Raw genomic sequence first — 117,986 nt, forward strand, 5'->3', positions numbered from 1 at the left:
TTATTTTGGCTACACAACTTGTTCACCTTACTATTCCTACCCAAGGTTCCCTCCCTATTTAAAGCATTGTCACCTTATTTTTCTGCTTGAAAATGACTCAGGTTAACTATTTTCCTCTCTTTGGGGCAGAACTATTGTTAAAACGTTCACCAATTACAGACAGCATGAAACCCTAGCAAGGGAAAAAAGACCCAGAAGTCCTGGGAAGTAATATGATGTGTGATGGCAAGAGCTGTGCAGCCATGGGAAGACCTCTGGACCTCCTGGGATGCCCCCACACCCACGGCATAACAATCAACATGCTGCATAATGTTGGCTTTAAGAGAACAACCTAACAGGATGTAAGACAGTTTTTCTTGGGTTACAAGACAGTAAGTCCTTATTTGGTATGCAGTTGCTCTAAATGCTTTATGCTTCATACACTTACACATTTATCGGAGCTACTATGCTACCAAAGAGGGAGTGTTAGCAGGAACACAGCAGTGCTGAAAAACTGGAGCAGAGAAGTTTGGTTTTCCAATGACCTCTGGAATTTATTTTGGTAATAAATTTTGCCTGATTCTAATGGAGGATTACCCACATGCTGGTATTGCTGATTACTCTGCATTGGGAACATAGCCCCAACTCTTCTTTTAAAATGTGAGGAAAGAACAGAAGCCAGTCTTTTTCCTGGGCAGAGAAATCCTTGGAAGGAGTCTATATCTTATTCTTTGCCAAAGGGCAAAAATAACTGCAGTGTTTTATTTTCTTTCTTTTCCAGACCTCCCAATGCTCCTCCCTTTCTTTTTTTCACATGGGGAGGACACAAGGAGAGAAATCAGTGCAAGATCAAACCTGTAATGTGTGGCTAGACTCCATCTTTGCCCACTTCCTGCTGATTAATGCAACCAAATATCAGAATGCCTCCATCAGCAGCAGGGGCAACATTTCTTGTTCATGTTTCCAAATTAAGGCTCTTTCTGGAAAATTATGCTTTACCAGCTACTTGTTCCACCTCATTTGCTCGCTCACAAAACGTAATAGCAAAACTGTAAATGAAAAGTCATACACAAGCACACAGAGTCTGCAACTTCTCCCACAAACCTTTTCCTTCGTTTACTGTCTTGGGTAGGAGTCTCACAGGAACACAGAAATCACCCTCACACTGAATTAGAGGACTCCCTTCCCAATGACCCCCCCTTTTTTTCGAAAGTTGTCCTCTGGAACCAACTGCACATACCCAATCGGAAGTCCTAATTGGTCTGGATAGTGCAGCATGGCAATTATTACCCATGCTGGTGAGCTACCTTTCTCTGTGGCCTTGACTCTCTGACATACCACTAGTTACTTAACTCCATTTTTTTTTAATCCGTTCAATCGTGTCCAATTCTTAGAGACAGCTTGGACAAGTCCCTGCAGTTTTCTTGGCAAGGTTTTTTGGAAGTGGTTTACCATTGCCTGCTTCCTAGGGCTGAGAGAAAGTGACTGTCCCAAAGTCACTCGGCTAGCTTCATGCCCGAGGCAGGACTAGAACACACAGTCTCCAGGTTTCTAGCTTGATGCCTTAACCACTACACCAAACTGGCTCCCTTTAACACCATTAATTACTAGTTTTCCTTCTTCATTCATTTTCTTGTAAACAAGTGCCAATCTCAAAATCTCTGAATTATTCAGTGAGGCCTCTCAATGCACTTTAGCCATTCCTGCAGATTGCTTAGCTTTTGGGAAGTCCTTGTACCAAATTTACTCTGAATAATTGCTGAACTGAGATCATCTCCACACTTGGTTCAAAATTATGTTTCCATGATATCTAAGTGTCTGTTAGCTCAAAGACCACAGGCTTACAAAGTCCCCACCACCCCAATAAAATTGATTCAGTCATGGTGAATTTCTTTTCTCTTATCTACTCTTTAATCCACATGCTCATTTTTTTTTCTCCCTGAGGAAGGAGTAGGGTATTGAAATATGGAGCAATTGATTGGATGGCATCCGCAATTCACAAAAGTCCCTGAGTGGTGGCCCTATTTTGTGCCAGCAGAAGAAAATAAAGCATGCATACAGTTTGTGCTGTCCTGAGAGTTCTGACATTATTATTATTATTATTATTATTATTATTATTATTATTATTATTATTATTATTATTATTATTTCTTTCTCCTCCTCCTCCCCCCTGAAAAGGAATTGTGATAGAGATACTTCATCCTGGGTTTCTGACTAGTCCAGGATGATCAGCAGACTCATCAAGCATTTTCATCAAGATCTTTCCTGCTCCTATTCTCTTGTGTGTTGCTTCTCTAGTATCAGAGAAGCAGATTAAATCCCAACTGTTTGTATGCATCAAAGATTGAACAAAAATGTTTTGAAAAGCTGATCAAGAGTGACCTAGAAGAGAAGCATAACAAGAATCAAGATAGAAAATCAGATGCCAGTTCAGGCTCTTGCCCATGAGGCAAAGTGATGCTCAGGAAGCTCCTAGCTACCACATAGCTGTCAGGAGGGTGGCTGTATAAGTTCTTGGATGACATGCCAGTGAACAGAAATTGAGCCATTTTGAAATAGGTGGTAGTCAAGTGAGGTCTAACTGCAGTTGTTAAAAGGATGTCGGTTATGGGGTTGGATGTAGAGACAGTAAGAAATGGACAGACACTACTTGCTTGTGTAGCTGAAGCCTTTGTCCAAGGAGTGACAAGTTACAGTCACACAGCTATTCTCCCTTTTTCATGGTCACTGGCCAGAATTTTTCTTTGGAAGTACAAACTTTCCTAGATTGTAGTGTCAAGAGCTGGACTTGAAGCAATTTTAACTGTACAGGTGAAGGAAAATGTGTGCATTTGCAGGAATGAGGAAATAAGATAGATGTCTCCGTTAATCTGTTAATAATCTATTGATGCACACCCTCCAAAGTGTCATCACTACTGATAATTGCTCTTCACAGAGACCTCCAGGCAGAATTATTTTGTTTTCCATTTGGATGGATTTCAAAAGGAGTTGCAGCTTCTAGTACAGATCAGCTCCAATCTTCAGATAGGTTGAGTTCTACAGGATATGTGGCAGAAAACTGGAGAAAATGGAAGCAAAGGCTTGGGCTGCATGGGTGGATAGTGGACTTAACAGCAAGAATGAGAAATTACAGACAGCATGTTTTTGCATGTTACTGAGATGAGGCAACCAAAGTTTTTACTACACTCCAGTCTGACCAGGAGTCTGACAAACAAAAGCTGCAAGTGTTGTTTGAGAGATTTGAAAATTAATGGCAAAATGTTTTTTATGTGCTCTGAGTGAAGAAGAGGAGCTTTTTACTGGAGTTATTAAAATAGAGGGAACAAAAGATGAATGGTTGTTGATTTATTAATCATTATAAAATTGTAAAGTTTAAGTTTTACAGGGGCATAAGCAACTACTGTGTCTTATAGAATGGTTGCAGTTTATAGAAAAATGTAAAATAAATTGTAGGTATAAGCATATTAGTTTGACATTAAAGTTTCATTGGTAGATTTTAAAGCAAAGACTGCTTTAGGATTAAAAGCAGTAATTGATTTAAATCTTGTACTGTGAATTTTTGCAAGAAATAGGGTTCCCGTGGTACAATAGATGAATTTGAAAAATGGATTTTTAGGATTAGGATGTCTAACAGGGCATAATTTTTAAATTAAATTAAATTAAATTAAATTAAATTAAATTAAATTAAATTAAATTAAATTAAATTAAATTAAATTAAATTAAATTAAATTAAATTAAATTAAATGAGCAGATACTTACTGTGCACCAAGAAATATTCCTGTAATATTAAAAATTGAACAAGAACTGAATAGACTGGAACACAGGAGTTGTGATAAAAGTAGATTATTCTACTGAATGGGTAAACGGAGCACTAATTGTGGAGAAACCAGGAAGGAAACAAACAAGGATATGTTTGGGTCCCAGGAATTTAAATAAAGCTATTTTGAGAAAACACTATTAGTTACCAACTGTAGAATAAGCCAATTTAGTGGGTTCACTATAGTTTACAGTTTTGAATGCAAGAAATGAGTTTTACAAATTCAGATAGATTACAGGAGTTCAGAGCTGTGTGTTTTTAGTACATATTTTGGTAAGTACCAATTCATTTCACATGCCAGTAAGGTAATGCTCAAAATCCTGCAAGGTAGACTTCAGCAGTTCATGGAGCGAGAATTGCCAGATGTACAAGCTGGGTTTAGAAAAGGCAGAGGAACTAGAGACCAAATTGCCAATATCCGCTGGATAATGGGAAAAGCCAGGGAGTTTCAGAAAAACATCTATTTCTGTTTTATTGACTATTCTAAAGCCTTTGACTGTGTGGACCATAACAAATTGTGGCAAGTTCTTAGTGGTATGGGGATACCAAGTCATCTTGTATGCCTCCTGAAGAATCTGTATAACGACCAAGTAGCAATGGTAAGAACAGACCATGGAACAACAGACTGGTTTAAGATTGGGAAAGGAGTACGGCAGGGCTGTATACTCTCACCCTACCTATTCAACTTGTATGCAGAACACATCATGCGACAAGCTGGCCTTGAGGAATCCAAGGCTGGAGTTAAAATCTCTGGAAGAAACATTAACAATCTCAGATATGCAGATGATACCACTTTGATGGCTGAAAGTGAAGAGGAACTGAGGAGCCTTATGATGAAGGTGAAAGAAGAAAGTGCAAAAGCTGGTTTGCAGCTAAACCTCAAAAAAACCAAGATTATGGCAACCAGCTTGATTGATAACTGGCAAATAGAGGGAGAAAATGTAGAAGCAGTGAAAGACTTCGTATTCCTAGGTGCAAAGATTACTGCAGATGCTGACTGCAGTCAGGAAATCAGAAGACGCTTAATCCTTGGGAGAAGAGCAATGACCAATCTCGATAAAATAGTTAAGAGCAGAGACATCACACTGACAACAAAGGCCCGCATAGTTAAAGCAATGGTGTTCCCTGTAGTAACATATGGCTGCGAGAGCTGGACCATAAGGAAGGCTGAGTGAAGGAAGATCGATGCTTTTGAACTGTGGTGTTGGAGGAAAATTCTGAGAGTGCCTTGGACTGCAAGAAGATCAAACCAGTCCATCCTCCAGGAAATCAAGCCAGACTGCTCACTTGAGGGAATGATATTCAAGGCAAAACTGAAATACTTTGGCCACATAATGAGAAGACAGGACAGCCTGGAGAAGATGCTGATGCTAGGGAGAGTGGAAGGCAAAAGGAAGAGGGGCCGACCAAGGGCAAGATGGATGGATGATATTCTAGAGGTGACGGACTCGTCCCTGGGGGAGCTGGGGGTGTTGACGACCGACAGGAAGCTCTGGCGTGGGCTGGTCCATGAAGTCACGAAGAGTCGGAAGCGACTAAACGAATAAACAACAACAACCAATTTAAAAGGTTATTTGGTATTTCCTTCCAGAAGTATATATCAAAAAGGTAATGCAGCAGATTCTAGAAAGTTTAGGAGTCCTTTGCTTCATGACATATAATGATGATATTCTGACGTGGGATAAGTATAAACAGGAACATGTGTTAACAAGCTTTAAAAAAGATGGGGGGAATTTCAAATTAAAAAATGAAGTGTAAATTTGGACTAAATGAGGTAAAGTATTTAGGATGTATGTTAATTTCTAATGGTGTGAAACCCAATGAAATGAAGATTGACACTATTGTTAATGTATCAAGCAATATTTAAGTATGGCCAATTATTTCGCAAAATATACTCCAGAAATGGCCACTGGGACAACTGCATTAAGCAAATTGTTGTTGCAGGATATGGAATTACAGTAGATGCCAATTGATGAAAACCAATTTAATAAATTAAAAGAGTTGTTAACAAAGGCATCCATATTAAAATATAATGTGAAAAACACATTATCAGTAAATGCTACTGCATCTGGTTTAGGTGCAGTACTGCTACAAGGAAGATTTCCTGTGGCATATTTCTAAAGCCATGTCTAAAGCACAACAAAATTATTCTCAGATAAAAAAAAGAACTTTTAGCTATTGTTTTTGGATGTACAAGACTTCTTCTCTTTATTTCTGGAAAACAACTTTTAGTAGAGACTGGTCATAAATCTTTACAAGCTATTTTTAAGAAACTCTCCCTGCCTTTTAGTTTCCCACTTTTATCTTCTTCTGTTTTTGTACTTTTCCTGTTTTTATAATAGTTTTATAACTTTTATTTGTAAGCCATCCAGAGTCCCTTTTATAGTAAGATGGGCTGTGTATAGATTTTATAATAAATTAAAAAAAACAAACAAACCATTACACTGTTCACTTATAGGAATCCAAAGATGGTTATTGGTGTGCAGAAGTAGCAGTCACAAGCAATGTTTAAGTCTGGAAATAAGCTGGTAATTGCATATGCCCTGCCTGTCTAGAGCTCTTTTAGAGAATAGAGATGACTTGGATTATTCTGTTACAATATGCATGATGACTTATTTATGTCTGATAGAAAAATGGAAGAAGTTAAAGATGCTACATTAGATAGAATTTTACAATAATTCAAGGAAAGTATTATGACAGCATATCCCAGAAAGGAAAGAAGTTCCAGAGAATGTAAAAAAATATTGGAATTATAGAGAAGTTGAATACCTATGAACATTTACTTTTCAAAAATGATAAAGTGATAGTACTTGAACGGTTAGAGGTGAGAACTTGAAAACAATACATCCAAGACTTGTGTATAAGAGAAAGGCTAAAGAAGTTTTCTTCTGGCCAGGTGTGAATATTCCAAAGACAATGTACAAGGTATATCAGACTTTCAGAAATATTAAAAAAAACCCAGTGGAAATGCATGAATTGTCTATGAAATCTTAGCAGAAGTTGGGAGTGGCTATATTTGAATTTCAGAGTAAAATATCTTGTACTGGTTGTTATTCTAAATTTCTGGAAGTTTGTTTAGAATTTTTGTTTAGTCAAATAATAATTTGGCATTGTCTCCCTTTACAAATTATTATTTGACTAAACAAAATTCTTGGATTTTTTGTTTAGTCAAGTGGAAACTCTGAAGATATTGTTTTGCTTTACTTTGCTTTATTCTGGCTTGATATTTTTGCATTTTGCTCTTCTGTTGTATTTTCTTTTAATGTCGATTTTTCATTGTAAGCCACCAAAATAGTTTGCGAGTTGGGCAGCCTATAAGTTAAATAAAATAGAAAACATAATAAATAGTAAATAAACAACAGATAATGGGCCACAATTTTGCTCACTGAAATGTGCAAATGATCAGGACTTCATAGACTCTACTTCCAGTTCATATCATACCCAGTCAAATGGTATGATAGAAAGAACAGTACAGACTGGAAAGGATCCATGTAAGTTTTACCACTGCTTGAGATGCTTTCAGGCCCACTTCTCTGGCACCAAGAAATAAGGGCGGTGGCAGGGAAAGATGTTGCAGACTGAAAGGGACACACCCAACCCCAGCAAAGTCAAACACAAGAAGTGATACGCAGCAGCAGCAGCAGCATTTCTTTATGACGCCTACTGACTAGTGTGTTTGGGGTGAATCTTCTACCTTTTTCACACCTACCACTATCAGTTATATTCCACCAATCTCATTCTGTGACAGACAATACAAATCCCTCCTTTCACCCCAGAACTTATACATTCACCCCAGGAAAACAAACACTCCCAAATGTCTGAAAGTTGTTAATGAAGCTTGCAAACATACCCTTGTCCTCAACACACACACACACCCCAGATGCCCCCCCCCATTAGTTATTCCCATTTCTGCCCAAACAGTTGCAAAATAAGGATTCCATTGTTTTTACACAAACTCTTATACACCTATAAGATAGAAGGGGAGACAAAACAAAGGAAGCTCATGCTGGGGGAGAATGTAGCTCTGTCTTCCAAAAGAATCCACGAGGAAAGGTGGAACAAAGAGAAAGCACTTCTGAAGTGACATCACAGGTAAGGAACTGAAAGATCTGTGAGCAAATGGAGCTGAGGACTAGGCATTTGCCAACACATTCTAGAGTTTTGCAATACTACCCTAAGCTAGTTTAGTCATTAGGGTAGTATTTTGCAATACTATCCTAATGACTAAACTAGCTGAAATAATGATTTTTTTGAGAGAGAGAGATTATATCCCCACCACCCACCCCAGTGGTGAAGTACTTCAAGCATAAGAGAGATGGAGGGAGGGAGGGAGGGAAGAAAGGAAGGAAGGAAAGAAGGAAAATCCCTGAAAACCATTCCCTCCCCCTTCAACAAACCCACATAGCCCACCATACATACTCTGTGTGTGCATAATGTGCCGAAAAGAGGAATAACACTTTGCAGAAATGTAAACCAAAGGTGGGGATGAAGTGAAAAATTGAGCATTGGTTATAATTAAGAGAATAACCCAAACCCCCAAGATTGCCACGCTCCTGTGTCGTTGTCATAGTTTGAGTGTCTTCTCCTATTCTTCCTCTGTCCTGCAGGCATCAATTTACATAGTACAACCAGTAAACCAGGTTGAAGAATCCAAAAGTGATAGGGAAAATGATCCTTGACCATTTGTCAATGGTGCTGACATCTGCCAGGTCAGGAATTTTGAGCTTCAGCTTGGATGATCGCCGGCGGAGTCGGCAGTTGGCACGATTACGGGCTGCAGCATGGTGGGCCAGTGGGATGTGGCGTTCTACAGGTGGGTGGTGTCCAAAGCCATCTCGGGGGGCCAGCTGCTTGCGGAACTGGATTCCTGATCCTTCAAAGGACATGACGGAGTTTCGTGATTCTCCTACTGTGGTCATCATGTCAGAAGCTAGTAATTCATTGTTCATTTCCAGAGTGCTGAGAAGAATGTTGCCATAAGGGTCCACCTGCAAAAAATGGCCAAAGACATTTCACAGTATTCATATTTTATCTGTCCAATGGATGAAACCTGAGCACAGGTATTGGTTTTATACGTGATACATTTATTTGGGCAGCTTCTTCTCATCATTTTTAGAACAAGTTTTGCATGGAAAGAATCAAGAGTGAAAGTACTGTAAAGTGATTGCAGGAAGAGAAAGTAAACATTATGCATGAAAAAGTATTAGAAAACAGATCACTGTTCCAACAGAATATTTTATTTATTGATTGACTGATTGTCATATTTCTCCCCGCCCAACTCGTACTACGATGACTCTGGAATAAATGAAAAGTAGAGGTACTGTAAGGAAAGATGATGTGGGAGCTGCTCAGAAAAGAGTAATAAGAATTATGTGATTGAGCACCACAGAAGCATGAGGTGTTACAATATGAGGAAAGATGACAAAGGTTGCTTGGTGGAATGACAAAGGGAAAGAGACTGTGGGTCAGAAAAACTGCATCTAAGAGAATAGTTGCTGCAAAAAGTGAGGATGTGTAATGATTGTCCTCTAGTTGGGTCGCAACAGCATTAATCTTAGCCCGCTCAGAACGAAACACGCTCCCAAACTCTTCCATATAGCTGTGTGCATTAGTCAAAAAAAAGGACAGCTTTGTAGGATCCCCATTAAACTTCACATTAAAGTCTCGATATCGGACCCGGGTTGGGCTATCGTGTCTCTTTTTGTGCTTAGCCTTTCGTGGCTGTGGTGGCTCTTCCTCCTGCACCTCTGGCGCTATTTCTTGAGCCTCTGCCAGTCGAACTTTCACACGTCTCCTCCCCTCCCGGCTCCGTCCTCTCTCCTTCTGCTCCCTACTTGGGGAAGGTAAGGAGGCTTTCTTTGGAGGCCTGCTCGGTGGGGGCCCTCCCCCCCAATATTTCCATGGCTTTCCCTGTTTGTCTACTGGGGGAGGGGGGGTTGGGGACGCGGAGGTGTCAGGAGAGTCACTACCTTCTTCACCTCCCGTCTTTTCCTTTTTCTGAGTGTCCCTGGTAAAGGTTAACTTTGCCAACAAATCCTCTATGGATTTCATCCTCGCCTCCAGCTGCTGGGATTTCTCCGTCTCCATCTCCGTTGGTGTCACTGCTCTCGTCCTTTTGGTGATCTGCACGGTCGGAAACAGTGAGGAATACACCGGCTTGGCTGGGGCTGGTGGCGACCCATACAAGGGTCCCTCCGTCTTCTTGACTACCACTGACTTCACTGCCTTCTCCGTATCGCAACTGGAATCTGTTGCCTCGGAGAGGTCATCCGACCCTGGCGTGAGAGTCCCCTCTCTCCGCGGTCCCATGGGCTCTTTTTCCCCACCTCTGGAGAGCTGACTTTCCCCCGAGCCGGTGGTTGAGGTTGGGGCAGTTTCAGTCATCGCTAATTAAACTCCTCACATGAAACTGGATGGATGCTAGCGGACTGATATTAAAGATTCTCAGCTTTATGTAATGATTGCCTATTCCAATAAACGAGTCTCATCAGTAATTACTAGAGAAAACTAATTTATTGAATGAATAGTATGCAAAGTACAAAGAAAGCTGAGAATGAGCAAAAGCGCACCAAATACAAACTTAAAAAGCGCTTGCTCCCATTGCGAACCCTCCCCTCAGGCTAGCATAGCAACCACCCACCCCAGATGCTAGCAACCATTAGAATCGGCCTGAGAAAGTAACCTTGAACAGCAGAGATAACCCAAACATACATTCCAGAAGATCAGAAGTCAGCACAAAGGAAATTTACCAGCGTGGCCAGGCAGGCACGCAACTGCAGATATGACATGCGAAACGTTACGAGGAACCATAAACATCGGAACGGGAACATGACAGGATGTGAGAAAGGTACTGTATAATGTTTATACAGAGAAAAACAGAGTTGCACAGAAGATAGTAAAAAAAAAAGCAAGGAGTACTTTAAGAATAGAATGAAGAATAAAAGTGATGAATGATTTGGGATGAAACTAAACTGAGGGAATACTGGAAGGGGTATTTCAGAGATTTGTATATATATATGTATTATCTCTCTAAAGATAATGGTTAGTTGAAGATTGGAATTAATAAATGCAATAAATGTTTGTCAGATGAACAGAAAGTAATAAATGCTGTGAAAATGTTGAAAATGGTAATGTTGCTGGTGCAGATATTAAAATGTCAACAATTGGATGTAGTTCTTTTATGAGTAGATACGCAACTTGTTTAACGTGTGTCAACATGGGTATGAAGACTGCCTATGACTCAATAATTGGAAGGGTGCCATTGTTGTTCCCCAGCAGAAGGGCAGCAAGAGCGAATACAAAAACAGCAGGGGAATTGGCTTGTTAAGTGTGCCAGGATAGGTCTTTGGCAGAATTCAGACTGAAAAGGTACCTGAGTGACAATGGGCAAAAACTGAGAATCTTAGTGTGGTTTTATGCCAAGCAGAGATTGGGGGTCTTCAGCAAGTCAGTAAGATATGTATGAATGTAGGAATTTTACTGTACATTTGTCAGTTTAGAGATAGCAAATGGTAAAATGATCAGGCTTGAATTATGGAATGTTTTGCATGAAAATGGAGTTGAAGGTTCATGGCTGAATAAAATCATAGTACAGGTAGTCGTCCTTCAGCAAAGGATCGTTACCTTGTTGTGGTGCTGGAGCTTGAGCACCTCAATGATGCCATGAGCTAAACCGTAAAGGGCCACCCAAGACGGGAAGGTCATGACAGAGAGGTCAGACCAAATGCGATCCCTGGGGAAGGTAATGGCAACCCACCCCAGTATTCTTGCCGTGAAAACTAAATGGATCAGTACAACCAGAGATATGTCGGTATACCATCGGAAGATGAGACCCCCAGGTCGGAAGATGGTCAAAATGCTACTGGGGAGGAACAGAGGATGAGCTCAACTAGCCCCAGACGTGATGACGCAGCTAGCTCAAAGCCGAAAGGACGGCTAGCGGCCGACGGTGCTGGTGGTGAATGGCGAATCCGATGTTCTAAGGATCAACACACCATTGGAACCTGGAATGTAAGATCTATGAGCCAGGGCAAATTGGATGTGGTTATTGGTGAGATGTCAAGATTAAAGATAGACATCCTGGGCGTCAGTGAACTGAAATGGACTGGAATGGGCCACTTCACATCAAATGACCACCAGATCTACTACTGTGGACAAGAGGACCACAGAAGAAATGGAGTAGCCTTCATAATTAATAGTAAAGTGGCTAAAGCAGTGCTTGGATACAACCCAAAAAATGACAGAATGATCTCAATTCGAATTCAGGGCAAGCCATCTAACATCACAGTGATCCAAATATACGCCCCAACCACAAATGCTGAAGAAGCTGAAGTAGAGCAGTTCTATGAGGATCTGCAGCACCTACTGGACAACACGCCTAAAAGAGATGTTATTTTCATCACAGGAGACTGGAATGCTAAGGTGGGCAGTCAAATGACACCTCGAATTACAGGTAAGTATGGCCTGGGAGAACAAAATGAAGCAGGACATAGGCTGATAGAATTTTGCCAAGACAATTCACTCTGCATAACAAACACTCTCTTCCAACAACCTAAGAGACGGCTTTATACATGGACTTCACCAGATGGACAACACCGAAATCAGATTGATTACATCCTTTGCAGCCAAAGGTGGCGGACATCTGTACAGTCGGTAAAAACAAGGCCTGGAGCTGACTGTAGTTCAGATCACGAACTTCTTCTTGCACAATTTAGGATCAGACTAAAGAGATTATGGAAGACCCACAGATCAGCTAGATATGAGCTCACTAATACTCCTGAGGAATATGCAGTGGAGGTGAGGAATCGATTTAAGGGACTGGACTTAGTAGATAGGGTCCCAGAAGAATTATGGACAGAAGTTGGCAGCATTGTTCAGGAGGCGGCAACAAAATACATCCCAAAGAAAGAGAAAACCAAGAAGGCAAAATGGCTGTCTGCTGAGACACTAGAAGTAGCCCAAGAAAGAAGGAAAGCAAAAGGCAACAGTGATAGGGGGAGATATGCCCAATTAAATGCAAAATTCCAGAGGTCAGCCAGAAGAGATAAGGAATTATTTTTAAACAAGCAATGCGCGGAAGTGGAAGAAGACAATAGAATAGGAAGGACAAGAGACCTCTTCCAGAAAATTAGAAACATTGGAGGCAAATTCCAGGCCAAAATGGGTATGATCAAAAACAAAGATGGCAAGGACCTAACAGAAGAAGAAGAGATCAAGAAAAGGTGGCAAGAATATACAGAAAACCTGTATAGGAAGGATAACAATATCGGGGCTAGCTTTGACGGTGTGGTCAGTGAGCTAGAGCCAGACATCCTAAAGAGTGAGGTTGAGTGGGCCTTAAGAAGCATTGCTAATAACAAGGCAGCAGGAGACGACGGCATCCCAGCTGAACTGTTCAAAATCTTGCAAGATGATGCTGTCAAGGTAATGCATGCTATATGCCAGCAAATTTGGAAAACACAAGAATGGCCATCAGATTGGAAAAAATCAACTTATATCCCCATACCAAAAAAGGGAAACACTAAAGAATGTTCAAACTATCGAACAGTGGCACTCATTTCACATGCCAGTAAGGTAATGCTCAAGATCCTGCAAGGTAGACTTCAGCAATTCATGGAGCGAGAATTGCCAGATGTACAAGCTGGGTTTAGAAAAGGCAGAGGAACTAGGGACCAAATTGCCAATATCCGCTGGATAATGGAAAAAGCCAGGGAGTTTCAGAAAAACATCTATTTCTGTTTTATTGACTATTCTAAAGCCTTTGACTGTGTGGACCATAACAAATTGTGGCAAGTTCTTAGCGGTATGGGGATACCAAGTCATCTTGTATGCCTCCTGAAGAATCTGTATAACGACCAAGTAGCAACAGTAAGAACAGACCACGGAACAACAGACTGGTTTAAGATTGGGAAAGGAGTACGGCAGGGCTGTATACTCTCACCCTACCTATTCAACTTGTATGCAGAACACATGATGCGACAAGCTGGCCTTGAGGAATCCAAGGCTGGAGTTAAAATCTCTGGAAGAAACATTAACAATCTCAGATATGCAGATGATACCACTTTGATGGCTGAAAGTGAAGAGGAACTGAGGAGCCTTATGATGAAGGTGAAAGAAGAAAGTGCAAAAGCTGGTTTGCAGCTAAACCTCAAAAAAACCAAGATTATGGCAACCAGCTTGATTGATAACTGGCAAATAGAGGGAGAAAATGTAGAAGCAGTGAAAGACTTTGTATTCCTAGGTGCAAAGATTACTGCAGATGCTGACTGCAGTCAGGAAATCAGAAGACGCTTAATCCTTGGGAGAAGAGCAATGACCAATCTCGATAAAATAGTTAAGAGCAGAGACATCACACTGACAACAAAGGCCCGCATAGTTAAAGCAATGGTGTTCCCTGTAGTAACATATGGCTGCGAGAGCTGGACCATAAGGAAGGCTGAGTGAAGGAAGATCGATGCTTTTGAACTGTGGTGTTGGAGGAAAATTCTGAGAGTGCCTTGGACTGCAAGAAGATCAAACCAGTCCATCCTCCAGGAAATCAAGCCAGACTGCTCACTTGAGGGAATGATATTCAAGGCAAAACTGAAATACTTTGGCCACATAATGAGAAGACAGGACAGCCTGGAGAAGATGCTGATGCTAGGGAGAGTGGAAGGCAAAAGGAAGAGGGGCCGACCAAGGGCAAGATGGATGGATGATATTCTAGAGGTGACGGACTCGTCCCTGGGGGAGCTGGGGGTGTTGACGACCGACAGGAAGCTCTGGCGTGGGCTGGTCCATGAAGTCACGAAGAGTCGGAAGCGACTAAACGAATAAACAACAAAACAGGTAGTCGTCAACTTATGACCACAACTGGGACCAGAATTTCCATCATAAGTCATTGCAGTCATAAGTCAAGTCACCATGTCACTGGACCCATTTTATGGCAGTCATTAAGCGAATCACAGGTCATTAAGCAAATCACCATGTTCATTAAGCAAATTCAGTTCCCCAATGGATATTTTTGCCATTTTTTGCCAGAACTGATCGTGTGACCGCAGGACAGTGTAACTGGTCATAAATGTGAGCCAGTTGCCAAGCACCAGAATTGCAGTCATATGACTGCAGGGGTGGTATGGTGGTCATGAGTACAGGTTGTAAAGTTCCAAGGCCATTGTAACTTTCAACTATTGTTAAATGAACAGTCATAAGTCAAGGTATCATATACATACCTGTATATGATGGAAATGTGAGACTGGTACAATGGAATTTAAGACTGGTGCACAATTTGGGAGTCCTCCTGGACTTGCAACTACTGCTTGTAGCTGGGAGGCCCTTTACACAGGTTCATGTTGTGTACCAGTTGTTCCCTTTCCTTGACTAGGAGGCCTTTAACACAATCATTCATGCCCTGGTCATCTCAAAACTGGACTACTGCAATGTGCTTTACATGGGGTTGCCCTCGAAGATCATCCAGAAGCTACAGCTGGTTCAGAATGCAGCAGTGTGAGCAATAACAGGCTCTTTTCGTTATGCCCATGTGCCAGTGCTGCTATGAGAGCTGCATTGGTTGCCAGTGGGCTTCCAGATATAATTCAAGCTGGTTGTTACCTATCAAGCCCAATTGGACTGCCTATCTCCAATTGTTCCTGCCAGCCTGGTACATCTGGATGGCACCCAGTCCCCTGGGGTTCTGGAAAGCCTTTAAGTACTAGCTAGTTCCCAGGCCTGGGGTTAATGTGTTTGTGAGGCCCCTGTCTTGTTTTTACAGGCTGTTTTGTTTATGTGAATTGTTTTAACTGTGTATTTGGATTTCATAAGATACCCAGAATCTATTAGAGTGGGCAACTATAACAAATTTAAAATCATCATCATCATCATACATGAGAATAAATGGTTAGAGTTAAATGGAATGCTTAGCAAGTGGTTCAACTTTGAGCAGGGAGTAGAACAAGCATTGGTGAGGTCCTTTTAATTGTTTAATGTATTTTTGGACAACTATATAAGGAATGTTTGTGCTGACAGTAAAGGGGTGTTGGTTTGCATGTCTGTGTATTTTTATATACGGACAATACCTTATTGTTGGCTAAAAACCTAAATGATTTATAGTAAAGGGTAGATAGATTGCATGATGCAACAAGGAGAATGGATCTGAAAATTAATGTATCAAAGTTCAAGTTATCTATTTATTTTACATAATGTAAATGCAAAAGAAAAAAGAAAAGTCATGGTGGGATAGCATTGATAAGGTCATCAAAGAGAGAGTGAGAAGTTTAAAAGGGCACAATCAGACTTGCAAGACTGATGTTAGCCCTACCTGGCAGACCAGACCAGGAAAAGCTAAAACTGCTTTTATTGAGAGTGGCTTTAATGACAGAATCTTGCAAGTCTGATTCTGCTGGGCATCATCCCCCTTCTTATACTCCTGTGAATTAGGAAGGTGTCTGTCTGAGCCTCTTCTGCCTATTTTCTGTCTGTTGTGGACTTAAGATACGCTTTTCCCCTCGTCGCTTTGGTAATGTAGCTCACATAACTCCATCAAGGTCATCTTTCTTACCTTCTACACTTTCAGTCACAAGATGTAAACTATGTTTTGCCCATGATTCTGCAATGAGGAAAGGAACAAACCTGCTCTCTCACCCGCTTCTCCTCATATCGGTGCTTTTCATTGTTTGCCTTGCTGAGCCGCTCGCTCTGTTTCTTCTGCTGCCGAGGGCCTCGTCCAAAGAAAATGTAGTTGACAAATGCATACTCCAGGAGTGCCAGGAATACAAAGACAAAGCAGCCCATGAGATAGACATCAATGGCTTTGACATAGGGAATTTTGGGCAGGGTTTCCCGTAGGTGTGTGTTGATGGTGGTCATGGTGAGGACTGTGGTGACTCCTGTGGAGGGAGAGTTCATAGACACGGTTAGTGCTACAAAACTGGCTGTGGTTGGCAAAATGTTTTCAGTGGAGCAAAGGTGGCTGAAGAGCACCTTTTCAAAATACTTTTGGAGACAATAAAAAATACTGGACACCAGGGAGGGATGGTTGTGTGAAAAGCCTGTGCTAATTCTGCAAAAGAAAGCCAATTCCTGGATGGAACACCTGCCTGTTTTAAGTGGAGGATTCTGGGTTAAGTGTTAACTGTAACAAAATCCCAGATTGCTCTATTGTTCACTTTACTATACTGTGCAAGATCCACAATACAAGTCTTGTGGGTTTGGGCATATGTTGGTACAGATTTACTGGGATTATTATTATTATTATCATCATCATCATCATCATCTACAATTAGATTCACAGGCAAAGACTGGTGAAAACTTAGTAATTCAAGTCTTAACCAAGGACCTAAGAATTATTAAGATCTGAGGATATAGGCAGTTCCAAGCAGGGTATTTTTTTTATATAAAGTTAGGGGGTTCGGGTCCAATATATTCAAAATTTCCAAATATCGAGGGAGTCCTTTAGGAGTTATTACTATCATCATCATCATCATCATCATCATCATCTTGAAGACCTGGCTCTTTGCCTAGACCTTTGGTGAGGATGAATGAAGCCTCCTTTTAACCTAGGTTATTTTCCTTTGTCCCCACCCAGTTTGTCATCCTGCTATTTTTACCTTTCCTTTTGTTGTTTTTCATGTTTTTCATGTTTTAAACCATTTGTAAACTGTCTAGAATCCCTGGGAATTGGGGAGGAGGAGGAGGAGGAGGAGGAGGAGGAGGATAGAGTAATAAGAATAAGAATCTGAATTGTCAAAATTCAGACATTTTAAAAGTTCAAGTTTAATTTCTGTGATTCATTTTTTAAAAAGGCAATCAAAACTATTAATGTAAGTGATATTTAACTTCCATTTTTTAAAAAAAATGTTTACCTCATCCAGATTATTTTAATTTTCCTGGTCAATCCCAGAAACATTTTTACCAAATCAGACTTGCCCCAGATTTTATTTTATACAAAATTCAGTGGCTGTGCAGATAGCAAAATAAGAACCACTAACTGGTATTTGTACTTACAATGGAATTCAGCAAGCATACTGGATAAAATTAAATATCCAAACAAAATTGATAAGGTCATATTTGCTTTTCATAATTAGTTGGGGAGAATATTCTTTATTATTATTTATTTACTTAGATATATTGGCCACCCAGCTCCAGTAGAGGCACACACAGATGGTTGACTAATTGTACCCAAGGCCCTGACTTCAAAGGTTGAACAACATTTTCCTATTTGGGTTAGCCTCTCACTTCGCACAGGCAAGACATATTCCAAGATTTTGCAGGGCGTCTGAGAACATTATTAATAAATTTACATCCACAAGAAACAATTTTGCATCTTGAAAAAGAAAACAGAAGCTTCCTTCCCACCTTCATGATCCTTCCATCACCTATTGCTTACTACTACAAACTTTTAGAAAACTTTCCTAGTTTCTTAAAGCATTAATGATAAATGTATTTCTGCTGTTGTAGCCAACTCAGTCTCAAGTCTATGTCAATCTCTGGACATACCTAGCGCAACCCGGGCTGCAGAGGCATCGTAATTGATCCAGAAAGAGACCCAGGAAAGAATAGTGATGAGAATAGAAGGCATATATGTCTGCAGGATGAAGTAACCAATGTTCCGTTTGATTCGGAAGCTGAGAGACAAGCGAAGGTAGGAACCTACCAATTAGATGAGGGGAAAAAAGCAGTATAATAAGAAAAAGATTTTGGAGTCATCTCAGTAGAAATTTCTAGTTTTTCACAGCACAAAACTCAGCATCAAAGTAATCACTATACACTTTCAAATAGATGGTGAATAAATCTAGATGACAAATAAAGAAACAATGACCATTCCAAGTTGTACTGACAGCCACAGTATACAGTTATAAAGTAACACTTGTAATCCATCTCTCTGCCTGTTTTTCATCCTGCTTGAAGGAGCAAAAATTAGTCCTCTTATGTCCTTCCAGCCCTTTCTAGCACTGATTGCACCATTCATGTAAATGGCTGTAACCATCTACTTCATAGCCACATAAATTGTAAAATCCTCTGATGCTCAGCCAAATGTGGGTGCAACCTGATCCAAAGAGATCCCAGAGTTCCCTGCAGGGAACAATCATCCCAGGAATCCTTCATTGGAAAATGTGGCCACTAAGCACCAGAAGCCTGTCAGAGCAACTGAAAATTAAAGCTCTCTTTACCTGATCATTTCTAATGATCTCTCATCATTCTTCATTACTCCCTACAACCACCATCTGTTCTGAGCTAAAAGGAGTTGCATTCGTATTTACTGTGAGTTAACCCCTTTCAGGTATAGTCCTTGCTATGAAACAATAAACTTTTATTGTTGTTGTTTACTTTTTATTTTTATGTGCTTTGATGGTTAATTTACAGTATGGATTTTAATTGGTGGTGTTGGCTGTGAATGACGTTTATTACAATATTGGAGTACAGTAATTGGGTAGTACATCAACAGTGGTAATGAATAATAAATAATAAAGCTAATATATAGCAGAGAGGGATGCACTTTTTTGGGAGGGGGAGGCTCTGTGAAGTATGAAGGTTCTGAAAAATTGGTTCAGCTCAGTAGATCTCTCAGTCTTAAATGCAAATAGAGTATATTCTAACATAAGAAACCCAAATGTTTATCTAAAGATATGTGAGGAAATAAAGGTGGGGTTGCTGTCTGCGTTTGGGAAAAGCAGCTGCAGCCAGGCAGAAATGCTTCCCACCCCGACTACCTCAAGGATAGGCTCAGCTCATCCCTTCTCCCAAAGAGCAGTAAAAATTTACAGTCCAGAAACCAGAGAGGAGATGGGCTCATCATTCATTCATTCATTCATTCATTCATTCATTCATTCATTCATTCCCCCCAGCTCACAGTTTACTCACAAGCATCCACATGGTGTTCCAGGTGTCGGGCTAATTGAGCCACACCCTGGTGTTTTTAGGAACTTGCTGACATCCATAGGCAGCCTCACCCCAACCAGGCCCTTAGCCTACAAAAGTGTGGTTGTGTAGGGGAGAAAAAGAAGACGACAAAAAGCAGACAAAGGAATCGGGAAGCGATGTCTGGAAGGTACAATTATCACAGGCAAGCAAGAGAGCTATCAGTCAACTGCCAGGACCACAAGCTATGGTAAGCAGTCATTGTGGTATGATTCCTGCCTGGAGCTTGGCTTAGAACTTGGCCTGGAGCTCAGTAGCAACCCAAGAGGAGCAACCATGCTGAGGCAGCACCTAATCACAACACGTGCAAGAACTTTGGGAGGTTTTCCCCCAACCCATTTCACCTACTTGCACCAAGTTCATCTTACCTCCTCCTCCTCTGCTGTCTTCAGGGATTTCTTGGGCCATCCTTCATCAACCTCCAGGCCTACAGCTAACCTGCCACTGTGCCCAGCACTGCTTTCCCTCAAAGCTGTATGTTTCGTTCTTCATCCTCAACCAACTCTCTTGCTAACTCTGCCTTCTTGTTCAGCCCCCACCCAGCTCACCAGTTCCTTTCCAGTTTCTTCTTTTCAGTGACTTTTTCCCCCTCCCCCAACATGCTTTCCTCAGCTTTCTCCCCATTTTTCATCCCCCCCCCCGCCTTCCTTCTCTTCATGCTTTCCTCCAGTCACAGATCCCAAGATCATTGTACTGTGCTCCCCGCTTTAAAGCAATGGGGAGAAGCTGGACAGGGTTCCAAGGACACCTCCACTGTTGGGGAAGAGCTTCACCACAGCTTTGGGGGAGGAGGAGGTGAATAAGTAGCTGCAGCTCACTGGTAACTACCTGCTTTCAGGGAAAACAGCAGACAGAGGACAAAATCGCAAAAGGAGGACTTGGGCTATGAACTAGTAGCAACAGAAAGAGAGCACATGCTATCAGAAATGTGGGGGAAGAGTTAGGCCTGCTCTTCTGCTCAAGTGGAAAGCATTTGGCCAAGACTGATCGGTTGTGTGCCATCAAGTCATGTTCCACTCCTAGCGACCACATCAACTGTTTCCATGCCGATCTGTCCCTAACATGGTCTTTCAGGACTTCCAACAGTGCCCTCATCACCACTGTAACTGAGTCCATCCCCCTTGCTGCTAGTCCCCCTCTCCTTCTCTTTCCTTCCTCCCTTCACAGCATCCCGGCCTTCTCTAGGGAGCTTGGTCTTTGCATAATGTGTCAAGGTAAACCTATTAGTGCTTCCATCAAGTCCTTGGTGCTCCAGGAAGTAGTAATATGTGTATGAAACGAGAACTCACCTGTGGTAAAGACCACTTCTCTGGTGACAAGCCTTTGCTCAATGATGGTGAACTGGGGCAGCTCCAGCACCTCCATCCCGGTCACAGCTGAATTATTTCCTTGCCAGAAGAATACTATGTCATCGACTGTGTAGCCATCTGGATGAAGGAGGAGCACAGACAAAATTAACCCAAAGCCTGCAGCCAGGGAATTGCTGGATTTTTAAAAGATTTAGGTTCGTAGGCCACAAGTTAGTATCATACTTGCATATGTTGATTTATATTAGTGTTACTAGGATTTATTGGCTTCCACAAATGCAGACATGAATCCCAGTTCCTCTGCAAAAAAAGTATTTTTTTCTCTCTGTCGTCTGCCTCGGGCCTTTGCTGCCTGCTTCAGTGGTGGCATCTGGGAAATCTTAGCCTTAATGGTCTTGGGGCATTAGGGTTAGGGCATCAAGGGGCTGCCTCCTGTGCTTTCCCGGCATGCTCACTCATATTCCAACAGGGTGGGGGTGGGGGGCTCACTCCTCCCAGCTGGAGCTGCTTTTTGTTTAAGTGCCAGACTCCCAGGAGGGATCCAGTCACCCCTTTGGCCTTACCACTCACCCTGAAGCGCGCGAGTCGCCAGGACAGAGGGTCAGGGTCACCCCCGCTCCCAGGCATCACCCAGCCATCAGGGCCAACGTTTGTTGGGCTGGCACCCCCGCAACCCCACCGCCCCCAGCCCGGCCATGCCCTTCTGCCTGCTAATGGACCCTGGGCAGGGGTGGCCGACAAGAGCGTTCTGCAGAGGCACCATCGGGTCCCCCGCTGACTCCTGCTCTGTGCCAGCCTTGCTCACCGGGGCACGACGCAAGAATGTGGCTTTCCTGGGCGTGTGTGTGTGTGTGCGTGTCTGAAAGGGGGAAGCCCTCCGAGGAGGAGGAGGAAGAGGAGGGTCTGCCCTCGCCCTCAGCATCGCCCTCCTCCTGCGCCCCGTGGGGGAAGGGGTTCCTTTTCCAGCGGGAGGCCTCTCGTGGCTGCGACCGCAGGACAGGAGTGTGGCGAAGGGCGAGCTCCCTCGGCGGCACCGAACCCAAGCCCCCAGGGTTTGGGGCCCCCAGTCGCCATCTCACTCCGCCAGTCGCCATCTCGCTCCGCCAAACCCCCCAGTGGGTCCCGGGCGGCTGAGGCTGTCTTCCGGCAGGTGGTGGGCCGCAGTCGCGCGGAAGGCGCAGGGGTGTCTCCAGACAGTCCCGCATAGCCGGAACCGGACCCCTTTGGTTGCCCCTGCAGCACCCCCCCCCGCGCCTTTTGTTCTCAGGCAAGCAGCGGAAGCCCCCTTCCCAATTAAGGGGTGGGGGTCTGGCCTGGTGGTCATCAAGCTACGTGGGGGGAGGGTGCTCTATGTCAAGTGTTTTATTGTAAACCACCCAGAGTCCCTTTTGGGAGATGGGCGGTGATAAATGTGATTAATAAATAAATAAATAAATAAGTGTGCAAGTCCTGCAGACTGAAGACCACCAACAGCCTGAGTTTTGCAGGGCCTCTGAAATAGCATTCCCCCTAGTCTCAAAGATGTTCAGTTTTGAAACAGTCAGGGAAGCCTCCCCCCTCCATTAAAATGGTGTGATGGTAGAAAGTCATTGACAGATGGACACATCAGAGCCCCACTTAGTCCCGCTCAATAGGAAAGAAGAAAAATAGATGGGGGCTCTGGCATTCTGCCTGAGGCTCTGCTGGAGAAGAAATAGATTCCAGCAGTGGCAGAATGAGTGTGAAAGGAAGGTAGACAAAGGGGGAGATGCTCTCCCACCCACCCTCGCCACATGTTCCCCTTCTTCAAGCTCAAGGAGGAGCCCAGGCCAGGCAGGCTGGTACTCACAGCTCTCAATTTCCAAAGTGCAATTTTGTTGGTCAAGGGGGTATCTCCGGAGATCCATCATGCAAGCGGCTGTGGTGGTGATTCTGGAAGGGAGGGAGGGAGAGAAATAAGTTAGCATGGTGGGTTGCTGTTCCTATGACAACCAGAAAGTGAGAGTGTAGGGTAGGTGTGTGCATGGGGTGTGGGGTGAGAGGAAGAGACTGGCTGTGCTGCTCTTCTCAACATCAACTGCACAGTTTAAGTAATTTGTGACTCACTGCAGCCAGCCTGGCAGCTCTACCAAAACAAGCTGTGTTCTTTAGGGAGGGTCAGAAAGAAGATGCAAGAAGAAAATCAGGAACTGAACAAGAGACACTTGTATCTGTTACAGTGCAGGGAAAGCTCTGAAATAAATCTAGTCTATAATTTAAAAAAAAAAATGCAAATGCCTACATCTGAACTCTTCTTGAAGCAAAACTAAGTTTCTGTGCAATATGGAAACCAAACCTAATCAAACATTTTGACTGTCCAAACATGGTTTCTGTAAATGCACTGCAATCCAAGCACAGTCTCAAATCCCTCAAATCATCAACCCTAAATTACATAAACAAGTTGTACAATTGCATTTAACCAACACAGAAGAGGCAGTTGCAGATCCATAGATACCAAATAACTAATTCATGAATGCCAGTTTCAGGCCACAAAAGTGTTCCTGTCCAAAGTTTTGGAGGGCAACCTGGAGTCAGAATGAGGCACCCTTGTGATGCCTATTATGTCCTGAAAAGCTGCCAAGAGGATGGGATGCAGCTGTGTCATGGATTCAGTCTGAAGAAGGAGCACAACACTGAGGAGGACCCTGAATAATGGAAAAGCAAAAATTTTGGTACACATTGAGGGCTACAAGGTGGGGAATCCCAGGGATCCAATTGGCTGGCTGGTTTGGGGAAGCTGGGCGGGTCCTTGCCCCTGTACCTGGGGTGAGTTCTGTTGTTAGGCAAAGTGGGCCTTCCAGGAGGGCAGCAGAGTTGAGGAAGTCCATTGTTAAGGAGGTTGAGGTCATCAGCTGATGGAGGATTCTCAGCTTGTTACTATGTTGCTAGCCCCTTCTTAGGAGTGCCCTCAGGCTGTGCTGTGAGCTGGTGGGGAGGCTTCTGTTCTTTGGTTTAGATGGGATTGAAGGGGGGCTTTGTCTGGGGCAGGGAGGGTCAATTTGGGTCTGATAGGATTAGGCAAAGAGATGCACAGGGTTGGGTGGGAAGGGTGCAGTTTCCATTTTGTTTATTAGATTTATTTTCACTACCACTATACAGCTGGACCAATAATTTCTCTTCTGGACAGCACCACTTTCTTAGTTATTCTTCCCATCTGTGAGAGCTGTGCTGTGGTGCTTTCTCACATGCCTCTGGAAAGTCTGAGTGATTTACCAGGGTAACCAAGAAGCATTGGCCCCCCTTGCTTCATTTTGGCAATGGAGGTGGAACTGGCACCTTGGTATACTGCCAAAGAAACCATTACTGGCACGTTACAGTTTTATTTTCTTTTAGGAAAAAAATGTCATCCCTCCCTTTTATTTCTTGCCTTCATACTTTCCAACCTGATCCTAGTAGTGACTATGAGATGGAGGTGGCTTGTTTACCTGGGTGGATGATGTTTCTTTGGAAATTGATCAGAATGTGAGTGGGGGGGGCAAGGTAAAGAAAAAACCCCTGTATGTGCCTCAAACTCATGAAGAGGGGAAGTATGCCATCGGACCCTGAACTGGAGGAAGGGAAGGTGGGTGAAGGACATGGGTGTTAGATAAAGTTATTTAGGTTAGAAATTTGTAGTTAATTGTGTATAAACTGCTGGCTGGCGCCAGCAAAGATATGCTTGAGTAGGATGAGACCCTGAAACAAGTAGGTGATAAGTATGATAAGTGCTGCAGGAACATCCTGCTGACATGTAAAATCCAGCAATCAAGGATACTTGTGAAGTAAGATTGTGAGCTGAGCCCTCAGAGAGGGGGAGGACAGATAGGGTATAAAAGTTTTGTGTTAACTTCGTTCGGGGTTCCTTCTTGCACGAAGGGACCCGCCTTTGCAAACGCGTTACAAATAAACTCTTTTCTCTACATCATCGAACCTATTGATTGGAATTCTTTTGGGAGGTTTTCCCGCTGACAAGAAGAATTCCTTCTTGCTGATATGATTGCGCCTGTTAGAAAACTTAGATACCTTGGACCATATTGTTTTTATTTATTTCAAATTTCATCACCACCCATCCCACTCAAAGAGCGACACTGGGCGGTTTACAATAAAACTAAAACTAAATACAGATTAAAATACAATAAAAACAGTACTTCTTAAATAAAAATGTAACTATAGATGTAAAATCTAAAATCCAAGATGGAGATATTAAAAGTTCTTAATTTAAATTCATGAATTCATGGGGGCCTCATTTTTGCACCATTCAGAGTCTAAAAACAGCTGGCAGATGCTTCACAGAGAAACTTCCAATGAATTAGTGAATGAGTGCATGAGAGTGCATGTGTTCAATGAACAGATCAATGGTGAAGTTATGTCATCTTCTTGGGAACTATGCATTGGGTTCTCCAGTATTATTATCATCACCAGGGCAGTTTTAAATTTATATAAACTGCTGCCAGCTGAGGTCATGCATAGCTTTGTGTGCCCTTAATAGGCACTTTAGCTCATGTTATCTAATAAAGCATCTGGGAGCAACTGCCCCCAACCTAAACTGGTATCAGCTAGGTGAAATCAGAGCAGTCAAACTAAATTCAGACAAAACAAAGCTGATGCTGACAGGATGAATGATGGTTTGGAGCAGTTAGGGTTTCAGATCTGATAACTAGCACAAGAGGACTTCTGGGACTGGGATCCTGGTTCGGCTGCATGAGACTACACACATAGGTGTCTTCTTTGGAAGGTTTTTACTTTTCTGGCAGGACAGCGCTTTCTGCACTGATCCTGAATCTCTCCATTTTTATTACTGCAATTTCAGAAGACTTGGAAATTCCAGCCTTATAACTGTAGCCATGTTGGGAAGTGCAATTCTCTCTCCTACCTGCGCCACAACAGCCACGCTGCCTGCCTGTCAACAACTGAGCAGAAGTCAGGTGGGGCTGGGGTAGCAGACGGTGGTCAGAGGCATTTCATGCTGAGCCCTGCTCCTCAACTCATTGCAAGAGGGACGCTGACCTGCCTGGCTCAGCGGATCACAACCCTCCCAGCAGGTTCCATCCCCTCCTCTGAACATCCGGCCCTTCTTTCTTCACTTCCTCTGTTTCCAGCCAAGACAGATATGGAGCAGGTGGGTCATCTGACTCTTGTGTCTGCACCTAGGTCTATTCTTGTAAGTTTTCTTGTTATGTTCCTATTTCTTATAAATTGTACATTAACAACATAACCCTGCAACATTCTTTGAAATAATCCGAGCCAAAGATATTCCGCAGTGTTCTTTGCCTCTTTCTCACCACCTAAAGCTGCACCAAGGCAGCAGGTCATACCTACTCCTTCCTGGATGTGTTGTATGCCTGAGTGGATGTTTGGGTGGGTGGATTCACAGCTCATAGATGATCCAATGAGGCACCAGCTATAAGCTCTGGAGCCGAGGCATGCAAGTTTATGTGGACTTCCGGGGAAGAAATGGCAGACTGAAGGAGCCAACAACCATGGTAGAATGAAGAGCTGGCAAGGAGACCGGCTCTTCGATAATTTGAAGACAAGGAGAGGACCTGAGATCAACCACAAGTGCTCCAGACAGCTGCTCCTCATGAGGAGACCACAAGATAGCAGACTGGTGGGCTTAGAGTTCTCAGAGACGAGGGAATAGCCATCTTGCTCAAACTGTGGTTGGCGCGTTTGAAAGGGCAATAGCTTTGCATACTTCGTCTAATCACTTTTGGCAATTACTTGTTAACTGCGTTTCAGCTTTTAGGAACCTTTGGATCAACAAGTTTTATAGCACTGGGTGAGTTTCCTTCAGTCCTTAGCAAAATAAGTTTTAACTACCTGTTTAAGAACTAAAAAAAAAATTGGGGGGAATAAACAGGAAAAAGGTGATTAAAACTAAGGGTAGATAAATTTGAAATAAGGCTTTGGAATTACATATAAAGAATCCTTCCCGTGGAAAATACTTTTGTTTTGAATTTAAAAAAACATAATAAGGTAAGACTAAAAATTGTACACCAGAGGGAACTAGAGGCAACTAAAGATTACAATTAAAACAGAAGAACACTCAAACTTGACTTACAAATACAGAATGAAGCAAAATATTTTAACACTGGACATACTGAAGGGTATTTTTGAACAATGGACCCAGAAATTAATCTTAAGTGTCTGCCTCTATAGATAAACTGTGTCTAAAAGATGTTATGGAAGTGGAACAAGTTCTACCTGACAAGATTGAGACTGACTTGAAAGTGGATTTATAAATGGCAGGCTACAAGAATGACATGATAAAAGATGTTACACTGGACATACAAAAGAAACTGGTTGATGTCTTAATAATTAAAAGCCATATACAAACAACAAACCAAAAAAGTGACCTGGATAATTTTACTATATTGGATTTACAAAAGAGGCTTGTTAATGTTTTGAAGAATTTTTTGAGAAGGGGCAAAGAAAAAATGAAAAGAAATCAAATTCTACAAAATTATTTGAAGGGACTAATGATCAAGATTGATAGAAGTAAAAGGAAGGAGTATAAAGTTGGTTTATTTGATGAAGGTTAAAATAGATACATTGTTATCGCTGGTAACCCTTAATGGACTTTTGCTGACATCATGTCAGCCTTATCAGGTAGACCAGACAGGAAACACAGCCAGATAAACTAATTTGACTTTATTGTAAAGCTACATTGCCAGAAGTCTGAAAGTACAATTCTCCCACCATCACCTTCTCAGCCCGAGAATCATGGGAACTAATCCCACTCTAGTCTGCCCTGGCCAAATCCCATCTGCAGAACTGGGTCCAGTGCTGGGCACCACTGTTCAAAAAGAGCAATGACCAATTGGAGCAAGTTCAGAGGTGGGGGCTCCCAAGATGGAGGAGGATCCAGAAACCAGGCCCTATGAGGAACAATTAAAGGATGTGGATAGGTTTAGGCTACAGAAATCTCAAGGTTTGTCCCACAAAAGGAGTGCACTAATTCCCTATCTCCCCAGAAGGTAGGACCAGAACCAGTGAATTAAAACTACAAGGAAGGAGTTTCAGGGTAGATGTTGGGAAGAAGTTCCTGGCTGTAACAGAGCTGTCAGCAATTTACTCCACAACTGTCATTAAGCTGTTGCTCTAATTAATTATGCTCTTCTATCAGCCACAGCCCTGAAGACCACCAGGCGTTTCACACACACTATTGGTTTATATGGCTTTCTTGGAATAGAGGTAGCCCAGGTTTGCAGTACATACTTACTAGTCGTGTTCTCCAAGCTTCTCCAGGGAGCCCAGTTGGTATAACTTAGGTTGCCCTGAAGCCAAAGGAGCTTTGACCAGACTTTTAAACAAAAACAAGGAAGATCCTTCTATGGATTCTACCTGCAATCTTTTACTACAGAAGAGGCAGTATAAGCAGCTATTTCATAACCAGAGAAGGGAAGCAAGTAGAACTGCTTGGCAACCACTGATATCAGCAGCCCAGGCCTAGAGCTGGAATTCAGCTACCTTTGGGAGCTTTATAAGCTTTGCAACCCATTATTCACCTTTCTCATCCTACCTTTCTTATTCTCACAGGTGACTGGAAGGCACCTTTTCTCTTTTTATGTGCGCAAGAGGAGCCAAAGGACTGGGGTATGGCAATAATAACTCCTATTTATAAAAAGGGGAGAAAGAATCTACCAGCTAACTGCCATCTTCCTAGTTATTATGCAAAACTACTGGATTGACTGGAATCTGAACAAATCCTTGCAGAGGAATAGAGCTGGCCATTTTTCCTTTGATCATGCTCCACTTTCTTTTCTTAGGATGTAGTTCCTGGTTCCCTGATAATCCCATCTATTTCAGTTTCTCTTCTTCCTTCTTAAATTATGGTGCCCAGACCTGGACACAGTACCTGAGATAGGAGCTGACAAATGCAGAATGTAGTGGAACTATTATCTTGCATGATTTGGAAGCTATAGTTGTGTTGATCCAGCCAAAAACTGCATTTAGTAGCGACATCACTTGTTGCTGATTCATATTTAGTTTGTGATCCACTACAGTTCTTAGATACTTTTCATGTATACCCAGGTAGCCCTTAAGTCTTCCTAACAGCCTGCTAGAGTGCATATCCCCTCCTCAAAAAATGTTAAGCCCAAGTGGGAGTTGCTGAGTAGTTCTGCCTTTTCTTGGTTACCCTTGTATTTTTGTCATCTTCAGTGCTACCCTATACTGTTTCTTTTCTTGATGGCCGGGTCACATAACTATCTTTTTTTTTTATTTTCAGTTTTGCATGATCACATTGCCTCAGATGTTTAGTCCAGTCTAGGTTCATTGGTAGCTATCCACCACCATTATCCATAGTGGTTTGGCTACCCCTAACAAATATATTCCTCTAGTTTTGTGCCAGGCAGACTCTGTGCCCCTCTCCTATGCCTCTGGTGATCATGGCATGGATTCTAAAGAGTTCTGTGCTACAAAGGAACACAACCAGGATTGGATAGTTCTTATGGATGGTTAAAAGCCACACACCAATACAATTTCACTCACTTATTCCCCCTTATGTGGACACCTCACATTCTTCTAAGCCAGGAACAGGAAATGGAAAGGAATCCCTTAGCTTGGTTTAAGTCAAAACTTTATCCAGGCCAGCTGAACTGCAATTGTCCTGTACAAATTGAAATAACCATTGTGAGCTCAATGTGTCTCATCCACTTTGGCCACAAGCTATTACAGTTGTGCCACAAAACCATAGATTATGAGAAAACCACAACTTTTTATTTCTAGCTTTTATCTGAAGATCAGAAGCCATTCTGAAATGCCACTAAGGGTGAATTTGGAAACAATACAAATAATTCAAACCCAGATTGTTTATTTTACTAAATTACTGAGAAAATATATTGATATTGTTAAGCACAATAAACACTACATTCACACCACACAAAAGCCAGCTTTCTCCTCACTTTACTAGAACATAGAAGGCGGAGTTCAGTCTGAATGCTCTGTCCTGGACTCACCTCAAGCCGTAAAGAACAGTCCCATCTGGGTGAAGCCGAATCATCCGGTTCTTGACTGTCACCCCATGCAGGAAGGACTTCTTGTCATTCAGGAAGTACGTGTCAGGGAGCCAGAGCTGGTCAGCCACCCGATTATCCAGAGTGAGATTCAGAGCTAGATCACTATACGCTAGACGTTTATCTCGCCAACTTTGCTGGAAATACATGGTGATGGTGTAGTCCTAGGAACACAAGTGGAGAAGTCATGGGTTAAATGTCAGAAGAATGGACCAACTGCCTTTTCTATGCAGGAGCACTGAGACTATCAGGGCATTTGATGGGAACTGAATTCTCTGAGAAAGAAATCTTTGAAGCAGACTTCAGAGAGACCCTGGACCAGTTAAACCTAGAACAGCTGTTGAGTCAGATGGTCAGGCCTCATGATCATCACCTGCCAGATGAATGTGGTGCAGGAGATTTCAGTGTAATTAATTGTGGGGAAAGGGGGCTAGGGAGGGTGTTGCATTTCACACAGGGCACTTAATTGGATCCATGAATTAACCTGCCATCTGTAATGAGGTTCCCTGGAGATCCAGGTGGCTCCAGAGAGTCTTAAGATGGTGTCTCAGAAAGCCTTAAAGGCCTGGGTGTTCTCCCAGGCCTTGGGCTAGGGTACCTGGAGACCCTTGCTAGTAATGTTTGTAAATGCCTTGTGTAGTTGGCTGGATTCACCTTCGGTTTATCTTGTTCTTTGTTTTTTTTATTTATCTTGCATTTTATCCTGTTTTTTACATTGCGAGCAGTGCAATTGGTTTGGAATTGGGCAGTGCCTAAATCAAATAAATAAAAAAATAAAAATAAAATGATAACCTTTATTCTGAGGTCATGTAATATGCTGAATCATAAACATATTAATTAGGCAGTTGGCTTTGATAACATATAAGCCAGAACACACACCCTGCAAGTCCTGCTATGTTGCCTCATCATGACAGGGAGATGTTCCTAGGAGGGATGAGTGAAGAACACTGGGAGCCGATGCCAGTAATATATACCCCAAGCAGGGTCAACCAAAGTGTGAAGGTCATCCCAGATGCCCAACTAAACCAAGCAGGCATCTATATCAGGCAGCAGCAATATGAAGACCAAACAAATTGCAAACATCCAGCAACCAGCCTTGGAACTGACAATGAAGACACTGAAGTTGTGGATAGCTTCTGCCTTTTAAGATTGACTATCAACAGTAAAGGAACCAGCAGTCAAGACTAGCACTTGGTAGGACAGCAATGAAGGCCTTGGGAAAGATATCCAGAGGTCATGATGCATATATACCTACTCAGATCTGAATCATGCAGATAATTGTATTCCCTGTGACAGTCTATAGAAATAAAATTTTGGCTTTAAAGAATTAGGATAAAAAGATATTGATGCTTTTGAACTTTGGTGTTGGAGAAGACTCCTGAGGATGCCATGGATAGCCAAAAAACAAATGGATCATAAAACAGATCAGTCCAGAATTCTCAAGGCACATATAACCTTAAATTATATTTTGGACATATGCAAAGACCTAGCTCCCTTGAGAACTCCATAATTCCAGAAAAAAAAGAAAGAAAGAGAAGACAATCAGCAGCAGGTAGATGGATTACAGAAGCAATGGGTGCCCGTTGGAAGGCCTAAAGGACCAGGTTGGGGACTCATCATACTGGAGAAAGTCTATGTGGTCACTAAGAGATGACACCAACATGATGGAAGATAAGCAAGCAAACCAGCCATTTTTTTTTTAAAAAAAAAAGGAAGTTGTCTGTGCAAAAGCAGCTGTGGGGTCATTTATTGCTTTGGTTAAATAAGCTGTGTGAATACATCCGTTCTTTCTTGCTGTCCATCCACCTCAATTTCTGCATTCACTTTGCATTGCTTGCATCTCAAACTCTTGTGGCTGCGGGCAAGTGCAGCTGGTTTCACACAGATTCTGATCTGCACAAAGGCTTTTGTTCACTTCCTGGATAGAAATCTGCCCCATTTCTTGTGGTGATATTTATTACAAGGAGGAGACTGATGGCCTCCATTTTCAACCATCTCACCTCCATTTTAGGGTTTGCCAAGCTTTTGCTTTGACAGCTGTTAGAACAGAGTAAAGAGAATCATGTTCCAAAATAAAGCAGTATTAAAAATTACTTATTTGTGGGATTATGCTAATCAGATATGAAAAAAAGATTCTGGGTGGAATGATGGTATGAAAGAAGCTATGGATGGGAAATATGCCTATAATAGAATGGTTGGTGCAAAAAACAAGGAAAGAAAGATACTGTATGATGTGTTTGCAGAGCAGAAGCCACGAGTCCAGAAAGGCCCCCAAGTCATGGACCTGCTCCTCCAGGGACAGTGCTTCCCCTCCAGAGTAATTCCTGGAACCAAAAGAGAGTCCCAATGTATAAACAGCATCTCCATCTTGCTAGGCTTCAATTTCAACTTGTTCTCTCCCATCCAGACCCTCACAATCTCCAGGCACCAAGGCAGGATTTCAGTGGATTCCCAGGGTATCCTGAAGTCATGAGGTAGTATCATCAGAATACTGATGATACCAGACTCCAAACTGCCAGAAGCCCCAACAGCTTAATATAGATATTAAATGGTGGGAGAGATAACTATCCTTGTAGGATACCACAAGGGAGCAACCATCATGTGGACACCTCCCCACCCCCACCCCCACAACTGGAACCATCTGCTAAGGAAGGAATGGAACCACTGCAGAATAGTGACACCCCCCATCCCAACCCCCACAGATGACCGTGGATAGGAGGATACTATGTTTGATGGTATTGAAAGCCAATAAGAGGCCCATCAAGACCAGGACAGGCACACTACCTCCATCCAAGTCACAGCAAAGATTATCCACCAGAGCAACCAATGCTGCCTCAGTCCCATGCCTGGGCCTGAACCCTGATTGATATGGGTTCAAACAATCCATTTCCTCCAGAGTGCTCAGTGGTTGGTCTCAAACTACTGTCTCAACAACCTTCACTAAAAAAGGAAGGTTGGAGGCCAAGTGGTAGATGTCTAACACTCTGCATCCAGATAAAGTCTCTTCAGGAAGGGATGCATCGCAGCCTCTTTCAAAGCTACCAACATCATCCCCTCCCACAAGGAAATGTTAACAATCTCTTGAATCCAGAGAACTATCTCACCATCAACACCAGAAGGACCAGGATGGACAAGGATCCAGCCACAAGTAGCTGGGGACACTCTAGACTGCACACTGGAGGTAACAGGCTGAAAGGAACCCTAGATAACCTGGCCAGACAAGCCATTACACTAGGCTCCATCCACATGGAGTCCAGACTGGAGCAAACATAAGCATCTTTACTGGCAAAATGTTCTGCTAATTGGTCACAGTAACTAGATGGAAACTCTATGGGCCGGCTCTTACCCAAGAGGGAATCGACCACCTGAAACAAGGCTACCAGATGGCAACCTGCCAGTGCAACAATCAATTTGTTGATTAAGTTTGCCTGTGAAAATGTTTTGCAGAATTCTGATATGAGAGATGACAGTGAACAAAATCTAGGAAATGCAGGGTGGTATGCATTCATGCCAAGTAACAGATGTTTTGGCCTTCAGGAGGTCACTGAAAAATGTATGAATGTGAGAAATAAAGTTTACTGTACATTTGCTGATTTAGGGAAAGAGTATGATACAGTGAATAGATGTGAATTACCAGTTGTTTTCACAGATACAGAGTTGAAGGTTAGTTGTTGAACAGGATAAGAAATAAGACCAGTATATGATGGATGTAAAGCAAGCCTGAGAATAAAGGGAATGCTTAGTGAATGATTTTCAGCATTGTGCAGGAATTAAGACAAGGATGCTTTATTCCTTTTGGTTGTTTAATGTGGTTATAGAGAAATGCATTCAAGGTGTGTTGGCTGGGGACATGAATGTGTATGAACGCAGATGATGCTGTATGGTGGAGTGAGAATCTGAATGATTTGCCACATATGTTATATAGACTATATAAGGAGTACCGATCTGAAAATTAATATAACAAAGACCAAAACAGTTCTGTTTGAGAAAATAGAAAAAATGATTGCAAGTTATATATCTCTAGGGGGGGAAAGGCATGTAGATGAATTTAGGATGTTTATTCAAGATGGAAATAGGCAAAAACTAGTAGAAAGGGAGTAGGTAGTATGTGGTCTGTTATGAAAAATGAACATTTGTTGTAAGAAAAAATGACTGTGTATAAAAGTGTGCTTCTGGCCATTTTGTTATATGGAGGAAAGAGCTGAGTGATGGGTATGTCAGGAAAAACATAAATGCTGAATGCAATGGGAACAGGTTACCTGAACTACTGGGAATCCTTGTAGATTATGACTCTGTGTGTGTGTATGCACACATACATACATACATAGCCTTATATAGCAAACCAGAAGAGATGGGGTCAAGCATGAATAGGAAATGGATGGATGGTAGGGTAGGTGGATGGACTGAGTAGAAAAACAAGTGACAGTATGAAAGAAGTCTCCTGAGATGGCTTGATCATACAAAGAGAAAGAATAAGGACTGACTCACGAATCAGAGAGAGGAAGAAAGAATGCATTGAAAGTAATGGGAAGACTGAGAAAATCATGGTGGGATGTAGCTGATCATACCTTCAAAAAGAAAGAGATGAGACACTTAGAGAACAAAAGGCAATATATGAACCAATGTATGGATGTGTTGGAAGCAACAATTATTTGCAAGGATAAAAAGGTATGGAAAGGTATTATGGATCATAGTGTTGGTGTAAAAGGGCTTTAGATTTCTTTTTCCCTTTTCTTGTGCCTTTGATTTCTTCTGCTTTCAACTTCTGACTCTTTTTCTGCTTTTTGCATAACATTACCCAAATGGGAATAATGTGACGGATATGGATGGATGAATGTATAAAGTCAAGAGGAACAACAACAACGCTCTTTGCTAGTGTGGAGATTAGCAGCAGAAGCTTCCTTGCTTAGTGTTTCAAAGGTTCTCCCTATGTCCCAGCGTTCTCTGCGTTGCATGACATTAATAGGTACCTGTTATCATTGGAAGGGCATGTTTGGACATTAACTAATTCTAAGGCAAGGATAAGCAACATGTGGCCCTCTAGAGTCTAGATGTGGCTGAAATCCAGCTCTTACCAATCCTAATCAACCTCACAGGGCTAGCATGCCAACATCTGAATAATCACATATTTAAAAGGATTTCAATTTTTAAAGGAGAGCCTGTTTGGTGTAGTGGTTAAGGCATCAGGCTAGAAACCCAGAGACCATGAGTTCTAGTCCCACCTTAGCCATAAAGCTAGCTGGGTGACCTTGGGCCAGTCACTTTCTCTCAGCCCTAGGAAGGAGGCAAAGAAGGCAACCTCCAGGTAAGGGCCAAGGCACTAATGGATGGGAGCAGTGCCCCAAGGATACAGGTGCCTAATCCTATCCTGAGGCCACCTAACAAGGAGCTGCATGATCTCAGTAGATCCCCTTTGTAGCTACACTTGGCCTTTCCTGTTGCATAGCAACGCCTTCCTGCCTTGGAATACGAAGCGCTCTCCACCCCTACAAAGCCTTGCCTCCCCTTCCATGCACTTGGCACTAGAGAACAAAAGAAGGGGAAGAAGGAAGTCAGAATTTATTTGGAGTGTCTTATTCCAGCATGGCCCCCTAGCTGCCTCTGAGCTCCTCTCAGAGCAAGACCCACATCCTTATCTGACTGTTCCGACAGCAAAATGTTTCCTAAGAGTGCACACACACGCGCACACATACCTCTCTTCACCTCTGGCTTATCTTCTACCCAGGACCTCTCTGCCTATTCAGACATGCTCTGCAGCAGAATGAATGTCTCAGAGAAAGCACTGCAGCAGCACCATTTCCAAATATTTATTTATTTATCAAATTTGTCACCACCCATCTCCTCCTTAAAGGCAGTTGGAAACACCCCCTCCTTCAAGGATGTATTGACCATCACCTGGACCCAGCCACATGTCACCTCCCGGGCAGCTTTCACCAGACAGGAGGGACATGGGTCTAGATGACAAGTGGTGGCATTTACTCTCCGGAGGATCCTGTCCAACAGGATCAAATTGTGGAGTCCTTGGTGCTCTCTGAGCCTTGTTGTTTTCTTGCAGACATTTCATTGCCAGACTAGGCAACATCTTCAGTGAAAAGAGGGAGTGGGCCTTGCTCTCAGTTTATATACTGTGGTGTGCCCTGCTTGTATTGGTAGGGGTGTTGTTTTCTCCTTGGGAGTTAGGATCAAACTGTTCCCAGATAACATGGTAAGTACGATCCCTGTGTGCCTCCACAGACCATGCCTCACGCTTGGAATCTAACATAGAACGGATCCAAGCAATTTTGTCTTGCAGATGCTCCAAAAACTCCTCTACATGGCCCTGTAGGTGGGTCACTGCGCCCACCTTCCCCAACAGAGATTGCGTGATTTTAAACAGGGCCGTTGGGTGGCATTCTGCAGACACAATAAGGGTGGAGAAGTATGCAATATGTACCCCTTTCTTATATAAAAAAAATACTTAAGGGGGGCCAGTAAGGAGTTTTAACAACTCCCTGCTACTAAGTCTCACTGGGACCTCCACCTTGCCTTTCACTGTACTGCTAAGTTGAGTTACTAGTTTTCAGCTCCTTAATTATCCAGCCCAGTCAGGTAACTGAAGAAGGGACTACAAGAATATGCTCCAGCTCTCCAAAACACATGTTGGACTACAGCAGCCAGTGTTGCACAGTGGTTAGGGTATTGGACTAGCACCAGGGAGATCCAGGTTCAAGTCCTCCCTCAGCCTTGGAGACTCCTTGGGGACTTTGGACAGGTCCCTTCCTCCCAACCGGCCTCACAGAGCTGCTGTTATGGGGATAACATGATGCACTGTACAAATTGCCTCGAGCTCTTGGAGGTGGTAAATAAGTCTAATTTTAAAAATAAATAGGGGGTTCTATCCTTTAATGCAGTGTTTCTCAACCTGAATAACTTTAAGATGTGTGGACTTCAACTCCCAGAATTCTCCAGCAAGCATGCTGGCTTGGGAATTCTGAGAGTTGAAGTCCACACAACTTAAACTTGCCACGGTTGAGAAACACTGCTTTAAGGTAAACTGAATTTCTTTCTAATTGAAAGCAACATTTTGTGCAACACATATTAGTAACAATCCCACGTGACAATTGTAGAAACTTAACAGTTTCCTGCAATAAGTCTCGGCCATGCCATTTGGTCTACCTATGGTTCCAGGATGATTAATTTTACAAGGCAGATTTGAAACTCATCTGGCCTAGTTCTTTCTGGAGTCAAAAAGCGCCCTCAGGTGAGTATGCTCACACCAGTAATGACCACTCAGTGTAGAACTGTCTAAGGAACAGAGGTTCTGCACTCTGCCACAAGCTCTGAGATACCCGAGACGCTGACCTATGCACCCAGAATCGGTACAGGTACCACCTGGCTGTGTCAGCAGGCTTGGGGGTCTCAAGGGAAGGTGGCTCCATTGTTTGTAAGGTCCAATGCTCTCTCCTAGCCTTTCAATAATAAAATTAATGTTTTAACTGTAGAATGTTTCTAATATTGTCATTTAATTTTTTTTTATTGTATGCTGCCCAGAGTTACATCTTGTGAAATGGGTGGCCATATAAATACGATTGATAAAGTTAAATAAATAACTTCTGAGCCTTTTCTGGAGTCCACTGGGCTGTCCTTGCAATCTGCCTTGCTGGTGCCCTGGCCCAGTGAAACCAGCAACGAGGAACAAGCATGTCCATGTGAGTTGGCCACATCCAGGTTTATTGCAAGCTTTGGAGAGAGAGATGTGGAATAAACTTTTTTCACCCTTTTAATCAAACTTTCTGGGACTTCTGATGATCTAGATGTTCCCTTTTTGCTATCCCAAAGGCGTGAGGCCCAATTCTGCCCTGAGAAGCCCAACATGAGGTAACATTCAGCTTGTGTATAACCCTAAAAAAATTAAGCAATCTAGCCATGTGTGAACTGGACACAGTAACTTGGTTATTCGGTTCATAGCATGTCTACTTTTTGTCTGTTTTACATGTAAGGTTGCAAGTCTATAAAATTTTGCAGTTTCAGCCCCCACATCCAGAAGGGAGGCCCTTTTTAAGAAGATTTCATCATAGTTTGATCAAAAATTTCTTTGGGCACATTCAAGGAGAAGGAGGAGGACAAGGATATCCAAAACACATTGGCCACCGTAAAATTGGCCATCTCAAAGCATCAATCTACTTATCCCAGAAATTCATATCTAGCTGAAAACTTTCTGTTGGTGCAAAGTATGATCCAAAGAATGTACCTCCATGTTAAAATATTTAGGAAAGAATAAGCTCCACAGTACACTTTGCCCAAGCCTCAAAGTCCTTTTCATCCAGGCCAATGCCAGGATACTGACAAACCAGTAAATTAATTTACCATTGTGCCTTTTCCTCTCCCAGACAGGCAAAACCATTGTCTGTTCTCACTTAACCATTTTCATATAGCTTTAAACACATGCCCTGATTGGCAACTACATTTCTGAAATACAAATATCCGTGTTTAGTGAAATTCAGCAATATTTAAGTTCTGGTAAGGAAGAAGGGACGCGGTGGCGCTGTGGGTTAAACCGCTGAGCTGTCGATCGGAAGGTCGGCGGTTCGAAACCGCACGGCGGGGTGAGCTCCCGTTGCTCGTCCCAGCTTCTGCACACCAAGCAGTTCGAAAACATGCAAATGTGAGTAGATTAATTGGTACCGCTTTGGCGGGAAGGTAACGGCGTTCCGTGAGTCATGCTGGCCACATGACCCGGAAGTGTCCTATGGACAACGCCGGCTCCAAGGCTTTGAAACGGAGATGAGCACCGCCCCCTAGAGTCGGACACGACTGGACTTTACGTCAAGGGAAACCTTTACCTTTACCTTAAGGAAGAAAGGTTTATACAAGTGTTGATAAGTGAGTTGCAGATTTAAAGCAAGGCTTTTCCTCTTGAGGCCAGATATCAAAGAAGGGGTTTAAAAAATGGGAATGAAGATAAAAGGGCCTGAAAAGCACAAGTATTGATAAAGAATGGCTGGTAGACATAAGAAATATTATGTGCTTAAGCAACATAAAAGTGATTATGGCTGTGCCAGATTTTATACATGATGTATCATGTTATTTATTTTCTAAGGACTATGCAGAGACCACACCATGATTTGGTTCTGCAGATGAAGCTGAGAGGAACTGATGTTTTAAAAGGCAGGCAACCAATATGATTTCTAACTGAGAATGCCAATGTGAATTGTCTTTTATCACAGCAGGTCCTGTGATAAAGGGCTCCACATTCTGGTGCTGCCCCATGGCAGTGACCATCTCTCAGAGGGAAACCCATCCTTAGGGTCCAGAGTACCGTTTTTGTGTACTTCAGTGTGTGACTTCATATAAAACAGATATAAATGACTTTTTGAAGTACAGGATTAAAATGACTGTTTAGTGGCTTCATGTTCATGCTCTCTCGGTTTGCCAGTTACTGTCCAAGCTAAATAGTCAACATGGATGGGTAGAGGTTGTCCTACTCTGGTGCTTCCCTGGGTGTCTGCCTGGCTGCTTACAACTGGAAAGTACAGTGAAATGCAAATCTGGCCCAGGTTATCCATCTTTCAGTTTGTGGGTAGATGGAAGAATATCACCACTGAAAAGAAGGACCTGCCGCTGACCAGGTCTTTGAATTTGGAGGGCTCATCTGACATTACAGCATCTTCATTTCCAATGTCTTAGGCACCTTTTATTGCCTACATTTACCTGGTAGACAAAATGTCTTTTTAACATGTATTTCTACAGTTTTTGAAATAGCATGCATAATACATTACCTTGTTTGTTTATTTCCCTTAACCGTATTTCTATTTATTTTGTTATATTTGTGTTGTTTTAATACTATGAGTGGCCCAGAGTCGGCATGGAGTTGGGCAGTGCCAAAGTTGAATTAAATCAATCAATCAGTCAATCAAACCCTGTACTACAAAGTTGCCCTTTAGCCCTGATAAAAATGGCCCAGGGCCTTGCCCTTTCATCAATTTCACCAGGAAGTATTTCAAAGAACAGAAGATGGGACAGCAACTTTATGAGAATTTTGGTTATTAGTGGACTGAAATTGGGAGCCCTTGGATGCAAAATCATCCTTTTATTTTATATTTTAGTTTGCTTTATTCTTCTACTTCACAAGATTCCTATGCCAAAGATTCTGGGAAGCTTACAAACAAAAATAAAACAATAAAAGTCATTGGCACAAGATTGAAAGCCATTTGAATACGACAAACAAACACAGCTGGTAACTGCAGCAACAGCTCCCCCATCCACAATGTTCCCAAGAGGGGCACAAGGGGGGGCTTCATATGATGGGACAGCAGGAGAACAAACACATTTCCTGTCCCCCCACCCCCACCCCTTAGCCCTGTGGGAGCAGGGGCTACAGACAGACTGCTGGGATGGCCATCCCGGGGCTCTAAGCAAGGCCCCAAACCTCTGGGTCCAGCCACAGTGGTCACTTTCTCTGGGGAAGATGGAAGGCACAGCATGCCAGAGTTGCCACCTGGCACTTCTGTTTGCCTCTCAGAGGGAAACTGAATTTCAAAAGGGAGAAAGGCTACTGAATTCAATTTATGCTGTATTTTTTTAATATATTAAATTTAGTGTCATTTTTTGCTTCTGTTAAATGTTCTTTTATTAGAATTACCATATCTGGGCTGCAACATCTGTACAGACAGCAGGAAAAAGTTAGTTTCCTGTCTCTCTATCCTACCAGTATTATTTTTATTTTATTATTCAAATCTGTATGCCGCCTGATTCCCAATGTCTCTGGGCAGTTCACAACAACTAAAACAAGGAAAATGTGATAATAACCAGATGATGATGGTGGTGGTGGTGATGATGATGATGATGATTGTTTTGTTTTGTTTTGTTTTTTTGTTTTGTTTTATGTACTTTTTATTGTATTGTTTTATTGTATTCTAATTAATATTTTATTTCTGTTTTATTGTAAACCGCCCAGAGTCGCTCTCTGAGATGGGTGGTGACTAAATTTGATATAGAAATAGATGATGATGATGATGATGATGATGATGATGATGATGATGATGATGAATATATAAAAGATGGCAAGAATGACAGCAGACTGGAGAAGGACGAAGCCATTGCTAAAGGCCTGGGCGAACAGCCAACTCTTTATGGCCCTCTGAGACAACAGCGGGTGGGGGGGCATCCAGATCTTGGGGGGAACCTCATTTCAGAGTGCAGGTGCTGCCACAGAGAAGGTTCATTTCTGGGGTTCGATCAGTGACTTTGTTTAATCAAAGGGACCCGAAGCGCACCAACCCTGCCGGGCAGATACTACAGGAGACAGGCAGTCCCTCAAGAAGCCAGGCCCTGTGCCATGTATAATGGGCACTTGGAGTTTTGCAGCCCAGATGTGGTTGCCTAGTTTAATGTTGAGAACACAGAGAGGCCCTCAAGAATACAATACCAGCCAGTTTTCTGCCTAGGTACGTTGCCTTGGAATGAGTTTCTCAGGTTCGTGATTTGAGAGGGGAAGAGGGTCTCAGCCGAATGTGCAGAACTGAGATCTGGGATGGGCAGAGGTTCCCAGGGTGCCTCCTGGAGTTTGTCTCAGATTGCAGCCTTGGGGGTGATGTAGGCTGTGCCCCCAGGCCTGCAACTGAGAGAAGGGGAGTCAGGACTTCCCTCCCCAGCTAATTCTAAGATACACACAACCGATGTGATGTAGTGGTTAAGGTGATGGACTGGCACGCGTTCTGGCCACCAAAGCTCACAGGGTACCTTGGTGCCAATCACTGTCTCTGAGCCCAATCTACCTCACAGAGTGGTGGTGGAGGTTGTGGGGGAAATAGGAGGAGGGCACCCTAGGTACATTGCGTTTTGTTCCTGAATGAAAGGCAGGATAGAAATCTTAATAAATTTAGAAATATCAGGGGCCAGGAATTCAACTGGACAGTAAACAGATTCTTGATTCTTTGCAACATTAATTGGGAACTTGCCTTTTTTTTTAGCCCACTACTGCAAGGTATATAAAGGGAGTTCCTCCCTCTGCTGAAGCAATATTTGGGGATTAATTAATTATACGATTGGAAGTATGCAGCAATCAAAGCTAGCTTGTCTCCATAGCAATTCAGCCCAGCTGGCACACCTTGAAGAGCCTGCATAAAATCCCAGCCTCACTGTGCAAGATGAAGGATCACTGCACCTGGATGCATCCCATCATTCAACAGCCAGGTTTAAGAAAGACAAGGAGGGAGCCCAGTTGGCATCCAGCTCTGAATCTTAACCAGCAAATAAATAAAAACATGTTTTTATTTGAAAGATTTGAAAGAAAGTTGAAAAGTACCATAGGTGTAAGAGTTTTTTTCTAGTTTAATAAAATATACAGTCATAGACCAAACATGGAGTTTTATTCAGGTTGCCTTTTATTGAAAATATTAATTTAAAAACTTTTAAAAGAAAATTGCCTCATTTTGTGACAGAACTGAATGATTTATCAGGAAAGACAAATTTTTCTGGAATTGAGAGATTAAGTCTGTCAAAGTTCTAACTAATTGATTCAGCCATCTTGTGCAAGAGCAGCATTTACCTCGGTGAAGGTCTATCCAGAAAAAGGAAATAACACTTGCCTCCTGTTTTCTGTGAGTGATATTATGCTGGTGTATAACAGCCCAGAGACTGATAGGTAATAAACGTGCTTGCCTTCAGAAAGATGCCAACTCTGGTTCTTGTGAAAAGGCATATGGGGCACAGGAGGAAAGAGGGGTTGACTTCCTACCCAGGTCCTCCGTCTAAGGGGGATGCACAGGAGAATGGCATTGTGATCACCTTCTCTTCACAACAGTAAAACCAAAGAGGAACGCAGTGCCCAGGCAAAGGGCAGAAAAATAATTCCGAGGAATCAAGCGAGGAGGTATGTGCAATGGGTCAAAACCCCCTAAGTGCATGCATCCATGGATATGCAGGGACACACTGAGTCACAGTTTGTTCAGTTGGCTACTTCACACAACACATGGGCACATGAAACCAAGCAAGCCACTTGAAGCATGAACCAGCCAGTGACTGAACGGGAAAGAGATCTGGGCCAGGAAAGAACAGCTTCAGTGAAAATATTGGTGTGGCTACTGTGACAAAGGAAAATGTCATTTTAGGAAAGGAATTCAAAAGAAAACGGCCAGTATTTATTTATTTACCTTACTCAAGAAAGAACACAGGCCACCAAAGTGATGAAGTGGCTGGAATATTTCCCCTCTCTCCCTCCCTCTCTCTCTCTCTCTCTCTCTCTCTCAAAAAAAATGTATAACCTTTGGGTATATGCAGTTTAAGAGGAAGAGAACCAATAAGGAGGATATTGGACAGATGCTTAAAATGGCATATATTGTGGAGAAAAGGGAGGGAGAGGTTTTTACCCTCTCTTACAACACCAGAGCTTGGGGACCATCTATAGCATATCCAACTTCCTCAAGATATATTTAGACTATCGATTTTGCTGCCATAAGAAATGATGAAGACTACCAGCATAAATGATTATAGAAGAGAATCAAACACATCCTTAGAAGATTCTTATGGATCCCTCCATGTGACCCTCATTCTTAGGGGCCCATCTGTCTAGATATCTTTATGTGAAGTTATGTGATTGTCTTCTTTCTTGGGGGTGGGGGGCATCTGGCTAGCCACTCTATTTTGGATTCTCTATCTTCTTTTTAGGCTACAGTTTGACTATAACCTGGATAGATGGCATCCAAAGCAAAAGCTAAGCTCATAATGCTCAGAGCAGGAATGAACACTTCCTGAAGCTTTTGCAGTATCTTTCCACACTGAAAGATCCCCTTACAAAGACTAGCCAAATGTAATTTTCCTGCTAAATCTAGAAGCAGGATTTTTTTAAGAATTAGTACATGCTCATTTTAGGCTAATATCACAGCATTTCTTCATAGGAGGCTGTATTGTGGTGACATCACAACTCAAGCTCCATCCTTTTGTATTTGCATCAAGACATCACACACAACCAAGTCAGGCATAGGGTTTGTGTCACAACACACATTTTGTGTTTCTCTTCCCAACATCCAAGACTCCATTTCAGGTTCCTCACTTTTTCTCACTCCAGGAAGATCTAGGCCAGCCATGCCTTCCATGAGAAACAAAAACTAGTTATGGAACTACTTTAAGCCAGCACCTCTCTCAGCTGAACACCCCATTATTTTGTGAGAGTGTCTCCTTCACCTTTAAAAAGAAAAATGTGGAGGCAGGGCTCTTTCATTCAAATGGAAAGAGTGACATCAAGATATTTTTAAAAAATATTTCAACCTGTTTTGCCCCAATGAAGGAACTGTTTCCATTCAAAATAAATCATGGGAAATGATCAGTCCTTCTCCTAGTATTACTACCTCAGGGCCTCAGGGGTCAGAATGAACTTCTGCATGTTCTCAGTAGGAGATCTGCTCGTGGAATGAATCATTTAGCATTAATTTTCTCTCTCAAGATTAAGATTTAAAAACAGCTCTTTATTAATGCCCCCACCTGTGATGGAATTAGATACAAATTCAGGTGGAAGGGGGAGGGATGTGAACATTTTGAATCTGCATAATAGTTAACATTCAGACGCATTATGATGTATTTATGGACTGCTATCTTCAAGCAAGTATCAGAACCTGGACCTCCTCATCTTCCTATGATTGAAAGCTAAGGACAGGCTGTAAAAATTGTTGGAGATCCTGGCAAATCCAGCATGCCTCATTAGCATATGGATGGTTGCTCTAGGATGCATACTCTCCATGCTTGTTAGGGGAAGCCGTTTGTTGCCACTTCCACTTTCTCTGTCTCTCTTCCTCCTTCTTCTACCAAGAGAAGCACATGGCTGTGTGCTGCTCTCCTTCATTTCTGGGCACCATGCGGTGGGCCTGGAATTCCCCTTTCTACACACAGCTCTTGGCAGCTATAGGGCTGAGAGTTTAGGGTGAATTTAGTTTAGAAAAAACAGAAGATACAAGGAACTTCATTTTCCACTGGATGTAACAACCAAGAATAAAAATGAGTAAGATATTCTTTTACTTACTTTTGAACCTACTCTGTCTAAGCATGTGATTCTTTATGCTTGGGAGGGCTGAGTGTGTAAGATCAATAACCTGTGTTTCTCTGATGTGCTCATCAAAGCTATTTAAGATAATATTCTTATCTTAAAGCTCTTCTGCTATGTTAAACTCTGCTCCAATTCAGTGGTCCTAGCTGTCCACACTTCAGCAAAGGATCATTACCTTGTTGTGGTGCTGGAGCTTGAGCACCTCAATGATGCCATGAGCTAAACCATGAAGGGCCACCCAAGACAGGAAGGTCATGACAGAGAGGTCAGACCAAATGCGATCCCTGGGGAAGGTAATGGCAACCCACCCAGTATTCTTGCCATGAAAACTAAATGGATTAGTACAACCAGAGATATGTTGGTATATCATCGGAAGATGAGACTCCCAGGTTGGAAGATGGTCAAAATCCTATTGGGGAGGAACAGAGGATGAGTACAACTAGCCCCAGATGTGATGACGCAGCTAGCTCAAAGCTGAAAGGACAGCTAGCGGCTGACGGTGCTGGTGGTGAATGGAGAATCCGATGTTCTAAGGATCAACACACCATTGGAACCTGGAATAGAAGATCTATGAGCCAGGGCAAATTGAATGTGGTTATTGATGAGATGTCAAGATTAAAGATAGACATTTTGGGCATCAGTGAACTGAAATGGACTGGAATGGGCCACTTCACATCAGATAACCACCAGATCTACTACTGTGGACAAGAGGACCACAGAAGAAATGGAGTAGCCTTCATAATTAATAGTAAAGTGGCTAAATCACTGCTTGGATACAATCCAAAAAATGAGGGAATGATCTCAATTCAAATTCAGACCAAGCCATCTAACATCACAGTGATCCAAATATATGCCCCAACCACAGATGCTGAAGAAACTGAAGTAGATAGGTTCTATGAGGATCTGCAGCACCTACTGGACCATATGCCTAAAAGAGAACTTATTTTCATCACAGGAGAGTGGAATGCTAAGGTGGGCAGTCAAATGACACCTGGAACTACAGGTAAGCATGGCCTGGGAGAACAAAACGAAGCAGGACATAGGCTGATAGAATTTTGCCAAGACAACTCACTCTGCATAACAAACAGTCTCTTTCAACAGCCTAAGAGACGGCTTTATACATGGACTTCACCAGATGGACAACACTGAAATCAGATTGACTGCATCCTTTGCAGCCAAAGGTGGCAGACATCTATACAGTCGGTAAAAACAAGACCTGGAGCTGACTGTAGTTCAGATCACAAACTTCTTATTGCACAATTTAGGATCAGTCTAAAGAGATTACAGAAGACCCACAGATCAGTTAGATATGAGCTCACTAATATTCCTAATGAATATGCAGTGGAGGTGAAGAATAGATTTAAGTGATTGGATTTAGTAGATAGGGTCCCAGAAGAACTACGGACAGAAGTTTGCAACATTGTTCAGGAGGTGGCAACAAAATACATCCCAAAGAAAAAGAAAGCCAAGAAGGCAAAATGGCTGTCTGCTGAGACACTAGAAGTAGCCCAAGAAAGAAGGAAAGCAAAAGGCAACAGTGATAGGGGGAGATATACCCAATTAAATGCAAAATTCCAGAGGTTAGCTAGAAGAGATTTAAAAATAAACAAGCAATGCGCGGAAGTGGAAGAAGACAATCGAATAGGAAGGACAAGAGACCCCTTCCAGAAAATTAGAAACATTGGAGGTAAATTCCAGGCTAAAATGGATATGATCAAAAACAAAGATGGCAAGGACCTAACAGAAGAAGAAGAGATCAAGAAAAGGTGGCAAGAATATACGGAAGACCTGTATAGGAAGGATAACAATATTGGGGATAGCTTTGATGGTGTGGTCAGTGAGTTAGAGCCAGACATCCTGAAGAGTGAGGTTGATTGGGCCTTAAGAAGCATTGCTAATAACAAGGCAGCAGGAGACGACGGCATCCCAGTTGAACTGTTCAAAATCTTGCGAGATGATGCTGTCAAGGTAATACATGCTATATGCCAGCAAATTTGGAAAACACAAGAATGGCCATCAGATTGGAAAAAATCAACTTATATCCCCATACCAAAAAAGGGAAACACTAAAGAATGTTCAGACTATCGAACAGTGGCACTTATTTCACATGCCAGTAAGGTAATGCTCAAAATCCTGCAAGGTAGACTTCAGCAATTCATGGAGCGAGAATTGCCAGATGTACAAGCTGGGTTTAGAAAAGGCAGAGGAACTAGGGACCAAATTGCCAATATCCGCTGGATAATGGAAAAAGCCAGGGAGTTTCAGAAAAACATCTATTTCTGTTTTATTGACCATTCTAAAGCCTTTGACTGTGTGGACCATAACAAATTGTGGCAAGTTCTTAGTGGTATGGGGATACCAAGTCATCTTGTCTGCCTCCTGAGGAATCTATATAACGACCAAGTAGCAACAGTAAGAACAGACCATGGAACAACAGACTGGTTTAAGATTGGAAAAGGAGTAAGGCAGGGTTGTGTACTCCCACCCTACCTATTCAACTCGTACGCAGAACACATCATGTGATGTGCTGGGCTTGAAGAATCCAAGGCAGGGGTTAAAATTGCTGGAACATTAACAATCTCAGATATGCAGATGATACCACTTTGATGGCTGAAAGTGAGGAGGAACTGAGGAGCCTTATGATGAAGGTGAAAGAAGAAAGTGCAAAAGCTGGGTTGCAGTTAAACCTCAAAAAAAATCAAGATTATGGCAACCAGCTTGATTGATAACTGACAAATAGAGGGAGAAAATGTAGAGGCAGTGACAGACTTCATATTTCTAGGCACAAAGATTACTGCAGACACTGACTGCAGCCAGAAAATCAGAAAACGTTTAATCCTTGGGAGAAGAGCAATGACAAATCTCGATAAAATAGTTAAGAGCAGAGACATCACACTGACAACAAATGTCCGCATAGTTAAAGCAATGGTGTTCCCCGTAGTAACACATGGCTGCGAGAGCTGGACCATAAGGAAGGCTGAGAGAAGGAAGATAGATGCTTTGGAACTGTGGTGTTGGAGGAAAATTCTGAGAGTGCCTTGGACTGCAAGAAGATCCAACCAGTCCATACTCCAGGAAATAAAGCCAGACTGCTCACTTGAGGGATTGATATTAAAGGCAAAACTGAAATACTTTGGCCACATAATGAGAAGACAGGACACCCTGGAGAAGGTGATGATGCTAGGGAAAGTGGAGGGCAGAAGGAAGAGGGGCTGTCATGTTCATCGTTCCAATGGTTTGAATACATCGTAACGTTTCACATGTCACTTTCCTGTTCCGTGTCTGTCATTTGCGGGGAGGGGAATTTCAGCCGTGCCAGGCTGTAATCTCCTTGCTGTTCTGCAGGAATGTATGTTTGGGTTATGACATGTATTCAAGGTTGCTTTCCCAGGCCGATGTGTGACGGTTGCCAACACCTGGGAGGGGGTGGTTACTATGGTGGGGTGAGGGGCGGGATTGGGTTTGAAGTGAGGGTATTTAGTTTGTATTTCGCGCGCTTTGGCTCATTCTCAGCTTTTTCTGTATTTGCATACTATTCCTTTAATAAATCAGTTATCTTTAAGCCCGAGCTTGTGAGACTGAGTATTTGGGATTAGGCAACCATTACAGGGGCCGACCAAGGGCAAGATGGATAGATGATATTCTAGAGGTGACAGACTTGTCCTTGGGGGAGCTGGGGGTGGTGACAACCAACAGGAAACTCTAGCGTGGGCTGGTCCATGAAGTCACAAAGTGTCGGAAGTGACTGAATGAATAAACAACAAAGCTGTCCACTAATTGGCTTCAAAAATATGACTAGTCCCCATTCATTTCTAGTATAAACCAGGAAGATCAGAGAAAACTTGCAAAATTTTATCTAGCTTTGGAAGGATATCCAGGTCAAGAAAAGGTGATCAACACATGCTCAAATACAAAACTCTTAATTCTAGTTCCTTAGTGATCTAAGATTTAATAGCAGAAAACCTCAGTGCCAAAATGAACAGAACTTCTGACTGACTGACTGACTGACTGACTGACTGACTGACTGACTGACTGACTGACTGACTGACTGACTGACTGCTTCTCCAGAGCAGTTCCTCTTGTGGTGCATAACCCAGTGGACAGATACTGCATGTAGACAAGTGTGCCAAGCTTTTCACCAAGTTTATGTTGAACTTTCAAAGCTGATTCTAGCCCCACTGAGAGAATGGTAGACTCTAACAAGTCTCTCCACTGAATTCAGTGCAGAACCTTTCAACAAGTACAAAAGGCAACAGGGTGAAGTGGGGGCTGCAAGTAGCACTACACAGTTCATTGGCTGTTTGTTAATAAATACAAGATCATTTATCAACTGAAGACAGATTTTTCTGTCATATTTCAAAAGTCTTTTCCTTCTGATATTTGCCTCCACCAGGATAAAATAGAATTTATTTCAAATAGTCCCATGGGCAAAAACACTAACATTAAATATTGTATTTTCCATATACAGTATTTGGGTTGAGAAGATACCCCATGCTTGAATGTGTCCTTGTGCATTTACCATACACCTCATTTCTTGCTAAACACTGTTTGCAAGTGAAGACAGTGAGAACATTAGCTCCTCTCTTCTAATTTCAAATCAGACTTGCTAGATTGGTTGCATGACATGGAATTCCCAAAGAGAATGACTGCATTATTCTCATTCATACTCACCATGTTCACTTCGGAAATCTGATCAATGCTTGAGATATGGATGCTCATTCCCACAGTAACAGGGTTACCTGAAATACAAGGAGGTAGGATTAGTTCCTGTACAAGCTGAACCACCTGGTGACTTTTGCTCCTGTCATGGACAATCAACCCTGATATTTCCTAGAGAAAAAACTTCAAGCACTCCTAAAATGGATAAAGTGAAATGGGCTAGCTGGGGTCTTGATGCTCTTTGAGCTTGGTGGTTCTCTTGCAGATGTTTCATTATCAGGCCATCACTGCAAGCCTAACCCTAACCCTAGCACCAAGAATCCAACAGTTCACCTCTGAGCTACATGTATTCTTGAATATGGGCAAGCTTTGAAAATGACAAGGGGGGGTTCTTTCTAATCTCCAAATGCCGCTAAAACCTTGATGAATGTCACAGTAGAACGGGGGAGAATGAAGTCTCTTTTGAGTGAACCAACAGCTGGCTAAGAAAGGTCTAATTCCCCCCAGTTAGAGAAGGAGCCATGATTACAAACAACAGTGAGGCTAACTGCAGGTTCCTTTGTGGCTGATCTCCCCAAGCTTGGCTGTTGAGTTGGAAGGAGACATATGTGTAAATGCTATTAAAAATAAGCAGCCACAGAATAAACGGTCCTATCAAAGGTCCCACTGAAGAACACAGGGTTGCTTTTCTTCCTAAATCACAGAAGGAAAAAAGGATGCTGCCCTTTGCCCTATTAATTGGTCTCCTTCTATAGTCAGAGTTCACCTATGAAAAAAAGATCCAAGAGCACATGGCATTTCATACAATGGGACAGTGAAAGATGTGATGCTAAACTGGTTTGAATGCCCCCTCAGCACAGACAGTTGCTTAGTGAGACCTTCAGCCAGGCCACTCACTCTCTCAGGAGCTCTTTCATCCTCAGCATCCCCATCTGCAATTGGGGATAATATCCAGTCAGTCTGAAAGGCCTGGTGACAGATGCTTAGAAAATTAAGGCAAAACACTACGAATGCCAGACAGGTGATAGAAAATGTCTCACTACATAGTGATCCTTGATCAAAGGTGCCCCTCTTTTTCTCAGGAGAAAGACCTTTAAGAACCACAAAAGCTGAGGAATCAGAACCTTGATTAGGAGCTAAGGCCGCCTTGCTCGGCCTAAGGAAAAACACTCACAAAACACACGCCTTTGTTGATTCTATAGAATCTCTTAGCGGCTTCCAGGGAGCTGAGTCCCAGAGATCATTAATACTTCTTTGAGAGCAGGAATAACCCTTGCCACTGTGAAAGAGACACTAGCCAGGTTACTCGTGATGAAACCAGTCCTCAGTAGATCCAGTAGTAGGCTGGATGCTAGTTACATAAGATGCTCTAATGAGTGATTGCCAATTAGCTTCAGATGCTTCATGATAAAGTTGATTTTGTAGGTCCATTTCATTCCAACTTTCAGTCTCCTTTGGTGCAGAATTGCTCTGGTCACCCTGTGGGATGACCTTTGCTGAGAGAGGGAAAGACAGACTGAGACAGTAATATCTTGCTAATTCTTTTGGAACACTTAGTGCCTTCAATATCTTTAATTATGGAATTCCTCCAAACCACTGGAGTTAGGGAAGGGTACTGTATTGTTTTTTCCTCGTTTAACTGATTGTTTCCAGAAGATGGTGCTGAGGAATTATAGTTCTCTCTTTCTGGCAGATGTGGCATGAGGTTTTTCAGGGCTGAAGCTCAACTGACTGTGGGAGATCTTACAGGGATTTGGGCTGAATTGTCTTCACTATTCACACAGCATCCAGCTTTTCCTCTCCATTATGAGCATTATGTCTTGAGCTGGTGCCTGAGCACAGTAATTAACCAGGTGAGACTGAAAAAATTGAAGCAAAGTCCAGACAAGACAAAAATAGTTGGTAGGAGGCCCATCTCCCCACATGAATAGTGTTCAACCTAATTCAGGGAGAATTGTGCTCCCCTTGAAAGATTAAATACAAAGCTTAGGGGGACTTTTGATCTATTACCATCCCTGTCATAGGTGGTCTTGATTGCTAGGAAACCTTCTATCATCTTACACCTATAGCTGCCACCCTTTCTTGACAGAGATAGCCTGGCATCAGTTCTACATGTTCTGATAGTCTCTCATTTGGAATGCTGCAATGTATGTCCCCCCTGAAGATGGTCCACGCACTTCAGCTGGTTTGGAAAGGAGCTAGAAGGCTATCAGTTGGAACCTTATCACCGTAAGGTTCTTCTAACTGCACTGGGCACCAGTTGGTTTCTTGACCCAATTCTTGGCCCAGTTGGAGCTCGTTTTTAAAGCTGGGAACAGTTTGGGGCCAAAGGCTCTCAAGGGCCTCCTCTTCTTTCTGTATCTGCTCAGATTCTTCAATTACTCTTGGAGGCTCTCTTCCAGGTGCCCCTGCCAAGTGAATAGAGAATCCCTTCTCAGGAGTGGAGCCCAGGGAAGCATATCTGGCACCTGTGTCCTTTTGGTACCTGGCAAAGATTTGCCTCTTCTCCTGCACATTCATTTAATTCTGAAATCAGTTCGTTTTGGAAGTCCTGCTCTATACGTGGATGGCTTGCATATATTTCATATCTTCACTGTGTTGTTATTAACTGCATTTTATACTTTTTATTGTTTTATGGTTTTACAAATGTTTTAGTAACTTTATAATTTGAACAAAGAACTTTGGTTAATATGTTTGATGGGATGTGAGTTTGACTCAGAAAAGAGGCAGGACAATGTCAAGCCATTACAGAAAAGATATTTGAGTCCTGAAAGAAACTCAAAACAGCTCCACTTTTTGTATTAGGTATAAGCTGAAGTAGACAGGAGTTTTGACAGGATTTCAAGATTCCGTTGCAATGCCCTAACTGCATTATAGTACATTTTAAGGCACCTATATTTTAAGGCACCTAGTGACTCCTGTTTCATTATCTTGCCTCCCTCAAAGGGCTGACAACAGATGGAATAGAAGCATGGAACACAGAAGCATGTATGGAGTGCTGAGAGAGGGGTTGAAGGCCATGCATACATACATAGTTTTCACCCTGGCCCTATTTCCTTTTGGTAGGGAGACTCTCTGCACACAACTGAGAATCTAAATGCATGCCTTGGATTGAGAAAAATTGTGGCTCCCTGTTCTGAGAAAGCTCTGTGGCTCCACGGCCTTGCAAAACAAAGCCATTGCAGAAAGAGCCCATGGTCACATGTGCCTGATCATTGCTGCCTATTGCGTGATCAGTGAGGATTCCTCTAGTCAGTCGAGCTGAGATTCCAACCAGAAAAAACAGAACTCAGTGTTTGGATCCGGGGACTTTTAGATGGTGTTGCAGCCCCCTAAATGTTCCTGTAGCTGACAAAAATTGTTTCATTTCTTTACTTATTTAAAGCATTTACATTCCACTTCTCATCATCTCAGCTCAGATAATTTAATCCTTCCAGCCTCTTTTGTGATGCTGCTTATGTTTTGGATGTTTTTATTGTATCTCTTTATTTAATAGAAAGATCTTGAAAAATATTTCAATTTCAATAAATGAAAAATAACAAAACAGTAAGATGGTGGCCTAATTATGTAAGGGTTCACTGATTTCTTTTTTAATCTGAAATTATTCAGACAGAAACAGGAAGGTTAGTATTTATATCTAAACTTCATCCAGCCCGTGGATTTGATGCTGGATGTTTATCAAAGGAAGGTCTGCCAAGGTCTGATCATTTGCATAAAATATTGTGCCTTCTGAGGGTGGTGGGACCCCATATACTCTCCTCAAGTTTCACACCTGAAAATAGGGATCCACCTATAGAGAAAGCATCCTTCAGGAGAATCACAGATGAACAAATGTCTCCATCTTCCCCTTGCATGTTATCACACACAGCTGAAGTTTTGCTTGGCCTGCAGTAATTCGCTGATTTTGCAATTGCCAGGTTTCATCCACTGACTTAAAAGCTGAGAGAGCATCTGTTATTTTGGTTAAAGATCTACTTGAAAAACAGCACGCTCCTACAGTCGGTTATCAGCAGTTCCAAATATACCTCCACAGCTGCAGACTGTGGAAAATCAGCAGGCTGTGCAGGCCTTCTTGTATTCATGCATTGAGAACAAGAAGTGTCCACTTTGAGCATTAAGGTCTAGATAGTCTCAGGAGGGAAATGGGGTTTGCAGCAGACAACTCTAAGAGTCAGGGGGGAAAAAAGTATTCCCAACACATCGCTGTCAACAGGGCTAACAGATACTGTCACCTTCTAGAAACTCCCTCTCCTGCCCCCAAAGTGACGTGAAGGCAGGGCAGGAGGAACAATGAGGTTGCAAAAGGCTGCAGAAATCAGCAGCATGAAAAAAGATGATGGCAAAGATTGGTTGGTTTAGCTTTGGGTTGGTTTAGCTTCAATGTAAGAAGAGAAGAAAGCTGTGGTAGAAGAGAAGGGTCTGGGTGGAAGTGGACAGAGAGTAAACTGAGGGCTGTGGTACAAGACTGGAATGTTCAAGAGGTGGTAAGGAACTGGCGGGGGTGGGGGGAACCCCTTGATGACTGGAAGAGATGGGAAGCCAAGAGGATGAAGTTGGATCAAGAGGGGATGGTTGGACATCAACGTGTGGCTACTTCCCAGTGGAAACACACAAGAAGGAAGCAAGTTACCAGGGTTCGATTTCCTGTTGGTCTTTGAAATATAATAGTAGGGGTCACTAAGGAAGCTGACCTACCTGATTAGGTGCTCAGTTCTTATGATGCCTAGGGTAGGGACTGGGTGGCAGATAGGAAGTTTGCATTAGCTTTTTGAGCATACCGGGGGGGAAAGTTTGCTCTGTTCTGTTCTGTTCTTAGATGGCTTCATCTAAGTCTTGTATATGTTTCTCTCAGGTCAGTTTTTACTTCTAAGCTTCAGGAAAATATTGCCAAGTTCTTAACTTACTGGTTTCACTTTGCTTTTTTAAATACATTCTGTGGGAACATTCCACTCTGTACATGGGTTGTATATTTGATTAGTTAAAGGCCTTTGCTTAGCACCTCTTTCTTTTACAAGTGTTGCCCATGACTGCCAAGTGCTTGCAGCAGATTCAAGTGGAATGTCACAAAGAGCCCAAAGGAGACCTCCTGTCTCAGGTCATCCAGTAATGCAGTGCCAACTTTCAGGAGAGTTGTAACTCTGACGACTCAGTAAAATATGCTGAGTAAAATATGCTGCACTGTTCATTTAAAGGGTCCATACAAACAATTCATTTCATATACCCTCCCTAATACCATTAATATGCCATGAAAATACACAACAATCTAACATGGTTGTTTCACATTCAGCAGAGTAACGCTTTCTGAAATTTATTTATTTGTTTATTAAATTTATATAGCTACCCATCTCACAGATGTGATTCTGGGTGGTATACAATAAAACAATCAGGTAAAACAAATTTCACTTAAAACAATTTAAAACATATTAATGAATACTTTGTAGAGAGTATAGCACATTTCTCTTGGCACAAATTCTGATCCCTTCATAAAATGACATCCATCCTTAAGTTGGGATGTCCCCAGGCCCTGTAAATTAAGACCAGTCGTGCCTCATTCCCCAAGAAGAAAGGTGTGAGCCCTCTGTACCTTTCACACAGGCCCTAGCACAGGACTGGGACTAAAATCTGTCTCTGCCAGCCCAGGACTTTACAGCATCTTCATAGCTGTCATGTGCGCCGTTTCAATGTATTTGATGCATCGTAACGTTTCGCATGTCATTAATTGGATGCGTGTTTCATTTGGCTAGGGAGGATGGGAATGATTATATTTTGGCTTTGCTTTGGAATGTATTTGTGTTATCTACTGCGCTCAAGGTTACTTTCCCAGGCTAGCAAATCTGACGATTGCTGGCACCTGTGCCGGGCGGGGCTGTTACGAGGGAGGCGGGATACGTTTGAAGCAAGGGTTTAAGTTTGTATTTGGCGCGCTTTTGCTCATTCTCAGCTTTCTCTGTATTTGTCTTTAGTACTCTAATAAATCAGATTTCATTTAGCATCCTCTTGTGAGTCTGAGTATTTGGGGGGCTAGGGCAATCATTACATAAAGCTGAGAATCTCAGTTCCTAACTCCGCTGGCCCCTGTCCAGGAAAGACAAGCGTCTAACCTGTGAGGGAGAGAGCCCGCGATGACCGAACCCGACATCGTGATGATGGAGGAAGGGGAACCGGACTTGACCGTGCGGCCGTCCGGCCGACCGTCCCAAGGTGGGGAGCTGTCCGCCATCAGAGAGGAGGCGAGCTCCGGGTCGGAGAGCGAAGCCGGGGGGCTGAAAACGGCTCCGGAGACCACCGTGAATTCTCCGGGCGAGCTGCTCACCTGGGATGAGACCCGAGGAGATGCCACAGCAGCGGGGGGCCCGTCCTGGAGGCAGAGATACCCCTTATCCCCCAACGTGGTGCAGGTGCAGCCAACGGAGGGCTCACCCACTCCGGATCGGATCCGAGTGCTGGAGTCGAAAATGGATTCGTTGGAGGCTATCCTGAAACAGCTGAGCTTGGATGTAACCTCGATGCGAGAGCTCCGGGAAGAATCAAGCCAGAGGCATTCAACCCCTTCCTCCCAGGGGCTGACCCCGGAACGGCGACGGGTGGTGCGGAGGCGCGAAGGGGACCAGTTGGTCCAGATGGAAATCGCAGCATCGCCCGGGCGATCGCCCCGGGGCCCCGTGCCGCCCCGAGTCAGGGAAGCACCAGCCGCAGCAGCCCCGGTGGTAGGGCGCAGCCCGGCGGGAGGCGGCATGCGAGACTTCCCTGTCAAGTTTGATGGGGACCCGACCAAACTCTCGTTCTTCCTGACGAATGCGAAAGCCTATATGGAGGAATGGGGGGCGGTTTTCCAATCGGAGAAGGCAAGAATCATCACCATTGCCACCAAACTGAAGGGGAGGGCGGCAGACTGGTATGTCCAGATGTGCCAGTCGGAAGCGCCTGAACTGGAAAATCTCGAGGAGTTCCTCTGGGCGTTGAAGCAACACTTCGAGGACCCCTTAGCAAAGGAGAGAGCAAAGCGAGCCCTGAAGGAACTCAAGCAGGGGTCCCGATCAGTGGTCGATTATGCTTTGGAGTTTAAAGCGCTAGCTGGGAAGGTGGATGACTGGTCCCAAGCAACCATTATCGAGCTCTTCAAAGATGGCTTGAATACAGAGGTGCTGCGCTGGTCCCTGGGGAGGGACGACCCATACACGCTGTATGAGTGGATCCTGCTGGCAGGAAAGGCTGAACATGCCCAAGAGATCTTTGCCCAGCGGAAGACCGCCAAGTCGGGGCGGGAGGTGAAGCCCAGCCGCCCATCGACCACCGGGGGGAAACCGGGACAACGACCCTGGGACGAGGAGCGGGAGAAGCGGTACGCAAAAGGCTTGTGTCTGAGATGTGGCAAGGAGGGGCATCGAGTGGCAGCATGCCCGAAGGCAAAGGTAGAGGAACGGTCCGGAAAACCGCCGGCGAAGTCCCCTGCGTTGCCGAGGAAACAGAAAGCTGCGGTGGCTGAGACCGAGGGAGACGATGTGATGTTCTACGAAATTGAAGGGGAGACCGAAATCCCGCAGCCGGCGGGAAACGCCAGCCACCTGCTCTAAAGGGCGCCGCTGGGCAGGTGGTAGAGGACGGGCGCGAGCCTCCATCGGTGAGTGGCACTTACCGCATACTCCTGGTGAAATTGAAATTGGGTTCCCAAGTCAAGACGGTGGAAGTATGGGCCATGATTGATTCGGGGTGTTCCCGGTGTCTGATGCACCCCGACGTGGTGGCAGCTTTGGAGCTCCCCACTTTCCCTCTACAAAAACCCATCGCATTTACTCAATTGGATGGGTCCATGGCAGGGGGCAAACCGGTCACCCATTTTACAGGGCGGGTAGCCTTGCAACTGGGCAGTCACCAGGAAGGGTTGTCTTTTGTCGTGGCTCCCGTAGGGGGGCCATTGGTGGTGTTGGGGGTACCGTGGTTGGTGCAGCAAAACCCCCAAATAAACTGGGTTTACCGGACCATCACATTTAGGGATGGGTTTTATCAAGCGGCAGAGGGGAAGGGTGCCCCAGAGGAGATGGTGGGGGTTGCGGCAGCTGCGACTCCGCCTTACCCGGCCTCTCCTCTGGAAGGCTTGCCGGCCGAGTACAGGATGTTTGCTGATGTATTTGGTGAAAAGGAAGCTGACCAGTTGCCCCCCCATCGAAAGACGGACTGTGCCATAGAACTGCTGCCCAACACTCAATTGCCTAAACCAAAAATTTATTCCATGACGCAAAAGGAACTGACTCTGTTGAGGGAATTTGTGGACAAAAATTTGGCGCGCGGATTCATTGAGCCGGCGAATTCACCCGTGGGGGCGCCGGTTCTTTTTCGCCCAAAAAAGGATGGGACATTGAGACTTTGTACGGATTTCCGCGGATTAAATGCCGTCTCAATTTCCAACAAATATCCCTTGCCATTGATAAAGGACATGTTGTCACATCTGGCCAAAGGCAAGATCTTCTCTAAACTGGATTTAAGAGAAGCCTACTATCGTGTACGAATCAAGGAGGGTGATGAGTGGAAAACTGCATTCAATTGCCCGTTGGGAGCCTTCCAGTATAAGGTGTTGCCGTTTGGGTTGGCTGGGGCCCCTGGGGTATTTATGCAATTAATCAATGAAGTTTTGCATGAACATCTGTTTAAAGGTGTACTGGTGTATTTGGATGATGTGTTGATTTATACGGAAACCATGAAAGAGCATGTAGCTCTGGTAAAGAAAGTCTTGTGTAAACTCAGATCTGCTGAATTGTATGCAAAGCTATCGAAATGTGCCTTTCATCAGACCCAAATTGACTACCTGGGGTATAGGATTTCTGATAGAGGTATAGAAATGGACCCTGCCAAGGTGCAGGCTATCATGGACTGGGAGAGTCCCCGTACCCGCAGGCAACTTCAAAGTTTCTTGGGGTTCAGCAACTACTACAGATTATTCATAAGGGGGTTCGCGGAGATTGCCTTGCCTCTAACGGACCTGCTTCGAACAAAAGGGGTGGGAGATACTAGGAGAGTCAAGAATCCCGGAGCGCTGTTGAGGTGGACGCCTGCTTGTCAAACGGCGTTTGAGCGGCTGAAAGCAGCTTTCGTCAAAGAGCCCATTTTACAACACCCTGATCCCTCAAAGCCTTTTGTTGTACAGGCAGATGCCTCCGATTATTCTATTGGCGCATTGTTGATGCAAAAAGACGAGGCAGGATGCCTCAAGCCCTGTGCCTATCTATCCCGCAAGTTCTCTGAGACTGAGAGGCGTTGGCATGTTTGGGAAAAGGAGGCATTTGCAGTAAAAGCTGCATTGGAAGCTTGGCGGCATCTGTTGGAAGGGGCAAATCATCCCTTTGAGGTATGGACTGATCATAAAAACTTGGAGGCACTTAGTACCCCTCGAAAACTGAGCCCTAAACAGGTTCGTTGGGCTCAATTTTTCAATCGATTCAATTTTCAGTTCAAATTTATTCCAGGGAGAAAGAACTTCTTGGCTGATGCCTTGTCACGGCAACCTCAAGACTCTGGGGCGGCGCCAGATGTGGTAAGCACCCTATGGTCGGCGCCCCAATTGGGCATGCAGGCTGTGACGCGAAGCCAAACGCGCGCGCAGCAACCGCCCACCACAAGCGCTGCTCAGCCAAGCACTTTGTCAATTCCCTCCCAGTTGCAACAAAAGTTTTTAAAAGAACTAAAAACGGATACTTGGTTGCTTGCGAATAAAGACAATGTTACTTTTGACAGAGGCTTCGCTTGGAAATCCGACCGCCTCTACGTTCCTGAAAACCTCCGAAAAGATGTGTTAACACGTTCACACGATGACAAACTCGCAGGTCACTTCGGGTTTGTAAAAACCTTGCACCTCGTTCGGAGGCAATTCTGGTGGCCCACATTACGTAAAGATGTCAAAGACTACATTGCTTCCTGCACTGTCTGTGCAATGTCCAAGCGCAAGGTGGGCAAGCCCCAAGGGCTGCTGCAGCCGGTAGCAGCCCCCTCTTCCCCTTGGGAAGAAATCTCCATGGATTTTATTGTAGAGCTACCACCCAGCCAACGCAAAACGGTCATTTGGGTGGTCAAAGATTATTTCTCCAAACAAGCTCACTTTATCCCTTGCGTGTCCATTCCGTCAGCGCGTCAATTGGCCCGCCTATTCCTTGTACACGTGTATAGGCTACACGGATGTCCCTCCCGCTTGATTTCGGACAGAGGTACACAATTTACCTCGCAGTTTTGGCGGGCATTTCTCAAGCTGTTAGGCACGAAGCAAGCCCTCTCCACGGCTTGGCATCCTCAGACGGACGGGGCCACTGAGGCGGTTAACTCTACTCTAGAGCAGTACCTTCGCGCTTTTGTGAATTATCAGCAGGACAATTGGGTAGACCTCCTACCATTTGCTGAAGTGGCTTACAACAATGCAGTGCATCAAAGCACTGGGCAAACCCCGTTTCGGGTAGCTCAGGGTAAAGACTTTGTACCTATCACTGATCTCCCACAACCTCCTGCAGGTGCAGTCACTACAGATGATTGGTCAACACAACTGGCTGACTCTTGGCCAATGATTCAAAAGGCATTGGCTGATGCACAGGCAGATTATAAACTGTATGCTGATCGGAAGCGAGCCCCACAACCTGCGTTCCAAGTTGGGGACTCCGTATACCTTTCTACCAAGTTTATCAAGTCTGCACAACCTTCAAAGAAACTGGCGCCTAAATTTGTGGGTCCTTTCCCAATTGTCGCTCAAATTAACCCTGTGACTTTTAAACTTGACTTGCCTCATAACCTCAAATGCTTACACCCTGTTTTTCATTGCAGCTTACTCAAACCGACTATTCCTTCTGATCGCTGGCATCGGCAACCTCCACCTCCCACCCCCATCATGATTGATGGTCAGCAACACTTTGAAGTTAAAGAAATTTTGGACTCTAGACGCCTTCGCAATACTTTGCAATATTTAGTTCGTTGGAAGCATTTCCCTCATCCTGAGTGGGTCGCTGCACCAGATGTAGCTTCCCCGGTTCTGATGGCCCGTTTCCACTCCGCTTATCCCTCGAAACCAGGTCCCTAGGGGTATTTTAGGAGGGCGGTATGTCATGTGCGCCATTTCAATGTATTTGATGCATCGTAACGTTTCGCATGTCATTAATTGGATGCGTGTTTCATTTGGCTAGGGAGGATGGGAATGATTATATTTTGGCTTTGCTTTGGAATGTATTTGTGTTATCTACTGCGCTCAAGGTTACTTTCCCAGGCTAGCAAATCTGACGATTGCTGGCACCTGTGCCGGGCGGGGCTGTTACGAGGGAGGCGGGATACGTTTGAAGCAAGGGTTTAAGTTTGTATTTGGCGCGCTTTTGCTCATTCTCAGCTTTCTCTGTATTTGTCTTTAGTACTCTAATAAATCAGATTTCATTTAGCATCCTCTTGTGAGTCTGAGTATTTGGGGGGCTAGGGCAATCATTACAATAGCATTATCCAGCCATCACTGAAGAGGTATAAGCCTGTCCACATTACTGTTTGGCACAGCCAATGGTTGGCTAACTCTATACATAGTACAGAAAAGATCCTTGACTTACACCAAAGCACTCTGTATTTTGGGGTAGCTTTTGGATTCATAGATGGGGCAATTACTATGCACTGAAATTCAGGCATGTCTCTAGCCTGCACTACAGTTTCCATGTGCACCACTGTGGCCTCCAAATACTTTGATCTAAACCTTTGGTTGGTTTTCCCTCTTTTTGTTTAAGAAAGGAAGGACCAAAGTCACTAATGTCCTGTAGTACCAAAGAGATGGAGAGGGGAATCTGCCTTGAAGTTCAGGCAGCAGCCTTTCTTCCTATAACGGCTTGTCAAATGTCTGCCTACCTTTTCCTCTGCAGCCTCCAAGAATGAGGGGTCTCTGTTTTTTCTCCCTGGAACCACCTTTTCCTAGTGCAAAGGCTCTTCACCTCCAGTGCAGGCTGACTGCCACAGCTCAGCAAACTGTAAGAATTTCTCTTTGCTTACATTTGTTTTGATGCTGGAGAATCCTGTGTTCTTCAGCCTTTCCCATACTGTAGCTATTTCTCTGTTCTCACAAACATTGATTCGGTCAGAGAAACAATGATTATTTTTCCTCTCCATTCTTGAGGATTGGAGAAGACTCCCCCCTCTAACCCTATCCCTAACCCTGGCTGTCAAAAGAGATGAAACAAAAGTAACTTTCATGGGAGTGAGGGTGTCCCTCTTTTTCTGAACAATCCTAATGTGCTCAAAGCCTCTGACTGAGCATCCTCCCCAAAACAGTAACTGTCACTTCCCAAACCAGGCTGCCTCGTTGCCAAGGGTTATGTCCTGGCTAAGACCTTCTGCTTGTTTGAAGCCTTCTTTGCAGGCAAGGCATCTCAATTTTCTGTGTGTCAAGTCTCATCTGAAGTCAGATCGAGCCCCTCGGCTCCCTTGTAGCCCTTGAAATCATGCTGCCTCATAATGGCCTTTTTTGTTAGTTTCATTCTGAGGTTCCTCATAAGACCTGGACTCCAGGTTCTCCCTCCTCTTCTGTGGGCATGTTTCACCATCTTAATATTCTTTTTAACCTATAGTCTTCGAGAGTACGAAGAGGGATGAGGTTAGAGTCAAGCCAAATGATCTCTCTTTTTGTCTCATAACCTGGGACTGAATTTAGGTTGCAATCGCTTTTAAGTTGCTGCATTCATAACTCCTTATGACATGCTTTTCAGATACTGCTCTCAAAACAGATACAGTACTATCCACTCATCTCATCTTTTCCTACTTAAATTCATAACTTTACAATTATCTCACTGAAAATCATTTTTAACTTGGTGTCATTTGCTGATTTTATAAACAACCAGCACTGTTGCTTTATTGTTTTGATTTTTTTTAAGTTTTCACCTTCTTGTAAGTCACTCAGATTTGCTTGATGAGTGGGTGGCCTTAGAAATAAAATTAAAAAAATAAAAATCTATTGTACTCCTTTGTCCAAATTATTTAGAAATACACTAAACAATGCTGACCCAATACAGAATTCTGCAACATTCATATGTCCACAGTGTTCTTTTAAGGTATCTGGCTAGTAAGTTCATATTTAAAAAGACAGTTATTGCTTACTCTTACACAGTTATGGCTTACTCTTAAGGAATTATTTCTGGCCATGTAATTGCAGCATTATATTCTAAATGTTCAGATACTGACTGAATAATCAGCTCTTCTAAATCGTATCCATTTGTCAACATCAAGCTAACCAGTTCCTCTCTTGAAGATGAAAACCTTTCCTTGCATTCAGATGTTCAACACTTTTCCAGTTTCCAAGAATTTTTGAAAATAATAGGAAAAGGCTCTGAGATTATATCTTTAAGACCCTTTAAATCCTAGGGTGCAAATCATCTGACCATGGAGGACTGAATTTATTTAGAATGGTTGCCACCACCTTGGGCTTCCCACCCTGCACCACCACATTCATTTTTACTGTTTACCTTATGGGAAGAAACTAAGTCATAGAAGGAGCTGAATACCTTATAATATTGCTCCAAGTTCTCATGTATTCATGTCCTTATTCTTCCTTTACTTCAACCATAGCTAAATAAAACTCTATGCTACTTACAGTTCAAATGTGGAAATTCTTCTGGAAGTAAACCCTGAGGAGCAAAACCTCAGAACTACTATCTGTCCTCCACTCCAGACCTGATTACACAGTACTTTCTCTGATTCTAGGAGCATTCTCTCTCCATACCTCTGTTTGTGCCTCCCGAGGAGGGCATTTCCCAGTTCTGATAGCCCAACAGACCAAGACGCATCCTTTGAAATGTTCTGGTGAACGGCCACAGTGGTGCCATGTGGGACAACTGGGCTGGTGCAAAGGAGAGGAGGTATGGAGGCCCACCAGTCTTAGTCCTCCCTTACTGTCCACTGTGCATGAAAGCATTTAGAACCACACGTAATGGGATATCCACATTGCTTGAATCAGCTTTAATTTTATGATGGATAACATTAGAGAAAGATGAACAGAAATCATACTAAATAAATGTAAACAAGGTCTTTGAAAGATAGGATGAGGATTTTAATTATCTGGGAAGAAGAATCCCAATGTGCCAGCAGCCAGAGGATGGGATAGCAGGAATCTCTGCCACCCTTGCCCTGGTGCACTGTTGGATTAATATTTTCATCCTCAGTTTCATAGAGCTGGGTGGAGCAACCAAAATGGGTTCTAAAATCATGTCTGAAAATTATTTTTAGCTGCCTAAAATGGAAAGGAACAGACAAAATTAATAGGACTTTTTAGTCCCAGACAAAATATATTCAGCCAGAGAGAAGAAAGTAAAAGAGATGCCTCAGGTAATCTTCAAAGGTCCAATATGCTCTTCAAACCCAGGCTTGGAAATAAACAGGATGCACCTTCAATTCAGCTTGAAATGTACACAGCATCACAACATAAGGAGGCAAACTGTAACCTCCAACAGACTTGTGCTCCTTTTGGAATTAGCTGGACAGGTCCCTCTCTAGCTTTCTCATGCTCTCACTATCCTGAATGAGACAAATGGAAAGAAATACCATAACAAGAGAAAGGTGGGGAGCTCCACTGTCTGTCTAAAGCTAGAGCCAAACATGCTTTTCTCCAACAGCCATTATCTGTCCAGGGCTGTGCCATGTCGTGCTTTGGGAATTTAAATGCTTGGGGATCAGCCTATGTTTCTGGCTCCATCTCTTGGGACCAAAGCAGGCATCCTTTTGTGTGGCTGGGAGTTAAGGGCCCCCTGGCTCCTCAGATTCGGGCCTCCTGGCTCTCTTGTGCCAAATTGCAGAGCTGGGCCTTGCAGTACAGATCCCTTCCTCCATTTCAGGATTTGGAAGGCTGATTCTGTAATGATTTCTGGTCCAGGAATCTATGCAAGCTGAAAACCTATGATTTCTTAAACCGCCTTTAAGACCTGTGGACTTGACCAATCCAGCCGGGATGGAGAGTGATCCAGAAACTGAGATATAAATCAGGAAGACTCAGATTCAGATCTCACCTCTGCTATGAACTCACAATCTCAGATAAGCCTCTTTCTCATCCTCAGGGCCCTACTTCTGTAATAGGACTTAAATTTGCTGGCAAATTTAAACTCTTGAAGCTTTCATCTCTTCTGCAGCATGCAAGGAACCCATCTTGCACAAACCTTCCGATATTGAAAAAGATCCATAATGGGACCCACACATTCCTGTGAAATGCTAAGTTTGATAGCAATTTCCCTTTGATGGTCTGCTGATTTTTCCTAATTGGTTCATCCACTTTTCTCACACAAATTCATTGGTTCCTGTCAGAGGTCATCTGCTTCATTTTTGATCATACAAATTGGCTCTTCCCAATTCACTATCTTTAATTTTATTTATTTTTATTTTTTATTTATTGGCCAAGCAATGCACAGTACTCACATCCACACAGTCATCACCACAAACAACCAGCATCCAGCAGTGAATTTTAATTGAAGAAACTCCTTCAGCAGCCAAACAGGTCATGTGCACTGAGGAGCACACACTGCAGACCTCCATTTCACAAGTAACAGCAACCCAGTCTTTCCTCACAGCAGTGTCCCACCAACCGGAGTGAAAGGACAAATGCTAAAAACATATCAGAGCTTCTCAGAAGCCAGGAACGCCACCTGTTGGTGAATTACAACTGTGGAGGCAGTACTTTTCACTCCACCCTGACGTTTATTCTCACCGTGCTGTATTTCCATCACAGATTGTTCATAACATATTCAGTAACAAATCTTCAACTTCATATTCATGCAAAATGTTCCATAATTCAGTCCTATTTTTATCGTACACTGTCTGTAAACATGCAACAAAGATTGTTCCTCACATTCATCCCTTTTCCAATGACCTGCTAAAGGGCAAAAATACCTTTTTCCAAGCAGATACTCTCCAGGAGCCCTCATTCTCAGTCAGTCCCAGATCTCCAAGTGTCCCCACCTTTCCTGTATCCTTTCATTTCACCCACCAAAATATTTTCCCAAGAATCCCATTCGCTAGAACATAGTAGTAATAGTAGTAGCAGCTTTCGATAGCAGTAGTTTTATTTTTCATACACCTATAACTAAGCTCTCGCTCATGAATGGATTCTTGCTTTCTTCCATACCCACAACAGCCTTGATGACACCAGTTCATATTTTTGGACAGGGTTTCTCAACCAGGATTCTGTGGCACTCCGGGGTTCCATGAGAGGCTGCTAGGGGTTCCCTGGGAGATAACAATTTATTTAAAAATTTCAAATTTGGGCAACTTCACATTAAAGAGGTAAATTCCATTCTTTATTTTTAGTTTAGGAACACTGTTAATTCATATATACAGGTCTACACATGAAACAAATATAATAATTTTGTAACTTCTGCCCTATATTTGAGCCTAAATACAGTATGCAGGGGTTCCCTGAGGCCTGAAAAATATTTCAAGGGTTCCTTTGGGGTCAAAAAGTTGAGAAAGGCTGCTTTAGGAAATGGATTGGTAGCCCTTTTGTTCATCAATAAACCTAACCCTTCATGAAGTTGGAAGGGATTTTAGTGGCTATCTTGGTTCATCTCTCTGCAAGATCCATTACAGTATCTCTGAGAGATGGTCACCTAGCATCTGTTGGAAGACCTTGGAGCCAAGGAGAACTCACCATTTCATGTGGCAGCCTGTTCCACTGGCTTACAGCTCAATTGCAGAGTCAAAGTGTTCAGAGCTGAATAAAGCCCATAATTTACCAATCAAAATTTCACTCTTGAGTAAACAGAAATAAATATGTTGCTACTACTGTTCAATAATTAGGAGTGAGAGATGCGGTCTGGCATCTAAACAGTACACAGGTTGCTTTCGGGCAATTAGCCAATGAGAACCTCAGCTTCTTCTCTGTCATTCACCAAGTAAAGTTAAGGGTCATTGTCATGTCTCCCAACTTTGTCAGCCCTTCAAGGTAGATCAGACTAGGAAACCAAAGTTATGGATGTTAATACTACTTTTATTATAAGGCAACAGTAACAGAATCTTGCAAGTCTCCATGCGCTTCCCCCCTCCCTCCATCTTCACGAGAACTAGGGAGGGTCAAGTCTGAGACACTTTCTCAATTTACATTTCTGCCTCAGACTTGGGTTACTTTTATCTGGCCATTGTCTGCATTGCGGCTCTTCCTCCTCTTCCTCAAGGTTACCCTTACAGCCCACTACATCTTTGACTTGAAGTTGCCTGGCCAAGAATTCTTTAAGAACACACCAACATGATGCAGATGCAGATGCAGATGCCTTCTCATCCTCAGCCACCAGATTTCTGTCATTTTTCTTCTTATAGGAATTGTTTGCAACTGAGCATTTCATTTCCCATGCTTCTGGACATGTTTTTCCTTCAAGATTTCAAGCCATAGGATCCAACCTACCTTTCCTCAGAGTTCAGTAAATATGCTCTTCTGAAGACCACCATGCAGATCTGATTCTTCTTAGTTCCTTCTCCCCTGGATATCATGAATTCAAGGATAACATGATCACCTTCCTCCAAGGTACGAGTCACCATGACTTCTTCAACCAGTTCATTCCTGTTAGTAAGGACTAGGTCCACAATAGTAGACCTTTTATTCTTTCTTCCACTTTCTGACAAATGAATTTATCAGCAAGAGAGCAAGAATTTATTGGGCCTCTGATTCTTGGCAGAATTAGATTTCCAGCAGATGTCAGGGCAAACAAAAAACCCCATTATCACTATCTGATGCCTCTCTGAAAGACTGTGTGTATCTATCAATGATGCTCCACAAGATCAGGCCACCTCCATTTACATCCTTTCTCTTCCTATTTTTATTTATTTCATTTGTTAATCCATACTCTTTATCATTAATTCTTCTGATACACTATATGTCATCATCTTCCGTATGACATGATCATCATCAGATGTGACCATAGATATTGACTTCCACCATCCATCATGGTTTTGATCAATCTAGGTTTTCATGCATTGCTTTTTAGAAGATAGGAGAATGTATGGACTATTTTACCAGCCTTAGTTGCACCCATGCCACATAAAGCATTCTCCGATAATGTTACGGAGAGTGACAGTCTGTTTTGGTACATTTTGGGTAAGATACCACAAGCACAACTACAGCCTAGTTTTACTCCAAGCATGTTATTCTGTGCAAACCAGGATCTCTAATCTACAGAGTTCTTTGCAAGCCAACATTCTATTGCCCTCATCCCACCAGCTAGGATATATATGCAGTATATTGTCACACATGCAAGCCGTGTTTAAACTATAAAATTTATGTAAAACACTTTCTATACTTTTTGCTCAATTATTATTATTAGTAGTAGTAGTAGTATTGCAGAAAATGAATACAAAAGTGACCCAAAACATTTACAAAGACAAAAGGAAAATCAACATCAACCATGAAGAATGACAATGTCCAATACACAACAAAAAGCTGTACATTGCAACAAAATAACAAAAGCTTCAGTCCTAACATCCTGTCAGTCAAAAATACAAGATTAACAGGATCAGCACTGGAAGAGTTTTCCTGAGTGCACATTATTTGGAGTGCCACTGGGCTCCTCTTCTTTGTGATGACCAATCTGCACACCTCTGAGCAAAGAGCTGGTTGCCTTGGAATGCTTTTTTCATGCCGTATTGGTAGAACCCAAAGGAATCACACCAGCAAGACATTCATGCTCATGCATCCCTCAGCTTGGGAAGGCATAGATGGGTGATCAAAGGAGAGGTGATGCCTTGCCAGCCTAACTGACCTGCTGATGTGACAGCGTGGAATGCTGGGACAAGGAGGAACGTCTTGACCTTGGCAAATGAGCGGTGTCTGGAAGCCTGTGGCTGCAGCCACTGCAGAAAAGGCACCCATGGACAAGGACAGTTTTCATTCTCCCTACCCCCATCATTTCACAATACTGACTCTGAAGGAGACTGCCATTGTCTGTCTGGCTACAGAGCTGCAGTAGCTCTGACAAATGGAGCCCAAGTAGCCTCGGGGCTCTGTCTGCTTTGAACGAAGGCCCCAGGCAAAGCAACGAGAATAAAGGGATCCACGTACCTCCAAAGTCAGGCCGGAGACGGACATCGTACCCTTTCAGCAGTTTGTCCACGATGTCTTTAACCACCGATATATTCCCAGTGGCTGGGCTGGAAGACAGAGAGGGTAATGTGGCCTGGTCACTATCACTGCCTCACATCCACCACCACACCCCCCACACAGCACACCACTGTCCCCCAAGATCCTGGGTTGCATGAAAAGCCCACACTGACCAGGAAGACAGTGGCCCACAGGAGGAGCAGACACTCTGGCCAGAGAAGCACTGGGAGAAGGGGCAGAGGAGAGATGTATTTTAAGAGCAAACCTGGAAGCAACTGCAGCATGCTGGGAAACTCCCACACTGACTTCTCTCAGGCTGCTCCCATGGCCTGCCGTCTGTCATGACCCCAGATGGGTTTGCCCAGAAGCCACTGTACCACCACCACCACCACCACCGCTCTGTGAATATCAGAAGGGGATCTATCTGCACACATCCTCATGGCTGTCTTGGCTTCTCTCAGCAGTCCCCCGACAGCTTCACAGCTTCTGCTCCATAACACCTCATGTGCTTGGCCTTCCATGGCATGTGCAGCCTCTGAAATCAGCTCGCAAGGCCACAATCTCACAGGTAACATCCCTTCATGCAAGGGAGAAGCAGAGGTTGCTTCTCCTCCTTAACAATCCTGCTGAATCCGGCCATCCATATTCCTGCTGTCCCTGCTCCCTCTGCTGCAAGACAGGCATGAGATTCCTGAGCCCCTGAAAATGGATGCTCTTTGCTCTGAAGAGCAACTGCCTTTCTGCAGCCAGTGAGAGGAGAGACTCCATCTTGGCATCTGTGGGGTTGGTGTGATGAGTCTGCCTCTCTCCTAACCTGTTGTTTTCCTCCCAGAGATGGAGGCTGGCAATATTCCTTTCCATCCAAAGGGGCAGGGCTGGGGGGAGGGGGGGAGAAGCAGGTTCAGGCACAAAGGAGGCACAATCCCATGGCAGCGGGACAAAGAATCCAGCCCGGTTCCTTGCTCCAGCAGTCACTGCACCACATCCAGCACCTCGGCCTTGCTCTGTCTGCAGTGAGGCTCATGTACTGTAGCCTCCACAGTCACCACACTTCCCAGGCCCAAGGCCAGGGGTCCGTTTCCCTCATCAGACACTGAAGGGGGAAAGAAGCTGCAGCTCGATTCTCAGCCAGCCAAGGTGGGCCATAAGTAGACATACCATGCCTAGGAAAACCATTCCAATTTCCCCCCCTCCTCCTCCCAACCCTGTATGTGATTCACACACAATTAGTAATGTAGATAGAAGCAGCCTGTTGCCTTTCTGAACGTGTGTTTTCCTGTAAGTAGAGGAAGCCTTTCTTTTCAACCATAGATGCTGCTAGTGGTGATCCTGGTGTGTGTGTGTGTTAAGACTCCTCCTGGGGCAAAAGTATTGTTCATGATTCAACCTAGAGGAAAACTTTGGAAGGCTGGTCTGCATTTGGCCTCAGGAAAAGGCCTCTAGCCTTGGGGTCTGTGCTTCCTGGCCAAAATCAGCCAGGAGGCCAGCACCATGCATACAGATGGAGCTGGGCAATGCCCCTGATGGGTCCTTTCTAGAGAGACATGGGGTGGCCACGTTCAGAATGTTGTGCACAATTTCTGGTCTTCTCATCTCAAAAAGTATCTTGAATAAGTGAAATGATGCAGAAAAGGATGATCCAAGGGATCAGGAGATACAGAAAGTCTCCTGTGATGTTTTAGAGTATGTAAGGTGTCTAAACTTATCATCTTGCCCCCAAGGTGAGGTTGGGCCCCCTCTTCTGGTCTTCAGGAAGAGCATCAAGACCTGGCCCTGCCAGCTAGCTTGGGGATCCAAGAGTGATAGGTAGCCCTGGGGGTGGTTGGTGGCTTAAAGATGCTCGCTCCACCTTTCAGTTTCCCTCTTTTATCTTCTATTTTTTGTATTTTTTGTATTTTTATAGTGGTTTTTTATAACTTTTATTTGTAAGCTGCCCAGAGTCACTTTTATAGTGAGATGGGTGGTGTATAAATTTAATAAAGAAATAAATAAACATATATCTAATACAGAGAAATCAGATCAAGGACAGCATTTTCTCTTTCCCTAGATGAGCAGACCTCACTGAGGTCATCTAATGAAAATGGAATGTGGTAGGAGATTTGAACTTGATCAGAGGGATGTTTATCATCAGGCATAAAGTTCTGCCATGGGATTTGTTAGTGTTAGGTATAGTGCTGGCCAGTTTGGATGTCCATAAAAGAGGACTGGATAAACTCATGGAGGTAGAATTCTCAGTGGCCAAGTCGTGATGGCACTATGCTGCCTTACCAGGAGCAGGCACTGCCTAATTCTGAAGACGTATGCTGGTCTGTGACTGAAATAAAGATTTGATTTGATTTGGTTCTTCTGAAGACTAGTTGCTGGGGAGCAAAAAGGGACAGTATGGTCTTCCTATGGGAACCAAAGGCCCAATCCTGCATAGCTCTCCAAGATTTTATGCTATATGGATAAAATCCAGCTCCTTCTGGCATCATCTCTCTGTTGCTTAATGCATTGGCCTTCTTTGCCCTCTTTCATGCAACCTTATGGATGGACTTGAGTCTGTTTGGAAGAGATGCAAAAAGATGCAGATGATGGCCTAATGACTGCTCTTTATAAGGATTTCTCCACCTTACAATAGCCTAACCTGTGTATCATAGTAACAGCTCAGAAGATGATACACCTTAGTGGGTCTGCTGTCTTCGATGCAAACTTCTGAATTGCACAGAGGTCTTATTCAAATAGGAGGCTTGCTGTACTACCAGTTCTTCCCAAAACTGCATGTGGTTTGGGACACATGTAGCTCCACTTTCCAGGTTAAATTTTCAGTTGCAGAATGTCCAGATGGATGCTTGGTGTTGTGTCCAGACCAGAGCCTGATTCAAGAGGGGGGCAGCTGTCTGCAGGAGGGCTTGAACTTAAGGCCTGCTGATTTGTCTGGTCTCTGGTCTGGAGAGGGCCTGTGTGAGGGGGGAGGGGGACTGACTCCCCGAAATTATCAAAAGTCATTTGGCAGAGCCCTTCAGCAGCTTCCAAAGCTGCTCTGCCCCTTGCCAGGAGCTCTGCAAGAGTCTTCATACACTTTCCAGAATGGAGGAGGAGGTCTCTTTGGACAGCCAGCTCCACCTTAACCCAAGGGCACGGGCGCCCATGCGCGCGCGCGCACACACACACACACCTATTTATAGTCGGATTCCAATTCCCCACCGGAGGTCAGTACAGGGCAATGGGTGGAGGTCTCTATCTCTGTAAAGAATTTGAACCGGGGCTAGGAATGGTCCTGATTCCTGCGGCTCTCCTGGCTGGGCAGGCGGAAGCAAACGACGCGCCGGCGATTCCACTCCGGCCTTGGATCGCGTGCAAAGGAGGGCCAACCTGGCAGGGCAGCGGGGCGCTGGCACCGCTTCTGCACCACCGCCGATCCCCGTCCCCATCCCGCCGAGGCACCAGCAGCTCCCTCGGGGTCCAGAAGCGCAGTAAAACCGGCGGTTTACTCCGGCGGCAAACGGTCAGAGGCTCCTTCTTCCCGCTCCACCTTCCCCGCCACAGGCCTCCTTAGGAGCAAGCCTTTCTCGCCTCGTGTCGCCGGCCCGGCGGCCGGCCTCTCTCCCCCACGGGACCGAGCGGGTCCCCTTGCCGGCGACGCAAGAAGCAGTGCGGGAGGGACCTCTGCAGCCCTTCCTCTCCCCCCGGCCCGACGTCGCCTCTTACCTTTGGGCGCAGCAGGCGAGACAAAGAGCTGCCAAAGCAGAGACGAATCCACTCAGCCTGCGTGCCTGAAATCTCCACATTTCCACCTCCAGGACCGTGGAAGGGAGGGAAGGGGGAGGGCGGAGGGGGTGGAAGGGAGCCGCGCTCGTCGCCCTCCCCGGCGGGGAGGAACGGCCGATGCCCGCGACCGATTTCCTGGGTGCCCGATGTCGGGGTGCTGCTGCGGCGGCTGCTTTTTAATCACATGAAGCATTTAAAAATTGGGGAGGGAGGGAGGCAGAAACCGGGAGGGGAGAGGCGCACGGGAGGGTCCCCAGGCGCTCAGCGCCGGCCCGACACGCCACTTCTTCTGGCCCCCAGCAGCGGCAATTGCGGCAGCAGCGGCATCCTTGGTTGAGCGAGCGAGCGAGCGAGGTATCCTCTGGCGGCGGAGGAGCGGGTCCCTCGGGAGCGAGCAGAGACCAAACGCTCGCGAACGGTCTCAGTGAAATGTCGACTCCGTTCTCGCAGGCGGCGGCGGCGGCGGCGGCGGGGAGGGCTCAGAACAGGAGGGAGGGTGGGCGGGGGACCGCGGAAAAGAGCCGCCCGCCGAGCGCCCGCGCTGCCGACTCCGCGCCGCTGCTGCCGCTGCCCCTGCCCCTGCCGCTACGCCGCCATCCGGCCCTGCGAGGCTCGTTCCTGCCTGCTTACCACTTCGGGGCGGGGGCGGGGGCGGCGGAGGAATGGGGGGCGAGGTCTCTGCGAGCAGCCGGGCAGCCGCCGGGGAAGAGCAGCGAGCGACGCGACGCGCGGTCTCTCGGCAGCCCCTTCCGCGCCTGCCCGGGTCCCCCTTCCCTATTTTTAGAAAGGGGCTGCCTGCGCACTCGGCTCGCTCCCGCCGGGTGGCATATGAGGAGCCTAAGATGCGGAAAGTGATTGGCACGGACGAACTCTAACGGGAGGGGCGCCGAGAAACCGGCAAAAAAGGGAAGGAGGCGGGGGACGTTGCCAGCGAGGAGGAAGGAAACGCCGCCCCCGCATGCGGATGAACAGAAGATTGTTCCGCGGATTTTCCCCGACCCACACCAACTCCGTCATGAGATGGAGGAGGGGGAGGGGAAGAAGGGGCGGCAGAAGCAGCCGAGGGCAAAGAGAGAGGGAGCCCATCTGCTTCCTTGCTCGTTCCCCAAAGGCCGAGCCCCCCAGGCACTTCTCCGGGGGAGGTCCTTCTAATCCCCCCACCCACCCCGGCAGCTCTGAAAACGCGGCACCCACTTTGGGTGTCCGGGGCGCCCTTTCCTCACTCGAGTTCAGCCCTGGCTGCCGCTGGCTTTCTCCCGATCCAGCCGACCTTAAACACTCGTGCTTATCCAGTGCCAGCGGCGGCAGCAGCAGCAGCACTAGCATTTCCCGCTTAAACCGACCGGGAGCCATAATGTGTAGTTTATTTCCCTTTCTCTCCCCCCCCCACCCCACCCGCATGGCCCCCCCACCCGCTTTTGGGGGAAGGTGCTCATGTGACCACCAACCTTAACCAGACATTGGCAGCTTCCTGGGAGAAGAGCTTGTATCTTATCAAGCAGGTCAAGAAACGCAGGCCATTGGCTATTCACAAGCCAATCAACATCCTCAGCAATATTTCCCCACCACCATCACCGAGATCAGTAGATTTTGCTAGTCAGCCGGGAGAACATCCCATTAGCAACCCGGTAAGATGTCACACTGGTAACGTCAAGGGTGGAGTTACTCTCAGGATCGTGGCGAGGAGAAGCCCCTCTGCACCCGTGTAAGTATTCCTCTCCCTCCCGCTGGCCACGGGCGAGGGCAAGGGACATCATAATGCTCCTCGAGATCCACCAACCCTGCGTGTCTTTCTTGGCCCAGGGCTGAGCCAGCTGCTATTCTCGAGCAAGAACAGGGAGGATGGCAAAGGTTGTGGTGCTGCTGCCCTCCTCCTGCAGTGGGCAGACTGACTTGGCTGCAGGGGCAAGGTAGGGCATGCTGAGCCCAAGAAGAGGTCCCTACATTCAGGGACAGCAGGGGCTTGGGTCCTTCTTCCCTGTGCAGCCCTGGGCTTTCTTGTCGGCAGAGAGTTTCTGCTTCATCAGACCTCTTTACTTCAGGTCTGGGGTAGATTTGGGATATTGCCAGTCTCACCGCAGGAATTTCAGAAGCAGAGAATTGATGTGGTGATTGGTTTATATGTCATCTTGAGCACTTTATTTAATGCAAGAGGTTCTACCAACAACCTTTGCTACTAAATGTAAATCTGCTGCATTTTAATTTCAGTTGATGCCTGAAATGGAGTTTTCTAATATTTTTTCCTGTTTCCATTCCAAAATAAACCGACAAGCCCTGACCTCCTCCCTCTAAGGCAAGGATGGGCAGGCTGGTGCCTGAATGCCTCCAACACTTTCTTTATAAACAGAGACTCACACCCTTGGAGCTCATGTGGGCCAACCTCCTGCCCAGTGAGGAATCCAGTCTATAGTATCCCCACCAGGTGACAGCTCTGAACTGCTCCATCCTGCCGCCTATGTGACAGCCCTTCAGACACTTGGGGCAGGGAATGTGTAAGAAATGGTGGACCAGATCCAGAAGGAATGGGAGGGGAGAAAGGAGAGGCAGCTGAACAGAACATGGTACTTGCAGGGTGGGATGGAGAATTCCATCTCCAGCAGTTCTCTTCATCCTTGGCTCTTGCCTTATAAATATCACTGTATAAATGGGAAGGGGTTTTCCCTGCATCTGTATCCAAGGCACATGCACTGCATGGTGTTAGAACACCCAGCTGGGACAGGGACATGGCACTGCACTTTGTTTTTCTTCTTTGGTTGACCTTTTTTGCAGGAGGAAAAGGCAGAGCAGAAGAAAACTACCCTTCATGACATAGTGATGTGGGAAGTCCATGTTCCTGTGCTTAATCCCACCCACCCCCAGGAAAGCCCCTTTTTTTGGATGGAGAGATGGTGTTTCTTGCAGAGACTCTTAAAGAGCCTCCTTGTTCTTCCACCTCTCCTTAACTCAGAAAGGGACAGAGAAACGGCTTCACCACTCTTATTTCTGACCGACATCTTAAAAAATATTTCCCAAATATGGATGGCTATTTTGAAATGAGGATTTGAACTTTTTCTTTAATTTTAGTTTACTAAATTTAACAAAGAAAAGGACAAGAAGGTCCTTGATAATTCCAGGATTTAGGATTTTGCTGTTCAGGGAAGACCCTCCCTGCTTGCTGCTCAACTGAACATTTCTCCCCATCCCTTCTTTTCTTTCTATTTTCTATTTCCCTTTCGCTTTCTGTCTTCCGAAGCTAGATCAGGATACTTTTGCACTAATTCAAATTATATGTACAGTATATCTTCTGTAACTTTTCACTAAGATCTAACATCCATGAAAATTCCTAAAGCTGAGTTTCCTCAATTCCTTCCTTTAGGTGCTTCAGGGTGGGGGGAAATGGTGGACTCCATGAAGAGTGGAGACAAAGCTGCAGCGAAGATGGGCAGCCAAGCTTTAATCCCAGGTCAAAGGCACCTCTCTGGATAAGGGGAGGCCAGGAGATTGCCTGCTTGTGCTCCGAAAGGCTGCTCCTTGTGAGGAGACAAGCAAGATCAAAGTGGTTTTGCAGGCGTCCCATGAGCCTGAGGGCCAAGAGTTGCGGAAGAGACAGCGAGCTCACAGCTGCAGCAGATCCTGGGTAAGAACATTGGATTCGCAAAAATCCCCACTTTCTTAAACACATTTGGAAGGCAATTATCTTGACAGGGATCTTTGGAGCAGCAGAGCAATCAAGCCACCCAGTGAGTGATCTTTCATCCTGGATTTGCAAAACAAAAGATAAGGGAAAGTTGCTAGAGATGATCTGAATACAGAACTACAGAGTGTTTAATGGGACTGAAGTCTAAAGACTAAAAGTCTAAGACTTTTCTAGAGAAAGGGGGGATTAAAAAAGAAAGAAAATGTTCTTCTTTTACTTTTATTTCCGCCTTCTTGATTGAAATGGCTGTTACTAGAAAAGTAGTGAAACCTACAGAAATGACAGAAAATACCTTGAACAGGAGCCACAAGAAACTAGAACAGATGCCAAGGAGGGCAAAAAGAATGATTGGGGACTGGAAACTAACAGGGAAGGACAAGGAGGGAGACACACAGGCAAAGGAAAAAGTCAAGATCTGCTCTCTGTCAGCACACAGTGGTGATCCACTCTTTGCTGGATGGATAGCCAGTGATCAGGAATCAAGAGCTTAAACATTGCCTTTCAACTCTAGGTTCCTAAGATTGTAATTCTTGTCTTTGATGCATCTGCTATAGGACACATGCTGCAGAATCCCAAAATGGGCACAATATTTGTAAACCGTCCCAATCAAAATTACTCTGGGCATTGGCTGGACTACTTTTTAATAATTTCAAGTAACATTCAGTAATAAATTGGACAGGATGCTTTGATTTCACTAGGTTTTTGAGGTCTAAGTCAGGGTGCTAGAAGCATCACATTTTGGAATGTTTTATCTTTCTTTTTAATGCCATTGACTGACTTCATGGTTTGGGGGATTCTTTCTATTCTGCAGGCATCTACTGATGTCAGACTCACTGTGATAAAGGTTAGTGTGACTTCTGAATAGGAGGACACCTTACTCTTGGGAAGAGAAGCAATTGCTCTGGAGGAGGATTTGGATTGAGAACCAGGGGCTGATATCTGTACATCTGTGTACCTACATGCATATGTGTTCTTTAGGATGGACCCATCCTCTCTCATGCTCCTCCCAGTTCTTGATGCCATTCACTGTTCAGACAACTAGCCCTCCAAAGCTCCACCATGAAAACTGAACCAGCACAAATGCTTAATGAGGCATTGTGCTGTGACATTTTTCTTGAATGTAAGTACATGCACACATTTACACAACTACACATGGAAGCCAGTAAAATATATCCCTTCAGCCCAAGGGACAACCTGCTGAGCCTGAAGTATGCTCCTCTTTACTTCACTAACCCTCATCCACATTGAAATCAAGAGGTTTTGACCCTGCTGGGCGCTACTTGACACCATCCCTGCACACCAGAGTGATGTGCCCCCATTAGCACATTGGTACACATGCTACAAAACCAAAAGACTCTGCTGGATGAAGGCAACTAACTTTACCATCCAGGGAAGACACTAAGGAGACCTTGCTACTCTTCCACACCTGGGTCTGATCTTCCTCCAGCCTTCTCCCTTCTACTATGTCAATCACATTTCTGTGGCTTGCTTGCTTGCTTGCTTTCTAAGCCCCATTTAAGCCTCAGAATGAACTAAAATCATGATAGAGGAGAACAACCTCTCTCCTGATTTCCAAGCAAAAGGGAGTGCCACAGATGCAGAAGAAACCACAGGCACTTCTGGGTAGTCTTGCCCAACAAGTTAGTTGGTTAAATGCATTTTCCTTAAAAGAGTCTGAATGGGTAGGTCTGAAACTCACAAGTCACAAACGGAGAATACAGAAACCAGCCCCCATCTCTCATTTAATTGTAACCATTTATCATAATTTCATTGACATTCAGGGACCAATGCTGTAATAAGCACTTACTTGCTTGCTTAATTTTTATGCCACCATGCTCCTGTGCCTTCCTGGCCATTTACAATAGAAATGGGAGGTGCTTCTGCCATTGCTAGCATCTCTACTATACTTTTCACATCAATTCCAAACATTCTATTTCTTCCTGCAGATCTGCCTGTGATCTGCACACAACACTCACTCATTAGACACCCTCCAATATTATCCTTTGTCTCGTTTTAGGGTTAAAATACTTGCAAGGCCTAACTGATTCTCCTTTCTTCTCATTCTTATGAGCCAGAGAAATAGGAAGCTGCGTTATGAAGGAGGCAGTGGCTCTGCACAATTGCTCCTGTTCTGTCTTCAGCTGTCTGTTGGTACCACAGTCCTGGCTTGAATGTCCCTCTCTTCCCCACTTTGTGATTCTGGTTGTGTTCAGTTCATTTTTCACACACATGGCACGGCTCGGACTGTAGCAGTAAGAAGGCTACTAGATACTTGTCTGCAATCCCTTGTAGAACTATGTTTCTTCAGATAATGGCTGGTTTTATTTTTTGGCTGTGCTTTATTGTGCCTTTGCAGGATACATCATGGCCATCAGAGGGCAGCAGAACCTCAACTACCAAAACTGCTGTCTTCCAAAGTTTGATTCAGTAGGAGGAGTTAATGAGTCTCTTCTTCCTCCCTAGCAGAAGAGCTGTTTGCTTAGCAGCTGGCAGGAGGAAGAGAAGGAGGGCAGATAGTAGGTGGCAGGGAAGAGATCAGTATTCAAGCAATTGGAAGAACAGGATGAAGCTTGAGAAGGATAAAAACATAATTAGGGAATGGGATGACCAACTATCATAGGGAATTACACTGCTTTCCTTGGACTGAGTTCAAGTCTTCAGAGCTAAATGAATGGCATCCAAAAGGAATTTGCTGGTGGTTTCCTTGAGAAATCCTGGAGATGGGGTGAGGTACCAGTGGCCTGGAAGATGGCAGAAGGAAGCCTACCACACAGGAAGACTAGAACTATGTTTTATTGAGATCGTCTCTAATAACAGGATCTTGCAAGTCTGCTTCTGCTTCTCCTCCCCTCCCTCTTATATCCCAGCAAGTCAGGGAGGAGCCAGCCGGAGTCTCTTCCTGACACCATCTCTTTTCCTGGGGCTTAAGAAATGATTCTGCCCTTTTTGTTTTTGTAAAGGCTTCTGAATATTTCCCTCAAGGCCATCTCTGTTGCTCTCTGTGCTATCTTTAAAAAAAAAAGGGTGGGAGGGTGAATCCAATAAACTGGATTCCAGTAGGTTCGACTTGGATGGCTGGGATGGTTATAGAGCAAATTGTAAGAATTGTCATCTTTAAGCACAGTGATGGTCTTGCCAACTATCGTTCCCTCATGTGATGGGCTGGATAATTGTGTTGGTAGTTTGTGAAAGCACTGTGTACACAATACACCTTGCTTGTAGCAAAACATCTGACCAACAGTGGAGCCAGGGAGGTGGCTGCCTACAGGCCCAGGGCTCCTTCACGCCCCATTTCTTACCCCGAACCTTCAATCTGTGGGCAAGGAGGGAGGGAGTGGAGAGCCACTCCTGCTGTTGCTCTGCCAGTCTTGAGCCCATTTATTCTGCATTCTGTAAGACTGGAACATGAATACATTACTCATTTTGCACAGCCTCTTTAAAGCAATTGTTGGTATCAATATAAACAGCTAAATATTTAACGTTCAGTTCATTTTTTAAAAATTAGGGATGAAGCACCTAATCAGCATGGGTCATGTTGGGAGGGGGAGGCAAGTGTGCCTGGAAGCTCCATGAGACCATTGGGGAAGGAGGGGTCTACATAGAAGGTGGGCTCAGGATTCTGTATTTCCATTTCCCTATATTGGCTCTTATGAATCCCAAGAAGGCTGGCTTAGTGCCTGTTGTGCCTGATGTGGAACAGCTTCTGCCAACCTCTAAGTCAAGGTATCTAATGCAGATTGAGTATGCACTGAGTATGCCATTTGCAACTGCAGCTGAGAAGTGTTGCAAGTCTCTGCAATAAAAATGAAACAAACTCTGTGGTAAGCAGTTCAGCCAAATTTTAAAATGCTGCCTTCCATGCCAGCCCAGAAATTGCCTACACCATGATAGGACTGGTCTTCCTGACAGGTGATGGACCATCCTCCAGTGCATGGGAGGACAAGCAGAGTTGGGTGTGCTATGGTGGCCCCCACAGGCTTTTCTTTAACTTACAATTAAACCATGTGATCTTCACCCCTGAGAAATGTGAAGTATCAAGTATTCAGAACAAAGACAGGAGTGGGGAGCTGACTTCCAGACCACCAGGGTGAGATGGGGTCTATCTGTGTGAAGCTGTGGATGGGCTGCTATGGAGATTGACTAATGGAATCCTGGGCATCAACTGGCTTTGACAAGGCAGCTCCTGATTCAGAAGCATGCATGCATGCATGCATGCATAAATAAGCAAGCAAGCAAGCAACAATGAGGTGTGTGTGTATTGGGGGTGTAGGGATGGATGCAAGCTCTAAGTTGTGACATCTCTTCCTTAATGGGGAGGAGACACCATCAGTGGTTAAGAAGTCTGTCAGGGGTCTTGAAGGGACCCACTCCAATCGGGCAAAATGAAAGCAAGAGGACACCTGGACCAAGGTCTGGTAGAACTTCCATGATAGGGTGCAGAAGGACCACACCTGCTGATGGAGCAAGACCCTTCCTGAATGCTCTGCCCTGTCCCAACATTTCAAGCTGCTTCCTGCTTGTGCCTCCCTTGGCAATCTTTCCAAACTCCAGAATCCAGGGACCCTTCTCTCAGTGAAGTCCTGTTTCTCTGATGAATGGGGCTTCCAAAGGGAAAGATGCATGCTTTGGAAACAGGCTCGGACCCCAATTCACCACTGCATCTCTACAAGCCATCCAAACCCCCTTCCCGATGCAGTGACTGCCTTCTCTTGGCCATGCTGCTGGAGTTAGGCTGTGCCTTGGGGTCTTTATGAACCACCAAGAGAGAAAAGGCATTGGCTCCATCACTGGTTGGATGATTCACTGCCTCTCTCATTTATGAGGCTGAGAAATGACCATTGGCCTTGTCTCCTTGCAGCATCATCTCCACTTTTTTTGCCACCAAAACACATGGGAAGGTATATGGCAAGCCTCACATAATGCAGCATTCTGGGAAGGCCTTCAGCTCTCCAGGACTCAGCCTGACAACCCAGCTTGACTGGGGTTAGAATAGGCCATGTGGCTTTCAGAGCTCCCCAGCCCACCCAGGTCAAACTATGAAGGGCAAAGGACACCAAGTGTTCTGAGCAAAAGGAAAAATCTCCTAAGAAATTCAAGTCCATCTCAATGTCTTCCACATGAGGCAGAAGTGATTCCTCCTATGACAATACAAGCTTCTGACCCAAATTTCCAGTGCTTAAGTGTGAATGTTCTGAGAAGTTATTTTTAGGTAACTTGTTAATTAATTTCTGAATGCTGCTTAATTAAGGCAGGAAGGGGGAGAGGCCCACAGTCCAGACTTCCCACTTCCTAGTTGGCACCTGCCTGTCTCAGAGGAGGTCAGGGATGAAAAGTAGGCAGCTGAGGCTGTGCCGAGGGCACTTCTCTTCCACACAGCTTCCCACTGCCGGTCCGGCTCTGCTTTGTTACTCTTGAGATGCTGCTCTGTGTATGGGGACCTCAGAAAAAGCCTGCACAACAAAGTCTGGGGCCTGGGGCTTAACAGGACCACCCAAGGCAGAGCTTCTTCCTGAGAGCAGACTTTGCAGATGGCCACAGAAGTGCCCCAGAAAGCCTGAATGGAAAAGAAAAATGCCGGGCTTCCAGTGGGAATGGCGGACTGAACGGCTGTGCTCACTGGTTCAGCGGGTGGAGCTGACCACGGTAACTTTTTTCGGGCTCAGGCAGGTTTTCCTGAAGCCCAGAAATGCTCTCCAGATCAAGGAGAACTCCCAGAATCACCCCATCTGTCCTCCAGACAGCTGATTGCAGCCAGAAGATCTCAAACAGTGTTTCGTGCTTGACTGGTAAGAGCAGCCTGGAGGCTGGGACATCACCATTTCCAAGCCATGCTGTAGCCTTAAAGGGACACTAGGACCAGCCACCCCATTTCTAAATCACCAATTTGTTTTTGGTGGTTTTTGTTTGTTTGTTTGTTTAAGTATATGTACCCCAAGAGAGGCTTTCTACCATGAGGAGAAGCTGGTTCTCTTGGTGCTTAGTGTTATTTTTGGGATTACTTTTTTTTTAAAAAAAATTCTTTAAAGTTTTGGATTTTGTTTTCCTTCCAAAGGAAATTCCAAAGATTGAGAATAAACAATTGTCTTCCTGTTGTTATTTTTCTACTAAATTTGAAGATATTAGCATTTTCCTACACATTGAATTGGCTAATTTGAACCTTCAGCTTTCTGTTTTCACTTTCCCTTGAGAACAGTCTGCTATCTCACTCTCACTTTATGTAAACGCACTTTGGAACTCTTCCATATCTCTGACTTTCACTGGTTAAGCTCCTAGGGGGCACCATAATCTACTGCGTGAGACATGGAGGATTTCAAACAGATTTTTTCTGATCTTCACCAGGATTTTAAACAGATTTCTTCTGACTTTTATCAAGCTTTTATGCAAGATATCCAGGACATTGTGGAAAATATGAGATCTAAAATGTGCCATCAGGTTGTGGATGTGGCGGATGAAATTGAGGAATTTAAGAGCAATAGGAAGGGTTTTTTTAAGACTGAGACTGGGATTTTTATTGAGATGCTGGGTGAAGATTGGATAATGGAGTTAGAGAATTTAAGGGAGAGAGTGATCTGCAAGCCATAAGTAAAATCCATCTGGTGGAATGCCATGAAAAGGACCTGGAATCTTTGAGGGGGGCAGTTGGGCTGTCTGATTCTTTTAAGAGGAAAGCTTAAAAGAAAGCACATTGTGGGGATATGTAACTGCTCAGTTTATTTTGAAGTGGGATAAGGATTGAAGAATGTTCATTTGGTTTGCTTTAAGGATTTGATTGAAGCTATTTGCCTTTAAAGATTTGGATTTACTGTTTTGAATTGGCTTTGTTTTTGGGGTTTATTAATATTAAAATTATTAAAACTGTTGTATTAGGGTTAGAGAATGTTATTTGGTTTGCTTTAAGGATTTGATTGATGTTATTCCCTTTTAAAGATATGGAATTACTGTTTTGAATTGTCTTTGGTTTTTTGGGTTTATTAAGATTGGGATTATTAAAATTGTTGTACTATTAAGTGCAATAGCAGACAATTTATGTGCTTTTTAATTTGATTCTTATTATAGTAGACAGAAATGTAAGAATAGTGGTAGGAAGGGAATAATTAAATATGTTTTTGGAGGGAAGAAAGATGTTTAGGAGGTTTCTATGATTTTTTTTCCTTTATTTTAATATAAGGGGGGGAGTAACTGTGCTTAATAATTTTTATTATGTGATAAAGTGGAATGACTTATAGAAATAATCTGGTGTTTTGGTTTAATATAGAATAAGAGTTTGATTATGGAAATTTTGTATATCCTTGCTGTTAAAAGTCAGAAGCTACATCTTTTGTAAATTAAAAAAAAATCTCTTGTGTTTCTGCACTTTTTTGTTTTTGTTTTTCTTTCTTTGTAGTTTTTTGGGTTTTTTGTTTGTTTGTTTGTTTTTGTAGTTTTTATTCATTTCTTGAAACCTAATAAAATTTACTATTAAAAAAAAGGAAAAGAAAAATGCCGCAACAGTGCACGGACTAGCCTCAAGACCCAGGAGGAAGGAGTTCACTGGGCAGAGAGTTCTGAGCCCAGAGGTGGGGGGAGAGGTGACCCAGCTGGTGTTTCATTATCAGGAGGAGGAGGGAGATGCTGAAGAGCTTGAATCAAGTGAACTCCTCCAGGAAACCTCTTCAGCCACTGCAACATGCCCTGGACTGGGTTGCTCCATGAACATTGGCTGCCTGCTACAAGCCTCTGGATCAACTCACCACACTGCTATTGGGGCACAGAAAGCTCAAAGTGGGCCTGACTCCAGGAGTTGCTCTATGAGTGCCATCCCACTGAAGAAGAAAGGAGGAAAACACTCCCCCCCCCAGAAAAAAAGGGATACCTGGACACCAGCAGGACAAGACAACCAGCTCTGTCCATTTTATTATTTATTTATTCATCCAATTTAGACACCACCCATCTCACTATGGAAGTGACTCTGGGCAGTTTACAAAAAGATTATAAGAACCATTATAAAAAGCCCAAAAAATACAAAGTTAAAAGAGAAAAACTAAACAGGCAGAGAGAGTGTCTTCAAACCACCAGCCACCCACCCCCAGGGCTGCTGACCACTCTTGGATCCCACACTAGTTGGCAGAGCCAGATCTGCCAGAAAAGGAGAGGCCAACCTCATGTCAGGGGGCAAGATGTTCCACAGGGTGAGGGGCAATGGAAAGGCTCTCCTCCTAGACTCTGCCAGCCGAAATTCTTCAGATGGGGGCCATAACATGCCCTTCCTGCTGGGCCGGGTGGGACAGGTCAGTGTAATTGCTTGTCTTAGTATTTTACTAATTGGTCCCTAGAGCCAGGTCGGTGTCACAGACAAGCAACCAAGCAACAGGGAGACCTTGAGTTCCTGTCCTGCCTTGGGCACAAAGCCAGCTGGATGACCTTGGGCCTCTCAGCAGTAGGAAGGAGGCAATGGCAAACCACTTCTGAAAAACCTTGCCAAGAAAACTGCAGGGTCTTGTCCAGGCAGCCTCCAAGAATCGGACACAACTGAACCGATTAAAAAAAAGAGGGGAGGGGAGGGGAGAAAGCACTGATCCCTAAACACCCCCCCCCCCCGGATGCTGCCAGCCCAACCCTTGCTGTCTTCTGGCTGCACTGGCTTGGATTTCACAAAATGCAGTCAGGGCCCCCGCCCTTGCCCCCTCATGTCCCAGTACCCTCCTTTCTCAGCTCCTTTTTCTCTCACTGCCTGGCACCATTTTTAGAAGTGGCAGCCCCTCTTCCAGTTCGGACCGGCTCAGCTAAACCTCGGCGGGATGCCTCCTCACCCCCACCGTCCCCTCCAGCGGTTCTGGACAGAAGGGGCATGCCCAGCGGCGGGCCTCGCTTTGGACAGTGAGCTACCTTTGTTTCTCCGGCCCCAGATGCAGCTGGCACGGGGGTCGCCTGCTGGGCTTTGGCCTATAGGAAAGTACCTGTTAAAACGACGGGTCCCCTTTTGCTCTGGGGCGCTGCGGGTGCTGTTGGGCCTCCGTCTGGCCAACCGCTTCTCTCCGATGTGGGTCAAAAGAGGAGCGCTTCGGGAGTGACCCCCGGCGCGTCCTCTGCTCGCAGACGCCGGGGCCACGAGGCACTTTTTCTGCTTGCGCCTCATAAGATCGCCAAGCCCTCCTCCGGGGAGGGGAGGAGAAGCGAGGCGAGGGGAGGGGGGGAGTCGAGGCGAGGCAAGGCGCGCGGGGAGGAGAAAGCTGCCCGCCGTGTTTCGCCGCCTTCACCCTCGCCAGTCTCGGCGGAGGGCAGATCGTGGCCGAAAGCAGCAGCGACGGCTGCGGTCTGCCCCTGCTGCTGTAAAGCTACCAGCCTCTAACCGAGAGGGCGCGAATCACTCGCAGCAGCCGAGGAACGCAGCTTTAAACGCGCTCCTTTCCTGGGCTGTTCGCCGCGCCGCCGCCGCCGCGCCCCTGCCCTCTCCAGCCTCTCGCGAAGACAGAAGCGCCAGAGGGCTTGCCGGTGGTAAGACGGAACGGTGGCGGAGAGCAGGCGTCCGCAGAGCCGCCCCGACGGGATTCGGGCTTCAGCAGCTCCGACGGCGGGACTGCGGCTGGCTCCCTCGGCTTCCTCTGCCTAGGCGTCTCGACCACCAGGACAGGCAGGTGCGGTGGGTCGTCGGCACATTTGGGGTCAGAAAGGAGGCGCTAGACGGCGTCGGAGTGGAGGGCGAGTGTTGTCGGGGCGCGGACCCTTTTCAGAGCCCGGGCAATGGACGCGAAAGCAGGCGGCCGCGGTGGCCGGCGCTTGCTATTCCTGTTGCGCGACCTCGAAGATCGGAGCCTGCAGCCCACCATCTTCCTCACACCGCCCCCGCCCAAGTTGCGCAGCGCCAGCAGCAAACAGCGGGGGGAAGTAGCAAGGGAGGGGGACGCACTGGCCCCTCGGCCCTCGTTTTCCGGCCCCCCGGCAGCTGGGGCGGTCTTGCGCCGAGTTCCGGAGAAGGACAGAGGCCGTGCGGCACTAGCCGCGTTTCCCTTCGGCCGAGACGCTGCCGGCCAGGCGTGGCCGAAAGCGCACAGCGGGCACTCTTGCGGCGGACTGCCAGAGAGACGGGCGGAGAAGCCGAGACGGCAGCGCCTGGCGGATGCCTCCCGCTGCTGGTCCGGTTGACCAGGGGCGGGGCACTCAGCGAGGGGACTGCCCGGACAGGCTCGGCGCCTCCGCAGCCCCCTGGCCTCTCCGGGGCTGTTGCCTCTCCTCCCGCGCTCCGAGCCGGCAGTGCTGGAGGCTATTCTGATTAATGGGCTGCAGCAAAGGGCTGGCGTGGGGAGGGGGGGTTGAGGCGGGGCGACGAAGCTCTGGGCCTGCCTGCTCGCAGGGAGCTGACGGGGGCGGAATCGAGCACTTGCAGACGACGCTGCCCCGGAGCCCCTCGCGCGTCTCGGCATCTGAGCGGGCGCGGCGGGCGCGGATTGCTCCGGAAGGTGAGCGCCCTCCTAGTGCTAGAGAGAAGCGTCTCTGCCCCGCGGCAGCAGTTCCGTGTGGAAGAGAGCCTGGGAAGGCGCGGAGGAGAGGGGGTCGAGTCTTCCATGCCCGCGGGGCCTCGTGGCGGGGCAGCCCAAGAGGCTTCTTGCTGGGTTTCGGGGCTGCGAGCTCTGGAGACCCGGGAGTCGGCGGTGTGCTCTCAGTGCTTCCGCGGACGTGGTTCTCTGCCCGAGAGCTCCAGCCTATCTCCAGACCTTCCCCCACGGAGGGCCGAAGGGGAAGAGTCCGCCGTGCCCGCTCCCCGGAGGCCCTGCCTCACAGCTCCAGCGGCGACTTGGGGAGGGCTGGGCCCTGGGAGTCAGCCTCTCTCCAGCCCGCCAGGAGATTGGGGTGAGTCCCCGTGGCTGGGCCGGGCCTGGCGGACGTTTGGGAGTCTCCCAAAGCAAGACGGATTGGCCCCTCCATCACGTTTGGTGCCAAGGGGCGGGGAGCCTTTGCCGGGCTGCAGGGCAGCGGCAGAGGAGCCTGAACCTCAGTTTCCCTTTCGGCAACTGCCCTTCCCCAAAGTCACTCGGTGTGGTCTGGCAGCCTCCTTAAAGTGCGGTCACCTGCAGAAAAGGCTCCCACAGCACCCCAGGTGCTAACCCTTAGCCCTTTTCTGCCTCGAAGGCAGCTGTCCTTATAACTGAGGACGAGATGGAAGGTGACCTCACCCCACCCCCAGCCCGCCCCCGCCGGTCCATCCCCCTTGCTACCGAGGGTCACTGCCAGCAGAATCAAGGGCCACCATTTGCTTGCTTTCACGTGTGCCAAGTGTGGGTGCGGGTGGTTCACAAGCCACCTGCCGAGTTGCCTGACGGACAGGGCAGGGGGGGCAGGGTTGAGGCACAGAGGTGCTTGTGCTTGATGCCTGCAACCCATCCTCAGCTGAATTATTTCTGAATGCAGGGCTAGCACCTCTTTGGAAGGACAATAGTCGCAAGTCCAGAAATAGTCTGCCTGGCTGGCAGCAGAGATGGAGTACCCCGTGCCCTGGTTCTCCTTGTTGGGGAACCCTTAGGAAATAGCTGAGCCACCAGGAATCACTGCAGGCAGCCAGCAGTAGCTGGGGAGGAGCTGCGTTGTGCACCCTCTGTATGCATTTTCTCTTTCTTCGAGGCTTCTTCTCTTGTGATCTCTTGTTCCTGACACTCGTCTAGTTTAGAGGGCTTATGGCTACTGTATCACCAAGTTCAGCCATCCCCCCACCCCGAAATCCTCAGGCTTTGTTCTTGCCTTTCTCCTCCATCTCAGTGCTGCTCTGCCTAACCCAGGGTGTTTATGGAGGCCTCACTGCCAAGGTTTGCAACAAGTAGCTCAATGTACAGACGGAGCTCTGACATAATTAGGCACACAGAGGGAGACAGTGGAGTAAATAAGGCAGCCATTTAATACGCCCCCTTTTCTACTAGCATGGCTGCTGCTGCTGCTGCAGCAAACCTCGTTTTCCAGGCCTCAGCAGGTGCACTGGTTGCTTGTCACTGGACTATCCATGAACGCTTTTTATGTGAAAGCATGTGGGGAATGTTCAAAGGCAGGAGTGGCTGGGAAAGACCCACTTCTGTCATTTCATGTCGAAAAACTAGCTGGGCCAGCATCCAATTTAGGAGTGCCACAGACACAGGACTGCGTCCTCTGCAGTTCTGGGGCAGTGGCCAGGCCATCTCAGGGGCTATCATGGATCACGCATGGCATGACCTGTTCCCCGTCCCTTGCAGCCCTGCGGCTTTGCTCGTTGCCTGTCGGCTGGCTGAGCCTTCCGAAGGGGAAGCAAACAGGGGAGTGGAAGACCATCCAAGCTCCAGGATTCTCCCTTCCCTGCGATAGTGCAGTTTTTCCAGGGTCGATCACTCCTCCTTTGCTGAGCTGCCCATTTTGCTGCTTCAGCCTTACATTTACATTTATCCAGGAAATATGTTGGCGTGCACATTTCATTTACTTCAGGCTCACTCATAAGCTGCTTTCCAACCATTTGTCCTAAGGGTATTTCTCTCAGAGTTTCCAGGTAATGGAACTTGCCTGGTAATCTGTATTTTCCAGAGCACTCTGTCATGGTTGTGCGGTCACCTTCTCTACAACCATTCCAGGCCACGCTGTCCATCAGACTTCCTCTTGGAGCAAAGAGGCTAAAAAAGTGATGGGAAAAACAGAGTATAGCCTATTTAAAATGCATTCCAACTGAATATTTTGCATGATAAAGCTGACCCTGAAGCTCTTAATCTCCAACTCTTCTTGAGATGATTCTAATAAAGAACTTTGAAATGTGACCCTTTAATATCTACAACTCCTTACCTCTCCAAATTACAGGGTTTTGGATAAGAAAAGGACAAACATAACAAAGAGGCAAACCTGTGGAATCCACAGGAGTAAGGGCTAAGGCTTATGGAAATGTGGAAAAGGCGTAACTTTGTCCTTCTAAAAATCCTTTGAAACTATGCACTAATATAAAAAACTATTCCAAACCCGGTAGTTCTCACCAGCATAAACCTGCTGCTGTTCACCACTGTAGTCCTGCTCCTTCCTTCCTTCCTTCCTTCCTTCCTTCCTTCCTTCCTTCCTTCCTTCCTTCCTTCCTTCCTTCCTTCCTTCCTTCCTTCCTTCCTTGCCATGCTGCTCATTTCTGCACTGCATGTTGACTGTTGCCAATGAGGGAGAAGCATCAGAAATCGGGGCTATTCTGCTGCTGGGCTGTGCAGAAGCAGCAGTCCAAACTCAACACTATTCAGGGATAGAGCTGGCCACAAGGACCACCAAAGGGGATTCACAGGGGCTAGCTGGGACCTGGCTTTGCACCCCGGTCCTTTAGGCCGAGACCCCAGAAGGGCCTCCGGCTGGCCTTTGTCTGCGCAGCTTCTGCTCCCCACCCGCAAGCACCTTTCTGGCTTCTGAGACTCTCCACTTTTCCTCTTTGGCAGGTGTGGAGTATCTGCTGGCTGCCACTGCTGCACCCAAAGCGATGGCACTGAGGATAGTCTGGGCAAGGGTGCCCTTCTGTACTGCTAGCCTTGGACTGTTGGTTCTAGTCTACGCCCTGCCTGCCGAAGGGTAAGGTGGCAAGGACGCGAGTCTCTTGTTCTAACATGGGTGGAAGCCGGGGCAGGTGGACTATTCCTTCTGACCCAGCAATGATTGCTGGGAGGGAGGCAGTAGCCTCCGTGTGGACCCACATTCTGGCCCCACAGGACTAATTTGCTTATTTGGAGGCTAGCTGACAAATTACTCAGCTCAGTTTTTGCCCATCCTGCATTAGAGGATGGGTGATTCAGGCAATCTTTTGTAGGCTGACTTCACTGCTGAGTTGGCCCCTGAAGCTTCTCAGAGAAAAGAAATAGGACAGCTCTGCTGGGAGCTATCCTGGGCCTCTGTTCATCATTTGCCACTTGCTTTCCATCAGGCAGGTCAAACCTGGGTGAAGCATCGGAGGCCACGAGGCCCGATTAGCCCGGCCTCTTGTCTTTCTCACAGGAAGGGCAGCAGGCCATTGGAGCCTGCAGCCCAGAGGGAAGAGGAAGGGCATGTTCAGGTGGGGGCTGGAGAGCCAGTAGTTGGGGAGGCTTTAATCTGGATTCCTGCACTGAGCAAGAGAGTGAACTCCGTGGCTTTAAGCACCCTTCCAGCTGTGAATGTATGGTAGTACCACTTGAGAAGAAGTGGAATAGTTGTATTTATTCTTTGCCTTTCTTTTTTGCATTTGTCCATGAAGATAATGTTGGCTGCAATGCATACGTTTCAGCATTAAGCCTCTCCTTCCCTCCTATATCACTCTGATGCATCTTGGGCATTTTGCGCGTGTGGGTGTTGTTTTTCTGAGTTTACTTTCAAAATTTATATCCAGAGTTTACTTTCTACCTGCTTTGCATAACTCTCCCCCACAAAGAGAATTCTGACATGTGAGCATCACTCTACTACTGTGGATACATGTAGTCCTCATTTAGCAACTGCCTCCTTTAGCAACCTTTCACAGTTATGACAGTGATGAAATGGGTCCTCACATTTACAACTTTCGCAGGTCTGTAAAGCAAAGGAAAGTTGAAGTAAGATTATAAGCACATTCATGGTTTCACTTATTGACCGCTTCACTTAATGACCAAGTTCCCAGTCCCAATTGTGGTCACTAAATGAGGACTACCTGTATAAAGAAATCTTATTTCAGAACAAAACATGGAAACTCAAGTGAGCTGCCCCATCTCCACACCCAGAAGGCAGCTTGAAAAATAAGCATGTGCCTGATGAGCAATGCTCCCAGGGTTTTTGCTTTACTAAGCAAGAGACTCCCCTATAGAACTTCCTGTTCCTCCTCACAGGACATGTGTGTGGTTGTGAGGTAGAGGGTGGGGGAGGCAGTGTTTGAAGATAATGGAAAAGCAGTGAGGAGACGTGGGAGGGTTCTTAGTGGGAGAGGACCTCATCTCAAACCCCTGGACAGTTCCGTGAACAACTACCATGACCATCTTTTCAGGAAGCACCCACTCACCGTGTGCAGGCAGAGCCCAGTGTTTTCCCCTTGCAGGAGAAGTATGCCAGCATCAGCTCAACATGCTACACCTTCTCTTCTTTTGCCAAAGACACATGGAACAGGCAGGGATGCCTGAGAGTGGCAGGCTGTTTTAGCAGTGATGCTGCACCTGCGTTGCTACAACCAGCACTTTTCCAGTCAACCTAATAATCTCAGTCCACCTAGGAAAGTAGAGATCTGGCAGTTGGAAATCCTCCTGTTCCTTTTCACAATGTAAACCTAAAATTGGTTAAACTGTTCTAACTACAAAGAGAAAAAAAATTTAACACAAACAGGCCAAGAGAACAAAACTGGCTAAGCAAAGGGCAATGAATCACAAATCCTCCAATTACACTTAATAGGAAGCAATAAATTAGCTAGAACTTGCGAACAGGAACTGTTCAATTAATAGAACAATTGTCCTCAAAAATCTCAATAGCCCTTTGCATATCCACCCTGGGGAGATTGCAGCTGCTGTGTGTTCTACATTAACAGCCCCAGAAAAAGATGGGGGGAAAAAAATAAAGGAGTGCATGTAACAGTAAACCTTAGAATGAAACAGTTTAACAATAGTGCCATTTGGATTAAGTATAACCAAGAAAGGAACAAAGGATGGAAAAACCAAAGGAAGGGATAATGAGGAAAAAATCTCAATATATGATCAAAATCAAAGTTCAGTTTTGTAACAGGCCTGTTGGTCAAGTGAATAAAGGTGAGGATACAAGTAAGACTTGAAAGATGGTGGAAGTGGTTTAATTGTTGTTCTGGTATGCCTCGGTGAAGATCTCCATTCCTCTCCCTTCCTCCATGAATATGAGTCTGCAGAATGCAAAGCACCCATTTCTCAAGCTTATACAATCATGGACTACACCCTAGAGGTCATCTAGTCTAATCCCCCTTACTCAGTGCTGGATGCACTATAGCATCTCTGATGGAAGACCATCTCTGAGCCACCTTTCCTTTATTCCTGTTAATCAGCTTTTGCTCCCAAGCAACCTCTTCCTTTTTCTCTCACTGTTAAGGCAGTGCTTTATCTCCCTGTGCTGGGTGACGGTGGAGAGAGCCACAGAGAGGGCCTTGAGGGAAACATCCAGAAGCCGCTGTTGCAAAAACAAAAAGAGCAGAAGCATTCCTTAAGCCCCGGGAAAGAAGACAGCACTAGGAAGAAACTCAGGCTGGCTCCTCCCTGACTCACTGGGTTTAAGAAGGACGGGACGAAAAGCACAACCAGACTTGCAAGTGCCTGTTAGTAAAGTCTGTCTCAATAAAGCTTAGTTCTAGTCTTCTTGTGGAGTTTGTTTCCCAGTCTGGACAACCTTGAAGGGCTAGCAGCCACTGACCAATCATCTCACTGACCAGGTGCCACTCATCCAGCATATACAATTCTCAAACTTGCTTTCCTCCAACAACCCTGCAAATGCCCTTTCTGGGCTAGATCCACTTCCCTGGGGGCGGATCATAGACATAGCATTGGAGGGAACCTCAGAGGCCATTTGGTCCAACCCTCTGCTCCTGCATTCTGCTGAAATATTCTGGACAGATGGCTCTGTGCTCTCTGTGACCTCCCATGAAGGGGAACATACCACGGCCTGAAGTAACCTCATTTGCTGGTTGACAGCCCTTTACATCAGCAAATTCCTCCTAACATATAGCCTGAATCTACTTCCTAGTAGGTTCCACTCATAGGTTCAGGTTTTGCCCTACAGGGCAACAGACGACAAGTCCACTGTCTGCTCCATGCCACAACCTTTTAGACATCTGAAGACTACTATCAGTTGCCTCTTAGACTTCACTTCCTCAGGCTAAATGTTCCGTTAACCATTCTTCATAGGATTTGATTTCCAGTCCCCTCACCATCTTGGTAGTGCCCCCCCACAAACTTGCTCCAGTTTGTCAATGTCTCTTTTAGACTGCAGTACCTAGAACTAGGCACAGTATTAAAACTGGGGCTTAACCAAAGCAGAGTGGACAATTACTCCCTATATCCAGTTAGGGCATCCCGAAATAGCATCTGCCTTTTTAGCAATTACATCACACTGTTGGTGCACATTCAACTTGTGATCTACTAGAGCACCCACAACTTTTTCACATATTTTACTACTAAATCAGGTCTCCCCATCCTAAACGTATGTGTATATATACGTATACGTATACACAGACACACAGACACACTTTTCTTCCACAGATGCAGGACTTGATATTTCTGCTGCTAAATTTCATTCTGGTTTGGGTGGGTTTTTTTGTTTCGCTTCGCTTCGCTTCGCTTCGCTTCGCTTCGCTTTGCTTTGCTTTGCTTTGCTTTGCTTTGCTTTGCTTTGCTTTGCTTTGCTTTGCTTTGCTTTGCTTTGCTTTGCTTTGCTTTGTTGTTTGTTTGGGAGGGAGGTCCCAATGTTAAATATGTATAGATCTTTTGGAAATGTCTTTTTCTCTCCTAAAGTATTAGCCACTCCTCCTAGCTTTGTGTCATCTGGAAATTTGATAATCATCCCTTCAACCCATTCATCCAGGTCATTAATAAAAAGGTTGAACAGCACAGGGCCCAGGACAGAGCCCTGCAGCACTCTACTTGATCCTCCCCTCCAGGCTGAAGTGGAGCCATTAACAAGCACTCTTTGGGTGCAGCCAATTGTAAGTCCATCTAACAGAAGCTTCACCTAGCCTATTTTACCATGCAGTTAATGCACCAGCCGAGATCCCAGGGCAGGGGAGGAGGGGTGGCTGTTGTCATCCAAGAGTCTCTTGTGGCCTTCAGGGGCACTGCTCCGTGAGTGGCTGGTTGTGAGACCCTGTTTTTCAAGTTGGGTTCCCAAGAACAGTTGGGAGTATTGCTACTGTACCAGCCTCCCTGCTGCGTGGCAACCTCCCTGCCTGAGCTGCTCGAGGCCATCTCGGGGCTGGCAGTGGAGTTCCCCAGGCTCGTGGTTCTGGGGGACTTCAACCTGCCATCCCTGGGGTGTGCCTTGGAGGCGGCTCGGGAGTTCATGGCTACCATGGCAGCCATGGACCTGTCCCAGATAATTCAGGACCTGACTCAAGACAGTGGCCTCACCCCGGACTTGGTTTTCTTGTCGGAGCAGTGTCAATGTGATCTGAGGGGAGAGTTACAGCTGTCCCCTTTGTCATGGTCAGACCACACCCTGGTGGTCCTGAGATTCTCCTATGCCACCCCCCTCCGCAGGGAGGCAGGACCCATTCAATTGGTCTGCCCCCAGAGACTGATAGACCTGGCAGGGTTTCAGAAGGAACTGGGGGTTATACCCGGTGATCTGCTGCATGGTCCAGGGGAGGCCCTAGCTGCAGCCTGGAATAGGGAGGCGGCTGGGGCCTTGGACAGGATCACGCTTGTTCAGCCTCTCTTGTCCTATCGAACCCGGCACTCCCCGTGGTTTACAGAGGAGTTGAGGGTTCTGAAGAGGATTTAGAGATGCCTAGAGTGCTGCTGGAGGAAGACAGACTGAATTCGACCGAACACAGGTAAGAGCCGCTATTAAGGCCTACCTTGTGGTGATAAAAGCAGCGAAACGTCAATACTTCTCCACTCTTATTGCATCTGCAGAGTGCCGCCCGACAGCCCTGTTTAAGATCACTTGATCCCTTTTGGGAAGGTGGGCTCAGTGACCCACCTACAGGGCCGTGCAGAGGAATTTGCTGAGCATCTGCAGGACAAAATCACTCAGATCCGCTCCAAGTTGGACTCCAGGCGTGAGGCTTGGTCTGGAGAGATATCAGGGGAACGGGCTTACCCAGTTATCTGGGAGCAGTTTGATCCTGTTGGACCTGAAGAAGTGAACAGGATCCTATAGACAGTAAATGCCACCACATGCCATCTAGTCCCGTGCCCCTCCTGGCTAGTAAAAGCAGCCCAGGAGGTGACATGTGGTTGGGTCCATGCGATGGTTAATACATCCTTGGGAGAGGGGGTGTTCCCGGCTACCTTTAAAGAGGCGTTGGTGCACCCCCTACTCAAGAAGCCATCGCTGTACCCTACTGTTCTGGACCATTTTTGTCCAGTCTCCCACGGTGGTTGAGAAAGTGATGGCTTTGCAGCTCCAGAGGGTCCTGGAGGAAACAGATTATCTAGACCCCTTTCAGTCAGGTTTCAGGCCCAGTTATGGGACAGAAATGGCATTGGCCACACTTATGGATGATCTCTGGTAGGAGTGGGATGGTGGCAGTGCATCCATCCTCGCTCTCCTTGATCTCTCAGCGGCTTTTGATACCATAGACCATGGTATCCTTTTGGGGCAGCTCAGGGAGTTGGGGGTGGGTGGCGTAGTTTTATGCTGGTTCACCTCCTTCCTCCAGGGCCAGGCAGGAGAGATTGGCCCCACAGCCCCTTCTTTGTGGGGTGCCGCAGGGATCAGTACTCTCCCCTCTCCTTTTTAACATCTACATGAAACCGCTGGGCAAGATCATCCATCACCATGGGATGAGATATCATCAGTATGCTGATGATAACTCAATTGTATATCTCCATCCCGGGTGAAGCAAATGATGCCGTGACCACCTTCTCCGAGTGTCTGGGAGCTGTGGGGGCCTGGATGGGGAACAACAGGCTTCAACTGAACCCTGGTAAGGCCGAGTGGCTGTGGGTTAATGGTTCTTCTGTATCCGGGACATTAACATCTCTGGTTCTGGATGGGGTTGCACTGCCCCAGACAGACCCGGTGCGTAACTTGGGGGTCCTCCTGCTTGAAGAGCAGGTGGCAGCTGTGGCCAGGAGAGCCTTTGTGCAGCTACGTGCTGTGCACCAGTTACGCCCCTTCCTGGATCGGGAGGCCCTTTGAACAGTCACTCATACCCTTGTTATCTCTCATATAGACTATTGCAATGCGCTCTACATGGGGCTACCCTTGAAAAGTATCTGGAAACTGGTCCAGAATGCAGCCGCGCAAGCTGCTTTTGGTGCCCCCAGAAGGGCACATGGAACACCACTGCTGCGCGAGCTGCATTGGGTACCAGTTTGCTTCCGGGTCCAATACAAGGTGTTGGTTATTACCTTTAAAGCCCTACATGGCATGGGACCAGGTTACCTGAGGGACCGCATCTTCCCCATTACATCAACCCGTCCCACCTGATCGTGCAGAGAGGGCATGCTGCGGACCCCGTCTTTAAGACAACTTCATTTGTCGGGGTCCAGGAAGCGGGCCTTCTCTGCAGAAGCTCCCGCCCTGTGGAACATGCTGCCCCCGGAGGTGAGATTGGCCCCATCGCTCCTGGCCTTTCGGAGGAGTCTGAAGACCTGGTTCTGCCGCCTCGCTTGGGGTGGAGAGGGGAATAGATCTACATGGGGATGGCTGCTATAGACCACTCCTCCCACACTTGGACTGTTTTAGATTCTTTTGCCACTTGGACTTTTTCATTTTTTACTCTTATTTATATTATTTATTACTGTAATTTTATACTGTAATTATCATAATAATTTTATGATTGTTGTTTTAATTGATTGTTGTACACTGCCCAGAGTCCCCCGATGGGAGGAGATGGGTGGGGACAAATTGGATAAATAAATAAATAAATAATGATGTTGTCTCTAGCCCTGTCTTTGCAGGAGTGGAAGTATGGAGGAAATTATGCCAGCAGGGGTATGGGACTTACCTGGAATCTCCTTAGAGATGGTCTGGGGTGGTTGATCATCATCCAACCCGTTCTCAGATCAGCTGGGTGGGGACTTGTCACAATTGGTCTTACTCTCCTAAAGACATAACCAGGAAGATCTGACAGAGAAGTCTCTCTAGTGTGTCTTGATTTTTTTTCTTCTTTCCATTGACATGACAGACTAGCCCAAAAGCATGGCCCTGATATCATTGATGACGACAGCAAAGACAACATCACCATCTTCACACGCATCCTGGACCGTCTGTTAGATGGGTATGACAACCGCCTGAGACCTGGTCTTGGAGGTAAATCCATTTTACCTGTGTTTCCCATGTTTTCTTGACCTCCTTGAACTAAAATCCATTTCTCCTTCAAGCTCCTTGTACCCTTTGTACATGGGATGCTTCTCACACACCACATACACCCCAGTGGCTGCTTACTTTGCTCTGTGCTCATGAACAGCTGCTCCTGTCTGGGGGTGGGAGAGGTGGTAAAGCCTCCAGCCACATAGCCTCTGGGTGCATGGCTGGCAGTGCAGAGCATTCACCCTCAAGTCACATCTGCACTTGCCTGGGCAGGTATTCTGTCACCCAGTGAGAAGTCCCTCCCTGAAGAACTAGGAACAGAGCACCTCCCTTCTTGACCATTGACCGTTTGGGGAAGCCTGTGAAGCTGGGGGAGCTCATGGGCCACTGTGGTTATCTCGCCTGTTCTCCCTTACCTACAAGTCACTAAAGAGGAAAGCATTGAGCTGAGGTGACCCTACAAGGACAAGGACTAACCATGTGGGCTTTTCTCTAAGCTACACCCTTGAGTTGGCAGAAGACCTCCCTACTGACACAGGCTGTACCCAGCACTGACCCCACCCCCACCTCTGTTGCATCTGTTCCCAGCCACAGATGGTGCCTCACTTCCCTCCCAGGCAACAAAGCCTCACAGATTTTATGTAACTTGAGGTCGTCCTTGGATGTGGCAGAATAAGGGGAAAACGTTATTTCAATGCCAGTACAGTGAAGGATGACTTAAACCTCTCCCACTGATGGGCTGGGGAGCTGGTGGTGGCCAAGGCATGTTTGACATGGACAGATTTGATCAGTTTGATACAATGGTCAGATATGGGGGATTTAACAGCATCCCTTAAAATGAACGCATTTGTATATGCGGAGCACCTGAAACTGAGGATATAGCACATAGATTATTTGATTGTAATTTATACAAGAAGGTGAGAGATCTGCAACTTGGCCCATACATTAAACGAATGACCCACTGGGAATCACATATTAGAACAACATATTTTATGTGTGGCCAAGACCCAAAAATAACATATGCAGCTTGGTATTTAAGTAAATCAATATGCTTGAGATCTACATATGTGGGGTTGATCGGGGTAAACTGTAGGGGTGACACCAAAATATGATGTGTATTTTCACTTATATGTATACTTATCTACTGTATTTTTACTTACTTCTTACTTAACCTGTCTTTTTATATTAATTTTATGTGGAGTTTTATTAACATTCAGTGTTTAACCTTGTATTCTGATATGGCCTAAGGACTAATCAATAAACATTGATAATCAATCAATTGATTGATTGATATGGGTAGGGTGTGACTCTATGGCTGTGCTGTATTCAGGGAGGTAGAGCCAGGTCAAAGGTTAGATGCCTGGATGAAAGGGGGTGGCAATTCACAACTTACACCCAGCCTAGCCCTTCCTGCACTCCCTGGCAGTTCTGGCTCCCCACTCAGAAGGAAAGGCTGGGGTTTCCCCTTCTCTCTTGCACTGGGCATAGCATCCATGGATGACCAACGCTAGTCCTCTCCCTCTGTGTTGCCACCAATGGAGCTCAGACCTGCATCCCCCCATCTGGGGGATTTCTTTTTTCCTGCCTCCAGGAAAATGCAGAAGTCTGTCTGGCTTTCCAGAGACTGATGATGCTGTCATGGCAACAGAGCTGCTCACTCAAGAGAGATCCTGAGAATTAATGGGCAAGATTGGTCTACCCTCACAATGCAGGAAAAGGCTTATGTGGAGCCCAGGTGGAGCACACCAGTTGGCATCCCGGGGCCTGTAGCTGCCCTGTCTCCCTCTCTTTCTCAGGCACACCTGCAGCTTTTGGAGCCTTTGCCTGTGCAACGAGGAGGAGTTTGGTCCTTGAAGGCAAAGGACTCTTCAAATTCCCAGTTTCACCCACATCTGTGTCAAGACTCCCCATTGTGCAAGCCCCCCTTCCTTCCTTTCTCCCCCAGAGAGAATTTGTGGGGAAGAATTATAATTTGGGGTGCCTTCTCCACAGGGAATGGTACAGCTCCCTAGGCTTTTGCTAGGATAAAGGGAGCATGGTTGCCTGACTGGAAGCAGCAGACCATGTCCCTAGGAAGGGAGGAGGAGGAGGAGGAGGAGGAGGAGGGGCGGGGGAGCCATCTCCCATCTTTGGAGCAGGAGACACTTTGCTCTCTGGCCAGGACCACTGAGGGCAGCTTGGCGTTTATATCTAACCCTCATATAACCAGCTGCATGTAGACATCTATGTAGAGGTTGCTTTCTCTGCATCTCTGTGTTGTTGCTGTCTTTTAACTGAATGCATTATTTTTTATATTGCTCTGTGGTTTTAAATTATTAAGAGCCATACAGTTCACAACAGTTTATAAATATGTAAATGTAGGGATGCTATTAAATAGATGCAAGACACATCAAAGCACTGCCACCACTAAAGGAACTAGAATGGGCCAAATTAATTCCTGGTCTGCGGATTTCTTCACAAAACACAGGAATTAGGGGTTTTCTAAGATCAGCAAATAGGGGGACTCACCTTCATTCATCCCTCCCCAAACCGTGGGCCTTCTGAAAACAGTATTTCTAGAGGTCATAGAGGGGGGCAAGATGCTATTACTTCCTGCATAAGAATGGTGCCCACTTGTTCCACATCTAGAAGCCTGCAAAAAATCCAGTGCTGACTTTATCTCAAAAGAAATATGTGCCTGTTGGGTGCTCACCCTCTCCCAGGGGTTTTTTCCTTTTTTCTTTTCTTCAAAATTAAAGCTCATCCCATTAATCCAGTGATACCATGAAGGCTCAGTGCATTTTACTGCCCGCAACAACCCTTTCCTGACTTGGAATTTTTTTCCTCTTGGTTAATCATCTTTTGGTTATTTACTTATATTTTATTTATATTTATTATTTATTTATATTTTATTTATATTTATTATTTATTTATATTTTATTTATAAAAGAACTTGGAATGAGTTGTAGATAGGTTCCCTTCATATGGCAGCATCTCCATAGGCTGCCAGCCCCTGCCTTCCCTGACCTTGAAGGTGGATTCCTGAGGTTGCCCCACTTCCACTGGCCCTCCCAACCACACTCACAGCAGGCCTGGGCAGAGGGCCTGGAGTCAGCTGGCTCTGTGAGCAGGAGCGCGGATATCCAGTCTCTACCAGCCCATTGAAAGCAGCTGCTCTGCACCACTCTCAGCATCCCTCAGTAGAAGTACTGAAGAACACCACGTTAGGCAGGAGCCAAGCTAAATGAATTTGAATTTTCCAAAGCTCACCCAGCTAGCTAAGGGAAAAGAGGATGGCTCACAGTCTTCACCAGCCCATTGAGTTACATTGCGTGCAAACCATGGTTTCTCACGTGTTTTACTTTGCATTTGGCTGTTTGGGAAAAAACAATTTATTTCTTTGACCTGATGTGCAAAATAAATGTTGGCACTTGCCAGAATCTTATATTAATCAAGCTTGAGCACAACACAGGTTGTGCTGCCATCTAGTACTCTTCCACGTTTTTGCAACCCAAATACGGTAGCCCTAGAGAAGTGGTGTGGCTTTTCAGCGACATTCTGAGTTTGCTCCACATGACAGACTTCCGCTCATGCCTGGTTGCCACTGAGTCACCATATGCTGTTCAAATCTTGCAAAGGAACTTGTCAAGAGGCCCAGCTTTCTTTCATTGGATCTGGCCCAATGTATTGGACAACAAATGTATACAGGGAAACTATCGGCCAGACCACAGCCTCCCTCAAACAGAGCTGCCAAGGGTCTACAAGGAATGGGTCTCTATAGCTCGACTTCACCTTTGCTGGAGTGTAGGGAGGCCAGCAGGTGGCTGCCACACCAGTAGCAACAGCCGCTTTCCGTTTGGGCTTGGAAGCATCCTCAGGCATCACAGCGTTCAGTAAAAGATGGAATAGTCACATGGCAGCAACCGGGAAAGAAGCTGGATGGATTAGGTTGCCAAGGAAAGCCTATTGCATCTGCCTTACTTTCTCACAGTGCCGAATTCAAGCCAGAGCAACTTAAAAAGTGGACAAAGGCAGAAAGGAAGACCAGAAGGTAGAATTTCACAAACCAGGAGGGCTCAACTCAGGGTCACTCATGGATATGAATCATAATTGCTGTAGAATAAATCCATCTCCCACAATGCCTCTGCCCTTGGAAAGGACCTTGTTGAGGTTCCATGTAAAGCTCTGGAAGGATTTTAGTGATGAGTAACCAGCCAGTTGGAGCCTCCTTTAAAAGCAGAAGCCCCAGTGCAAGAACAAGCAGGGGTGACTTGGGAGCATGTAACACTTGCCCAGATAAAAAGCATGTGCCCAACAACATGCAATGCGCAACATTCGGTGCCTTGAAGGATAACATGCAGCAGCACACTGAAAGATGGACAGAAGGAATTATGTCACGGAAGTCCAAGCAGAAGGCCTCTTAGAGATGTGCTGGATCCCAGTGGGATAGAAATGTATTAAAAGAGAAGACTATTTGCACCCAGAATTGAAAATGTAAAATAATCTAGGGACCGCCAGCCATGCTGTGTAAATAAGATCTACAAGGGAGTTTTTTAGTGTTGGTTTACTTTTCATCCCTATACATTACAATCCTTTTTTCTTCAACTGCCACTTGAAATATTGCTAAGATGGCTTATGGTTTTATTTATTTAGATTTGTTTCTTGCTTTTCATTTGCAAGATCGAGGTGGCGTGCATACAGCTTCTCCCTCCCCTTTTCCCCATCACCATCCTGGGAAGGTGGGTTTGGGCTGAGAGGGGGCAAGCGGCACAGAGTCAACCAAGCAGCCATATGCTCCCCGCACCCCCAGCCAGCATTTTGCACCCAGTTCAGTTTCCAAACCCATCTTCAGCAGCTGCCTCATGTGGACTGTGTGGCTTAAGTGCCTCATTAAGCAGTACGTAAACATGTGCCATTTAACAGAATCTGGAACATATTCTTGGACGAAGCCTGATAGCATGATAGGAGACCCCCGGGTCACATCATGTGTAGATGTCTATTCTAACTTAGAAATCCTATAAAATTAAAATATAGAGTTTATGCAGTTTCCAATCTGAATTAAATTGTGTGTCTGATTTACTTTCGAGATATGGGGTAATTTTAGACATTGAAGGGTCCTCCCAAGGCATGGACATTTCAAACGGAACCAAGATGCTAATTTTATAGAGAAGTGTGTTTGCTCTGTGACTACAACTCATCCTCATGCTGGCTATCATGTTTTCTGTCCTTCCAGATACAGTAACTGAAGTCAAGACAAATATTTACGTGACAAGTTTTGGCCCTGTCTCAGACACTGATATGGTAGGTGATGCCCTGTTTTTCTGTTTGGAAATGTCCAAAGCTCCCTGAGGGACAGGGACTCTCTTGGGGGGCAGAGCAGCATTCCCTTAAAAAACATGTTGGCCTCTCTTTTCCTGAAAGTCTGCCTGTGACTGGATTGCAGAGGGGAGGGCTTGAGAGTACAGTGGGGTGATTTGCACCAGGACTTCCATGGTGAAAGCAGGAACCTGCCAGGGTCTGAGGTCTGCTCTGGAAGACAGAGTATGTGTTGAAGAGCTTGGTAGGACCACAGTGGCCCTTCTACTGTGGGGAGAGGGAGGGGCTTCCCAGGGCTAATGGCTAATGTCCCTGGAGCTATACAGTCCATCCCACTTCTGACCAGGTTGGCAAAAGCTGCCCCTGGAGGTGCTGACCTTGATTGGCTGCAAAGAGGTTGGTGGGGCTCCAAACTCTGGTGGGGAAGGGAAGGGGTGGAAGACTACTGGGGAGCCCTTGAGGGAAAGCAGGAATGGGACAACTGAGGCCTGAACAATTCCCCACTGTAATTAAAATATTATTTTTTACTGTATTTTACTCTTTGTATTTATGGTGATGGTTTTAATCGATTGTTGTAAACTGCCCAGAGTCCTCCAACAGGAGGAGATGGGCAGGGATAAATTAGATAGATGATAGATGATAGATAGATAGATAGATAGATAGATAGATAGATAGATAGATGATAGATAGATAGATAGATAGATAGATAGATAGATAGATAGATGATATAGATAGATGATAGATAGATAGATAGATGATAGATAGATAGATAGATAGATAGATAGATAGATAGATAGATAGAAGATAGATAGATAGATAGATAGATAGATAGATAGGTAGATAGATAGATAGATAGATAGATAGATAGATAGATAGATGATAGAGAGAGAGAGATAAAACAGCCATGAAATAAAATCCCATCCATCAGAAGAAAACAGGACCGGTTTTCCACACCAAAGCCATGATCTTTCTGGGACTACGGTGGGGAATCTTCCTGAGATTGCTGGCAGGCTGGAATTTTCTGGCCTGTTTGGAACCACAAGCCTCATTCCTCTGGCCCATGGAGAAGCTCTTGGCCAGCACCATCTGCACTTATTTATTCGCTAGGATCTGAACTTGTGTTCTTTCGAAGTCAAATCCCACAGGCCCCTCCATCTGGACTGGCAGGCTGAGTCATTTGACCGCCTGCCTGAGCCATCTACCCTGGCCAGTCTGCCTGTCACACACACTGGTCTAGACCACTGGTTTAACATGCTTTTCTCCAGTCCATGAGGCACTGCAACCTGCACCCGCATAATTGCTCTGTTCCTATGGCTAGTCTCCTTTCTGACAATAAAGCAGGAAGGATTCTCCACTCCTGCTTTACTAGGAAGCTTGGTCCACCCTACAGATTACTCAGAGCACCTGATCTACAGGGAGGGTGATAGAGGATGCTTGCCTGTAGATCAGGCGCTGCAGGTGATCCCTGGAGGGAGAGAGGGTGACAGGCATCTGGCTCAGTGGGGTGGTGGAGGGCAAGAGATGCTGGGTAGATCCAGGGCTGTCTCGGCTTCACTTTCCCACCAGATTGCTCTTTGGCCCTGGACCGCCTGCCTGCCTGCCTGCCTTTGCTTCTCTCCCTCCCTCCCTCCCTCTGCCATGATAATTCCCTTGCTGTCCCACACCAGAGCCAAGAACCTTAATATATTCAATCATTCCACCTTCAGGGAGTATCTTGTCATTACTATAAAGTTGAGCATATTTGATTAAGGGAGTATGTATAATGAACTGTGAAGAAAGGAGAAATCAAAGGAGCTGAAAATGGATGGCATTTTCTACTGCTACACGTTCTTACAAAATTTGCTCAGCAGGAGAGGGGTAAAGTAGGATGCCAGGGCTTGTTCCAGTTCCGCGCACATCATCCTTAGCCAGTGCACACACACTTGGCAAGAAAGAGAGAAGGGCCCTTGCACCTGCCTTTGTGCAGCCACTCTCCTCACCCCTTTCAGTGTCCCCCTTTGTCTCCCCTCTCTCTGGCCTGCGGAAGACAATGGCCGCAGCCACAGCAGTGCTGCCAGTGCTCAGGGGAGCTGAGGCAGGAAAACCTGATGCAGGAATAGAGGCAGCCCATCCCTGCCACAGGGTGATGGGCTAAGGACCGTCAGGGGCCAGCGAAGCCTTCCTGGGAGAAGGGGAGCAACTGCAGCTGTGGCTGGCAGTGCTCCGCATCCATTGTCATTAGCACTCTTTGCCACATGACTGTTGCCATGGCAACCACTGGAAGGGGGCCTGTTTTTCTGCACTTGTTGCTGGGGCCTTTTCTCCTTATGACGATTTGGGGTAGGGGTCTTGGAAACACTCAGGGAACAGCTCTGCGGCGCTTCGTCCTGAACCTAAATGCCCAGGGCACCAGCAGCTTTTCCCCAAGGGAAATGGCCCTGCTGCCCAGCCAAGAGTGAGGATCCAGAGGGGAATGCTCAGTTATTGACCTACCCCCTGCCCACAGGGGAAGTCAGCCAGGTCAGGCCATCACTGAGGCAGGAGGAGAAGAGAGGAGAAACAAGGCTGAAGCTGACTTCAGCAAGACTGACAGGGCAGAAGGGGACAGGGTGGGGACAGGAGGGCAGGACCACAAGCAGGACTCAGGGAGAGCACGAGAGAACCATGATGTGCAGTTCTGGAGCAGTGGCACAGTAGGCCTCTTCAGGTCCTCCACTTGGTTGTCTGTGAAGCCAGTGCTGGTTCTGGCATGGACAGCAGAGACCAAGGGGTGCAGCGGACCAGACGGGCATTGAACAGAGCACCCTAGAGGCGGGCACCATGGTTTAACTTTGCAAAGTCCGCTGGATCCAGGACTCCTCTTTATTGCGAAGGAAGGAGGAAAGGGTCTGTTCCGCAGACACTGTAAGCTATCCGGAGGAGAAAAGCTCCAGCTCCTTTCTTCATTGGCAGGAGTACACCATTGATGTGTTCTTCCGGCAATCCTGGCGCGACGAGCGGCTGAAATTTGATGGTCCAATGAAGATTTTGCCCCTGAACAACTTGCTAGCCAGTAAGATCTGGACCCCAGACACCTTTTTCCACAATGGAAAGAAATCGGTGGCCCATAACATGACCACACCAAACAAACTGCTTCGACTGGTGGATAATGGCACCCTCCTCTACACCATGAGGTGGGTTGGGGCCTCCAGAGCTGGGCATCCTTGGGGCTGTGGCATGGGGTGCCCTACCCGTACCTTAGAGGAACCTCTTTTGGCCTTGGCAGAGGGAAGACCTGCTGCCTTGCTCAGAGGCAACATCAGATTGGCCACTGAGAGGTCAGATGGAGAGGCTGGACAGCCACTGGCAGAAAGTGACAATTGAGTTTTGTGCACTCTGTGCTTGTGCCAATCCATCCCACAGCACAATGCGCCTTCGGAAAATAGAAGTATAGGCACACCGAGGCAGCTTTAGGCATGCATTTTATGACTCAACACCATCTCTGGTGGAAAGACAAATTGGTAGATAGCTGAAAAAAAAGACACCAGTCAAAGGGCTCCCCATAGATCTTGGTGCTAACTGACTCATCAGTAAAATTGGGCTTAGAAACCTTCCTGGGGGTTTCCTGCTTGACAGTCCCATCAGCAGTGGACCCTGTGTGTTGCAGGTTGACCATTCATGCTGAGTGCCCTATGCACCTGGAGGATTTCCCCATGGATGTGCATGCCTGCCCATTGAAGTTTGGGAGCTGTAAGTACTTCATTGTTGGTCTTTGGCTTGGAGGGGAGAGAGGTTTGCATCTGCTTAAACTTGCATAGGTTGTGCTGACATCACAGTCTGCATCTACAAACTGAGCTGAAAACTGGCCTGTTCCTCTGCAGGGATGTTGGCATTTTAAGGCTATTCTTTGTTTTGGATCCCTCTGCCCACCTTTTTTTCCTTTTCTTTTTTCCCCCTTATATGAGATGCAGTCCTCTTCCATGTTCCTTCCTTCTGGGAATTTTCCAGTGGCAGATGCTGAGCACCCCAGGCTTAGTTCCTTAGATAAATCTCACAGAATGGCATACTTGTCACCTGCTTAGGTAGCACAAGTCCCCAATCTGATAGCCTGCAGCAGTCCAGCAGGCAGCTGGATTGTCTTGACATTAGAGACCCAAAGGGAAGCCAAGGAGGCACAGATGTGGCTGGCACTGTCCAGGGGTTCTCAGGGCATAGAAAGGACACCTGCTGCTGGCAACAGAATCCCTCTCTGTGGCTGGTCTCCCACTTCCTGGGATGGGATGGGGTCTTGTTTCTGACAAACTGCTTCATGCCAGATGCAGCATCCCTGAGAGGAGGAGCATTTCTAGCATTCCTTCTGTGGTGTCTCACCTGGGCAAGGTCTGCTGGAGCAACAGACTAAGACTAAGCAACAACACAGTATACCACATACCAGGGCAAAAGCATTACTAGAAACAGTATGTTAAATGTAACAATTTTATATAAAGCAACCCACATTCAGCACCAACATCACACCCTGAAGGCCTTCTAATCAGGTCTTCCAGAGCCATCACTGTGAAGACCCTTCTGCTTCAGGTAGGAGGCTGCTCCAAAGGAAGGGAGCTCCTACAAAGAGGCCCAGTCCAAGACCCCTCCCACCTCACCTTGACTCCAATTTGCTTGGAGGCCATCTGGGAAAGGCAGTCTTGCAGAAACCCCAACTTATGTGGGGTTTTGTGGGTAATGGGCAGCAGTTGTTGCACCTGGGAATGGCAGCCAGTGCAGCTCTCCCAGCATTCATGTTCCAGTGGCAGTAATGAGGTATAAGTATACAGGCCACTGCATTTTGCAGCAGTTGAAGTGTCTAGGTGGTCTTCAAGAACAGCCCGGTGTAGAGTGAATCACAGTGGCCTAGTGATGCCTTCTTCAGTGCCTCCACCCTAGATGAGGCCGCAACTAGCCTGCCAACCAAAACTGGGCAAAAGCCTCCTGGGTGTGGCTTCCACCTATTCTGTGATTCTTCCTCCATAGATGCCTACACCAAGACAGAAGTCATCTACACTTGGACCCTGGGAAAAGTGGAGGTGGCTGAAGGTGGCTCACGCCTCAATCAATATGACCTCCTTGGCCACAATGTAGGAAGAGACTCCATTGAGTCTAGTACAGGTAATGGAGTGGCTATATGCCTAAAGGCCACAGAAAGCAGAGGTGGTCCAGGCCACAGGAATAGAGATCACTTTTATAGAGGGCTAAGTTGGAGGGGCAGTTTTTGGGAACAGCCCTTACTACTGGATGATCCCATGAAGAGCATGTTCGATTTCCATAAGGATTACGTTTGCCGCACTTGATCTTTCTTGTGGCAAGACGGAGAAAAAACTTCTCTCCTGTGCCTCTAAGCTCAGGGGCTGTGTGGCTCCATCACTGTCAGCAGAGGGCAGGACCACGCAAGGAAATTCCCCCCAGTAAGCATTCTCTTAATGCAATAATTCTGGTAGCTACTGGCTAGACTTGAGGACTCCATACTGTTTCATGAAAGGAGACTGTAGAAGATCCTGGGAAGGGCATTGCCAGCTGTTTAGTTTCCCTAGAGAGATGGCACCAAGTTGTGAGGCCAGAAGAGAACCTACAGAACAATGACAGATGCGGCATGTGAAAGGCAGACTTTTAAAGCGAAAGGGAGCAGGTCTGGATGCACCTGGATTGTTAGCTGCAGCTGGTCACCCCGGGGAGCAATTTTACTGGGCATTTATGGCGGCTGAATCGGCACATTTGCTGCCTGGATTGTCAGCAGGATGTTAATAGCACTGTAACTGCAGCATTTCTCTTTCCAGGGACCTACATTGTGATGACCACTTATTTCCATCTCAAGCGCAAGATCGGATACTTTGTGATCCAGACTTACTTGCCATGCATCATGACTGTCATCCTGTCCCAGGTTTCCTTCTGGCTCAACAGGGAGAGCGTCCCAGCACGAACAGTGTTTGGTGAGGGTGGCAGCTGAGTGGGACCTGAGGTGGCCTGGAGTAGGCCGGGGGGAGAAGGGAGAGGAAAGGCAGGCCAGGAGACCCCAGGGGGGTCTTTCTGACTTGCTCCTCACCTGGACGCTTCTTTCCTCCCTCTCCTCCCTCTCCTCCCCCTCCTCTTCCTCCAGAATGAAAAGACAATCCATCACCAGAATGATGCCCTACAAAACCAAGAGCCAGGGTCAAAAAAGGAATACCAATTAATAGTAATTCACCCCTATATAAGTACCTGGGTGGTCTTGAGAAATAAAAACTAAGATCCTTGCTATGTAAAAGTAAAAACTATTAGACCATCATTATGTGGGGCTCTGCAGAGTCTGGTACTCTCCGCTCCCTCCCGTTTAACATCCATCTCTGTGCAGCCATCTCCGTGCAGGGTGAGGTCATCTGTCACCGGCTGGGTGGAGGGGAGGCATCATCGGTATGCTGGGGATAACCAGCTCTCAAGTGATGTTTGTTCTCCTGGTTCCTTGGGCTTTATCTGTTTCCTTTATCTGTTCATTTTATTTTTGATTGTTTTTAGATTGTTAAGGAGTTTTTAACTGTTGTTGCATTGTATGCATCATGTCTTTGTGAGATGGGCAGCTATATGAATATGCTAAATATAAAATATAAAATAAAATAAAATCACTTTAAACACCAGTATTCAAGATTGCCACCTTAGGACCTCCTCAAGCCCCCAGGGGCTGAAAAAGCAGCCCAAGCTCCCTGCTGCTGAGAGGGTTCTGGGCGGCCAACCTGGTCCTTGCAGGCCTGATCAGGACACCCAGGCCTGGCTGTTTGCAGATACCCTCACAAAAAAACAGAGGGATGAAAGAGAGGCAGTTTTCTTTCAGCCAGATTGTAACAGTTGGTTGATTTCAATTATATGATTTTACTGTCGTGTTGTATGTTTTGTATTTTGTTTTAATTGTGAGCCATCTGTACTTGTAAGTGCTTACCTAAGCAGAAAGGTAGGATTTGGGTTTAACCCACACAAACAAATCCCATCCTTCAGGACCTTCTCTGTCCTGGTTCTCCCCTCCCTTCCCACTGAACTGTGAGCCTTTCCACTAGGAATTCCTGCCCCAAACTGATTGCCTCCATTTTTTGGACACAGAGCTGGTGATCTTGCTAGCCACGGCTCCACTGGGGTTGGGGGTGGGCCACATGCACATGGACCACCAGTTTCTTGGCCGCCTTGGCCTCTGGAGGCTTGGGTGGCCAAGTGGTCAACAGAGGCCTGCTAACTCTGGCAGAAGAGGCCCCAAGGGTGGAAGCCTCGGCTCCTTCGGCTGCCTCCAATCCACTTTCCTTCTCACAGGTGTCACCACAGTCCTGACCATGACGACTCTGAGCATCAGTGCGCGAAACTCCCTTCCCAAGGTGGCCTATGCAACCGCGATGGACTGGTTTATGGCTGTGTGTTATGCCTTCGTGTTTTCTGCGCTGATTGAATTTGCTGCTGTCAATTATTTCACCAAGCGCAGCTGGGCCTGGGAGGGCAAGAAGGTGCTGGAGGCTCAGGAGATGAAGGTGAGAATGGAGAGGAGGAGGGGAACAGAGGACTGGAATACACCACAGAAACCAGGGTTTAGTGATCCAGGGAAATTCTGGCCACATTCACACAATGTAACAAGCTACAACTTACTTAACCCAAAAAGGGAACAGTGTGATTGCACTGTGGATTGTACAGCAATCCAACTGGCAACACTTCTTTTGGTCACAGCACTTTAAAGGGGCACTTAGAGTAAGCACCTCTTCAAAGCTGTCACATTCAGGTCAGAAAACATCTCCAAGGGACCCTTTGCTCCTATCCTAAATATTGGACCTGCATTTCTGAAGGACCTTGATTCCAGGAGATGCCCTGTTTCAAAAGGATGTGCCGTGCTGGCCCGTTCTCTTCCTGAATGGCGCCTGGAGATCCATTTTAGGGCCAGCATTGCCCCTTTCTTCCACCCTTCCCTTTCCACAAAGGCAAATATTTCTGGCTGCACTTTTATTCATACAGTTGTGCCATCATCTAACCTTCCTGGCTTCCTTTCTCAGAAAAAAGAGCCAGCCACGTTGGCTAAGAAAACCAACAACACCTACAACATTGTGGGGACCACGTACGCGCTCAACATCACCAAGGAGCCGGCCCTTCCCACCATTGCCAAAAGCGCAGCTGCCCCCACAGCCATGCCAGCTGCTGTGGTGGTGCCCCCTGTCAAGGTGCCCCGCCTGGAAGAGAAGCCTCTGGAGAACAAGAAGACCTACAACAGTGTCAGCAAGGTAGACAAAATGTCCCGCATCGTCTTTCCAGTCTTGTTTGCCATTTTCAACATGGTGTACTGGGCAACATACGTCAACCGGGAGTCGGCCATCAAGGGTATGATCCCAAAGGATTGAAACTAACTGCACACCCTCCATCTGTCCATGCAATCCTGGACAGAGGAGCCCTGGGGGGTGGGGGGGTGCTTTGGTCACCCTGCTGATTCTATATTTATTTTTACCTTTTATTATGATTAATTTTATTCAGCTGACTTCCTTCCTCTCCCATGTGAACCCAACTGTGATTTTTAAAAAAAGAAAAGAAAATCAAGAATGTTATTGGATGTATTACATTTACGGGGGGGGGGGGTGTCTCTAAGAGACCTACACGGAAAAGTGCATCTCTAAGATAGAATCTGACATCCCCAATCCTGTCTACTCCTCTCTGTCCTGCAGGAAGCTGGCTTCATGCCTTGCTCACCCTGTGCTGACACATGTCAGGGTGCTCCTTATGACCATGGCCTCTGGGGGCTCCATTCCGGCCAGCTGGAGTGGGGGCTTTCTCACTGGAGGGGCTGGAGTTTTAGTGAGAAAGAGGTCCCTAATCTGGAAAGCAAATTAGGTCCACCTTGGAGCAGCCTGGCCATTTGGAAGGTTTGATGAGAGACAGAGGGGGTAACTTTGTCCAGCAGACAGATCCAGGAGAGCCATCCCCACAGTCCAGGCAGGTTCTGGGCTCAGTAATAGCAAGTTCTCACAAAGACTGCTAGGACGTAGCAGGAACAGCAGGTGTCAACACTGAACAGGTGTTTATTCCAGAAACTTTGCAGTTTTATCATGGTGTACTTTGTATTCCATGGGATATTTCTTCTGAATTCTTCACTGGACCTATGGTTCAGAATTATTTGTTTCTGGTCACATAGCAGCACCTATTTATACATTATCTATTATCTAAATTGGATTTTGAAATTTTGTAAATATTTGTGTGAGCATAATTGGCTGTTGCTGCATTTCTCTGTTCCTTCAGGTTTTCTTTCTTTTTTTAATTCCTCCATTAAGCCACATGCATGGACAAATGTGCACATTAAAACAGAGTGCACAATGGTTTCTTGAGAATGTATTTGTGCAAATGAATGAATCAACATGTGCATTTCTATTTTATTTCATCATCAACATACACGTGTGACAAAACATGCATTTATGGTCTTTTGAAATATTGCAATAGACATCTTTGTGCACAAGAAGCCCGCGGATTTATTTAAAACATCTCCTCCTGTGAAAACAAGCAGAGAGTTTACAGGCCTGAACTGTTCCCCTTTGAGGACAAGGGGAGGAAGCTGACCCATCTTTTCTGTTTAGAGGATAAGGAGGGCAAGCACCTTCTGGCCCCCTAGCCCACTGGAAAGTCGGGAGAAACCCAACTTTGACTTGGATGAGGTTAAGCAGAGATGCAAGAAACTTGTACACACACACTGTGGACCTCTACCAGATTCTGCAGCCCTGGCCGCTCAGTAGGTGCATGCAGTTTTGAAAGGGGGCTCGCATTCATCCCAGATTGGGCTGTGTGTGCTGTTGGGGGAAGGGTTGCCACTTAATATCTATGGAGCTGCACCCACCCTGGCAGCAGGACATGTGCGTGCAACTGTATGCTCTGGCACATCACGGCATAACTGTGTTTAAAGACAAGGACTACTTCAGGGTTAGCGTTATGGAAGTTCACATGACTGGGCTACTAGTGAAGAAAGAAGGTAAATGAACAGAAGTGAACCGCACTTAGTTGTTGCACATTTTAAAGCATTCTGTGTGAAATTGGTAAAGGCTGAGCAGAATGCAGGACAGAACCAAGTTGCAAAGAATAACCAAGAAGGACATGAGAAGAGAATGGTGGTGTTTCAGATACTCCTGGAAAATAATCATTAACAGTGAACAAGTAAATAAGGAGGCTAAATAAGGGGCTTGAAAATGTAAGGATGGCCAGACAGCTTCCCCAGTCTTTTGGCCAGAAGAGGAATTCTGCCATGCCCTCCACTTCATGGCTGGGAAGCCGACTTGTTGTGTCTTGTCCTCTGGTATCAAGACAGGATGCAGCATTTCGGTATTTATTACAGAACGATTTTCTTGAGTGGGCTTGGGGCTTTATTTTTAAGTTTTGAAATTATGGGCATAAAATATACAATCCTTGATAAAGTTGTCCTTCTTTGTTTCCCTTTTTTGTCACAATGGTCTGAGCTTAAATTGTTCCGTTTGATTTTTGTGCATGCAAATGTTGAAGCTTTTGCCATTTGAACCCTGAATCAAAAGTCCATTTTTGAGTATAGTGTCACTCAAAAGGCACCTTAATTGCACATCCTGCGCTTGCTATCCTACAGCCTCACCCTTCTGTCTTTCCTGCTTGGCTCCCTATGGCTGCTTTGGGGCTGTGAGAAGCAGCCCCCGGAGCTCAGCCGAGGAATCTGCTTGCCCCACGAGCGCTTGCCCTTGCCCTTGCCCTTGCCCTTGCCCTTGCCCTTGCCCTTGCCCTTGCCCTTGCCCTTGCCCTTGCCCTTGCCCTTGCCCTTGCCCTTGCCCTGGCCGGAGAAGCCTTCCGGCAGGAGCTGTCTTGAGTGGGGCTGGTGAATTGGGAGCAGCCTCAGTGAACTGCTTTTGCGGGCTCTGTTTGTTAGGCGATTTACAGGTCACCTACTCTTAACAGCTCTGGGAGGCTTAACAAACCTACAATAAAAGCAATCACTGAAACATGCTTAAAAATAAGGAATATAAAATATTGAAGCATTCCAACAACAAGCACTCAAACATTAAAGGGCCTGGTGAATAAGATCTTAGCTCCACCCCACCACAAATTGCAGTAAAGAGGAAGATGCCCCCTGCCAAAGAAGCAGGATCAGCGTGGACTTCAGAGGGAAATTTGGCAGCTCCCCTGGCAGCTCCAAGAGGGAGGCAGGCCACAGCAGAGCAGGTGGTCTGCAGGGAGCCAGCCTGCTGAAGCTGCTTTAGCCCTGGGCAGCGCAAAGTTCTGAGGGGCACTGGTCCCACCCATCCCTCTGCATTCCTGGCCAGCGGCAATTTCCAGACCGTATTTAAGGGCTGGCCACGATGCAATAGCTAGCGAATGAGAAGACCAGTGACTGGTATTCTCATCAGTGGACGCAAACAAAAAGCCTCCCTTGCCTCTGAGGTTACGTGGCAATGCCGGACAGACCCAGGAAGAAATGCATGCTGCTGACCTGCAAAAGCAGCAGCACCTCCTCCTCCTGCGGAATAGCAACCACGTGCACCGCCACGTAGGATCAGCACGAAGGATCAGAATGCAGCTGTGCTCCTGGGGTGGAAACCAGCAACAGCATCAGGCATTGAATGGTTGCATCTAGCCACACCTTCTGTAGCAACCAGTGCGCAGGACAGAAAGGAAGTCTGAGGCAGCCAAGACAAAATTGTAGCAGGCTTTAAGATGGTCCTTTCCTTGTTTATTTAAAAGTCCCCATGGTAATGGAGGAAGCAGGGCAAAGGCTGAGCAAAGAAAAGACATTCCCAAACCAACCATGAGAAAAAGTAGGTATCTCACAATATTTGAAAAAAGTTTGCCAAAACGTACACCAATCGCTGGAAGCTCAGCAGCATCTCAATTCTGGGCAGGACATCCATAGGTGAAGCTGACTTCCCCATCTCCTCTTCCTCCCCTGCACCCCTTTCCCCTGTATCTCTGGCTGGATCATGTCCTTCCCTGGCTGCACACATGCAAGCGTGAGGGCTGAAGCTGGTGAGGTGGGAGGCAAAAATTCTCAGGCCAGATGCAATCATCTTGTGAACATCAAAAAGAAAAGAAAACCTCCTAACTCTCAAGACCAGGAAGAGAATAGCCAAATCCATTAACTCAGAAAAGAGGGGAAAGGCCTGAGATTTAAACCCTGTGGCTGAGACATGCATACATAGTGTACGTATGTGCATGCATGCAAGTTGCAGACACACGGCTTGATTCCTGTGTTCTGCAGGAGACCTGAGTCTAATTTATTTTTGTCTGCAGTAAAGCCACATTAGTTCCACTGAGTATCTAAAGTCTGACAGCAATCACAAATTGGATTTTAGCTCTGCTTTCCTTAGAAATGTGCAGCCATATTCCACCATTATTAGTTCCTTGATGGAAAGCACCTCTCGATTATATACTTTGGACTGAATTAGAATTCATACCTGGAACCAACATGGTCAGCAAAGTATTAGAGGGTTTTTGTATCACTTTGCTGCCACCTTGTGATTGTCCAGAGTTCTGCAGTCGAGATATGGTACCCCTACTTTGAGATCAGCCACACTGGCTAATTCAGGAGAGGCTTTCTGCCACCTCATCTCTAGGTGCCAAAAAAGCCCAACAATGCTGCACTGGGTGTGGTGTGGAGAATTAGGGCACCTGCACAAATAGAAATGTTAATTCTTTATCTATGGGGGGAAAAATCCCTCAAAGCTACTGTATGAAGTGGGGTAGGGATGACTAGTCACAGTTTCATTCTTCAGCTCCTAAGAAGCATATTTTCTAGAATTATTTCCCAAATGTTACTGAGATTCAGATTCACTGGCTTTTACAACTTCAAACATTTCGCTTTCAGTTGTATTTATTCAGTTCATTCATATTTGTTGTTGGGTTTGATTGTTATCTGTTGGATCTGCTGTTAACCACTACAGCCTGAATTTGCCAAGTGCAAATAAATGTTGCCTGAGAGATTAATCTTTTTTATCAACTTCAAGGCAATTATGCAAAATATCCCAAACTCAGTACACATGCAACATCTTTTTATTTTCGTAAAACCCCTGCATTGGGTTGTAAATATAATTGTGAATGTTTAGAAAAAAATAAACAAGGATTGGTGGTCCAAACCTCTTCCTGGCCAGCCTTTTTTGTATGTAGCTCCTATGTCATGCATGACAGGCATCCACCTTGTGTCACTGCAGCCAGGTAAATTGCGTGAAATGCTGCTTGTTGCGGGGGCACCAATGTTCTGGAATGGCCTCCCCCAGAAGTGGGTTGGCCTCCTGGAAGTTAGCAAAGATCCAAGTTTTCTAGAAGGCCTTTGGGATATTAATGTTTACCATTGGTATTTTGTGGTGTGAACTGTTACTCTTGTTTCTGATTCATTATGGTTGCCTTGTGTTATGACGTTATGAGTTAGTCTTCTTACCCACATACATGTTATTGTCTTTAGGTTAATGTTCTTACTGCAGATATGTGTTATTGTAATTTTATACTGTAAGGCACCATGAGTCTAGATAATTTAGAATGCTGCTGCTGCTGCTGCTGTAATAACAACACAGCAACAATAATAATACCCAAGAGGGTAGCCAGAGACCAGCAGCTTAGTGGACTGGGCCTCAGCAACTGCGCTGCCTCCCTCTCCTTAGCAGCCCCAGGAGGCTAGTTCCCTGCAGGAATTAAATTGTAGGGATGCCCTGGTGATCCTGGCTGTATAAAAATAGGCCCAGTAAAGCAGGGGGGCGGGCTTGCTTGAGGACAAAAAATGAGTAAGAAAAAGCATAATTCCAGACATGCCCGCAAACTGAATCAGATGAAAGTCCTGAGAAAGCATTGATCGGGTTAGGTGGAAGGATAAATACAACCTATTTTTTAAGTAAAAGGAAGCTCAGAAATGAGTATTTATGAATCTGGAAAAAAATGGGGATGAGGAAGCAAGAGAAGAAAACAGGAACAAAGAGACTGAGACTCGGTCACTGTCTCCCAGAATGGAGAAAAGATGCAGCTAGGCACCAAGAGCAAAGCAGAAGGGGAGGCCGGGAGGCGTGTGCACAGCAGGGCCTCTTTTCTCCGGGGGGCCCCCAAGGCGGTGGGTGTCTCCTGGGCATTTGCCTCCCACCAGTAAGCCTTTGCAACACCCCCAAAGTCTAGGCAACCCTCATCGAATGTGCGAGGCGAAACTGGGAACCGCCGTGCCTTGGTTCAAGGTGGACGGCCAGAAGGCAGATTTAGTCTTTGACCTCATTACCATTTTGGCAGCAAGACGCTACCAGGATCTATTTTTAACATTCTTTAACCTCAGAGAGCTGCTGCTTCGGTGGCTAAGAAAAGGGTCACGGCTTCCATAACAATGTTTGGAAAATCTGCCAAATATGAAATTAAAACGGGCATGGCGTACACATTGTCCTGATGAGCCTTTCATCCGGACTGATCCTGAATGGCCACTATTGTTTATACTATCTTCCTGTTCTTTTCTATGGTTTCTACCCTGTTTGCTCCCCAGAGGCCCTTTGGACTGGAGTGGATTATAAATATTGCTAAATAAATAATAAATAATAACCATTCCTTTCAGCATCCTGTCCGCTAAAACATGCAGTCAAATGGTGGCACATGATGTATTGGTCTGCAATCTCACGTTACCAAAAACGTCCTGGCAACCCTTTTGTTGTTTATTCGTTCAGTCGCTTCCGACTCTTCGTGACCTCATGGACCAGCCCACGCCAGAGCTTCCTGTCGGTTTTCGCCACCCCCAGCTCCCCCAAGGTCGAATCCGTCACCTCTAGAATATCATCCATCCATCTCGCCCTTGGTCGGCCCCTCTTCCTTTTGCTTTCCAGTTCTGCCTGACAACCCTACACAACACTAGATAGAAAGCCTTTTTGTCCCTTGTTCTGCCACATTCTTTCATCCTGGCATCTCTGCAGTGCTGACCAGGCAGAAGGCATGACTGACGCTATTGGACACAGACGGAGCCCTGCATTAACCAAGGGGGCTGGAGAAGTCCCAAGTACGGTTTCCACTCTTGGTGACTGGAAACATTTCTTGCTGGGAAAATACAAGGAAGGGCTTCTCCTCACATCTGAGAATCCATCTCCATGTCTTTGTTCCTTGTCAAGTGCATTCAAAGATGATTCCAGGTGTTCACAGGACATGCTGTCGCTAAATGAGACAGTCGCTAAATGAGGACTACCTGTAGCTGAGAAAATGAGGTGGGGTGAATTTTCCAGTATTTCTGCTCATGCCAGTTTTATTCATTACTAAAATTGTTTTATGCAGCAAGCTGCTTTAGGAAGACAGCAGTCTTGAAATGAGCAAAACAATGGAATTAACCAATTAGCTAACTACAGCAGAAATAAAACAGAATGCCGCCTTGTCAACCCCATCCACTTTTGTTCTTCAGGAGTCAAGAGGGGGCCCATTCTTTGATGTACATCCAATAATTGCAGTAAACTGATTGGTGGTTGCAAGGCAGGCTACCAAGGCAGACAGGCATTTGGGTGGTGGAGGATATTATTTCCCTGCAAAACACAGGGAAACTGTGGAAGCCCAGTGAAATGCTATTGCACAGACTTGGAGGAAGTTTTTGCATCAGTTGATGGCACCATTCAATAGGTCAGAGCAAGGGCACCCAGCAGCCTTGGCATTCTCTTTCATGTCCTTCACCTGGCATCCCAGCTGCTTCCCTCAGTCCAGAAAATCCCTTGGTCTGGT

General features: G+C 45.7%; 1 protein-coding gene across 2 annotated transcripts; it reads right to left on the bottom strand.

Annotated features, from left to right (window-relative positions):
- Positions 1-8,406: 8,406 nt before the first annotated feature.
- Positions 8,407-72,555, bottom strand: LOC134504247 (gamma-aminobutyric acid receptor subunit beta-4). 2 transcript variants are annotated; one of them, XM_063313363.1, is made up of 9 exons: positions 72,443-72,555; positions 68,714-68,802; positions 49,702-49,769; positions 29,955-30,175; positions 22,826-22,908; positions 20,980-21,117; positions 18,269-18,421; positions 16,415-16,659; positions 8,407-8,784 (listed from the first exon to the last, which is right to left on the bottom strand). In XM_063313363.1, the coding sequence occupies exons 1-9, from the start codon at positions 72,520-72,522 to the stop codon at positions 8,407-8,409; spliced, it is 1,455 nt and encodes a 484-aa protein (XP_063169433.1). In that variant the 5' UTR covers positions 72,523-72,555. The 2 variants fall into 2 exon arrangements, with proteins under 2 accessions (XP_063169433.1, XP_063169432.1); XM_063313362.1 differs by having other exon boundaries at positions 16,403-16,659; positions 72,443-72,522.
- Positions 72,556-117,986: the final 45,431 nt, after the last annotated feature.

This window comes from Candoia aspera, chromosome 12 (assembly GCF_035149785.1).
Source record: "Candoia aspera isolate rCanAsp1 chromosome 12, rCanAsp1.hap2, whole genome shotgun sequence".
Lineage (NCBI taxonomy): Eukaryota > Metazoa > Chordata > Lepidosauria > Squamata > Boidae > Candoia > Candoia aspera.

What these genes read in the sequence shown, in the direction of transcription:
- LOC134504247 (XM_063313362.1), bottom strand. Translation starts at nt 72,522, where the DNA reads ATGTGGAGATTTCAGGCACGCAGGCTGAGTGGATTCGTCTCTGCTTTG. An exon ending in CTCGCCTGCTGCGCCCAAAG is followed by an intron (nt 68,803 to 72,442) that starts GTAAGAGGCGAC and finishes TCTGTCTTCCAG; the next exon opens with CCCAGCCACTGGGAATATAT. An exon ending in AGAAGCGGGTGAGAGAGCAG is followed by an intron (nt 8,785 to 16,402) that starts GTTTGTTCCTTT and finishes CATTTTTTGCAG; the next exon opens with GTGGACCCTTATGGCAACAT.